Raw genomic sequence first — 144179 nt, 5'->3', positions numbered from 1 at the left:
TCGATTATGGATGCCCCCAGCATAAAAATGCAGACGAGGCATATGCCCCCTAAACTTTAAGGGGCAGTTCATTTTTTAACGAGCTTGAATGCGTTCAAACCTTGCTCAATTATATGGTTTATTTCTGATTTTTTACCATAACTAGCTTCTCTTTTCACTGATGGCACTGCATTTTCAAATTGCTGCAACAAACTAGTTAGAAATGAGTAATATTTACTTGAAAATGAGATTAACACATTAATATTTACCTCGAATTACGTGAGAAAGCAAATAAAAAGGGTTTTTACCTCTCATTTTACCATTTCATTTGCATTTTGCTTGTTGGAGCTTTGGAGGAGCCTCTTTCCCCTTGATTTTTCATCAGCTGATTCCGAGAGATTTTGCGGACGATTTTCGGTGCCGTTTGGACCAGGTAGGAGTTAAACCTTAGCTCTTCATTTTCATGGTTTCATTTTCCTATTTTATCCCTGTTTTGCTGTTCTATTGAGCCTCTGGGGTTTTGCCAGGGCGCCCTCTGATCAACGCAGGTTCCCCATTCGAAAACTGCGTTGGGATCCAAGCTGCTTGAAGGCAGCTTGTCACCCAACGCAGGTAGTACACTGGGCACCTGCTTTGGATCATAAAAGCAACAATGTTTTGCAGATTTTGATGAAATTTTCGCCAGTTTTTCATCAATTTCAGGAGTTGACTCATTCTCTTGATTGTTTTGCAGGGATTCTTGATCAAGATGGCCCTAACATGGCGAGAACGAGAACATGAAGAAGAAGATATGATTGCCCTTCATGATCCTGTTACGGTGGGCGCATTACGAGACTGTGGTTTACTGAAGTTTTTCCGTATCTCTAGCATGAGAGCACAGATTTCACTACTGCAGTACTTGCTTGATGCTTGGGATCCTGTTAACCAAGTATTCCAGATCAGGAACAAACCTATTCCATTGACTGTGACAGATATTTACTTCTTGACTGGCCTGTCAAGGCGGGGTGCCCCTATTTCTTTATCAGGTACAGTTCGGGGGAATGATTCCGTGTGAGATTATGTCCGCCAGTATTGTAGGGAGGGGTCCCAGCCGAGCAGAGACGGCAAGGTGGTTATCCGTGATGTTACTAGCAGGCCTCTCAGGTCCATTCTGTATACTCTTGGTAGGATGGCCGGTAGCGCATCTTTACATGTTGCCAACAGGTCTCATATGCAGCACGCCTTGGAATGTCTCCAACCGAAGATCTTCAACTGGAGTGATGCAGTGCTTAGTCAGATGAAAAATCAATTGAACAAGGTGAAGGACGGGAAGCTGAAGAACTTTGGTTTTGGTTCGATTCTAACTGCCTTCGCCTTGGAGAAGATCCCTCTGATGCAACCTCACTACATTGATCTCAGAGTGCCTTCTCCTACCGAGCCACGTATGCAGCGATGGGTCGATCACATGTCCAGACATGCAGTTCAATCCCAGATTTCTTTCAATGCTGCTTTCTTTAGGTGGTTCGATCGCCAGGAGATGGCTTTTTCCGAGTACCCATATGTTGGTATGGATTTCCGGGGTGATCCGGATATGGTACTGCCAGACGGTGCTCAGTGGGATGCTACTGGTAAGAACTTCAACCATATTACTGTTCATTGTTTTCATTCATAATGTTCTTGTGCTTTATTCTTTCAAGACTTTGATTGAACTCATGTGTGCTTGCAGATGTCGGTCCTGTTCGTCCGGCAGTTCGTCTGAGACCACCTGTTGCTGCTCCGGCAGAGGAGCCTGCTCGGAGAGTTATTATCCGTGATCTTAGCGACACAGAGACCCTTACAGCTGTGCAGGGGCAGGTTGAGAACCTTACCCGTGGTCTTCCGGATGTACAGATTGACGAGTTACCTTTACCGATGCAGCAGCATACTATCGGTGTACCTAGACGATGGACCCGTCTTCTGCGCATGATAGCACAGACTGTGGCTTACTATCAGGAGCATCACTAGGCTAGGGTGCCCCCTAGCATTTTGAGTTTTTAGGTCATATGACCAATTTTTGTCTCGGTTACAGAACATTATGTATGAACTTTATGAACAACTTATATATATATTTTGATTTTCGAGTCTTATTCTGGTTGATTTGGATGATTCATATGTACACTTTTTATGATGTGTCCTTTTTATAAATGTTGCAAATGTCTATCTAACACATAGTTTGCCAATGAGTCAGTTAATGTGTTTAGATTTCTTGAAATATGTTGATATTGAATTGAATCAAATCATCTTTCCAAGATCTTTACTCTTAGGAACATGCGATAAATAGCTGGATTACGAACAGAATATATACCATTGAGTTGTAGTACTACGAGCTATGAGTCTAGCCTGACAATTAGCCGGCGTATGCCTCGTGTGATGGCATCAGAGAGTAGTTCTATCAACGCGCTATATTCAGTGATGTTATTCGTTGATTGCCTAATACATACACCTCTGAAACTTACTAACTCGCCACTTGGATCAAAAATGGTCCATGCTGCGGAGGATAGGTTCCGCGAACTACGACTCGCTCCATCGGCATATCCAACACATGTCTCCATAAGGTTTGACATCTGCAACGAATGAAAAAGGGGAATCACTCAACCAGAACAAGAACTTTGGCGAAAACAAAATACAACAAAAGCATGCAGGTTACTATTAAGCATAGTAACGCTTGAGGTACAGCCCGTTCCGGGGCTGCGCCAGTGGAATTCCGTCATAATCTATTAACTCGTAGGCTCCTTTTGCTAACACTCTTTTAACAATATAGGGGCCCATCCATAAGGAATTGAATTTACCTGCTCCTAATTTATCGGATTCTTGGTCATAAAGCAAGACCAAATCACCTTCTGAGAAGACACGGGGTTTGACATTTTTGTCGAACTGAGCCTTGACTCGTTTCTTATGGGCTTCGTTAGCCAGAGCGGCATCACGACGGGTTTCATCCAATTGGATTAATTCCAAGAAACGAGCCTCTTCTTCTGAAGTTCCGGGGAGGAGATTAATTGCGAGTTTAAGCGACGAAATTTCACACTGGATCGGTAAGACTGCTTCTAGACCGTACACCAATTGGAAAGGTGTGAATCCGGTCGCATTTCTTACCGAGGTTCGGTAGGCCCACAAGGCTGCATACAGGATTAGGTGCCATCTTCTTTTATGAACTCCGATCATCCTTTGCAACATACGCTTCAGGACCTTGTTGATTGCTTCAACTTGTCCGTTGGCTTGTGGATAATACGGAGTAGAGCTGTCGTGAGATAGCCCTAGTTTGGCAGCTAATTCGACCATCATGTGATTGCGGAAATGCGATCCATGATCTGTAACTATAGCCTGGGGTACGCCGAACCTGGCGACTACATGATTAAAAAAGAAAAGGGCAGCTGTTTCACTAGCATTGTCTAATGTAGGCATCGCCTCGGCCCACTTGGTAAAATAGTCTACTGCGACTATAATATACCCATGCCCCCCGGTCGAGGTGGGGTTACATTGCATGAAATCGATGCCCCATTTGGCGAAAGGCCCAACTGCAACTATTGGTTGCAGGGGTGCGGGCGGTCTTCTGGTTTTGCTATCGAAGATTTGGCAGGAATGGCAACTTCGGACTGCGATTATGCAATCTTTGAACATTGTTGGCCAAAAATATCCTGCTCTTAATATCTTTTGGGCTATAGCGAAACCTGATTGATGCCCCCCACACGCGCCTGAATGACACTCATTCAGGGATTTTTCGGCTTCTTCATGGGTGAGACACCTCCTCAGAACGGTATCGATACCACGACGGTAAAGAGTATCACCGACGATCATGTAGTCTTTTGCTTGGTATCATATACGTTTCTGTTCGGAGTGCGAGGTGTCCGGCCGAAACTTTTGGGTTTGGAGATAGATAATTATATCTCCATACCATTCATCGCTTGCACATATCAGAAACAAATTCTCGTCCACGATTGATTCCTTGGAGGTTTCATCGTTGGACGACAAAGGGAGGTCGCATAATAATTCTGCGAATACCAGAGCTTTCTTTGACTTGGATTTCACAAATTCCAGATCAAACTCTTGAAGAATCGCTATCCATTTGGAATACTTGCCCCCCAGCAACTGTCGCGACAGTATATAAGTCATGGGGTTGCAATCTGACAGAATGGTAGTTTTTCTAAAGAGGATATAATGTCGAAATCTCTGTACCGCTTGAACAGCAGCAAGTGCTAGCTTTTCAACGTAAGAATATTTGCTTTCTGTATCATTTAAGTTTTTACTTAAATAATATACAGGATGTTCAACTCCCTCGACTTCTTGAACTAAAACCATCGCAATGGTTGTATCTGCCGCAGCTAGATACAGGTTAAAATCCCTAAGATAATCTGGGGCGTACATTAATGATGCTTTGACTAGAGATTCTTTCAAAGCGTCAAAGGAAGCTTGCGCACCCTGGTCCCAATCGAAGGGTACATCTTTTTTAAAAGACGTGTATAACCTTTAGCAAGTTCTGCGTAATTTGGAATGAACCTCCTCAGAAAGTTTTCTTTCCCTTGGAGTTTCTGAATCTGAAGCAAATTCGAAGGTGGAGGCAAATTGATGATTGCCTGAACCTTACAAGGGTCGAGACGAATCCCATTCTTGGAGACTACAAAGCCAAGTAAACGACCAGAACCGACGCAAAATACACATTTGTGCGGAATGAGTCTTATCTTGTAGTGTCGGCAACGTAGAAATATCGCTCTTAGATGCTGCGGATGATCAGTCCGCTTTCGCGAATGAGCCGGAAGATCGTCGAGATATGGTTGAACAATGCTCTTGATGTCATGGAAGGCATAATTCATAGCCCTCTGAAATGTCGCCCCTGCGTTTTTTAAACCAAAGGGTAATTTTCGATAAGCGAATGTGCCCCACGGACATATAAATGCAGAGTTCGACTGGTCCTGCGGGCGGATATTAATATGATTATACCCGGAGAATCCGTCCATAAAGGAAAAGATTTCACATCTGGCGCATTCATCAATTATCTGGTCGATGAAGGGTGTAGGGTAGTTGTCCTTCGGACAAGCTTGATTTACGTCCCTATAATCGACGCACACTCGTATTGTTCCTTGTTTTTTCATAACAGGTACAATATTCGATACCCAATCAGTTAGCGGAACCGGGTAGATGAATCCAGCATGGAGAAGTTTCTCAACTTCTGCCTTAATGGCAGCGGCTTTCTTAGGGTGAACCTGTCGAAGCCGTTGCCTTACTGGTTTGACATCAGGATACATTTTAATTTCATGTTCAACGATACTCGAGTCGATGCCTGGCATTTCATCATATGACCAAGCAAAGACATCTCTAAATTTGCGAAAAAGAGCGTTATATATTTCCAGTTCTGAAGGGGAACAACCTTTGCCAACATGAATATTCTCTACAACACCTGTTTTGGTCTAGATATTTATGGCTATAGTCTCTTCAATATTGGATAAGTTTCGCTCGGAATCCACCGTGTTTACAGTATTTGTTAGGAATTCAAAGACTGAAGGGTGGTAAAGATCCTTTTGAGTATCTTCTTCGTATTCTGGAAGAAGGGAACGATGGTGGTGGTCATTCCATGGTGCCCCCTCAATCATCATTGATTGTAAGATTCCTTCGTCAGTCCCATGTACTTTTGACCAAGGATCTAATGGGGTACCATTTTCTCTAGATCTATCTACCCAAACGCTCGATGAGCGCTGATTGGGGTTCACCTCCCAGGTCTGAAACATTGATTGCTACAATATTTCAATGGGTCTTAGTGGCAAAACCATTGAATGATCCATAGAGACTCTGCTTTCTGTGACTTTCAAGGTGGATACCATATTGCATGTTGCTACAAATGGTACATTTCCTATGCAAATAGGAGGTGGTAGCGCGAAAGTTCCCATCATAGTGGGATCTTTCAACAGACCTACTCCAATACCTTGAATCGACCGGTCGCTGCCATGGATCATGGGAACGCTTCCTGTAACTTGTGAACCATTAGGGAGGAAGTTTTGTTGATTGACGACCGTAATCCCTCCTTCAAAGGGGAATACGATCTTCCTAAAATAAGTCGACACAACAGCTTGCATGGCATAAATCCATGGTCTTCCCAGTAGGATGTTATAGTCAAGATTGCCATCAATGACTTCAACATCTATTTCTACTGTTTTTCCCCCTAGTTCAACTTTCAGGTTACTAAGGATACCGTAAGGGGTATATATCCTTCCGTCGAATGCTTTTAATGTTGTCGATGATCGCGACAAGGTTGGAGATCCTAAAGTCTTCCAGCAACTCATCGACATAATACATGTCGATGCCCCCTCATCAATAATCGTTCTATGAACTGTTTTGTTGAGGGCTTTCACTTGGACGAGGAAAGCTAGTTGAGCTGGTAACTGAGGATCATACCCTTTGTGATCAAAGGACACTAGATTGGAATCTTTAGGATCCACCCCACCAATTGCTGATAACAATGCCTGCCTTTGGGATGGGCAATGTTGTAGTACCTCAAGAGTCGACATAGCAGATGGCGATTGCGCCAAATCTTCCACTATGTTATAATGCTGTGCCGCTCTGGCACGAGGATTAAAGGTCGACTTGTGCACTACTCCCTTTGGCGGTTTTATTGTTAATTCATGCGTGATGGGGGGTACGACTTCTGCCGAAGTTGTTGTCGAATTGCTAGGTTGATCTTTACCTTTATTGTTCGACACCTGTGGATTCCCGTAATCTTTGTTCCTTGTCGAAATCAAAGCATCATTTTGCTGTTTTGAAACCGACAACATAAGCACTTGAGATGGGGAAGCATTTCCACTATCAACCAGATTTTGACCTGGGTTAGGAAATTGATCACTTGACACAGTTGAGGTATGAGGACTTTTAAAGAACCTCTTTAGCTCAGTTTTGAATGGGCAATCCTTAGTGTTGTGATCTTTGTCATCGCATATTTGACATGGATACTGTTTCCTATTCCCAGGAGGGTTTGAAGAATTTTTCTTAGGAGATGACTCACCTTGTTTATTCTTCTTCCCTTTGTTTTGTTTCTTCTTGCTTCCTGGTTGATTGGTTTCTTTGCCCTTATCTGTCGATACGGCATTTACTTCCGAAGCAAGAACTTCTTCATGCGCATTTTGATTCGAATCCTTACGGGCCTTTTTTTGATTGGTCCTTTTCGGATTCATGTTTGCCGTGCCAATCACGCCATCGCCGGCATGAGAGTCACTATTTGATTTAGGAGGAGGAGGGATTGAAAACTCTGGTCTAGGGGCGTCTGGTATTTTGTCATAGAGCGTGCCGGACTGAGTATATACTAAGTCCAAATATTGCGCACGAGCAATAACCTGCTCTTCTGTTACGACTCCTCCCTTCGCCACATCTTCCGTTATGGCCGGAAGTAACGACTTTATAAACCACTCAGCTAAAAGCTGATCAGGAACGTATGTTTTAACCATTCTTCGTCGACGTCGCCACTCATGTATATGATCTGATATATGAGTTGCGGTTGTCTGTTTGAAATTGGTCAATATCTCTGTTCCCGTTTCGTACCTTATTGGTAATTGAAAGTGGGTTAAGAATGTCGTGGCAAGGGAGCTAAAATTGTCGAACGAAGCTCTTGGCAATTCTATATACCATTTTGCCGCTGGACCTGTCAATGTCCTCTGAAAGAGGCGAAGCCGTATCGAATCATCATTTAAAGTGTTCGATGAACACCATAGATGAAATGTCATCACATGATTCGACGGGTCTTCACCTGGATTTCCATTGAATTTAGGAATGTCAGATGGAAGTTTGTGCGGAATCACTGGCCACCATGGGGTGTAAGCAATTGGATCATTAGTTAACCGATGTAAATCAGACAACTCTAAAGTCGCCACGAATGGTAACTGTTGATTCAAGTTAGGTGAAGCGTAACCAGGATACGATGGAATCGCCTGAACAGACGGTCTTTGCATACCAGCATAATGGAGTTGATGTTGGTATGATTGATACGGTTGATGGACTTGACCACTATAAAGTGGTTGATTTTGACCATTTTCGATATATGGTTGTCCAGTATTCGCAAAGATTTGCTGTTCAGAACCTTGGTACACTTTTTGGAATTGTGGCTGTTGGTATTGCACTATCCACGGTTGTGATACCATGGGTTGTTGCGCTACACTAACCATTGGACCAAGATGTGGGGTAGTTGTACCCAATTGTACTTGTGTCGCCCCACCAGTAGGCGATTGTGGTTGGGTCGCCGGGTCAAGGGGCTGTTGCATGAGAACCTGAGAAATCTGAGGTTGACATACAACAGGCATCGTTTTAACTTGCGACACGGTTACAATAGCCGGTGTAGTTGGGATGTTCGTCGCAGGTACACACTGTTGCATGGAATATACAACTCTTGGTGGCTGGGATAGCATAGGTACCCAGCTACTCGTTGCAATTCCACCATAACTTGAATAAGGTTGAGAACTCCCGTATGGGTACCCTCCCGGAGGGGGTAATGAAAAGGCATACTGCCCCCCATACGGTGGTAATCCAGAACTCAAGGCAATTGATTGTCCTGGAGGACTGGATGGCCTAATTAGATTCCCAAAAGGGTCAATTTGATGCGTCTCACGATAAGAGTTACCAGACATTACTCCGGAACAAACAGGAACAGACCATACTGTCGAGATAGTCTCTTGGTGGACTCCTTCTAGCGATTGAGAGCTAGTTGGGACGGATGGTATGCCAGCGAACATTGTTGGATTTGCAGCAGGTAATTCTGCTGTCGCCGTGTCATTTGACACAGTCCTAGATGTCGACGGTTGTTCAGACATTTTAAGTCTATCCAATTGATCGCCTAGTGATTCTACAGGAACTTCCACTGGTGATAGACAAACTTCTGTTGTAGCAGGAAATAGAGTGACCCCTACTCCAAAATGAATTGGAGTGGATACTTGCGGTTCCTCTATAATTTCCTCTATCGCAATCAGACCAGGTGGAAGAGGAAGACCGTCAGGTCCGTAAAAGATTTCCGGTGCCGAAAAAGGGGTTGTATCAACAGCGACATATATCTCAGATGTCGTTGGAACACTTGTTCTAACTTTCAAAGGGGATTTTGAACTGGTTCGACGAGCTCGCTTTGTCCGGACTATTTTCGATTCTGGAGACAAAGACAGTTGACTCGCAAGCCTCCGAGAATGACGGATATTCAATTGACTTTCTTCCACGATTGCGGATTACTCGATCAACTAAAATATAAAAGGGAAAATTTATGTTTCCGATTTGAATGAATTTTATTAGACGCTTTTTAAACATAACTTTGCTTTTTCATGTTTTAAGAGTCGAGAAAAAGCTAAAGATGACTCTATTCTCCTTCGATGTATTAACGAGCCCGAAGTGACAAATGCTCGGTTGGACCTTTTCAGTTATAGAGTTTGAAAAGAGCCAAAATAAACTGCTCTGGAGATCTAGGCAGAGGGTGTGCCAAACCTTTCGCGAAACCACAGAATACGTTTTACGGTACGGGTGGTCGATCTTCGTGAATGCTGTGTTCACTGCATCGCGATCAGTAGGGCGGCCGACACGGATTCCTAAGGATAAAGGATAATTGCCTATAGGGGTCTCCCAATATATACGTGACGGTACGTGGGAGCACAAGTCCGTATTAGTGCCACCGACTCTCAGGAGGAATCACCCACCTTCGTAGAGATCGACAGTCACTATGTTTAACGACGTCGGAACACGTATCTACCTAGACCTCTAGATGTTTGCGTTATGTTTCAAATGCGTTGTTAGGTTCATTCAGTATATTTTAAGTTGATCTTTTTAAAGTTTTCCTTTCAAGGTTCACCACGAGATGTATATGACAAATTCCTAAATGCAGCCTAAGATGAGAAGCAAGCTTTTTCAAATCTTTTTGACTGATGAAAATCTTAACTACTGAGGGAGAAGAAAGGCAAATCCTTTTCACACAGTTCATACAGCACAAACTAATGCACCTTCTCCTAAATCATCATGCAAACTTTTTCAAATGCAAAATGCACAATGCATGTATTTTCTTTTCCCTTTCTTAATGTTGATGCATTACAAAAAGAAAGTTGTTATATAACTTTTGATTTCGATTTAAAGCGAAAAAAAACAAGTTTGTCCAAAATCAAAAGACACCTTAAGATTCACTCGTTTAATCACTGGAAATACATGAAATCAAACCATAATGACGAAAGTAAAATGACTAATCAGCTATGGACAGCAAACAAGCTAACTCTTTAGACCAGCAAAATGCCTAACACAGGTTCAGATTTAAGAGGCCAAAGCAAGACTAGTTTACTCTTCGTTATGGGAAATTGTAAATGAAATAAGAAATACAAAATAACAAGTACAATTTCATTATATAACAGAGGCGGAATGATGGCAAGTAATGTTGGTTTCAGAACAGGTGCAAGACTGGTAACTGGCTGCCAAATCTATGGTGAAAACAGGCAAGAGAAAGGGAGGAAACCCCAAATGCACTAGGCAAAATTGGGCCAACGCAGGTGCTGCTCAGCCAGTCTGGCTCTCAGCGCAGGTAGCCCCTTCGGGACCTACGTTGCAAAGCAGGTAGCCTGTGTACTACCTGCTTTCGAAAACGAGAGTTGCGTTTTCACAGTTTCCGGGTCATAAATTTCTCAAAAATGCACAGTTTTTGCTCAAATCAGAAGCAATCAGTCAAGCACACTCAAAGGGATGATAAGGAAGGTGAAAAGCTATCACTAAGAGCTTACAAGGATCCTTGTAGATCAGCTCTCCAAATCATGAACTTGCTCAGGAATGAGCTAGAGTAGCTGCCCTCTACTTCGCTTTTGATATAGTCAAAAGCTTTTCGATTTGGTACTCTTTTGTTCAGGAAATGAATAGAAAAATACTACAAACACAATCAAACGGATACGATCCCCAGCGGAGTCGCCAGTTTGTTGTAGGGAAAAGTATCCGACTCGGATGACCCTATCCCACTCTAAGGGTGATAGTACCTTAGCAACAACTGTAAAGCAAACTACTTAAGGTTTACTTCTTTATGAAAGCAAAAGAGATTGGATAAATGCACTAACCGTTGCCTTGCGCTTAATGTCGAATCCAAACTCTTCTTTGTGGCTGCTTGCTCCCAGCTCTTTGCTCTATTGCTAGCCTAGCTACAGTGAGATCCTGCAAAATAGAAAAGAAGGAAACTACAAGCAACATGCAATCATAACTGATTCATAGATTAGTGTAAATCAAATATACAATCATCACAATATATCATTGAAACAAGAGCATATAGAAGAACCTCAATAGCTTTTATTAATGAAGAAGTAAAGGTTCTGAGAGTGTTACAACCATTGAAGGTCCTAATCCAGCAACACCTCCCAGCAGGAAGAATTTCTCCTCTTCACCTCTCTCAAGCAATCACCCAATAGCTCTATAGTGAAACCAACATCATATCATTACTTTGCACAAAATTCCAGCCTCCTGAGCTCATAGGAGAGAGCTCAATATATAGATGAATTGAGAAAGGATGAGTCAGCTTGCAACTGATGTGTAGCTGCCTTGTGTCCTCTCTCTCTTCAGTTGATCTTCAGTTCTTAAGTCCACTTGGAGAACCTTTCTTCCACTTGGAGAAACAGAGTCTCTGACTCATCACAAGGCGAAATCCCTGATCCAAGTGTCATTTTTGGAAGATTCCAGAGCAATGACTCAGTGTGCCACTTGTCCCATCTCGCTCAGCGCAGGTGGCCTTTGTTCCACTTGCTTTGCAACGCAGGTACACCATGGAGGATCTGAGTTTCAGCGCAGAAGCCTAGTGGAGCACCTGATTTGATTTCAGGATTGCTTGTTTTTCAGTGTTTTCAGGTGGAGAACTGATCTGAGAGCTGTTGGTTTGCTGACCTTGTTCCTCTAGGGGTAGGAACATCATGTTTAGGGAACTTTGGATCCCTTGGATTATTGACAATTCATGCCTATTGCTGTAAGGCACAAAATTGTCTATAACAAGACCACAATAGGCTATATCCTTTATCCATAGGAAGTCGTGTCTGCCGCCCTATCGATCGTAATGCACTGAACACAACATTCGAGAAGATTGACTGCCGTACCATAAAAAGTATTCTGCAATTTTGCGATTGGTTTGGTAATCCCTCTGTCTAGATTTCCAGAGCAGTCCCTTTCATTCCTTTTCAGACTCCTTAATGGAAAAGGTTCATCTGAGCACTTGTCACTTCAGGCTCATTAAAAATCGAAGGCGACTAGAGTCATATTTTGTTTTTTCTCGACTCGTAAAAATTGAAAAAACAAGTTGTGTCAAAGCGTCTAAAATTTATTTTAATCGGAATAAACATCACCTTTCCTACGTTGGTCTTAGGTTGAGAAAAATGGAGTCCACCAACCAAGGAGTTCCCCTTGGAGGAAATCCTAGTCCCTTCTCCTCTTAGGGAGATGTTGGTGCACCCCATATGGGCACATTGTCTCTTCCAGGATTGACAATCAGCTTGCCTGTATGGATCTTCTCAACTTCTGTCGTTCAGAACACCGTGATTCCTGAACAATCAAGTCAGCAAATAAACGATACCAGAGTTACCCCCAAACCTTCTACTTCGTCCAATTCTTCCTCTCCTCCTTCCTCTTTGCCTGATGAAGCTGGTAAAGACAAAAATCAAGTAACTGAGAAGAGGAAGGAGAAGAAGAAGAAGGAGCCAAAGGTGAAAAGGGGCAACCAAGCATCGTCTAGCAAAAATCCACACACTGCACCGACCAGGCCTAAATCGCCATGTGTCATTTGCAAAGGAGACCACTATCATCGAGATGGTCCTTGCATCCCTTAGATCTTAAGGGACTGGTCTCCTCGTTTGCACAATCCGGTGTCGTCAACCTCTGATGATCATGTTGAAAGTACACCGTCAACTAGTGAAAGTGAAGCCCCTAGACAAAAAGGAAAATGTAAATTTCCTTGTAAACTATGTGAAGGCGATCACGCCGTCCACTGTTGTCCCTTCTTAGACAAGGCTAAAAGAGTTTTGGGCGACCGTTCGGTTTCACCATTACGGCTTCCTCCTGGATATAAAAAACTCTTGCTGAGTCCGTCACTAGTTGAAAATCCGGCTAACACGCCCTTGTGGTCGGCCAAAGCATTTATCATTGAAGATAAACCATTTGAATCCACACCAGACGAAAATCAAAAGGTTGAGGCGGCAGTTGACCCGATCTTGCCTTCGGAGGATCAATCTTCAGATGATACAGTCACAAAAGAGAACAAGAACGACACCGTTCAAATTCTCTTCGTAAGCACAGACTCCGATGAACATGGGGGCAGTTTACCCGTTCCTTTACCGCAGGAAGGAAGTTTGTCAGAGTCATATCTGGTCGTCTATTCGGTCCCACCTCCAAGCAACCTAGTTGTTTCCTTTGACTGGAATCTACTAGGCAGACCCCGTTTACTGGCTAGTGTACCATTTCGAATCATTGCTCAAATATATAGAATGGTCATGGCCGGTACCATCATAGATGAAGGGGCTTCTGTGAGTATCCTTTCCTCAACTGCTTGGAAAGCACTTGGTTCGCCATCGCTTTTGCCTGAGATGAGAAATCTAATAGGCTTTGATAAAGGAACCAGTCGACCGTTAGGGATTCTTCCTAATGTGCCAATAACATTGAGAAAGAAAACCGTTCACATGAACGTAATGGTAGTCCAAGGACCCCTGGATTATAATCTACTCCTTGGACGCGACTATATTTATTGCATGGGAGACATCGTCTCCTCACTCTTTAGAGTAATGTGTTTTCCGCCCAAAGGAAGAGTGGTCAAGATCGTAGACCAGCTTTCATTTCCCGGTTCACACATAGCAAATAGTCATATACCAACCCTGAATGATCTTTTCACGCAAGGAATGTCTCATCAATCCCTAGTCCGTCCTCCTAATGAGCGCGAGTGATTCGGAGGACATGACTGAAACCCAGGGGGCATGCACTCTGGTCTGTTTCGGCAGGAAAACCTCGGGTATAGGGTAGGTTTCCGTGGAGGATATATGACTAGTCTGACACACCCATCCATTTAGGAAAATGGGATTAGGCTGGAATAAGATTCCCTCGTCAAAGTTATGTGAGTGGAGGAATCTGCGCCACTCACCTTTGTCTATTTCGATAGACATCGCCAAGGAATTGTTTTGTTTGTAACACGGATAGAGCAATCTTTGGTAACTTGGAAATTTTTCACTATACCTGGGGGCATGAAAACCTTTTGGCATGCAAGCGAAGAGCGACCATTTATTTTTAAAATTTATAGGTCCTCTAACCCTTTAAACTCGTAAAATTGGTCGTTTCCTAACTTGCATAAAGAAAGGATGCGGAGCAAAGCTTTGTAAGGTGCAAGATCCATAAAAATGGCATCTTAGATGAGACATCCTTATTATATGACTGGATCGAGCAGTTTTAACGTGGAATTCAAGCTCGTTAAAAAATAAACATAAGCAATGAGCAAATGTTCCTCCAGAGTTTAAGCTCATTAAAAAATTAACCATTTTCCGGTAAATAACCGTCGTGAATGTATTACTTCAGCCTTTGAAGCCTTGGTTGTGTTCTCATCATCACCTCCACTCTATATTGGCTGATCATTCACCCCCACTTGATTTTTTACCCCTTTTGAGGAAGAGCTACGAAGAGTGATCTTGTTAGCCATCCTTGTGACACTGCCGTGATTGGAAAATTCAAAACCTTACCTGGAATCAGCTGCTACCCAAATCTATCACTCGTTCCTCAAAAAACGAGTCTTCTTTAAGCTATTTTCAATTGACTCGTAAAATATGAAAAGATTTCCAAGCCATTGGCCTCTCCAGCTCGTTAAAGGGATCGGAAGTGCTATCCCTCCTTTAGATTTTATTCGTTTTGGACTTGAGGGATTATTACACAAAAAGATCGAGCGCTTGTTTTGTTCGACTCGTTAAAAATACCGAAAATTCATCCCTTTTGTATTGTTTTATACTTTTTCGGACTCAAGGGATTATGTGATGAAAAATGATTTTTGGACTTTCCTTTACATCCCTTTTCAGACTCTCTAAAATTAAAAATGATCGAGTTATCGTTGTCGTTAAACTCGTTAAAACCGAATAGTGGAATAGCGACAAACTTGTCCATAACAGACAAGAACGAGTTTCACTATCGCTAGGCTCGTTAAAACATAGCTATGGGTTTGCCCGAAGGGAAAATTATAGAACAAGCATATGTTATCCTCCTCAAGCTTGAAAAAAATAAAGAGGTATTGGTCAGCAATGACTGGGGAAAAATTGGGAAGAAAACTTGAAGAAACTTTGTTGGTAGCAAGTCACTCTTGAACATGACACTTTCACTCCGCATCTGAGTCAGGTTGGGTTGTCCCATTCACTGGTCACATCACCATGGTTCCATCACACCATCCATATTTGGGGTTAATGCTACCGATCCATCATGTCAGTGTCACCGATATGTTCAAGAGAAGTTGCTAAGAGAATTCACCTGTGTCTCACCCACTGCAATACATTTATGCTCCATTCTTTCATGACCGCCACCCTGAACCTTATATCACCAGATCGTTTTCACCTCCATTAAAATCATTTGCTCCATTCCATGTCATTGATGTGGGATTCACTAAGCCCCTCCTATGACGGATCGCTTCTTGTCGACATCAGCTCATTATCCAAGAAGTCGATCTAGGAACAACCCTTTCAGTACTTTGAAGCTTGCATGCCTCAATGGTAAGTTTCTCACTTCCGGCGACAGGTTTACATCAATGGCCTTTGACCGAAAGATTTTGCGTGGTGTTCGATGCCAAGTCCCTTATTCACACCACGTGAATTGTACTGTAGTACCTTGAGGGTCATCATCATTATCGGTGATTCCTCTCGCGCCTGTTAACATCTTACATCATTGGCTGGTAATCGAGCGATGTATTTCCATGTTCGACTCCAGAACATCTCTCACATGGATCGACTTGTACTTTGAGTGATGATTGAACGAGATTGAAGACCCCGGATCTAGTTTCATCCATCCGGGCTACGATATATATTCAGGAAAATAAAGACATCAAATGTACATCATTGCTGCACAAATAATCATCCAATCTAAGGGATGATGGCTCTACCAGAATCATCAGTCTACACTCAGACGATTGTATATCTCATGTACATGAAAATGAATTTATGAAGCTGAGCATGGGAAATGCTCGCCTCATCTAGATCATGAAAATATTATGAAGATAATGTATTTTATTGTATCTTATTACAGGTCTCCTTCCGGCTTGAAAGAACTTCAGATCCTCATGATAAATCTTTTCACCCGACATCAACAAATTAACGACCTCATGCTTTAGGGGACAACTATTATAGGCATTTTTGGGCACTGCAAGCCCAGTCATAAATGTCCATAAACCAAGGGCTCTTAAGTCCCTAAAAGTGTTGTTCCGACCCCTAAAAGAACAAGGTCGATTGATTACATCTTCTCCTAGAAGTTATCCATGGAAAACTACTCAGAACTGGTCAAAACTAGACCATTTCACTTGCTCCATGGTCAAAGTGCGTTGCATCCCACCTAAATACACACAGTAGGTGCAATGCATGTTGGAAAGCCCTTCTATGGGGTGCGATGGGCGAGAGTGGACAAATGATAGGGTCGATCTACAAGGTGGAGAAGCAAAGAATCTTCTAGAAACTTCTCCTGTGACACTTGCCTCTCTGCATTCGCCCAGGAATGAGTAAGAGATCATCAATCTCCAAGTGGATTCAAGAACTATCAGAGAGAGGACACTAATTAAATCTCAAAAGTTGACTCACCCTGTCATACGGAATCAGTTAAGAGTGCGGACACAACCGACCTTCCTAGAAGTCTAAGACATTCTAATGACAAACAAAACAAACTGGAGCTATCCTTCTCTAAACATGCATTATGATATGAGAAATCAAGTGTTTCGTTCTTACCTTTGTCCAAACGTTGTTGTAGAAGTCCAAGCTTTGTTGATCTGGATGAGCTCCTCCTTTTCTCCAAAACTTGCAATCACCAACAGTCAAACAATTAAATAGCACCTGATTATAACATAAAACAAAGCATATTCAACATATAGACCAAGGAGTACATGAAATAACCCATAAACAACAAGTTATTGAGAAGAATGGACCAATTTGCATTAAAGGTAATCAAAAGGAACCATTACAACCTGAGCCTTGGTGTTGTGCAAGCTCCTTCCAGGGTCCACAAGAGTCTTCCTCTACTTTGACAAAGCTCACCCACTTCCAAATAGAACAAGCAAAGATGACAATCTCTCCTCACAAGCTTCTAAATGGGAGTCCTAATTCCTGCAGCATTTACCCTTAGAAATGTATAGCTTTCAACCTCCCTCCTTTTGGCCCAAAGCCTGTATTTATAGTGCTCAAGAGGAAGTTAATCAGGTCCACCATCAATGGGATAGTCCCCTCTTTGGATGGGATCACTCCCTTATTGATGGGATAAGTTCCTCTTTGGTAGGAGTGCATGAACCATCTGGAGGCGCTCAATACACGTCAAACAACCTTCTAGAATGCTCTAGAAATGACCACAAGTAAGTTTTTGAAGATAAAACTTGCGCATTTTAACCTTTTCAGAGGGACGCACCTGCCCCTTTAGATACAGAGCGTCCTTGGACGCAGACCTTATGAACAATAGGTGCGTACCCGCAGGCAAGGTTTGAGAGAACCTGCGTACCCAGAGATAAACATATTTATAAAGACTTTCTCTCTTTCTTGGAGTTTGACATGAATAGCAGAGGCATTGCTTAAGAGGGTAGTATGACTGTTGATAGAGCCATACCAACTGTAAATAGCCATGGTGACATTTTTTAGTGTAACAGATTGCCCCTAAAGTGCGAAGCCTGGAATAGATTAGGGTTTTGTATTATCTAGGAAGGGTGAAGCGCTTTATCATTTCGAGGATTATCTCGTGGAGAACCTGGTCAGAACCTGCAATTTTCAACACAAAATACATGTATAAGATTATATCATCACTGAGGTAGGCATTCCCATACTCAGATTAAAATTTTAACTAACACACTAACTACTCTGATACAGAAATGATTTTGCAGTACATCATAATCATAGACTTTTGTAGACATAGTATGGACGCAGCCATCTGTTTATGGTTAGTCTACTTAGATAATGAATACAAAACTCCTCGCAGCCTGGATGGTAAAGATTCGATCCAGGGTCTTCATTCCTACTTCTCGAATTGGTACGATTCTAGCCATGCGAATAAATGAGTCGATGTCGAACATGGTAGAAACCACTTGATTACCAGTCGATGATGTAAACTGTTAACAAGCGTGAGAGAGACCACCAGTAATGTCAATGGTTCTCAAAGTACCCAGTACAATCCATGAGATGTGAATGAATGAGTTGATGTCGAACATTTCATGGAATCCTTCGATCGAAAGTCAATGATGTAAACTGACGTCAAAGGCGAGAAACCTGCCATTGATGCATGCAGACTTCAAGGCACTGACGATTTCTAAGTCATCTCTCTAGATAATGTGCTGATGTCGATAGAAAGTGACCCGTTGCGGGCAAGCCCACAACACGAAATCATTGTTCAAGTTGAAGAAATATTGCTGTAAGGACTGACTCAGGGATGGTCAAATGGATGACAAGTATTTTGCAGATGAAAGTTTTGTTTGCAGACCTCTTGGACACATAACGACACGACAGATGGTTTGGTGCTAAATAACTCAAAGTTAATCCCCGGAACCCGGTTGAAGACTTTCAAAAGTGGTTTGATCAACTGTGAGGTAAAGGATTTCCCAACCCAGGTGAATGAAAAGTGTCGTGTCCAAGAGTGGTAATAAAGTTTCTTCTGAGACAAAAGGTAACAAATAGGCTCATTCTTCTCTCTTTTCCCCCACCATTTCTGGCAAGTACCTCTTTATTTTTAACAAGCTTGAGGAGGATAACATATGCTTGATTATAAGCTCATCCTTCGGATGAGTCCAACCCAGTTTTGATTCGAACCCTAGGAAGGAGTGGTTCATTCCTGTTTGTAATTGAACAGGTCCTTTACTGTGAAATGTTTAACGAGCCCAGTATAGGAGAAACTCGGCGTTTTTCAATTTTAGAGAGTCTGAAAAACTTAAGAAGACTCCAAGTTGAACTTTTTCGTAAATTTGTGTCCCCTAAGCCCGAAAAAGTATAAAATAATACCTGGGGAAACCGCTTGATCTTGCGACCAAGGAGTACTTTCATAATTAGTGCCACTGACCTGAAAAGTAAAAAGCGATCAAGGACACGTCGTTTTATTTCCAGTATCGAGTTTGAAACGACAAAAACCCGGCAATCGTTTCCTGATTTTACGGTCAGAAAAGAGCTATAAGGGGACCGTCTTCTAATTCCGTTTTAACGAGTGTAAAAGAAACGCTCGGCAATCTTTTCATATTTTAGGAGTCAGAAAAGGGCTTAAAAGATGACTCTGAGGTTTCACTTTTTCGTAAGTTTTAACGAGTTCGAAAAAATGATAAAAATGTACTCATGGTTTTCACTTTTTCATAAGTTTTAATGAGTTCAAAAAAGGGATAAAAATGTACTCATATGGCCGACTTTCAATTTAATTTACGAGCAGGAAAAGACAGAAAGAACTCGGCATTTTCATTTGTTTTACGAGAATGAAAAATAGGAAAATAATCTCGGTATTTTCATGAGTTCAACGAGTCTTGAAAATAACTGAAATTGACTCGAGATAGGTTTCATTTTTACAAAAGCTTGAAATAGAGAAAAACTATGCTTCAAAGTAGTTTCATTTTTACACAAGCTTGAAACAGAGAGAAAACTGTGCTTGATGCCCCCTAAGCGTAACTGTTAGAGCGCATCCCCCCCAGCTTCATTTCATTCAACCAGTTGGATGAAATGAATGTTTGAGTTACGAGATCATTTGAAAGACTCAACCTAAAACTGTAAGAAAATTATGCAAAAAACTGAAATAACTAACCTAAAAACTTAACATCTATAAGATCTTGTCAATCTCTCGACTCAAGTAGAGGAGGATTTGTTTCATTTTTTAACGAGCTTGACACAGGAAAAGAACTATGCTCGGATTCGATTTCATGTTTACGCAAGCTTGAAACGAAAAACTATGCTTGTTATAAGTTCATATGCCCCCAGCATAATGACGCAAAACGAGGTACATGCCCCCCAAGCTTCATTGCATTCAATAAGGTGGATGGAATGAAGCTTTACTTTCAAGATCTTGGAAAGACTTGTGGGAGTTGTTTCACTTTTTAGTGAGGTTAACACAGGAAAAGAACTATCCTCAAAATCCTTGTTTCATTTTTTAAATGAGCTTGACACAAGACAAGGAACTATGCTCTAAAATCCTGGATTCATTTTTTAATGAGCTTGACACAATACAAGGAACTATGCTCATGACTACTCTCTACAATCTACCTACTTAACCTATCCTTGTTTCATTTTTAACGAGCTTGACACAAGACAAGGAACTATGCTCAAAAAGTTCGCATGCCCCCAGTATAAGGATGCAAAACGAGGTACATGCCCCCCAAGCTTCATTGCATTCAACCGGCTGGATGAAATTAAGTTTTACTTTCAATATTTAACTTGAAAAGGGAGTTGTTTCATTTTTAAGGAGGTTGACACAAGAAAAGAACTATCCTCATACCTGATTCATTTTTTAACGAGGTTGACTCAGTAACTATCCTCGAAACCCTACTTTCTACAATCTACCTATATATCCTAAAATCTAGCTGATTCATTTTTAAATGAGGTTGACTCAGTAAAAGAACTATCCTCACGCTAGCCTGTTTCATTTTTTAACGAGGTTGATACAGGAAAAAAACTATCCTCGTACACACTGATTCATTTTTTAACGAGGTTGACACAGTAAAAGGAACTTTCCTCCCACTCCTTGTTTCATTTTTTAACGAGGTTGATACAGGAAAAAACTATCCTCGCTACATTGATCATGGCTTCCAACTGGAAGAAAGACATGTCAATGGACACACCTTGATCATGGCTTCCAAGAGGTCTTCATCAGAAGGAAGAATAGTTCTCTGGAAGGAATCCATGTCAAGGGACTCGAAAGGGATAAGAACATCGTGTTCAAGTAATCCCATAGAGTTTTCCATGTCAATTACCGGATCTAAATCAACAGTGAGAGGATCACTTACATCGGTAACTGAAAACATGGGACTAGTTGCCACATAATTAACCCGTGGCAGGGTATATACCACTTGAGAATCAGGAACATTTAGGGCTGTCATATTATTGGTAGTTGAGACAAGACTAGGGAACGAAAGCTGGTCTACAGTCACAATGTTGCCATTGTGAGGGAAGGACATCACGCGAAAGAGTGTCGATACGACTTCTTTCATTGCATAAACATAGTCTCGCCCAAGGAGTAAATTGAAATCCAAGGGACCTCGAACTACCATAAGATCAATACAGACAGTTTTACCTTCCAAGATAATAGAAAACTTAGGAAGGATCCCTAAAGGTTCACTAATGGTTCTGTTAAAAGCTTTCAGATTCTGCGTAATAGGCGCAAGCTGAGGGGAACCCAAATCTTTCCAAACAGTTGAGGATAAAATACTAACAGAAGCACCTTCATCTACCTGAGTACGATGTATGTCCCTACCACCAGCCTTGACAATGATTTGGAAAGGGATGGAGGAAGGAAGACGAGGTTCTGTTAGTCTATTCCAATCAAAGGAAAAGACCTCAATACTTGGAGGGGGTTCTGTAGAAACAGGTGAAATGCCCCCCGGCATAGAAGAATCTGATGTAACTAGAAGAACCTGAGTGGTATGAAGTTCACTCTCTAAAGGGAAAGCGGGATCGACCGAATGTGAAATTGAATCGACCACTTGATCAACTAATGGATCATCAACCTGAGTGACATGAGTTTCACTCTCCAATGGAAGAGTGTGATTGACTGTACTTGAAATTAAATCAATCACTCCGTCAGTTGACGGTAGGTTGGGAGAAAGTTTACGGTAACCAGTTGGAAATTCTTGCTGTGGAACAGTAAGCTTTTCCAACAATGTTGAGGCTTCATCCATGTGAGGGCAAATGTGAGTATGATGACTCCCTTTCCATAACTTACAAGGAAACCTAACTTTACCCTTTTTCCCAGGAACCTGACTATCACTGGTTGATGGATCAACGGAAAGTTGATGAGTTTTTTCTGACCATACTTCCAAGACCTTTGGAATACCAGGACAATTGACAAGGAAGTGGTCACCCTTACAAAGCCTGCAAGGGTATTTTGGTTTACGATGCATGTCGGAATTTTCCTCAACACCACTAACACTTACAGTCATGGTTGGTTGGTTGACTTCTTTCTTATCTTGCTTCTTCTTCTTCTTCTTCTTCTTCCCTTTCTTCTTCTTGTTAGCCTCCTGGTTACTAGCATCAAGGCTTTTACCAGGCGAAGAGGAAGAAATGGAGGAAGAAAAATTAGGCGAAGAAGGTAAAGGGTCAACAGAAGGTTGGTGATGTTGAGATGGTGAAATCTGTTGAGGTGAAGCATCCGGTTGAGGTGGAACAATTGGAGTACTTTGGGCCAACGAAGTTGAAAATAACCATATCGGTAATCCTATTGTAAATCCAGGTAATGACAAAGTAGCCATATAAGGAGGACCAACATTTCCAAAGTAAGGAAAAGTACTAGGATTCTCATTAGGAGGGGTTCCTAGGTTGATACATTCCGGAACATTTTCCATTATATTCAACTTCAGTGAATTTTATTAACAATTAAAAATAAAATTAACAAGTCACAATTTACACCTAACAATTAAAATTCACAATTCACACCTATGGTCTCTAAAAGTAAAAACAAACAAATTAACACGCGTTATCAAATCTAGGAGTCAAACCACACACAAACAGTAAGCTCTCCGGACCGAAAACACTAGTTGGTGATGAAGCCCAACCTCGTAGAATTCAGTACAGAAATGGCGGGTGGAACAGTTACCCCGGCAACCTGCTTAATGAATAGACTGGACCAAGTTCCTCCACTTTAACCGTCTCGAGTGAAGTGAACCCCCCAGAAAATCCAAGTGAGTATAGCCGACGTCTGCTCCAGGTACAGTGGGATCTTCCCTCCACCGTCACCTTGGGTAGAATCCTAAAGATTATGGTCACTAAGGTTACCAACGACAACAAGTACAACTGGGGGAACAGTCTAAACTCCGACAGCACGCAAGGGCAGAGTAGCAAGCTCAATCCCCTTACCGACTCCTTGACAGTAATCCAAGGCTTACCGATAAGTGACCCCTGGCTCCTCGACAATGGTTAATCCGAGGTTTACCGTTTGTAATACGTACTGTCTGGCGTCGTTCCCAACGAGGGAGGATGGATCCCCTCACTGGTTCGGACACGAGCTCGTGCTTCTCCTTTAAGAGGAGCTTTCCCAGAGTGTAAATGTAACAATTGGAGTTGATTCTATCACAAGATCAGCTACTTGTTTGGTTTTACTGTCTTGGAGAGTTAATTACTCTCCTACTCCAAGACACTAGCCTAAGCTATGTTGGTGTTTCAGAGCCCTAGAAATGTAAAAATTACTAGATGAATTTTAATTAAGCGCTGTGTTATTAAGGCTGTTATTACTCAAATGGGTAAATGGAGATGAAACCAATGGTGTTATGACCCGACCCAACTGAATGCAATTGAATATGATAATGTAATCTTTTCAATTCGATGAATCCTAACTAAAGTAAGGAGAGAGTTTCCATTCACTTCCGAAAATGCAAAAAATTGATCACTAAGAGAAAATATAACAAATTCTCTAATGCACTGATTTTATCAAGAAAAACTAATGCAAATCAATTCCAAACCATTTTTTATTTTTTTTATTTATGCAAATTCAAATCAAAGAAAACTGATCTAAATCTACGATTGATTCTTCAGAACGTAAACTATGCAATTGTAATCTATGCACAATTCACTTGAAAAGTATGCAAATGTAACCTATGCACATTTTTCATTCATATTCTGAAAATGAGAATTCTAATTATGCAAATGTGATCTATGCAAGAGAATTCTCAAACACAAGATGATTCTAATGTGATCTAAGAACCAATCAAGTGCAAGTTGAGAAAATTGGGTGAGAGTTCCAAAGATCAAAAAATAAAAACACTCATACACAATTTAGCCCCCCCCCCCCGGCGAATGAGGGGGAATTTTTTTTTGCAAAAACGAAAGCAAAAAGATGCAAAATTGTGAAAGGACTGAGAGAAACCTCCAAGTAATGACCAAAGGAAATCAAATCAAGAATTTCTCAAAAAAGAGATTCAAAACACCCAATTGATGAAAGCTTAAAGCAGGAATGCCAAGGAAACAAGCCTAGGTGAAGATTTATGGCAGGTAACTAGTGGATCTGGGCAGTAAAAACTAAGAAAAAGCAAAATCTAAGAGCAAAAATGCAAAAAATGGAATTTTCTCAAATTTTAGCAGGGGACGCAGGCAACCCGTTAAGACAGGTGCGGGCCCGCACTGTGCACACAGCGACAGTGCGTCCAGGGACGCACTGTGCAATACTCAGAGGGTGCGTCCTACTGGAAAATTCAAGAAAAACTAAAATGAAACTAACCCTAAGCTAACCCACCCAAAAACAAAGTCACAGAGCCAAAAACCAGAAAAATAAACCAATTTTCTCAGAGCAAAGTTCACACAAAGGAAAAGACTCTTCTCATCAATGGAATCTATCCCCAGCGGAGTCGCCAATTTGTCACACGGAATCAGTCAAGAGTGTGGACACAACCGAACTTCCTAGAAGTCTAAGACATTCTAATGACAAACAAAACAAACTGGAGCTATCCTTCTCTAAACATGCATTATGATATGAGAAATCAAGTGTTTCGTTCTTACCTTTGTCCAAACGTTGTTGTAGAAGTCCAAGCTTTGTTGATCTGGATGAGCTCCTCCTTTTCTCCAAAACCTGCAATCACCAACAGTCAAACAATTAAATAGCACCTGATTATAACATAAAACAAAGCATATTCAACATATAGACCAAGGAGTACATGAAATAACCCATAAACAACAAGTTATTGAGAAGAATGGACCAATTTGCATTAAAGGTAATCAAAAGGAACCATTACAACCTGAGCCTTGGTGTTGTGCAAGCTCCTTCCAGGGTCCACAAGAGTCTTCCTCTACTTTGAGAAAGCTCACCCACTTCCAAATAGAACAAGCAAAGATGACAATCTCTCCTCACAAGCTTCTAAATGGGAGTCCTAATTCCTACAGCATTTACCCTTAGAAATGTATAGCTTTCAACCTCCCTCCTTCTGGCCCAAAGCCTGTATTTATAGTGCTCAAGAGGAAGTTAATCAGGTCCACCATCAATGGGATAGTCCCTTCTTTGGATGGGATCACTCCCTTATTGATGGGATAAGTTCCTCTTTGGTAGGAGTGCATGAACCATCTGGAGGCGCTCAATACACGTCAAACAACCTTCTAGAATGCTCTAGAAATGACCACAAGTAAGTTTTTGAAGATAAAACTTGCGCATTTTAACCTTTTCAGAGGGACACACCTGCCCCTTTAGATACAGAGCGTCCTTGGACGCAGACCTTATGAACAATAGGTGCGTACCCGCAGGCAAGGTTTGAGAGAACCTGCGTACCCAGAGATAAACATATTTATAAAGACTTTCTCTCTTTCTTGGAGTTTGACATGAATAGCAGAGGCATAAGACTTGCTTAAGAGGGTAGTATGACTGTTGATAGAGCCATACCAACTGTAAATAGCCATGGTGACATTTTTTAGTGTAACACACCCCCCTTGCAAACATCTATATATGGATCCCTCATCCCAGAGATCCAGAGGCTGGAATTTTGTATCTTGTAAGGAAGTGCTGCTAGTTTCTTGGTGCAATATCATAGTGTTGGGTGATCTAAGCTTTTCATGAGGTGAATAAGGGCTTACTTGTTGAGAGGATGATGCTGGGTTAGAACAATTGGTTGTAATCCTCTTTGCTCTTTCTTAATTATCAATAAAGCTATTCAAGTTTTCCTCCACATTCTTGTATGATTGATTTTTTATGCATTTGTGTGGTCAATATACATCTGGTCCTATATTTTTTATGATAATAGATCTATCTTCGTGGATAGTATTATGCTGCTTTGATGCTATAGGTGCTCTGTGAAGCTGGGTAGACTAGGAAGTGAGTAGCAAAGATCTATCAGAAGGGAGAGGAATCGAGAAAGGAACCAAGCGCAAGACAAAGGTTAGTCTCCTTATTCCCCTCTCATCTATTTATCATAAAGGAAAACGAAAGTAGTTTTTAGTTTATTTGTTTCTAAGGTAGCTACCAGCCTTAGTGGGACTAGCAGCTCTACATACACACTAGTTTTCCCGATAACACTCTTGTAACTGCAAAACTTCCTCTTTGAAGGCAGATGTATCGGAAATAATCGAAGTAACTGAAGTCTCTGACGATGTTGAAACAAAAGTTTAAAATAAACCAGATGAACTGGACTCAGTTAAACGAGGCCGCTTTTTCTGGATTGGCTTCGCTTCTGGAGGTAAAGACGGTTGACTCGCTAGTCTCCACGAACGACAGGGTTTTGATTGACTTTCTTCCACGATTTCGGATTGCTTGATCAACTCAAAATTAAAGGGAAAATGATGTTGTTACAAATTCAATTAATTCTAATGATGCTTGGACACAACTTTTGTTTTTTCAGTTTTTAAGAGTCGAGAAAAAGCTAAATATGACTCTAGTCTCCTTCGATTTTTAATGAGCCTGAAAGGACAAGTGCTCAAATGGACCTTTTCTTTTAAAGAGTTGAAAAGGAATGAAAGTGACTAATTTGGCGAATCTAGACAAAGGGATTACCAAACCAATAAAAAAACTGCAATATACACCTTGGTAATAAATTAAAAATAAATTACCAAGGACTTATGTATAGCAGTCAATCTTCCCGAATGCTGTGTTTAGTGCATTGCGATCAATAAGGCGGCAGACTCAGTTTCCTATGGATAAAGGATTTAAGCCTATTGTGGTCTCCCGATATATATGCAATGGTATGGGGAGCACAAGTCCATGCTAGCACTTTTTTTATCAAGTAGGATGAATCACCCAACCTTCAATGAAAACGATAGCCACTAGTTTTAACGATGCTGGCACACGTCACTAGCCTAGACCTCTAGATATGTTGTGTTAAGTTCCAAAGCATTGTTAGGTTCATTGAAATTCATTTTAAAGTTGATCTTGTTTAGATTTTTTCTTTCAATGGTTCACCACATGATGATGATCTGAAATTACTAAGATGAAATCTACAATGATAAACAATCTTTGTTTATTTGGGCAATGAAAATCCTAGCTACTAGGGAAAGAAGATAACAGTGCTTTTAAGCAAAGAGAAAAGAGCACAAACTAGTGCATTTCCCTAAATCATTTTTTCGCACAAAAATCAAAAAATGTTAAATGCAAATTCATGTATTTGTTTTCGCTCTCCTTAATGTGAAAGTTGCCAAAAGGAAAACTAAATGTAGCAAAGATCTGAAATATTTCACTCAGAATGACATTTTCGACAATTTCTTCTTCAAAAGAGAAAGGAAGACTCAAAACAACAATTTCAATTTTGAACAAAAATGATTTCGAAACTTTGAATGTAAACAAATCAAATCAAATACATCAAGAAAAGTTCAATCGACTATTAAGGGAAGGAAGAATTTACGACACTTCTATTTTCGACAAAAAACGACAATTACGACACTTTTTGTACCAAAGCAACATATCGACTAAAACAACTTTTCGCCAAATGATTGTAAATGAGGAAACAATACAAAAAAACATTCACTAATCCTAATGTAATTGAGGCTGATATAAGTGATGCAAGTAAGCTTCAATAAAGAGGCACTGTTCATATGCAGCAAAACAACCAAACAAAACTGAAAACAAGGTCAAAAACTCTCAATTTCTAGATGGAAAAAGAGTTTAGTCAATCATTGCACCTAGGCTTCACAGAAATTGAGATGAATCACACTTACTACACTCAGGAGGTGCTATGCATACTGAGTTGCAGTGGAAGATAGTGCGATGGTCGAGGGAGTGCAACTGAAATGGGTTTTGGCTCAAATGTGGAGTTGTTTTCAATTAATTAAGCTGGGTTTTGATGAACAATGATAAGCAAAGTACGATGGAATGTCTGAAGAGGTTACTGAGCTACCAAAAGGGCATCTAGATGTGCTTGTAATTCAAATGTTTAATTCATAAACTAAACCAGAGATTGATTGAAGCAACATTCATCTACTATGCAATTGCAAAGCAAGAGCAGTTCAAAGGCCACTTGGCTGACTTTAGACTCTGTCTATAGCTTATCAAACTGAACATAAAACAAATAATAACAACAAACAAACATCTTTTCATTCCACAACGGAGTTGCCAATTTGTTTTTGGGAAAACTAGTATTCCTAAAGAATGCTAGCCCTCTAGGTTTGGCAGCTACCCTAGAAACAATAGTTTAAAGCAATTCAGTGATTTCTTCTATGTGTAACAGATAAGAGAAAGATAATAGAACCAACCTAGAACTTTCGCTTAATCCCTTGCTTGATCTCTCTCTCCTTTGGCAGATCCTGCAACTCCTCCCTGTAATTAACATGCTTGGAGAGTACCTGCACAAGTACAGCAACAAAGAACCGTCAAAGCATCATGATCTATTACAACATAAACATTACAGAATCAGATATATAATGAACAAATGATAGCATTCACAAATGATAACATTCACAATTGCACAATCATATGGGAGAAAACTTGAAGAGCTTTATTAATAGAAAGGAGAATTACAACCCAGTTTTCTGATCCAGCATCATCCTCCCAGCTTCAATCCTTCTTTGCCTCATGAAATAGTAAGATCACACCAACAAGAATACAATGCTCTCTCCTCAATTACAAACTATCAACACTTACTTACAATTCACAACCTTTCAGCCTCCAGATCTCTTGGATGAGGGATCCATTTATAGATGTTTGCAAGGGTGTGAGTCATCCATGGGGTTTGATTAGTGTCATTCCACTTGTTATAATTGGTTCCACAAGAGAAGGGATTGGAGATTTTCTTAGATCCCTTATTCATCCTTGGGCGAATTCAGAGAGGTAAGTGGCACAAGAGAAGTTTCTAGAAGATTCCATGAGCAACCAACTAGCACACTGTCTCGGACATTTGTCCATCCTCGCCCATCGCACCCTATAGAAGGCCTGAACAGTATGCATCACACCCTGGCATTGTACCACTCAGTATGCATCACACTTTTCCAGTGGAGCAGTCAGTATGGTTCAATTTAGGCAATGTCTGGATGGTTTCTCAGATGGAACGTTTGGGGAATGATGTATTCAGATGACTATGTTCCTTTAGGGTATGAAACAACTCTTTTAGGGGTTGATGAGCCCTAATAAATCGGCATATAATTTTGGGGTTGATGTGCCCAAATATGTCTATAACACTCGGTGACATTATCTACTATCGCGTCGTCCCAATAGTCCCTAATCTTCGAAAATTTCGGCTTCACCTCTGCGGCAATGTTGGCCTATCTAGTTTTCAGAGACATGGTTATGTCTGGATTCTATATCTGTGGTCCTTCAACCTTGCAATGAACTTCATTCTCTAGGATATTGACCATTCTCAGGTCTTTGTCTTCTTCTTCAACGGTCGCGTTATAGCATTCCAGCACGTGGCTCAGCTGGGTAGTCCAATCAGGTTGAATCGGGTCCAAAGGATGCTGCAGTATCCTAAAGATCACAACTTTAACCTCTTGTAGCACTGTGTTGATACAATCAAACCCATCCTCAAAGCTAAACGTCATTATAAATCCCTGGCGTAAGATGTCCCATTCTTCAGTGCCATGGCAAAGCTTTGTTTCCAAGTATCAGTTCATTGGTATGACATCCAGGGTATGACAAAACATATGCACCCATTCAGGCTGGGGCTCCACTCCATAAGCCTTAGTCCATTTGGCCAAGTGATCACGCATATCATCCCTTCCATCATACTTGTCTGTCATTCGTACTTTCAGCTGTGCATAATGTATTCTCATCATCCTCATCTATTCATGCCAATCACCGAAATTATCCTTGTGTGTACCCCACTATCTTGCGGGCATAGTGCATAATGCCCAATCCAAGGCCTGGAAGCAGTGCTTCTCCGACACTTCTCTTTCAAATGCATCCAAAAATACATCCACATCAGTCAACCCATCATAAGAAAGAAAATTCCTTTCTTTTGATGACACGTAGCGCAATGACTTGGTCATCATATTACAATGCAGCGTAGATACTTCATGTGGTTGGTTTTGCCAGTGCTCTAATTCTTTGTCTGAATCTATTCTACGAGGAGCTCTTGCAGTCCCATGCAATACGTTTGTCTACTGTCGTATTTACCCAATCCTAGTCTTGCAACGTTATCTTGTAGATTTGGTCCAAATCGTCATCACTTTCATAATCGCAAACTGGTTTTGTATAGCACGGTCCTTTTGTAGGATCCAGTGGCACCACTATGCGGAGTGATTTCTTTTCAAATATCATCTTTCTCTTCTTTAGGTTGATTACCCCATTCATGTTAGTGGCCCAATCAATCCTAAGGAGAGCAGGTTAGGGATTTATATCATCCACAATCTCTATTACTTCAAAATCGTCTAATGCGCTTGCGCTGTCGATGTCAACTATTACCCCCTACAGCCTCCCCATTGGGTTGATTTTCTATTGTTTCACCATCCTTAACTGGATTGGAGACCACTAGAGCATATTTCTCCCCATTATTTCCCATGTTGGTTTTGGAAAAACATTCACGTTAGACCCTAGATCCAAGATAACTTGGTCCATTTCGTATTCCCCTATCTACGCGGTGAGTCTCATCTCACATCTCATCCTCACCTTATACTTACCAAGATTTCTGACTACGTGCGGTTCACCAGTAGTGTTGTCCTTGCCAATGCACCGACTAATCAGTTCCTATAGTCCCTTCACAGCCTTATGATCACAAAGTAGTTTCATGCAAGTCTCTAAGAACGTGGTAATCATGTATGGGTCCATTTCTTCAAATAATTGTTCCTGACTTCCTGAGGTATAGGCCTCAGTAAAGCTTTTATTTGATTTCATAAATGTTTCTTTTGTGCACTCCAGATCAAACCCATTCTCCTTTTCTAGTGCTTTGCGGACCCATTCCCCTTTTGTAGGCTGATTCCATTTATCCTCACCAGTTGTCATTCCACTTTGTAGCATAATGTTTATCTTAGGGTCTTCCTCGCTAGGCTCAACCCTCATCATCTGGAGGTTTTACGTTAGCTACGGAGGCTGTGCCCCCTTTTCGCAAATATTAGCCAACAATATAGGGATATCGTCAGTTGCATGGTCAAACTGAGTACAGTAGCGGCATGACAGTTGCGTCGGATTTAGATAGTCTCTCGCGTAATGTCTTGGTCCTCCACAATTGTAACAAATACGCTTCCCTTAGCCTGTACCAGGCCTCCCTCCACCTCGGCCTTGGCTGTGCCCCTGATACTCACCTCGCACTCCCTTAGCACCTCGGTCTGGAGGTTGTGTTTTTGCCTGCACCCTATATGCAGGTGTCATGTCCATCATTAATTTGTAAGTACGGAAATTGCACTCATCATGACCTACTGATTGACAAAAATTGCAGAAGAGTTGTTGTGGTGTCTGTACGAATTTCTGCAGCAAATGTTAATTGTTGGTCGCATGTTTCCCAGCTACCTGGCATATAGCATGTTGTACCTCTGAGATAATAGTGGTCAACTATCAATGCCAGAGCATCTAAGATAATTGTTTTTGGGGTTTTTTTGTTTAGTTTTGGAAGATCAATGAATAAAACAGATGTAACACTTTAATGTTTAACCTTTTGAATAATATTGATCCCAAAGTAGAGGGCTGCTATAAAACTTTACAGAGTGAGATAATTTGAATAGTGGTGAGTTGAAACAAAAATAAATATGATTATGACAATTTTCAGACAGATAATTGAATAATAATAAGTGTTAAAACCTCTGATCGATGTTCAGAAGGTTCAAGAGAATATGCATATGCTTACAACAAGATGTTGATGATTTATTGATTTAGAGGGAACTAATTAAATAGATAGTTCATTAGTCCATTGATCCGAATTGGATCCATGAAAATTATCAAAATTCCATGACTATATCAAATCATGACAGACTTCGAATTTATGAACAAAGAGCTATCAGGAAGACCTCTGGACAGTGGCAGTTTGCAGCCAGTAAGGAACGACAAGGACCTCGGTCAAACCACGCTGACCGAGGCCCATGGAGACCACACATGAGGAAAAACTAGCAGTTAGGAAGCTTGGATCAGGAAACAGAGGCCATTTCTATCAAAACCCCTCAAGAAGTAAAATCCCTGAAGCACTCGGTCACATGGGAAGCCGGGAAACAGTAGGGAAAGCGCTAAGGTGAAAGGCAAATCCCACACTCCAAAACTGGCCGTATATTGGAGGCACATTGGGGCGGTAAGCAGATTTGGCAGAAAACGAGCGATTCCATTCATTGCACGACGCGTGTCTGGCGGATGAGAGAGAAAATTGCCTCTTATCATGGGCTAACGATTGAGCAAGTCAACCGCGCGAAATGAGCGAACACTGTAGGATTTGGGGCTCTAGATTTGACGGCGGAGATTGCGCCCGATGGAAAACTGGGTTTGACAAGGGAATTAAGCCGCGGCCTATGAAAGTTTGAAGTCTGATTTGACCGTTGAGTTGGTGGATGAATAATTCCACAACATAACTGAAATACCAAACCATTAGGGAAGAGCTGGCGTAGTTCGTGAGAGGACAAGTGGCCACCTCCCTGTGAGACGTTGGCGATGATGCAGAGGCAGAGAACTCCAAGTGAACAACAACAGGTGATCCGAAGGGGCGGAAGAGGAATTGAACAATTAAGGATAGATTAGCTTTAAGCCATGAATAGACAGAGAACAGAACAGAGAGAAGAGAAGGAAGAACCAGGGAAGAAAAACAATGAAAAGAAAAGGCAAAAGAGATAGTGAAGCAAGAAGCAGAAAACAAAGAGTCGAGCTGACCTAAGGCAACATCGAGCAGATAGAAGGCTTGAGAGGTTCAAGCAATCCCTGTGAGGATCTGTCAGGAATTGAGTACCACATTGGGCTCCTCCCATTAAAGACCAGAGAGGTCAAGACTTGGTAAGGAAAGAGTCTGTGCACTCTGGTGGTTTGGGGAATCCAAGAACCACCCAACCAAGCATTATCTGTTTCAGGAGACACAAATTGAGCTCCTCACTGTAAAAAATCTACTTTAAAGACACAATAAAAGAAGGCCACCATTGAAATCTGGACCGGAGATGTAGCCCTGGAGAATAAGGTGAACTCCTTATTAATTTGTTGTGTTCTTGAATTTTCTTACTGTGTTTCCCTTACTGTTTTCCATTTTCCAGTGTCTGTGTATTTTGCAATCTGATCGATCCGTTTCCTAAAATAACATAGACACACACTAGCACATAAGTCTGTAATACCTTCATTCATTAATTATTTAGCTGAGGTCACTCACGAGTGATTTTCAGATCAAGTGGTATCAGAGCTTTAGGTTGTTAAGGTTAGACAAGCTTGTGTTGGTTTAGCTATTGAATGCTAACTAGATCAAAGCTCAAATTAGGAGAAGGAGAGTTGGTCGAAACTAATCCTGAAATTGGGAGAGTCTATCGTCGAAAGACAATGTCAGAGGAAGATTCTATGGGACCACACCCTCAATACATAGATAGTTTCCTAGCTATAAAGTCCATGGTAGAAGAAATCTATAGGGACTTTAGAAAACATAAGGATGAATATTTATCAGGCTCTAAACAAGACAAAGGAGAAGATGAGTCTCACTTCCATGACAACTCAAAAGGAAAAGGGAAAGAGGAAAGCTTTCTCACACCTCCTAACAGCTCTGAACACAAAAAGAAAGCATCTTTGATTAAACTAGATGTTAAATTTGATCTACCTATATCTGATGGAGAGTTGAATGCAAAAAACATGGACAATTGGATTAGGCAAATTGATGTTTATTGTAGAGTGCAGAATATCGATTCAGACAAGAGAAAGATTCAACTAGCAAGCCTATGCCTTGGAGGCACTGCCTTGGTTTTGTGGGAAGGCAGAACCCAAGCTGACATGAAAAGAAATGGTAAGACTATATCTTTCTGGAGTGAATTTGTTTCTGCAATCAAAAATTAGTTCTATCCATTGGCCTACATGCAGCAAGCCATGACGAGTTGGAAAACTCTTCAATAGTTGAAAGGTAAAAGTGTGCAAGGGTACACTCAAGAATTTAGAAGGAGATCATTGATTCTAGGAATCTCATTAGACTCACCTGAGACTCTGTTGAAGTACATTGGTGGTCTACACAACTACATGAGGCACACTATCCTCATGTTTAATCCCACTAGTTTAGATGAGGTATCTGTACAAGCTACTCATCTAAAATCTAGAGGAAAGAATGGAAGTCCAGAAGTTGGGGGATCATCCCAACCCACTGCAAGCAAGAATAAGGAGAAAAGAAAGTAGAAATGGAAAGCAAGGAAGGCTAACACTGCACAGAAAAGCAAGGTTTCATGCACTCACTGTAAAAAGGACGGGCATGATGATGAGCATTGTTGGATTGTGCATCCAGAGTTGAGACCTAAGAAGTTTGAGGGCAAGAAGAAGAAGACTGTTGCAGCTATTAAGAAGGATTTGGGGTCAGACTCAGGAGATGAAACAACCATTGTAGCCACAGGTATAAAAGGTAAGAATTCTGAAGCATCTACTAGTAATTCTGCACAATCTACTATTGATGAAGAAAATGATAAAAAAAGACATGAGCTTTTCCATATTCGAGTTATTTCCAAACATCAAAAGACTAATACTTTGTTTGATAGTGGCTCACAAGTAAATTTAATTTCTGAAGCAATTGTAAAGAAGTTGGAATTAGTAACTACACCTCACAAGAAACCATACCCATTAGGATGGCTAAATGATAAAGCACAACTACAAGTGACTAGACAGTGCAAACTCAAGTTTTCTTTTGGGTCAGCATTTGTAGATGAGGTTGAGTTAGACATAATTCCTTTGGATATATCTGGAATTTTTTTAGGAAGTCCTTACTTGTATGATAGAAAAGCTATTTTCTATAGAGCTGAGAACAAGTATCTACTTGTTAAAGATGGAATCAAATACTTTGTAAGAGCTCATAAGCTCAAGAATAATTATACTCTAATAAACTCAGGGCAGATGAAACGAATGATAAATTCTTGCAAACAATTCTTACTGATGTTGTAAAGGAAAAGAAACTTGATAAAACCAATGTATTTGAGGGCTGTAATGCTGAACAACAAGATGATTTAGAAAAGGTTGTTTCAGAGTATGATATCTTGTTTCAAGAACCTAAAGGTCTGCCACCCAAAAAGGAAATAGTGCATGATATTATTTTGCAGCAAGATGCTCCATTGCCTAACATTGGAATGTATAGGTTGTCTTCTTTAGAGAATGCTGAAATCAAGAAGTAGGTGCAGGAGTTGCTCGAGAAAGGGTTCATCAGACCTAGCACATCACCATGTGGGTCACCAATCGTTTTGGTGAGAAAGAAAGATGGCTCATGGAGAATGTGCATTGATTACTGAGCAATGAATAAGATAACAATAAAAAATCGTTATCCCCTTCCTCGCATAGATGATCTTTTAGATTAATTGAAGGAAGTTGTTTATTTCTACAAACTAGACTTGCATAGTGGATACATCAAGTCAGAGTTGCAGAACAAGATGAATGGAATACTTCTTTCAAAACAAAGCAAGGATTGTATGAGTGATTGGTTATGCCTTTTGGCTTAACTAATGCTCCTGCTACTTTCATGAGATTAATGAATGATGTACTCAGACCTTTTCTTGATAATTTTGTTATTGTATATTTGGATGACATTCTGATATTTAGCAAAATGTGGGAAGAACACCTAAAGCATGTTAAGCAGAAACTAGATGTTTTGAAAAGATAAAAACTTCATGTTAAACTCTCAAAATGTGAATTTGGCAAAACATCTCTGAATTATTTGGGTCATATAGTAGGGGGTAGTGAATTGAAGAGAGATCCCTCTAAGGTGGCAATCATTATAAACTGGCCTAAACCCAAATCTGCTACAGAAGTTAGAAGCTTCTTAGGAGCAACACAATATTGGAGGAAGTTCATTTCTAACTTTTCCTTAATTGCAGCTCCCTTACATGCTTTAACAGGATTGAACAAGGTGTTTCAGTGGGGAGGAAAACAACAGAAAGCCTTCGACACCTTGAAAGAAAAGATTAGTACATCACCTATACTAGCACTGCCTGATCTTCAAAGACCATTTGAGATCCAAACAGATGCCAGTGACTGTTCCATGGGAGCAGTGTTAACACAACATAGTAAACCCATATGTTATCATTCTGAGACCTTTAATTCTATAGTAGTTAACTATCCTACATATGATAATGAAGTATATGCATTAGTACAGAGTGTGAAAAGGTGGAAACATTACTTAATGGGCAAAGAGACAGTAATACATATTGATCATCAACCACTTCAATATCTACACTACCAAACTAAGTTGCAGCAATCAAGACACTATAGGTGGATGGGTTTTCTACAACAGTTTCATTTAGTCATCAGATATAAAAAGGGCATACATAAAAAAGTTGCAGACACGTTATCTAGACCCATTATAAATGCATCTAATATACTTAAGCATAATTTTGTGTTACATGAGAGCTACATTGAACAATATGCTCAAGATATAGACTTTAAAGATGTATATGCAACTTTAAGTCAAGGAAAATGAGTAGAAGAATTGGATTTTCATGTAAAGGACTGAGTCTTATACCATTGTGGGAAGTTATGCATTCAACAGACTGAAAGAGTAAAGATAATTTGAGAAGCACACACTTCTCTAATATCAAGTCACTTTGGGGTAAGTAAAACAGTTGCACAACTGCAAAGATTTTTTTATTGGCCAAAAATGAATGAGATAGTTTCTAGATATGTAAGAGGGTGTACTATGTGTGCTAAAATAAAGCCTAGCAATAGAAAACTAGGCTTGTACACTCCATTACCAATTCCTTCTCACCCTTGGGAAAGTGTTTCCATGGATTTTGTTGGAGGACTGCCTAAATCTAGGAAAGGTCATGATTATCTGTATGTTGTTGTGGACAGGTTCAGCAAAATGTGTATTTTGATACCTTGTAATAAGTAGATTATAGCTGAACAAACTGCAAAATTGTTCTTTGAACATGTATGGGTTCATTTTGGATTACCCACTTCCATTGTATCTGATCGAGACACCCGATTTGTGGGGAAGTTTTGGTCAAGTCTGTGGGAACTGATGGACACCAAACTGAAGAAAAGTCAACTTTTCATCCACAAACTAATGGCCAGACAGAAGTAGTTAACATGACATTGATCCAGTTACTCAAGGGATATTGCAGCAAACATCCTAAGATTTGGGATGAACATTTGTGTTATGTGAAACATGGTTACAATAGATCAAAACATTCTTCTACATAGAGATCTCCTTTTGATACCTGTTTTGGTTTCACACCAAGGTCTCCTTTGGATTTTGTCTTTGGTAAAGACACCACAGTTGAGGGACACAATGATGTGGACAGGGCAACTAGGTTCATTGAACAAATCCAAGAGATCCACCAGGTAGTATAGGAACAGCTGGAAAAGAGCCAAGCCAAATATATGGTAAGGCATGACAAGCATCAGATGGAGCATAGTTTCCAAGTTGGTGACCAAGTCTGGCTGTATATCAGCAAGGACAGGATGCAAGGTGAAGTTAAAACGCTAAAGCCTATCAGGTATGGACCCTTCAAGATACTTGAGAAGATTGATGAGAATGCTTTTCGCCTTGATCTACCAGCTTATAGGTAAATCTACTCGGTCGTAAATGAAGATTGCTTGAGGTTGTTTGAACCTTCACTAATTGAGGATCCCAAAGAGCAGAGTCAATTGCCTTCTGTTGATGACCTACTACCTAAATATCTTAATGAATTATAGGAAGACATATTTTTGGACAAGAAGGTGAGAAAAATGCATAGGGGAGATGTTGAGTACCTCAGAATTGGGCTCAAGGGTTCAAAGCTGAGCGGTGCAAAGTGGGTAGAGATTGGACAAGTGAGACAATTGTACCCTCACTTAGTCGATGCTTGAAAACCAACTTTTGGTGGTCCAAAATATTTTTTAATGGGAAGGCCATGATCCGAATTGGATACATGAAAATTATCAAAATGCCATGACTGTATCAAATTAGGACAGACTTCAAATTTATGAACAAAGAGCTATCCAAAAGACCTATGGATAGTGGCAGTTTGCAGCCAGCAAGGAACGACAAGGACCTCGGTCAAAGCCCACTAATCGAGGCCCATGGAGACCGCGCAGGAGGAAAAATCAGCAGTTAGGAAGCCTGGATCGGGAAACGGAGGCCATTTCTGATGTGCGATTAGTGCATCGCTGGGAAAAACCCCTTGAGAAGGAAAAGCCCCGAAGTGCTCGGTCGCATGGGAAGCCAAGAAACCATAGGGAAAGCGCTAAGGTGAAAGGTGGGTCCCACGCTACAAAACCGACGGTATATCGAAGGCACATTGGGGTGGTAAGCAGATTTGGTAGAAAATGAGTGATTCCATTCATCACATGACGCGTGTCCGACGGATGAGAGAGAAAATTTCCTCTCATCACGGGCTAATGGTCGAGCAAGTAAACCGCGTGAAATGAGCGAACACCGTAGGATCTGGGGGCTCCAGATCCGACGACGGAGATTGCGCCCAATGGAAAACTGGATTTGATGGGGGAATTAAGCCGTGGCCTATGAAAGTTTGAAGTCTGATTTGACCGCTGAGTTGGCGGATGAGTCGTTCCACAGTGTAACTAAAATACTAAACCGTTGAGGAAGAGCTGGCGCAGTTCGTGAGAGGACAAGTGGCCACCTCCCTGTGAGAGATTGGCCATGACGCAGAGGCAGGGAACTCCAAGCGAACAGCAGTAGGAAATCCGAAGCGGCAGAAGAGGAACCGAACAGTCAAGGACAAATTGGCTTTAAGCCATGAACATACAGAGAACAAAACAGAGAGAAGAAAAGGAAGAACCAGGGAAGAAAAATAGTGAAAGGAAAAGCCGAAAGAGATAGTGAAGCAAGAAGCAGAAAACAGAGAGCTGAGTTAACCTAAGGTACCATCGAGCAGACAGAAGGCTTGAGAGGTTTAAGCAATCCCTGTGAGGATCTGTCAGGAATTGAGTACCACATTGGGCTTCTCCCATTAAAGACTGGAGAGGTCAAGACTTGGTAAGGAAAGAGTCTGTGCACTCTAGTGGCTTGGGGAATCCAAGAACCACACTACTAACAATTATCTGTTTTAGGAGACTCAAATTGAGCTCCTCACTATAAAAACTCTGTTTTAAAGACACAATAAAAGAAGGCCACCACTGGAAGCTAGACCAGAGATGTAGCCCTCGAGAATAGAGTGAACTCCTTATTAATTTGTTGTGTTCTTGTATTTGCTTACTGTGTTTCCCTTATTGTTTTCCATTTTCCAGTGTCTATGTATTTTGCAATCTGATCGATCTGTTGCCTAAAATAACATAGACACGCACTAGCACATGATTCTGTAATACCTTCATTGATTAATTATTTAACGGAGGTCACTCATGAGTGATTTTCAGATCATCCATTATCTTTAATTATTATCACTTCAGGAGCTTATAGGAGTAAATTGAGACACAATTATTCCTACCTAGGTATCTCTTGTAGGACATAAGAATATGATGAAAGACATAATGTGTAAACTGGAAAAACTTACAGGAAACACAAACTGTGTAACACTGAATTCATAATCCTATGCTTTGTATTAAGGATCTAGAAAAGTCAAGTACATCAAGTGTTTACAAATGCTTCATGAAGGTGCAGTCTTCTTCAAGAGTGCAACACTTCTTCAGTGATAAACCTTGTTCAATGGTGAATAGTGAACCCTTAGTAACTTGAGAAGAGAGTTATTTATACAATAGTAGAACTTAGGAAAATATCCCTAACTATTTTTTACAAAAATAGGAAAAGGAAATATCTTCCTGCAAGAAGATAGAGATAGCTATTGAACTGCTGTGTGCTGTCCATGTTATTTTGGCTCTACTAGCTTTGGTCTTTGAGCTTTTGCCCTTTAAGCTACTTGGTAGTTTGATCTTCACGCTGATACGCTTTCATCTGATACTCTTTGACCTTAATGACCTATCAATATCCTTTACTCTGCATTTTTACCTTTACTATACATTTCACATTTTTACTGTGTATTTCAAGCGTAAATAATTTAGTTTTTTACATGTCTCAGCATCAGGTAATTTGGATATTGATCATCTTGTTTGTCTTTTATCTGTTTCATCTATTTTAACTTTCACTGTGTATAATGACTTCTTTCTTCTCTACCTCTCGTTTAAGCTTGATTTTTTGTTTGTACACAAACTTCAAATAAATGAACCCTTTTGAATATTTTCCTGAGAATCTTGGAGTAAACAGGTTTTTAATCAGTGTCAAAACTTTTTATCCAGTCTCCTAGTCTTCTGCTAATCACCAGCAAAATATAACAATTGTTAAGAAAACATAGGTTGGCAGGGAAGAGATAAATGGATTTAGGCATGGCACATGTGTTTGGACGAAGTCCTAACGATGTTTAGATGGTAATCGGCATTCGAATTGAGTTGCAGAGGCTTAAGGTGGCGCGGGTAGGGTTTATACGGGTTTCAGTGAAAAATGAGTGAAAGGAGCGAAAGTGAGGGTTTTGTCATTTAAACAGTTAACTTTTGAAATTTGGTGCAAAGTGAATAGTGGATGGTTTTGTCATACGCAGGGAGCAGTTTCAGAGACTCCTCGCACCACTTTTGGCGTGGGGTGGTTTTTCTTCGAGGCATGCAAGTTAACATGGGAATGACATGTAACCACAAGGGGCCCAAGAAAAACAACTAATTTCATGTGCTCTTGGGTGGGTAAAGGTTGGAGATCGGGAACGCACGATATAGATGTGGATCATTAGATCTAAGGGTAGGTGATCAGACGACTATCACGTGGTCGAGATGCACGAAGGGAGCATGCGTGGATATAGGCAGGGCCTAGGGGTCAATTACAAGTAATTTGTAATTTATTTATGAATAAAGTCCGGGTTTTAAAGGTTTTAAAGGTTTTGTCGTGAAAATGGTAAAAGCGGAGTTAAAGTTAAATGAAGTAGAGGGGGGAAAAAACCTTAGGATAAGGGTTTTTTACAAGGGGAAAGTGACTTTTTCAGAGGGGAATAGGTTTCACACTAGGGAAAAAGGGTTTTTAGGTAAAGGAATGAGCTTGGAGGGTGAATTGCTATGGAAATGTGTGAAACCAAGGGTCAAAGGTTAGAATGAAGGGAAAAGTGGATATTAGTATGTAGTGAGGAATGAAATGAATGAGGGGAAGTTAACCAAATCCACTTGTGAACATCTTTTCATCTTCATAACTGCTCCTGCACATTGAAACACATGATCAAGAATAATAAATATGCTTTATGTTTCTATCAACTTTGTTCTTCTGCAACCTTTCTTCTACCTACCCTTTTCTTACCCTAACGTTTTTTCTTCACTTAATTGGGTGCATTTAAGCCAGAAGACCCTTCCTTCCCTTTTTCTTTTGAAAGGTAATCTATCTAATTTTAACCTTATAACATCCAAGGGCTCAGATTAAACTAATGAGCTCCTTATTATTTTCTACCTAACCACTGATCGGCCAAGATTAAATAGTTTGGATAGATCTTTATTCTCTAACTGTAAGCATGAAATTTAAAGCATGAACTAGTCAAGGTTAAACTTATTCGACTTATCATGGATTGTGGCATTTATGAGAAGCTGCACACAACCATTATTTTGGATAATAAAGTAAAAAGTACTAGCACTTGGACTTGCACACTTTCAGAGTTTATTGCTTTTATTTTTCTTTCTAACCTTACATTTTACTTTGGCCTTCATTCTTTAGGGCATCTATCTATGACATCAAATCCCAACATTTAGATCAATGATTTAGGACTTATCAAACCCTCAAATTAGTTGTTTCATACCCTAAACGAGTCAACCCTTTGAATGCCTCCTTCCTAGACTGTTTCATGACTTGAAGACATCCAGAAATTGCCTCTAGTGGGACCAACGTAGGTAAGCCCTTATGAAGGTGCACTGCAGAGCAGCTAAGTCCACTGCTAGGGTGCTCTGCAGAGCACTTAGGCTTCCTTTCACCTGCACTAGGCAAGAATGAGCAAAATTCACATAGGGTTTGGGAATATTATTATCTTGTGGAGTCATCTAGAAGTTTCCTTGTCTTATCAACTCCTATGAGCTCGAAAATGGATGAGGAATGAGTTAAGGATAATCCTATCCTCTCATCCCTTTCTCCATGGAACTAATTCTAAGTATGGAAGGTCATTCAATGTCACCATTAATGAAAAAACCTCCTTCATCTTCCTATAAATTGACCACTCATCTAAGTGATCAAGGGTTGGCTAGACTATGTTGAATTGTAAGGAGATAATGCTGCTATGAGACTTGACTTTGGAGCAAATGATGTGATTCCACAAGCTTGTCTTGCTTTTGATGTGATGTGGATGGGATCCAAGCTGGAGGAATGACTTTGAATCAGACACTAATGGTTGTAATTCCTTCTTCTATCTAATAAAGTGTTTGAACCTTTTTCCATATTTGTGTTCTTTCATAATGCTTATATGTATGAATTGCTTCTGATTCCTTTCATTTATATTCACTGGATCGTATGCTTTGATCGGTTTTCTTCCTCTGTTGTGTTGACAGGGTACTTTTCAAGTAGTTTAAGTACGAGAAGGAGCAACGGAATCAATACAAGGGAGTCGAGAGGAAATCGGAACTACGGTAGTCCTTCTGTCCTCTCTTCTTATATATTGCTTATAAGGAAAGTCTAAAACACTTTAAACTATTGTTATAGGAAAAAATACTTGTCCAGTGAATTATTGTTTATCCGTAGATGCTAAATTCTCCAAAACACTATCCTAACATTTTCTTTGATATGGACATATTTATGAAAATATTTCCTAACATTTTATTTAGTATTCTTTTATCCATATCCTAGCTTATGATTTTTGAAAAACATTTTCATTTTTTGTCTAATTGATTCTAACTTATAAAAACCAAAAATTCTACAACATAGTGCTCCATAGCATGGGCCCTGCACTTGGCCTTGCCGCAACCTCCGGCCTTAGAGGCATTGGTCCCCCTGTTGCAACATAGTTCACAAAGACTAGACAATGATCCTTGTCATTCCCTTGACCTTTTCATTTTAGGCACTAAACTTCTTCGCGCGCCTTTGATTGAGCTGTTCTATCTTTCTTCAAACTTTGCATTTCGAGGAAAAGGTTCTAGAACTGCACGTGAATCTGCTGAACCCCCATATAAGCATTCTACATTGGTGTCTCATGCAGTCTCATCGCAATTTCTAGAGCTTTTGCCTGGGTCCCAATCTCATATTGTGATAGCACAACCCTTAGGTGGAGCAGGAGCGAGGCCACGAGCCATTCGTGGTGCTTCCCATCAATTAGGTTAACATTGGCTTCACGGATCATACACTTCAATATTTGATCCAAATCCTAGGGCATCTTCCCAGGCTTCATTATGATCTCCTTGAATCCCACAATTGATTTCACTTGAGACTTTAGTCTACTGAATTCCCTATCTAGCAGTCTAGATATCTGGCAATGTAGACGTTGGGTTATCAGTATTGTACCTGATGTACCATGTTAGTTCGCGGTCCTGCAAAGAACTTACCAGTATTTATTTCTTCATTTGATCATTTGTGATACCCTGAGCTTCCCATACATCCTTAAGCGATGAACCAAAACTAGTCCAGGTCTTCATTTCCTATGCCCTTGAATATAGGTAGCTTTACGGAGTTCGCCATATTGAACAGTGGTGGGGCTGGCGGTTGTGTGGGTGATGGGGTGAGTGGTGGAGGTGAGGATGGAGGTAGTGTGGATGGATTTGATGAGGATGGAGGTGATGTATATATTCGTGTGAACCCTTGTCTTATCAATTGAATAGCACTCAATGGAGAAGCACGCACTGCACCTTCGTCATCACTCAAAGGAGGCTCAATCAGCGGGCTATACTCAAGACCTTTCCTTCCTCGGTCCCTGAAAGACATTCCACTTTGTGTAGCTCCAAACATCAAGGTAACTCCAGGACCTACTTTTCACATAAGAGCATATTAATCCTATTATTTAGTGATTTAAAATACTTACCTCGCAGTCCTTTGAAGAAGCAGTGCTCTGCTTCATTGTGTAAGAATTTATAGGGTAAGTTCCTCAAACATAACACCAAAGGACACTGCTCACAAAAAGATCAAAGATAAATACACCAGTATTCTTGATGTGGTTAAAACCCTCAAACAGGGAAATAGTCTGCGGCCTGAGCCAATGCGACCACTTCTGGCAATTTATTAATAAAAGAATGAAAATTTACATAAGCATCTCTCATGAACGGTTACCCTACAAATGACCCTCCATGCTTTTTAAATAGAGATCATGGACCAATCAGGTGTTAAGCCACGGATCAAGTGTCTGTAATACCCAGGAGAGAATGAATCGGCATATCACTAGATATCACAACCGTAAGATTGTAAGTTACAAAAGTACATAGTAAAGAAACACACTTTACCTAACTCTACACTAGACCAAGTTATACTTAACTATTTCCTATGTGTCGGAATATCCTAACATTCCCCCCTAAGAAAAACTTGGGATAGGATTGAAGGATGTACAAATATGACATAATAGGAGAAGGAAGGAGGGATTAGAGCTTATCCCCCCTTAGTGAAAACTTCCTAAACTCCAACCATAAATCGAAGTTTAGTAAACTTTGCCTCTGTGACAGCCTTTGTAAAGATGTCTGCAACTTGATCATCTGTTGAAAAATATTGCACTTCAAGAACATTTTCATGAATGAGATTTCTGATGAAGTGCATGTGTAGTTCAATGTGTTTGTTGTGGTGATGTTGGACTGGATCTTTGCATAGTTGAATGGCACTTTGATTATTACACCAAAGTGTAGTCGGATGTTGCTGCTGAAAGCCAAACTCTGACAGGATCTGACGAATCCACGAGGCTTCCTTACTAGCTTCTATGGCACCACGATACTCTAATTTTGCTAAAGAAAGAGAAATGGCACTTTATTTCTTGCAAGCCCATGTAATAGTTCCTGAACTAAGAGTGAACACATAACCTGCAGTAGACTTCTGATCATCAGGGTCACCAGCCCAATCGGAATCAATGAAACCAACCAATAGAGGAGATGCTTCTCCACTGTAATGAATCCCAAACGGAACTGTACCTCAAACATAACAAAGTATTCTTTTAGCTTCTTTTCAATGACTTTCATGTGGGTCTTACATAAACCAAGCAATAAGGCCAACAACAAAGGAAAGGTCAGGATGAATATGGGTCAAATACAAAAGTTTTCCTACAAGTTGATGATATAAGGTAGCATCAACTTTAGGGGAAGTACAAGTGACTGAAAGTTTGGCTCTAGAATGAAATGGAGAAGGGGATGGCTTACAATCTTCCATGTGAAAATGGCATAGAATATCATAGGAATACTTGGACTAGGAAAGGGAAATAACTTCCTTGGATTGCAAGACTTTAATACCAAGAAAATAATGCAAGTGTCCTAAGTCTATCATTTCAAACTTCTTTTTAAGGCTGGAATTCACATGGTTTATAAGGTTGGGATCACTACCAGTAAGAATAAGATCGTCAACATAAAGAACAAGAATGATAAGAGACTTTTCCACTTTCTTGGTGTAGCCAGTAATGTCATAATGACACCTAGAAAAGCCAGTTTCTAAAAGAAAGATATCCATTTTGGCGTACCAAGCCTGAGGGGCTTGCTTAAGACCATAAAGGGATTTCTTAAGCTGACATACAAGGCTGGAGTTTGTTTGTATAAATCCATTAGTCTTTTCCATATAGATTTCTTCATGTAAGTCCCCATGCAAGAAGGAATATTTAACATCCATCTGTTGGACTTCCCATTTGAAAGAGGTAGCATGGGGAAGAACAAGGTGGATAGAGTTCATTTTGGAAATAGCGGAGAAGGTTTCAGTATAGTCAATGCCTTTAACTTGTGAAAAACCCTTATCAACAAGACAAGCTTTATGTTTATCAACTTTTCCATCTGGTCCATACCTGGTTCTGTAAACCCATTTGCATCTAACAAGTTTTCATCCCTTTGGTAGAGGAACAAGATCCCATCTATCATTTTCCAATAATGAACGATATTCATCATTCATATCTATGTCCCAATCTAGATGGCCTGAAGCTTCTGCAAAGGTGGCAGGATCATAATTCGTTGAAGCTTGAGCTAGTAAAAAAGAGGCTCTATCTAACTGAGAACATGTACGTTGCTGATCTGTGGGATCATCGGTAAGAGCACCTGCTGCATCCCAAGTAGCACAGACCCATTTTGGAAGTTGAGGAACTGAAGGAGGATCCTAAGAAGGTGGTGGAGGATTTTCATCTTCGCTGTCATTATCTGAAGAAGAAATATTTTCAGAAGTAGAAGGGATAGAGAGAGGTGGCACATCTGTCGAACTAGGCTCAGAGGCCGATATATTTTCAACAAACTTTACATCTCTTTTAATGATAATATTTTTGGACTTAAGTGGAATAAGTCTATATCCTTTGACATCTTCAGAATATCCAACAAAAATACATTTGTCACTCTTAGGTTCTAAACCTTTATGTTTCTCATCTAGAATATGGGCCCATGCTTCACTTCCAAAAACACGAAATTGACTTACATCTAGTTTAATTGAGCTCCATGCTTCTTCTGGAGTGATATTCTTTAAAACCTTAGTAGGAGTGGGATTTACTATGTAATTTGCATAGTTAATTACTTTTGCCCAAAAATTAAGACTAAGTCCTTTAGATTGAAGCATACAGTTAGCCATTTCCTTTAAGGTCTGATTCTTCCTTTCAGCTACACCATTTTGTTGTGGAGTATATGGAACAACATGTTGCATTTGAATTCCATTCTCAGTGCAAAAGTTGATGAATTTGTTGTTAACATATTCTCTGCCATTATCAAATCTTAGCTTAAGAATTTGATGTCCAAAATGTTTTTCAACAAAGGCCTTAAAGGACAAGAACATGTTAAATACTTCACTCTTGAGTTTTAAGAAGTATACCCAAGTGCATCTGGAGAAATCATCAATGAAAGTTAAGAAATACTTGTAGCCAGAGATTGAAACAACTGGAAGTGGACCACATAAATCACTATGCACACGCTGTAAAGGGGTTGAAGCGTGCCAAGAGGCATGTTTTTCAAAACTATCCCAATGATGTTTTCAAGTACACATCCAAAACAAACACCATCTCTTTAAGATACCATTGGAAGACCTGTCACCATATTTTCTAAAGGGAGCAATAGTTTAAGTGACCAAATCGCTCATGCCAAAGTTTGCTCACTTCATCATTAGGAGCAACAAATACCGAGGGAAGATTTGATGACCCAAAATTGTTAAACTTATACAACCCTGTAAAATCATCAGTAATTCCAGTAGCTAAAATCTATCTAGGATCTCTTAGGTCCTTAATTATAACATCGTGAGGTGAAAATTCAATGATTTTACATTCACCTAAATGAGTTATCTAATATACGGATAGAAGGTTGCAGGATAAGGATGGAACACATAATACATCATTAAATTGACCATTGTCTATATGAACAGTTCCAGTCCCTACAACACTAAGAGATCTATCATCACCAACATATATATTTTTGGTGTTACAATCATTTAAATAAGAAAACATGGATTTGTTTTTGGCCATGTGATAAGAAGCTCCAGAATCAATGAGCCACTCATGAGAATGAGAAGAAGAAGATACATTTAGTGCATAACCAGACTGAGATGCTTGACAACCACATGTAGAAATTGTTATTCCTAAGGATGAAGTTGAAGTTGAAGAGTGCTCCAAATGGATGTTATGCTTATTCATTGCTGCTTCCAAGGCTTCCATCTTCTTAAAGCATTTGGATTCTAAGTGGCCATCTCGATTACAAAAGTGGCAATGTTTATCAGTCTTCTTCCCTTTATTTTAATTCTCCTTATCATTTTTTTGAAATGATTTTTCATTTTGAGACTGAAGTTGCTTAGGACCCTTGTTTGGTTTAGGACCATTCTTTATAGGATACCGCTTAGGATTCTTTGAATTTGGTTGCGCTAGGTGGCTAAGGCTTTCTTAGAAGAGTTTCCAACATTAAGAAGACCAAGATATAAGAGCTTTTCTTGTTCTCTTATTAAAGAATCACAAAAGGCATCAAAAGATGGGGACTTGTAGTCTTGTCCTTGAGAAATAAAGGCTTCTCTAGTAGAATGGAAGGTGGAAACAAACAGAGAGTAGGCTGGTCCCAACTTAGTAAGAATGGAATAGATAAGGCTATCATGTTCCTTCATAACCTTAACACCTTCCAAGAGGAGTGTAAGGGTCTTGAACTTGGACAAAAAATCTTCAATGGAAGAAAAAATATTGGGGTCCAATGTAAGCAACTCCTTTTCGAGTTGATGGGCTCTAATTTCATTTTTAATTCCAAAAACTTTAGTGAGTTGTTTCATTGCTTCATTAGGAGTGGCAAGTTTTGCGGTATGGAATCTAAGGTCTGGAGAAATAGACATCCCTATCAACCCACGTGCTTGATCTTTCCTATTTTCCCATTTGGCTGCCTTATATTCATCTTTAGGTTTGGTTTCTTGGCCTGAGGCTATTTTGTAAAGACCTTTATGTCTAAGTAAATCTACAATGTAGGACCACCATTGGAAGTAGTTGGTGCTATCAAGAATAACTTGGCATGGAATTTCCATTTTAATAGAAACTGAAGCTGTAGATGCTAAAAGTAAGTGTTCCAATGGAAAGATATCAAAAAATTAGGTTGATTAAAAAAAACGGCTCTGAAAATGGCTTCCGGATGAAGAAGTTATGTCTTTTGAAGAAAAGTTGTTGAAGATGCTGGCGAAGTGCGTGAATGTGCAGAAATGAATGATAATGTTATATTTAAAAAAAAATCCCCCCTTTTCCAAACATAATAATTAGCTCACTTTTGAAAAAACATTATGTGACTCACTTTTATAAATAAGTGAAAGTCACTTTTTACAATGGTACTTTATGAGTTACCCACTAAATTGTAACTTGAATAGAAGATAAAGAGACTTTAGAATTATAAGTGACTCATTTTTTATAATGGGTGAGAACACTTTTACATAAAGTAACTTTAAAACATAAGCTACATGTGCTTTTTGAAAAAGTAACTCAACAAAAAGAAAGACTTGAACCCAAGACCTCTATTCTTATAAAGTAACTTTGGACTAAGTGAGCTAGTTTAAAAGGTTAGTAATTTTTGGAAAAGAGGAAGGGTTTTTTTTTTAGTGACTGATGCTTTGGGGTGTGTGCTTACTTGAGAAAGATCTTTTTGCCTACAAAACAAAAAACACAAAACCCAACACGGGCATACAAAAACAAAAAAAACAAACAAACCTTATGACCTGAAGTTAGGTTTAGTTGGAAACTAAATATTTTCCTCAATGTTTCTGATTTTCTGAGATCACACTAAGGCACGGCGGAAAAGAGCATACACATGAAAAAAATCCTTCCTTTCTATTTTTGATTTCCCAGATCACACAGAGTCACGTGGCAAAGACCGTATGGAGAAATGAAAGGTATAGATCCAATAATAAAAACCAAAGAGCTAAATAAACTGAAATAAACAGAGAGAAAATAACTAAAAACTGCAAATAAACACTATATACCTCCAAATATTAAAAATGGCATAGCTAGGGCTACTAGAAACCTTCTCATGTCAAATGAAAGGGGTTCCTCACTGGAACATATTCTCCTAACATAATAGAGCAATTCCCTTGGCCCAAAAGCAGTTAGAAACAATAGATCTAGGAAACGACAGTCGGATGCAGTTCTACTGGCTTAAAATTTGGATCACCAATGGATGCGGCCCTCAAATAACTATGATACAATGTAGGAATTTACAAGGTATGTTCCTCAGATAGAACAACAAAGGACACCGCTCACAAATAGATCATAGTCAATACACTAGTATTCTTGACGTAGTTAAAACCCTCAAAGAGGGAAACGGTCCACAGCCTGAGCCAATGCGGCCACTTCAAGAAATTTATTAATAAATGAATGAAAATTTACATAAGCTTCTCTCATGAACGGTTACCCTATAAATGACCCTCCATGCTCTTTAAATAGATATCATGGAACAATCGAGTGTTAAGCCACGGATCAAGCATCGGTAATACCAAGGAGAGCATGAACTATTGGATCACTACATATCATGACCTTCAGATTGTAAGTTACAAAAGTACATGGTAAAGAAACACGCTTTACCTAACTCTACACTAGACCAAGTTATACTTAACTATGACAGAAGTACCAACTGCAAACTCTGTTACAAACCATCCTATGATACGGTGAAGCCAGTGATTGACAACATGCACGATCTTATCTTCAAAGGCTTCCAATCTTTTCACTAGTTCTGGGGTCCATACAATCGGACCATCAAAACTCCACCTCCCTTGGCCATCTGCCAACTTCACGATCCACTTGTACAATTCAACCGGGAAGGAACAAATGAAGATTTCATGTATTTCTGCGTACAAATATTTGTCCAACCACTGTTCTTTCATCAATTGCAGATTCCTGTTTTCTTGCGCCGTGAATTTGTGGATCTTCCTATCCAACCAGTCTTCAATATCCTTCTTAGTTGGGTTGCAATGATGCTACATCACACATCTCGTTATGTAGATCTCAGTCCCAGCAACAGAACGATTTTTTGGCTTGATGGGCCCTGACCCAGGTTCAGTGTTAGTCAACTAAGCAAATCCCTACACTACTGTCCCTTTCGGCATTAGTTCGCAGAGCGCGGACTGAAGTCTCACCCAAAGTAGTCAGGGTGGGTGTAGGAACCAAGTTCTCGCACCCTGAGATGGTCGTGATGTTGAATTTATACCTTAAACCCTTCCTTCACGCAGATTGCTAAGCCCTTGGGACTTATCGATCTACTTTCTTTTCTATCTTTTAGAACCCTCGCGAAGGTAGACGGTCATCCTTCATGCAACCCTAAACAATGTTTCAGGCCTTTACGTGCCTTTGTAACTATGCTACTATATAAGTTCCCAAATTATCTCAAGTGTTCAACAACTTTATCATCCAGTTAAGATTGTCTTCACATAAACATATATTCTTACTTGCATTCAAATAATATATAGAAATATATATATATATATATATATATATATATATATATATTCGCGCATCAAATTAGCATTATAGCATAAACCCAGAACTTAGCATAACATAATCACATGCGATCGAAAAAGGAAAAATACATAGTAATTTCAGAATACTTATCTTTATTGACGATTCATATTTTCAATACAGATTCTATCTACCCTGCACATACAACTGCAGGGGTCCGCGCATTTAGCTGCGGACTCCTACCCTAGGTCTCTATGCACTTAGCTATAGAGCCTCTTTCTATGCTAAGACTCTCGCTCTTAGCTCTTTACAGACTCATCAAGTACTTCTACTTCACTGAATTCCTCTAAGACCTCATTTTTATACAATCCCATGGTTCGCAAATCAAGGGCGGATCTCTAAAACTGACACAACCTATCTAGACTAAGGGCGAAAAACCTTTTTTGACTCTTGATAACTTCGCGCTCTGCAACCAAAAAATGAAGAGACTTTACATTTATGTATACAAACTTTGGGCCTTCTTCCCCAAAACTTGGGGTTTTAACCCCAAAATTGACCCCCAGGGGACTCGTTCCTAACACAGGCGCTGATACCAACAAAGATTTTCTAAATGCACTCCAAATTGTATTCACATGAAAATAATAATACAATATAAATACATCAAGCTATGTCTCGAGATAGTTAGTCTATCTTGGACATACAATCTCTTGGTTGAGTGAATATCTCAACCACACACCAATCTAGGAAGCTAACTAGTTGGAGAGAATCTCTTAACCAACTAGACCTCAAAAAACTCCCAAATAATAGGAACAGACTCTTGAACATAGAATGAATCACAACAAGGAAAATTAGGAATTATATTTTTGCAAGTGAAACAATGTAGTTGGTCTCTTTGGGTCCATGTGGTCATATTGGTTCATTGAGAGCATTCTCTAGTGCACAATGTGAAGTTATTTGAATAATATATAGTTTTTTATACAATGTTGTGGTTGTACATGTATTTCATATAAATTTATTGGTATATATTAACCAGATTTTTTAATGTGGTTCTATAATTTTAATTAGATACTAACACACCACATTAAAAAACTTAATGGTAATGAATTTGAACTTCATTAATATATATGAGATACTTGAATAATAGTATGGTTCGTGGCGTTGCATTCATGCATTTTTCAAGTGTGATTTCTCTAAGGAATTTGAGAATTGGTATTATTACATTATGTTATTTTTTTATGAGTTGTGATGATTCCTATTGTATGGTTATTTGATGGTATAATTATCTCAACTAAAATGTGGTCATTTGATTAGTCACAAATTTGAAAAAATTCAAATTTTGATGTAGTAGAAATGTATCTTTTATAATTCTGAGACTTCTCTTCGTTATGATTTATTTATAATTCTTTCAGCACTATATTCACTATCTAAATAATCAAACCAAAATAAACAGTATTAAAGCCTATAAGGAGAAATCTAAAGTGAGAGCATCAACTATGGAGTAATATTGAGTGATAATTTTTTGCATTTCCATTAGGTGATTCTCACTTTGATCATTAGGAAAAACATTAATCATTAGGGAAAGTTATCATGTGATTTGATTTGAAATTGTGTTTGATGGATTTTTCAAACTTTTTTCATTTTATCAAATAATATTTAGAAACAACTTTGACACAAACCATTGGGAAATTTTTTCTTTAACATTGAGCCAAAATCAAAGATTTCATTCCCACAATCTTAAATATGCCATATTTTGAATGTTCAAATCCCCCTAATGAACAACTAGATTTAAAAGGCTTTCATAAGAATCCATAAATTAATAGTTGGACATATTTGAAAAGATGTTCAAATGACCCTTAACATGCCAAATGGGACATATAAAGTGAAGTCAATTTTGAAGATGCCTAATGAAATTTTGGGGACTACAAAAGGAGTAACTTTTGTAATGTCTTAATGAGTTGTTGGATACCTTTTAATTATCATGGCAGATAGGAAGATGATGCCAGATGAAGGAAGAAGCATTTGTAAAGATACAAGTATCTATCCAAGAGCATCAGGGAGTAAGGGTATCATCCATTCTCTTTTTTAAGCAAAAATCCATGTCCGAGACAATTATGGTAAGATCACATTCCTTAGAAATTTCTTAAGGAGAGCTTGGTTGAATTTGAAATTCATACTAGATGCATTGGGTTGCTGTTGTTAAGGAATATGTGCTATGATCGAAAAGTTCTAGGCAACAAAAGGTAAAGTGTTATGAGCCCCATTGTAGGTATGATAAGGGTCAAGCATGAAAATTTGGATCTTGAATGTAGAGGGGAAAATCCTATGACCATGAAGAAAAACACTTGTGAATATAATTGGAAAAAATTACAGGAAAAATGAAACTGTATGAACCAGAATTTAGAATCCTTAGCTTTGTATTAATGTTTCAGAAAATTCAAGTACATTTAATGTCTAGAAATGCTTCTTCAAGGGTGAAACCCTTAATAACTCATGAAAGAGAGTTATTTATAAAATAATAGAACTAAGAAAATACCTCAAACTTTTTTTACAGAAATAGGTGATTACAAAATCAAAAAAATAAAGTGCTAGTTGATGTGGCACTATTTTGTTGCTAAGTTGCTGATGACTGTTGCTAGAAATATTAAAAATTGTTCGAGCTATGCTGATTGTTCCTTTAAAAGCTAAATGTTGTTAGATCACCCTTTAGTCAAGTAATTATGTCAATTCTTCCCAGCATTTATTTTCTGGAATAGATATCTTAGTTACTCTTTTGTAAATTTCATTCATCTCTGTATATTTAGTAAAAGTGGGTTTTACTAAATATATGTGTCTAATTTCATTCAAAATAAAGAAGGTATCCTTGAGTGCATTTATTATAAGTACTAGTGTTTTTGAACCTCTTATGTCTGAAACTGAAGTTCCATGGGTGCCCACCTCTGTCAGCTTCTGAACATAATCCTCAATTGGCATCAATTTTTCATTAATCACAAGCATGGAGGGCAAACCCTTGCTGGTCAAGGGTTCTATCTTGCTGAAAAACCATTGAACTATGGTATTGACATTGCTGCACTTTTCCTGCAGCTCAAGGATGAGGTTTTTCTTGGTGATGATCTTGCTTACCTCCAATATAGTTGATGTTCTGTCACTTATGCCTAATTCCTTAAGCTCATAGTTGTCTTTAGAATTCAGGAACTTGATGATATCAAAATCAATTTCTGGCATGTTGTCAACTTGCTTAATAATAGTTTCAATTGCTTCCTGAGCTTTCTCCAAGAGATCCTTCTGATCAAACACTATCTTGATATAGGGCCAAATATCCTTGACTGATTCTATAATTTCTTCCCACAGACTTTCCTTTGCCAAACCCAATTTGTTTCCAATGAAAAATTCATTGAGTTCCTTTGTAGTAATTCAATCTGACTTTTGACTCTGTGCAACTCAGCTGCATGTGAACTATCTGCTACTGACTTCATAATATGTAATTGCTTGAGTTCATCCTTCAGTTTCTTAATTTATCTTGTCTGGATAGACAAGTTCTAAACAGCTTCAACAAGTTGTTCAACTCCTTCTGTTATACCTGTAGTTGATGTTGTAGCTGAAGTAGAAACCTTAGTGGTAGGAATTACTACAAGGGGGACTATATCCATTGGATTTTGAGCCTTTGTAAAAACTTCCTCTTTATCCTTGACCAAATTCTCCATCTACTCCCTCATTTGGTTTATCTGAAGATTTTATTCTATGATGAGCTTCATCATGTCAGACTTCTGATTTTCTGTTTCTTCAATTTCTTTAGCCATCAGGTCCACAGAGGCTGGCAATTTGAGCTGCTTCTTTAATGCTGAAACTTCAAAATTCTTATTCTTAATAAGCTCTTCTACAATGTTTATTTGGGAGGGATCATATACCATCTTCAACACTAGATTTTCTAAGGATTGAATCTTGGTGTCCTTTGCTAATGAGGAGACTTTCTCCAACTTAGGTTGTGACTGAGTGTTGGCAAAGGTAACCTGCATTTTTTACAAACTCATGGCAGCGTTATTAAAGGTGTAAGAAATCATCTGCCCAATTTGTTTGTGCATCTCAATTTGATCAATTGGATGCACATCCTTCACATTGAACTCAAAATAATTCTAGTTTTGATAGTGAGCAACAGTCCTAGGCTATGGAATTTGGGCTTGTAAGAAAGCCATCTGCATATTTCCCTTCTCAGAGTCAAAGACTGAGAGAAGCCTGGATTGAGAACTAGAAGAATGCTTCCAGAATTGGGTATAAGTGCTCAACTTCAATTCTTCATTCCTCCTTTTAATCTCACTGAAGATATGAAAAATGTCTTCCGCCTTATCCTTCAGAATGCCTCTACTAGTCTAAATTACCTGCTATTCATGAGAAGTAGTAGAATGAGTTGGGAACTGTGTAGATTGTCCACCAGACTATGTATAAAGCATAGTCTTTGCAAGTCCATCTAATGCTATCTTCTGAGGTTCATTTGTTGCACCAAAAATCACAGAGATCCTTGGTCTCCTCTTTCTTTGCACAATTTTGAAGCCTTGGCTTGATGCTTCAGTTGTAGGAGAATACCATTCTTCCCTCCCTCTTTTTGCTGACTTTTCTTGTGCAAGTGGAGTTTGCACATTTGATGTAGAAATCGTTCGCTTTTCAGCCTCTTGGAGGGTGTTCGCTGTCCATTCCAACTAATTCTTATATTGTTCTATTTCAGGCCTGGTTGTATGGTGATATGTAGTGAGCTCGTTTTCTAGCCTGAGTTTAGAAACCACTCCCATTGGGTCATAAGACCATGTGAAACTGAGACCAAAGTTCATCTCCTTTAATAATTTGTTTGCTTCCTCTCCTACTGCCCTAGTGTTACAAATGAATGGACCAACTTGAGCTTTCAACTTGAATTCTGATTTCTCCTTTGTAGCCAAAAAGTGCACTTCATCTTCATTTAACCTCTGTCTTATGTATTATTCCGATAGGCATGTATTTAGGTAGTTTGTAGGGTGGAAGCTCACAACAATAAACCCTGATCTCTATATAGTTTTGGTAGAAATACCAATCCCATATTGTAGCTTGATCAGCCAACTGTAATACTTTGACAATATCCTCACTGATCCTTGGTACTTGAGTGCTACTCATAAGACTGATATCTAGGTGAATAAACAGTTCTATGAACTATTTATATGTAAACTCTTCCTTCTCCTTCATTCCCATTTAAGTCCAGAATATCACTGATTGTTGATTTCCTTACTCATCTAGTTTCTCTAAAGTAAATGGGAATTTGTCTCCCTGCAAATATATAAAAAGGTATACAGGAACTGAAGCATATTTGAATACTTCTTCAATATTAAACTTGAAAAATTGCTCATGTATTGCTTCAGCTAGGAAATGAATGAAATCATAAATAACAGTGGGTTTAGAATCAACAGAAAAGATGGAAAAGAAACCAAGGATGGCTTCATTAACATATTAATCAGAGTCATAACCAAGCACATAGGACAAAATAGAGGTGATTTGCTTGGTTCTATCAGGGAAGATGGATGAATCATAAGGAGGATTTATTTTAGGCAGAGGACTATAAAAAACTAGAAAAAGTTCAAGGGTCTGGGATATTTTAGTAAAGTCTACATTTTGATAGGCTTCTATCAAGTTCTCATGGGAAAAAGGATGAGTTGGTGTAGTATAAGGGGCCTGCAACATTTTCTCAATGGAGTTAGAATTGATTAAACAAAGGATTTCTCCTGTGGGTGAAATAATTTCTCTCTGACTGGGATCATAATATTCATGGCATTTCCTCACAAATTCAGGTGCTCTGTGTATTTGAGGGAAAATATAGTGAGGGAGTTGGGAGTCCCAGAGCTCTATCTCATATCTCTGATTGGTTAGTTGATCTTCCATCGATCAATAAATTTCATATAAATCAAATTGAGAATAAGTCTCAACAATTCTACAATCTCTATCGACCAGTGGGGTATGATGGAAGTCGACCTATGGATGAATCAGGGAATTTGGGACTTCTACAATTTCTTTTCCCTTAGGAGGCATTTTGTCAAATGAATTGCAGACTGATAATGATGGAAATAGGCCCGAAACATAGTGATAAGAATCAAAATAGTATAATTGTAAAAGAAGCAAGTGGACCTGGATGTCAGTTTCCTGAACAGGAAAAATAATTGCTTAATGTTGGAAAGTGGTCGAGTTGTAGGGAAGAAACCTTCAATGATCAGTTTGGTTACAGAAATGGACCGTGTAACTATTTTCGTGAATTAACAGGGTTTATAATGGAAAAATTGGAGCGGGGGTGGCAATGAACGGTTCAATTTTGCATTAATTATCAAACGAGATCAATTAATGGGTCTTTGAATCATAAATTTGCGGGAGAAAAATTGAATGGATAATGGATAAGCGGCGGTTGACTGGACGGTAGACATGAGATGGAGTGTGATGTGGAGCGGGACGTGGAGAGGTGGTAAACGATCACTTATATACCGCATTCGGGACTAAGGTGAGGTGGTAAGTAGTTTTAGGATTTTATATCTCGAAACAGTAAAACGTGGAAAAAGTTGTTTATGACAGCAGTTTAGGAAAGTACCCATTTCAGACCCCCCCTTCCGATAAATTTCAGATGGTGAATGAGGGCCGAGGAGGGACGTGGGCCATCAGATCTTGTGCGAGTGTGCAGGATTAAAGGTAAGGTGGGGGGTGTTTAACATGTGAGGCGGAAGTGATGGTGGGGTCATGACTTTGAGGGTGGACGTGATAGCTGCGGGTTATGGCAAATAAATGGATAAATGGAGGCATTTATGAAATAAAATGGATGCTTTTAAATCTTACTATTGATTAAAAACCATTATTGAATGCATAGCTTTCCAATGTTACAACTTAGGATAAAATCAATTTGATGCTCCAATTACATTTCACATGTCTGCCTACCCTTTTACTCCTAACATTTTCATTTATTTATCTGAGAGAATTTAAGCTAGCAACTCAATATTTCATTTTTATGACTAATCTACCTCTATCCCTTATTTCCTCCATTAGCTCAAAGTAAATTATTGAGACAATTTTATTTTCTACCTATTTACAATCAAATTTAAATAAAATCCAATCATGATTAAACTGTAAAATTGGATCAAATAAACTAGTGTGGCATCTAAACAAACTGCACACAACTATTATTTGCAAAACTAAACTAGACTAAGTGTAGTGGCATTTAGATTTGCAACACTTTCAAATTTTATTGTTTTTTGCTTTTCTTTCTAACCTAACATTTTGGTTTTTCCTTCATTTTTTAGGGCATCTATTCTAACATTTTATTTGATATGGACTTGTTTATTAAAAATCCCTAACATTTTTTAAATCGATATTCTTTTTTTCCATATCCTAGCTTAACATTTTTTGAAATATATTTTCATTTTTTTAATAATTGATTCTTACTTACCAAAACCAAACAAATGCTACAACACCTTCCAAATGCGTTGTTCATCCAATTCCATTACCGATGACTCCATTTGTCTTTGTTTGTTCCAACACACGCTCATTGGATGCTACAAAATGGTATGTAGACTAGCCCGCTACATCTCATTCCATTTTCATGAAAATTGCTAAAGCGTTCCTGTCATATTTTCAGTTACCTCTCTAATACGACATTGGTGCAGGGATATTGACCTCATTCTGTCAGTCCTCTACCACTTTTCTTTTTGATCATGTCTAGCAATGCATAGAATTAGGATCACATGTTGTGCCCCGCTATTCGAAGACCGTGTCTACGTAGATTGGTTTCTTAGGAGCCTTTTATTACCCATTGGAAAAGATGTTGCATCCCATTTTCCTTAGATAGAGGAAGAAGCTATCCAAACCGCTCTAAGATATGAACTTATTTATGTGCAATCCAGTTATGTCTATACCGTCATTCCAGACCTCCCCTGTACTGGAGGTGCCAATGCACTAAGGGCATCTAACACTGCCGATGGTATTTTTGGAACCCTTTCACACCCTTTTCCATATACTCAGCAAATTTATTGCTATCCATAGGGGTCCACCAGTTCCTCCAATACTTATGCACCTCCTACTAGAAACATGTTTTCAGGGCCAGCCAATGCTCAACTTGTCTACCAAACCGTTGCTCCTCCTTATGAACAGTCGAGCACTCCAGCCTCTCAAGCTAGCGTTGTAGCCTCCCATGCATCCTCAACCACAACAGCCACAACCTCCTTAGGGTCAAGTGTTTGTGCAATAGAGTGCGACCAATTCCCAAAATTAGAAGAAAAAGAATAAGGGGAAATGTAACAAGGGTAAACAGGGTAAACAAGGTAATCAACCCAAGCATAACAAGGCTATTCATATGAACAAGCCTTGTGCATGTTATGGTGCACATGGCCATTATGCACCTGAATTTCCTCTCTTACCCTAGATGTGTCAAATGTGGGAAGCTCAAGCAACTTTTAGAGGTCAAAAATTACCTCAGAACCATGCATCATCTCAACCGACAGTGCTTACAAATCCTTTCCCTCAGCAAAGATTTGTTGCTACTCAACCTCAACCAGGTCAAGCAACCCATCCCCCCAAACCTTTTGTTCCTAATGACTACCAGATCCTCATGATTAATTCTGATGAGGTTAATCCCTTCGATATCAACCTGCAAACTCAGTTGCATCAATATGACAAGCCATCAACTTTGTCTGCCACTAAGTCTAAAACCAATGCATCTAGTGAGCCTCTTATGACACCAAATGGTTCGTTACAGATCCCTCAACCTAAAGTTAAGGAAATTCCTAAGATCCCCAAGGGACCATTACAACATAACACGACTTCTAACCGAGATGCCCATACATACATTATAGTAGAAGACTTCACACAATCACTTGCCGCCATGTTGACACTGGAGGTACTCCAGTCGTGCCCATCTCAAAAGAAAGCTCTAGTAACTGCTTTGGGCATAGTAGATCCTTATAACAATTGCTTGATTTTCTTCCCATTAGATACATCAAAACATCCCCCATTACCTTCATTCGTTTCTTTCCAGATACTAGTCTAATTCCATAGTGTCATCATCTCCCAATGCATTATTGACAAAGGTGCATCCACCTGTGTGATGTTCACTGTCATTTAGAAACAAATTAAGTCACCTGATCTATCCCCATCCATCATCACTTTGCGTGCTTGGGACGGTCATTCCTCCCAGCCTCTTGGAATGTACCGCAATTGTCCAGTGACTCTTGCGGGCAAGACTGTCCATGTAGACATTGAGGTTATTTATGCCCCTTTAGATTAAAAAATTCTCTTGGGTCGTAGTTACACTTATGCCATGTCAGTTGTTGCATTTACGGCTTTAAGTAAGATGTGATTCCCCCATGAAGGGATGATTGTCACCATCGATCAATTAACATACTAGGAGCCAACATCGATTACCTCCCCTGAGCCCATTATCTCGTTAATGTTAGATAAGCAGTCTTCAACTCCTCTCACCGATGTTTCACCAAGAGTCTACAAAGATTCCTCATTATTGGGTGCCTTCCCTAGTCCTCCCCGTCTCATCTCAAAGCCTATATCTTTGAGTGTTTTCATGTTACAAGCATCACGAGCTACTCTTAAGCATTCTGGTACATCCACTCAACAACCAACTCCTCAGCATCGTACTATTTCCCTCTCAGTCGAGCCATCTGGATCCACCACCCTAGGACCTCCTCTGTTTGTGGGTGCCTCGCCTATGTTTCCACTAGGAACTATTCCTCGAGGTCTCTACCATCTAGGAGGTCTTCCACCGGGACATTACCCTGTAGGCTAGATACCTTTCTTGTTTCCTCCTCTAGAAATCTTTTTTATCCTTGTCATGGTTTCACTAACCATCCCTAATATGACTTTAGGGATCCCATTATGGTACATTGATCCCCTTTCAAGCACTCCACCTGCTCAGCTAAGACATTATCATGCTTTGACTCTGATTCAATTGGTCCCTAGGGCCCCTGCCACTACTCCAATTCCATCACAACCTCAACATGAACCCGCTCATATTGCGAAAGCATCCGAATAGGGGGCAAAGCAAAGAGGAAAGAACCTAAGTGTTTCCTTTTCATACATATTCGAGGAGAAGACACTATAATAGAAATGATAGCCATCTTACATGCAGTAGACACCAGGTGACCATACTTATTGGGGTGATGTTTCCAAATCCACACAGACCATCAAACCCTAAAATATTTTTTGGAATAATGTCTATCCTTGTCATGGTTTCACTAACCATCCCTAATATGACTTTAGGGATCCCATTATGGTACATTGATCCCCTTTCAAGCACTCCACCTGCTCAGCTAAGACATTATCATGCTTTGACTCTGATTCAATTGGTCCCTAGGGCCCCTGCCACTACTCCAGTTCCATCACAACCTCAACATGAACCCGCTCATATTGCGAAAGCATCCGAATAGGGGGCAAAGCAAAGAGGAAAGAACCTAAGTGTTTCCTTTTCATACATATTCGAGGAGAAGACACTATAATAGAAATGATGGCCATATTACATGGAGTAGACACCAGGTGACCATACTTATTGGGGTGATGTTTCCAAATCCACACAGACCATCAAACCCTAAAATACTTTTTGGAATAATGTCTATCATCACCACAGTAAAATAAATGGTTGGGAAAAATGATGGGATATGATTATGAGATAATTTACAAGAAAGGGTGTGAAAATGTAGTAGTTGATGCTTTATCATGCCAATTTGAGGATGAAAGCACCCTACTATCAATCTCCCTTCCCATACCAGATTGGATTGAAGAAGCCCGCAAGGAATGGTTCTCACACCCCTCTCTACCAACTTATTAATAACTTGAGATAAGATCCTAATTCCTTACCTGAATACTCTTGGAAGGATGATATTCTTCGCTACAAGGATTGACTAGTTATATCACCGAAATCCACCCTTAAAACCAGCATTTTGGAAGAGTTGCACTCATCTCCAACTACAGGGCATTCAGGCTTTCAGAAGACTTATGCTCTTGGTCATCGTTCTTTCTTTTGGATTGGCATGAAAAATGACATTCTTAATTTTGTATCTGAATGTGATGTGTTTCAATGCAACAAAGGAGAAACATTCAAGTGATCAAGAACCTTACAACCATTACCACTCCATGCCTCTCTCTGCACAGATGTTTCCATGGATTTAATCACTTGTCTCCCAGATTCAAGCAACAAATCCATCATCATGGTGGTTGTGGACAAACTTTCTAAATATGCTCATTTTTGCACTCTACCCCACTCATTTACCCCGACTTTGGTGGATCAATCTTTCATGGACCAGATTGTTATGTAACTAGCTCACAAAATAGAAGAAAAGATAGATCAATGACTTCAAAATAAGCCTCTTTGAGGGGGAAACGTCCTTTACATCACACAAATGAACAATTATTGGATGATACAAATGACAAGACCTCCTTTCTATATATAGGATTCTAAGGGGTCCCAATACAATCAGCGTCTATATAACAATAATATTGTAGGAGCACAACAATAACAATAGTGGGCTTATATGGGGAAAAATAATAACAACATGGGGATTATATGGGCACAATAATACAATAAGGGGGTTGCACTAATAACAATAAGGGGTTACACTAGTAGTATAGGGACCTAACATGCCCCTCTCCTTCAAAAAATGTTGTCCTCAATGCTTGAGTAGTTCTGGAATCTTCTATATAAAATTCTCATCCTCCCATGTGGAATATTTAGTGGTTAAGTTCTTAGACTTTATGAGATACTTTGGAATTGATTGATTTCGTAGCTCTCGATTTCTTTTTTTCTGTGACTACCTTAGGTTCGAATATGATTTTTCCTTCCTCATCAAGTTCTGGAAATATTGTTTGAATTGAGGTCTTCTCACCTTTTGAATGAGTTCCCTCACTTCTTCATCATTCTTCCATTCATCCCTTGCTTCATTTATCGAATCTGGTTGGATAATAGAAATGGCACAAAACAATGCTTCCACATCCTCATCCTTTCTTGAGAGTGAATCTACAACAACATTTTGTTTCCCGTTTTGTAGATGATTTCAAAGTCATAACCCAACATTTTTGTGATCCATTTTTTCTATTCTTTTGAAGATAATATTTTTTCTAAAAATTATTTAAGACTATCATGATCCATTCTTACCTTGTAGTGTCTTCCCATTAGGTAAGGTCTCCATTCCTTAAGTGAATGTGGTATTTCCAACATTTCCTTGTCATAAATAGTTTTGTTTAAATATTTTCCTTTGATTGCATGACTTTTTAAAGGAATGGGTCTTTCTTCTTGCATTAAAACAACACCAATTCCATTTCCCTAGGCATCAGATTCCACAATAATTTTTTTTTGAAGTATGGCGTAGCTAAGATCGGTGCTTGGCACATTTCCTCTTTAAGATGTTCAAAGGCCGTAGTTTCTTCTGGAGTCCAAGAAAATGCATATTTCTTTAGTAATGTTGTTATAGGTGCTGCTATTCTCCAATAATTCTTAACAAACTTGTGATAATACCTCGTCAACATAAGAAATATGTTGGGTACCTTTAATACTAGTGATTCCCCCATTACTATTGTAGTTGTATCCCTTATTAATATTGTTGTGGCCCTATTGTTCCCATATTGTTATTACTGTGCCCCATAGAATCCCTCTATTGTTATTTTTGTGCCTTTATATTATTATTGTTAGGTCGGCTTGGTTATATTGTGACCCCTTAGACTCCTATATATAGAAAGGAGGTTTTTTCATTTGAATCATCCAAGAATTGGTCATTTATGTAATGTAAAGGAGGTTTCCCTCTCGAAGAGGATGAATTATAAGGCGTTGATCTATCTTTTCTATCTTTTTGTGAGCTGGTTTCATAACATTTGGTATCAGAGCTTTGGATTCTAGGTTCTCCAAATAGGTCATCGTGGCATTTCCACTATAATGTTTTTTCTTCAACATTTTAGAAGCGAAAAAAACCAATTTGAGAAGAAATAGCGCTGAACCTCGGGTCCGAATTTCAGAGATTTCGCACAATATTTGTGGAGATATGATATGAGGAAGTTGGTCTTTTTGCAAACTCCGAAATTACATTCCAAATAGGTGACCTTGGGAAAATCATCATAACTTTTTTTTTGAGCACTAGATTGCAATTTTGTAAGAATTTACAAAAAGAGGATGAACTGTAGTTTACTGTGTTTATTTTTTAGACCCGAAGGTCAAAACAGTGACATGTGGCACTTCATACACATTCGCTCTTCTAGAAAGGGATATAATTAGGTCATCTTGGAGATTCTGCATAACTATTTCTTGGAGAATCTATATTCGATCATACTAGTGGAATTGGAAAGAGAACACAAAGGACTACTACAAGTCACAATTTCAGAACTAGATGATCCGAAATTATAGAAATACATCAGATTCAATATCAAGCTCCTACAAAGTGAAAAAAGGTGTGTAATTTTTTTTAATTTTGCATAAGATTGGTTTGAAAAAATAGTTTGAAGGAATTCAAAGAGAATAGTGAAGAATTATTAGCATTAATTAATTCCCTGAAGAAAGAAAATGGAAAAACCTAGTAAGCAACCTGAAAGCTCTAGCATGACTCGTGAAGAAGAGGAAGAAATGCAACATGATATATCAAAATTACAAGACCAAGTACAACAAATTTCACTCTCACTAAAGGTAAATGAAGCCAAGATGAATGACGTGGAAGCTAAGATGAATGGCATGGAAGTTAAGATGAATGGCATGGACTCTAAGATGTATGCTAAGATGAATGGCATGGATGCTAAGATGGAAGCTAAGATGAATAGCATGGACGATAAGATGGAAGAATTGAAGATAAATTTGAATAAGTTGCTACAGGAAATGGTCAGTAATGGTGAAAGGGTAGTAAAGGAAACTCATGATGAGAATAAAAGAAATTTTAATCATGATTTCATAGACTCTAATGTTGGATTGAAGACCTACCATATTCGAAAAATCGATATGAGGAAGTTTGATGGCAAGGATCCGGCAACATGGATACTACAGATGGAGCAATTTTTCGATCTCCATAATGTGCAAAACACACAAAAGGTACGTATTGCAACTTTATATTTGGAACCAAATCAGTTTTTATGGTATCGATGGCTTTGCTCTCGTAAACAAATTGTCACTTGGGCAATTTTTACGGAAGAATTGACAGCACATAATGAGGATACAAAAAGTAACACATTTTTTATCCGGGTGATAAGTCTCAAACAAAAGGGTTCAATGATGGAGCACATCAAGGACTTCCAAAAATTGAACATATGGGTAAAAGATATTCCAGAGGAGCATAGGATTGATATGTTCATAGGGACTTTAAAGGATAATATCCAACATGATGTTTTCCTTTGGGAACCTAATTCATTGGCGAAGGCATTCAGGTTAGCAAGAAAAATGGAAAGCAAAATTATGGCAACCAGGAAGCCTACCACTCACAAATATAAAGATGGAAGTGTTGTTGCCCCTAGCCTTCCGCAACCTATAAGGATGACACCACAACAATTGGAAGAAAAAAGAGGAAAAGGGCTTTGTTACAGTTGTGATAGAAAATACACTAAAGGTCATAAGTGTGTTGAGAAGAAATTATTTTACATAGATTTTGAAGAGGAGAAAGAAAAGGAACAAGAAATGTCAAAATAAGAGGATATACTCGAAAAAAAAACCCTAGATAAAGAAGAAATGAATCTGACCATATCTTGTAATGCATTGGCTGGAATTACCACTCCTCAAACTATCAAGATAGAAGGATGTATCAAGAAGAAAAAGGTAATAGTGTTGATTGATTTAGGAAGTACCCACAATTTTATTCATTGCAAGATAGCAAAAGAATTGAATTGCTTCCTATATCTAGCACCAGAGTGTGAAGTAATGGTTGCAAGTGGAGGAACCATAAATTGCTCTGGAAAGTGCCATAATATCAAGCTATCCATGGGAGAATATGTATTGAATAGCCCAATGCTTTCCATTCCAATGGGAAGTGCTAATGTTGTACTAGGAGTCCTATGGCTACAATCCTTGGATACAATAGCTTTTAATTTTCAAGAACTTTTCATGAACTTTTTTGTCGATGGAAAGGAAGTTGGATTAAGGGGTATTGCAGGGAAATCGGGAAAGATAATCACCTCTAACGGTATGACAAAGCTTCTAAAAAAGGAACAACGAGGTGTAATTGCACAATTATGTTCGCTAGATGTTTCCACATCAAAATCACCTATTTCTCCAGATCTCCAAAAAGTCTTGGAAAATCATTCCAAGGCATTTGAGACTCCCAAAGGTCTCCCACCTATTCATGATCAAGATCATGCTATTCATTTGATTCCGGGAAGTGTTCCTCCAAAGGTCATGCCATACAGATATCCTTATGCCAAAAAGAGTGAAATTGAATGTATGGTTGCAGAAATGTTAGAGGTTGGTATAATTCAACCTAGTCAAAGTTCTTTCTTTGCTCCAGTAGTATTAATGCACAAGAAGGATGGATCATGGCTCATGTGTCTGGATTATAGGGAGCTCAACAAGCTCAATATTTAAGATAAATTTCCCATTCCTGTCATTGATGAATTATTGGATGAATTTCATGGATCAATTTACTTCACCAAGTTTGATATTTATTCAGGATATCATCAAATCAAAATGAAGATTGAAGACATTCCAAAAACAACATTTAGAACTCACGAGGGTCATTATGAATTTTTGGTCATGCCTTTTGGCCTTACCAATGCACCTTCTACATTTAAAGGTTTGATGAATTCCATTTTCAAACCTTCCTTAGAATATTTGTGTTAGTATTTTTTGATGATATACTAATCTACAGCAAGTCTTGGACGGATCATGTTGAACATGTTGACAGGGTGCTATAACTACTGGAGGAGAAACAATTATATGAAAAAAGCTCCAAATGTTTCTTTGGAGTACAAGAGGTGGAATATCTGGGTCATATTATATCTCATGAAGGTGTTAAGGTAGACCCTAGCAAAATCAAAGCCATTAAGGAATGGAAAATCCCCACATCCATAAATCATCTATGAGGATTTCTCGGTTTGACAGGGTATTATCGCAAGTTTGTTAAGAATTATGGGAGAATAGTGGCACCTCTAACAACATTATTGAAGAAAGATGCATTTTCATGGACACCAGAAGCAACTAAGGCCTTTGAACATCTTAAAAAGGTAATGTACCAAGCACCGGTCTTAGCTACACTGGACTTCACAAAAACCTTTATTGTGGAATGTGATGCTTCGGGAAATGGAATTGGTGTTGTTTTAATGCAAGATGAAAGACCCATTGCTTTCGAAAGTCGTCCAATCAAGGGAAAGTATTTACACAAAGCTATTTATGAGAAGGAAATGTTGGCAATACTATAGGCACTTAAGAAATGGAGACCCTACCTAATGGGAAGACACTTCAAGGTAAAAACAGATCATGATAGCCTTAAATAATTTTTATAACAAATATTATCCTCTGAAGAGCAACAAAAATGGGTCACAAAGATGTTGGGTTATGACTTTGAAATCATCTACAAAAAGGGAAGCAAAATGTTTTGGCAGATGCACTCTCAAGAAAGGATGAGGATGTGGAAGCATTGTTGTGCACCATTTCTATTATCCAACCAGATTGGATAAATGAAGCAAGGGAGGAATGGAAGAATGACGGAGAAGTGGGGGCACTTATTCAAAAGTTACAACAAGATTCTAGTACATCTGATACATTTAGCTGGAGATATGATTTGTTATGGTACAAATATTGCTTATTCCTCTATAAGAATTCCCAACTTAAACAAATGATTCTTATGGAATTGCACACTTCTCCCTTAGGAGGGCACTCAGGATTTTTAAAAACTTACCACAGGGTTAAGAAGGAATTTTTTGGGTTGGCCTTAAATCGGATATTCAAAAGTTTGTGGCGGAATGTTTGGTTTGCCAACAAAATAAAGTTGAAACAATTAAGACCCCAGGTCTATTACAACCTGTATTCATTCCAAGCCAACGTTGGGAGGAGGTTTCAATGGATTTTATCACAGGTTTACCCAAGTCTAAAGGAAAGAGTGTCATCATGGTGGTAGTTGATAGACTTACCAAGTATGTACATTTTTGTGCATTATCATATCCATTAAAGTGAGTACAATTGCTGCTGCATTTATGGAAACAATTCAAAAGCTACATGGAAACCCAAAGATTATTGTAAGTGACGAAGATCCCATTTTCACTGGAAATTTTGGACATAATTATTTTCTTGTCTTGGTACTCAATTAGCTCATAGCTCATCTTATCATCCTCAATCTGATGGGAAAACTATGATAGTAAACAAATGTTTGGAAGGATATCTTCATTGCTTTGTATCTAATAAACAGACACAATGGGTCAAATGGTTGCCTCTAGCTGAATGGTGGTATAACACTTCCTTCCATACTGCAGCGAAAATGACCCAATTTATGGCACTTTATGGATATCAACCACCATCCATCACATCATATTTAAGAGAAAATTCTCAGGTTCAAGCAGTGGAACATCACATCGAGCATCAACAACAAGTTCTCCAACTCTTAAAGGATAACCTCATGTTGGTGCAGAATAGAATGAAACAACAGGCAAATCAACATCGCAATGAAAGAAGTTTTGATGTAGGTGATTGGGTATCACTATGGCTACAACCATATAAACAAATTTCCCTCAGGCAAGCTAAGAAGGATAATAAATTATCACCAAAGTATTATGGTCCATACAAGGTGTTGCAAAAGATTGGTACTATGGCATACAAATTGGATCTTCCTTCAGCTTCTCGAGTACACCCAGTTTTCCATGTTTTATGTTTAAAGAAGGTTATAAGTGACAAGCTCCCAGTTCAAACAATATTGCCAGAACATGACGAGGAAGGAAAAATTATATTGGAACCAGAAGCACTTATAGAAACAAGAACTCAACAGCTACGAAATTGATCAATTTCGGAGAATCTCATCAAGTGGAAGAACTTGTCCGCTGAAGATTCCACATGGGAGGATGATAATTTTATACAGAAGCATCCAAAACTTCTCAAGCATTGAGGACAACACTTTTCTGAAGGAGAGGGGCATGTTGGGTCCCTATAATACTAGTGATTACCCCATTACTATTGTAGTTGTATCCCTTATTAATATTTTTGTGCCCTTATTGTCCCCATATTGTTATTACTCTGCCCCATAGAATCCCTCTATTGTTATTTTTGTGCCTTTATGTTATTATTGTTAGGTCGGCTTGGCTATATTGTGACCCCTTAGACTCCTATATATAGAAAGGACGTTTTTTCATTTGAATCATCCAAGAAATGTTCATTTATGTAATGTAAAGGAGGTTTCCCCCTCGAAGAGCCTAGATTCTAAGGCGTTGATCTATCTTCTCTATCTTTTTGTGAGCTGGTTTCATAACAAAATCCTCTCAGATTCCTTATGGATGTGGGAGTTTTCCATTCCTTAATGGGTTTAATTTTGCTAGGGTCTACCTTAACACTTTCATGAGATACAATATGACCCAAATATTCCACCTCTTGTACTCCAAAGAAACATTCAGAGATTTTTGCATATAATTGTTTCTCCTCCAATAGTTTGAGCACCCTATAAACATGTTGAACATGATCCTTCCAAGACATGTTGTAGATTAGTATATCATCAAAAAATACGAACTCAAATTTTCTAAGGATGGGTTTGAAAATGGAATTCATCAAACGTTGAAATGTAGAAAGGTGCATTGGTAAGGTCAAAAGGAATGACAAAAAAGTCATAATGAACCTCATGAGTTCTAAATGTTTTTTTTGGAATGTCTTCAGTTTTCTTTATTATTTGATGATATCCTGAATGAATATCCAACTTGGTGAAGTAATTTGATCCATGTAATTCATCCAGTAATTCATCAATGACAAGAACGAGAAATTTATCTTTAATAGTAATCTTGTTGAGCTCCCTATAATCTCGACACATGTGCCATGATCCATCCTTCTTGTGTACCAATACCACTAGAGTAGAGAAAGAACTTTGACTAGGTTAATTATACCAACCTCGAGCAATTCTACAACCATACGTTCAATTTCACTCTTTTGGCATATGGATATCTGCAAGGCCTGATGTTTGGGGGAACACTTCCTGGAATCAAATGAATAGCATGATCATGATCATGAATAGGTGGGAAGCCTTTGGGAGTCTCAAATACCTTGGAATGATTGTCCAAAATTGTTTGTAGATCTAGAGAAATAGATGATTTCGATGTGGGATCCTCTAGTGAACATAATTGTGAAATTACGCCTCATTTTTCTTTCTTTAGAAGCTTTTTCATTCTGTTAGAGCTTATTATATTTCCCAGTTTCCCTGCAATACCACTTAATTCAACTTCCTTTCCTTCCAACAATTTTTTCATGAAAGTTTCTTGAAAATTAAAAGCTATTGTACCCAAGGATTGTATCCATTGGACTCCCAGTACAAAATCAACACCACCCATTGGAATGGAAAGCATTGGGCTATTCAATACATACTATCCCATTCATAGCTTGAATTATGGCCCTTTCTAGAGAAATTTATGGTTCCTCCACTTGCAACCATCACTTGACACTTTTTTGCTGGATATAAGAAGAAATTCAATTCCTTGGCTATCCTACAATGAATAAAATTATAGGTACTACCCAAATAAATCAACACTATTACGTTTTTCTTCTTGATATTGTTGGAAAATATTGAGGGGGGGGGGGGGGGGGTGGTGAATCATTATTCTTTATGAATTAGCACTTTTAAATCTTATCAGAGCATTATTTAATATTCAATTATTATTAATGTTTATGCAGTAATAACAGTAAATAAAAGAACATAGGAGGCATAAATATTTTAGGTGGAAAACTCCCTCCGGGTCAAAAACCACCGAATGCTTTTCTAATAAATTCTTTAATATTTAGTCATAACTAAAATGAAAGAAACAACTTCCTATATTTCTAGAAAAGCATTCTTCTCTAGCTCCCAGTCCGTGCACTATCCACCACTTTTTAAAGAATTTCAATCCTATTTTCAGAGAGAGAGTTATGATGATGTTCCCAAGGTGTTGTGGGGAAAAATGCCTATGCAGGACGATCCTATCCACCTAAGGTGTGACAGTGCCTTAGCAACAAACAGAGACAGCTATTCTAGTATTCTTCCTTTATGAATTAAGAATGAAGAGAGATGGATGGACTAACCGGTGTCTTCCGTTTGTCCCTCGATCCGGTTTCTCTTCTCTTTGAGAGTTCCCAGCTACTTGCCTTCTCGCTCGCCCAGCTTCAAGAGGTTTCTGCAAGATCACAAGAAGAGAACACTACACAAGACATGGATTCATATTCATAACTAGTTCAGGATTAGAAATAAACTAAACATACTAATGCAATCATACATCAAAAATACATCAGTATATATGAGAAACCAAGATAGCTTTATTGATGAATAACAAGGTTCAGGAAGAGATACAACCCAGAGGGCTCCAATCCAGCATCTCCTTCCCAGCAAATGGAATTCCTATCTTCACCCCCTTCAAAGCATTAAGCACCCAATGATTCCAATCTCAAACCAACAGCAATTCTTTGCAATAACAAAATTCCAGCCCCCTAGATCTCATGGAGGAGAGATCCATATATAGATGTTTGGAGAGAGGATGAGTCAGCTTGAGATCTGACTAGTGTCCTCTCCCTCTGTCAGTTCTTGATTCCACTTGGAGGTTCTTGCTTCCACTTGGAGATTAGGAACCTCTTACTCATCACCAGTCGAATTCACTGAGGCAAGTGTCGTTGAGGAAGATTCTGGAAGCTTCCTGGGTCTTGACACCTCTTAGAATGAACTTGCCACATGTCAACTCTTGCTCAGCGCAAGTAGCCAGTGTTGTCTTTGACATTCAGCGCAGACATCTAGTGGAGCCACTGAATTGATCCTGAATTGACTTGTTTTTGAGCCGTTTTCTGGTGGAGAACTTATGTGAATTGCTGTGGTTTGTTAGCCTTGTTCCTCTAGGGGTAAGAACAACATGTTTAGGGACTTTGGATCCCTTAGATTATGGACATTTCATGCTCAATGCTGTAAGGCACAAAAATGTCTATAACAGTTGCCCCCTAAAGTATGAGGCCGTTTATCAGGTGAAATGCTTTATCAGGAGGATCCGAAGTTCATGCAATGCTTGGAGGAGACCTGTAATAAGATACAATACAATACATTATTTTTCATACTGCTTTCATGATCTAGCTGAGGCGGGAATTCCCATGCTCAACTTTATAAATTCATTTTTATGTACATAGAACAGACAATCGTCTGTTGGTAGACTGATAATTTTGATGAAATTATCATCCTTTGGGTAGGATGATTATCTGCTGCAATGATGTACATGTCAATGTCTTTATCTTTTCTGAATATATATCGCAGCCCGGATGGATGAAACTAGATCTGGGGTCTTCAACCTCGTTCGATCTTCACTCTAAGTACAAGTCGATCCATGTGAGAAATGTTCTGAAGTCGAACATGGAAAGACATCGCTTGATTACCGGTCAATGAGGTAAACCGTTAACAAGCGTGAGAGGAATCACCGATAATGATAATGACCCTCAAGGTACTGCAGTACTATTCACGTGGTGTGAATAAAGGACTTGGCATCGAACACCACGCAAAATCTTTCGGTCGAAGGTCATTGATGTATACCTGTCGCCGGAAGTGAGAAACTTGCCATTGAGGCATGCAAGCTTCAAAGTACTGAAGGGGTTGTTCCTAGATCAACTTCTTAGATAATGAGCTGATGTCGACAAGAAGCGATCCGTCAAAGGAGGGCCTTAATGAATCCCACATCAGTGACACGGAACGGAGCTAATGATTTTGATGGAGGTGAAAACGATCTGAGACATATGATTCAGGGTGGCGGTCATGAAAGGATGAAGGATAATGTACGGCAGTGGATGGGACACGGTTGAATTTTCCGAATGACTTCTCTTGAACATATGGTGACACTGATATGATGGATCGGTAGCATTACCCCAAAATATGGATGGTATGGTGAGACCATGGTGATGTGACCGGTGAATGAAACAACCCAACCCGATTGTGGTACGGAGGAAAAGTGTCATGTTCAAGAGCGACTTGCTTCCATCAAAGTTTTCTTGAGTTTCTCCCAATTTTTCCCCAGTCATTGCTGACCAGTACCTCTTTATTTTTGTCAATCTTGAGGAGGATAACATATGCTTGTTCTATAACCTGCCCTTCGGGCAAGCCCATCGCTACGTTTTAACGAGCCTAGCGATAGTGAAACTCGTTCTCGTCTAAAGACAAGTTTGTCGCTATTTAATGATTTTAATGAGTCTAACGACAAAGATAACTCGGTTCTTTTAATTTTTAGAGAGTCTGAAAAGATACATAAAGTTAACTCCAAAATTCCTTTTTCTTCATCTAATCCCTTAAGTCCGAAAAAGTATAAAACAATACAGAAGGGATGAGTTTTCGATAGTTTTAACGAGCTGAACAAAACAAGGGCTCAATCTTTTTGTACAATAATCCCTCAGGTCCAAAAAGATTAAAATCTAGAGGAGGGATAGCTCTTCCGGTCGCTTTAACGAGCTGGAAGGCCAAAACTTGGCAATCTTTTCATATTTTACGAGTCAGATGAAAAGAGCTTAAATAAGACTCGTCTTTTGAGGAATGAGTGATGAAACGGGTTAGCAGCTGATTCCAGGTGTTAATACCCAGGTTGTTCCCTATGACTCCCAAGGGAATACGGCCGGGGTAACCACTAACCAGTCTTTGGATTGCAGCTTCTAGCCAAGCTGTAATCAGAGAGGGCTCTCTCTTTAAAGTTTAGCTCTGTTTTGATAGTATTTTAGGCTAGCTATGATATTCAGGCTTTTGTTTTCGGAATGTGTTTGGTGATGAATTTAGTTAAGATGTATATGTTCTCACTAGTATGTCCTAGTCCATTGGGCATGGATTTAGTGGTCCTTTAGTTTGTCTGAGATACTGTGTGATACCTTAGTGATGCTGCAGAGCCAGATTTGTGTCTGAGGAAAAAAGTTCATAATAGTTATTAAGTGGGGTGTATCCAGTTTATGTAAGGCAATTAAGAATCTCACAGAAAACTGCTAAAAAAAGGACGGTAAGAATATCAATCTAGAAGCAATGAAGAATTTCTAGTTAACATTGACACATATAGAATTAATAGACACATGAGTAGTTAAGAATTCATGTACATCGTTAATCCTGAAGACAAACATTCACAGCACTAAAAATTGAGCACAAGGTGTAATAAAACAAATCCTGTACTATTCCTTTTCTTCATTGCTAGCTTAGTACAACATGAGTATGGTTTGATAAACATAAGAAGACAAGAGACAGAGATTGAGGAAAACTTGTTATTTCATCAGACAACACAGGAATTCTGCATCAGCACATCTAGCATCATTCATACATCAAATACTTCAGGAAATCACCGAGCTGGTCCAGCCCTTTGTATTAGATAAACTGAAAGTATACAATAGATCCTCCTTAGAGTCAAAAATCACCAACCCCTTATGCGTTACTAAGGGGAGTATTTATACAAAATTTACATGTAAAAAGATCAAGAAAAGGAGTTAATGGCTCATAAATGTTATGCCAACTCCTGGAGCTTGGTAGCTGAGAAAGTAAAAGATGCAGTAACTTTTTATTGCTTTTAGCTGTCAAAAATAGTCAGAAATTGATGTCTTGGTGGGTGTCGAAGTCGGCTGAGGTTAAGCTGTCCAAATATGCGCATTTGCTTATCCTTTAGACTAGCTGTCATTGTCCTTGTGCTCAGTCACCCTTTCAGCTGCATTTATTTCTGACTTTGTCATGCTGTTTGTTTTGTAGTGACCTGGAGCTGGCAGTGGCCGAACAACTGAGGCTACCGTGGCAAAATCTGAAGCATCGCTTGCCACCAATCCTCCATAGGCATTTGATGTCTCCGAATTTTAATCAAGGTCTCATTGGCCTTTGTATACCTATAAAAGTTAGGAGGAGTTTCAAACAGATGATTTACCTCATTTTCAATGAAGAACAGGCCTTCAAGTTTATCATACAAGCTCTGTCCTGTGGGGGCCCCTGTTTGCTAAGATGTACTGCCAGATGCAATAATTTGATTTTCAATGGAGGTTGCCATTCTGTTGGCAAATTGGTCTCGAGAGATCAGTCTTCCTGCACCACTTAGGAGGCTGGGCAGTCCCTTTGCTTGTAGCACTGCCATCTTAACTTTATATTCCTCCACCTCAGCTTGTATCTCATAGCATTTCCTCTCCACAGTTTGTACATAGTTCCTGAGAGTTAGTACCTTCTTAGCAGTGAGGACAGCCTCGGTTCTGTTGGCAATGCCTATGGCTGCCAGTTCCTCCTTTTCTTGCCTGCTCAAGAAGTCTATCATCCTGTTGGCCTGTTCTAGCTCATCTCCCAGTGTTGTCTTGGCCTTATGTATTTCTGCTTGTGCTTGGCCCATTAAATCCATCTGTTCGTGTATTGTTTTGATTGACCTCCATTGTTGACTGATGGAATGGCCAATTTTGGCCCATAGAATCCTCTTTATGTCGGCCATGGCAGTCTCTAGATTTGGTTCCTTCTCTAAGGCCTTTATCTTGTCTTTTAGGGCCTTTATTTTTCTGCCCTGCTCCGCTACAGTTACTTTTGACTTGTCATATTTGGCATCCATTTCTGCCAATTTTTCCTTGGCCTTCTTTAATTCATTGGCCTAGAGCTCCATTTCCTTGATGGCCTTAGTCAATTCTTCTATACTTGCGCTGGCATCTGGAGCTGCTGTTGTTCCTGCTGCTTCTATTGTGGGGGCCACTGCTGCCCCTGAAGTTGTTGCTGTTGTTGAAGTAGTTGGAGGAGCTCGGGAAGTGGATTCTCCCTGTTTATCTTGTAATGCTCCTTCCAGCTCTTTCTCCAAATCCATGATCCTCTGGTCTAGCTGCATTATGAGGTCCAATTGGTCATCAACCTGTTTTTGCTTTTGAAGCTCTGTGGTTTGAGGGTGCTCTGTGGGCAGCATCTTCAACCTCTTCTTTAATGCATTCAGGTCATCCTCTTTCTTCTTCATAAGGGCCTTCACACCCTTTGGATCACTAGGATCATGTCCTAGATCAATGATGATGTCCTCAAGAGACTTTATTCTATTGTCTTTGGCCAAGGAGGACATTCTCTCAAAATCCAACTGTGTATTGGTGTTTTTCAGGGACTCTTTTAGCTCATGGGCCATGGTTGCCCTCTCCACCAAGGTTGCATAAACCATTTCTCCAGCTTGCTTGTGGAGTTCTATTTGGTCCATGGGATGGATGTCTTTGGCCATGACCTCCACCCTTGTCTTCACAAAATCCGCAGCTGACTTAGGCTGCGGTATTGTGGGCTTAAAGTGACTAAGGATTATTTTTTCCTCTTTAATGTCATACACAGACATTAGCCTTTCTTGCTGGGCTGGTGTTGCATCTATAAATTTCTTGTAGACCTTAGCACTCAGCAGATCATTCTAAGCTTTTATTTGTTTGAAATAAGCCTTAGTGCTCTTGGGCTTCATGCTCTGCTGGGAGGAGGAAGACACCTCCAAACCAAGTTGCAATCCTTGCTCCTGCAGAAAGGAGCTTGTCCCTGTGTGCTGTTTGCCCTCCCTGTTTTTCCTTGAGCTGTCAAGGAATTCTTCAGTGATGTCTTCTACCTTTGGGGAGTCTAGCCTTTGCCTTTTGGCTCCTGGTTGTTGGGAGGATCCACTAATTGGAGTGGACTCTTCTCTATCTCTTTTCATACCCCTTTCTTCATGTGCTGGGGTCTGCAAACTTGGAGCAGTCAATGGCTCAGTCTGTGGAGGTGGAGTTTGCATTACTGGAGCTGCTGGTAGCTCCGTTTGTTGAGGGGCAGTCTGCTCTTGCTGCTGTTCTGTTTGCTGCCCTTGTTGGGGCTCTTGATGCTGCTCATTTGCAGGGGCAGGCTTTTCTTTCACTGTTTCCTCCTCTGCACCCATTATCCCTTTGCCTTTGTCTGCAGATGGTGCTGCTGTGGAAGGTGCTTGTGTGAGTAGTGCAGTCCTTGAGGCCAAGGTCCCTTCTCCTATTGAATAAGGCCGCTTGAAAGGTACCTGTTGCACAGAGTCTAGGTCAATGGCTTTTTCAAGCTCCTTCATATTCTTTAGCATTATCTCTTCTTCAGTTAGCTTTTCAACTAGAGTACCCTGCTACCATTCTTGCTGGTTGGCATATCTTTCAATGTGTGGGTATTGCCAATGCCTATAACCTAGAAGCCTGTATTTGTTTCTTCTGGCAGTAATGAAGCCCTCAGGGTCATAAGGGACCCACCGAAAACTATATGATAGTTTATATTTGTCCTTGAGGATGAGGTCAGCATCTTCCCACCCTTCTTTCTGATTCATGATGAAGGGGCCCAACTGGTGTTTGAACTTGAGGTGGGCCTTCTTTTTGGCGCTGTGGAAGTGGGTGAGGTCGGATTGAATCAGCTGCCTGTAATACTCCAAGGCAAACAACCTCATAGGCACATATTTTGGGAGCCTGTATGGACAGAGCTCACAGCCATAGACTCTGATGACTGTATGATCCTCATATAGGTACCAATCACCTATTTTACATTTTTCGGAAAGCTGCAGAGCCTTCTGTATCTCAGTTGACATTCTGGGAGGAGGGGACCTCATCAATAGGCAAGAGACTGGATACAGAAATTGGTCAACAAACTCACAATAGGAATAGGGTGAGTTTGTGACTTTGTGATAGATAGAGGTCCAGAAGATCACAGATCTTCTTTCCCCTCTATAATCCAGCTTTTTGATATAGCATGGAAAAGCCTCAGACTGATAGTACATAAAGAGGTGATAGATATAGGCCGAGTACTTGAAGACCACCTGTCTATCCACTGCACCCAACGGATCATGGATTTTGTTAGCTATAAACTTGGCAAAGTTATATTTGTGGGCAGGGGGTTGGCCTAGGCTGTAAACAGCTAGTAATACTAGCATTGTCTCATCCACATGTTCGCTGTTTCTGTATCCCAGCACATAAGCAATCATGTCCAGGAGTAATCTGCCTACTTTAGTGAAGTAGACATCTAAATAAGGAGGTGGCCCTGAAGGCTGGCACTCAGGTCTCATGAATGTCTTGGTGACCTTTTGAATCTCCTCACTGGTCATCTTGGCACCAGTGTCCAGCAGATAGTTCATGGAGAATGGGATTAGCAGCTCTGTCTGATCAAAATGTAGCATTTTGTTGATGGATTCAGGATTAATGTAGAAGAGGATCCTCCCAGATGGAGTGCTAATAGCTCTGTGCTGCACATCATAGTTTTCAGCACATAGGCGAATGATTTCAGGGAAGACATTTACAGATGGGAGGCAATAGTATGGCAGGTTTGACTCCCATATCCCATATGTATCATGACCATTCAGGTAGTCCTCTCTTAACTGCCTGAAGGTCTGCAGAAAGTCCCTGTTTCCCACACAGTCTTCAATAAGGTAGTCCTTGTCAGCAAGAGGCAAGGACTGCAGGTCTTTATTGGGTGGATTTAATGGAGCAACACTGAGAGCTGTGGGTGCAGGGGCAGCCATTGTATGATCTGACTTTGAATAAGGTGAGTGCAATGGTTTGCAAAGTTCTTCAGAGCTTAAATGATAGGCCAACTGCAGACAGTGTCTGAAATGTTTTTGTACAGTGGAAAAGCAGGCTTGTTTCTGCAGTTTTTGGTAAATTCACAGTTGTTGTGAATTGGTAGGGGTAACTTTCAGAGGGTATGTAAGGTTTATTCTGGTAAGAAACTGCAGCTGGTCTGCACCCGATAAAAGGGAACAATGCTGGGCACCTTGGGGACGAATTTGAAGTTTTGGTGCGCGAATTAGACTGTTTCAATGTCGAATTATAGGGCTGTGGCAATGCAGGTTGTTTTAGCTCTTATTTAACTAGCAGACAATGATTAATTGTGGAACTTGACAGGTGTTTTAATGGTGAATTTGCAGAGAAATGGCATGCATGGGCGAAAATAGGGGAATTATGGTGAATACCTGTAAAAATCGCTTAGAAAGCCTGCGGGCCGACCTGTGAAGGCTGAATGTAGCTTGGTTGATGAGTTGGCACGGCCGCAAGTTTGAATTTGGAGGTCCGGAGGCGATTTGGCAGTGAACCAGCGGTAACGGCTATGTCTTTTTCGCTCGAAAATGACATAAAACGGCCCAAACCGCAACTTTTAATGACAAATTCGGAAAAATAGAGTAATTGGCGCCTTTCCGCCGATGACGTCAGCATGATGTCATGGCGGGCCCGGGTACGGAGGTGACGTGGGCGCTGAGCTAGCGGCCAGAGTGGACTGACACGGTGGCAGGCGGATAGGGTGGCAGGGCTACGTGGAGGGCCACACGGCGCAGGGGCGAGCGAGGGTGCTACGTCATGATGACGTATGCATGACGTAAGGGGAAGGTGGTAACGGGGATGGTGGTAAGCGGTTTCCTCGCACCACCTTTGGGCGAAGGCGGTATCGGGGAGGGGGGCTCCCAACAACCCCGCCGCCTGCCACGCGTCCCGGGTATGGCGCCTAATACCGCCTTTCCCTGGACGTTAAAGGGAGGCAGGTCGGGGAGCGAAATCGACTGCCCACCGTTAGATCTGGGCGGCGGAGATCGGACGGCTGGCGGGTAATGCTGACGGTCGCGCAGCTTTCTGGGTTGGGTCCCGCCCATTATTAAAATATTCCATTTAATTTAAATGCGCGGAACCTTAGGATAGAAGGGTTTTGGTGGGTTTTTCAGGATTTTTGGGTTTTTCAAGGGTTTTTTATTAGGAAAAAGAGGTTAAGAGTGAGTTTAGCAGGGGGAAGGGGGTTTTCTATGGCATTTTTAAGCAGAGGGAAGGTGAGGGCTTAGGAGGAGGTTATCACTCCAACCAGAGGTTGAAGCAATCCCATTACAGGGTTAACCATAGTCCCTGTTGGACTAAAGTCCCCCAAGACTAACTTACTTAGCTATAGTGCTAAAGAGGGAGGATATTTATACAATGCTGGGATTTATACACCATAGTGTTATAATAGTAGGGAAATGGGGGACATAGGGGATTTAGATAATAAAAGTTAACGGTTAATATGGATGAAAGAGGTGAATGAGGAGTGAAATCACTAAGTTTATTTGAAAACCACTTAATTTAGGGAGTAGATCAAAATGAAAAGAATTTTAGACAAGAAATGTGGCTTTTAAAGGAATAAGCACCAGCATAAAACCTCAAATTCTCTCATGAAAACAACTGATGAAGGGATGTTAGTTATGAATGGGAAAAGGGGAAATGGAATGTTAGACATGCTCCTTTGCTTTGCTGCCACCTGATGGAGAAGAAGAACTTCTCAATCCATTGATGTTCCTTTGTGAATAGGTTAGCACATCTTCAATTGTAAGGAATGACATTTCTGCAACCCCATCTGCCTACCCATGTACTTGCCTAGCATTTTTTGTTTCTTCTTGGAGGGTGCACTTAGACTTGCAGACCCTTATTTGCCTTTTCTTTTCTCTTGGCTTTTTCTTTTGATTTTCTATCTAGAACTACCCTTATTGCTTCCAAGGTCCCAGATTAAGCAGTTGGTAACCTTAATTCTCTACCTAAGCTACTGGTCTGCCAAGATTAAACAGTTTGGACAGACTTCTTTCTCTATTCTACAACAAAAAATTGAAACATGGCATGGTCCAGATTAGGTTGTTGGACCATCCATCAAAATTTAGTCAACCTCAAGCTATGTACCCACATTGTTTTCTCTTGGAAATATGGGATCTTTGCATCATCAAAGCAGAGCATATTTGGACCTTTCTTTGCCAATCATGAAATATGAAACCTATTGGTATAGGTAGCTAACAGTGGCTCCACTTGGGGACGGTTTTTCTTCTTGAAAGACCAAGAACAATAGGTCAGAATGCCTTGGCCCTTGATCTATTCTTGCCAAAATTTGAAAATTCTCTCTTTTGTATTTCAAAACTAAAAAGCTATCACCTCTGTGGACTTTCTGGCATATAAAGCCCCCTTTCTGTTTATTTATAGTGACTTCTCAAACTGAACTATTTATCTGCTGAAAGAAAATATATACAGCTGATTATGTACAAAGGAAAATTAGGCTGTACTTCATGGATGGTAGTCAAAATAGTGCTTCAACATCCTGCCATTCACAGGACCTTCACCTAAGTCAGTGCCATCCAAATTTTCCAAAAAGTAAGTTTTATTTCCTTGTGTTGCTTGTATGACAAAAGGCCCTCTCCAAAGGGAGTCAAATTTTCCATGTTTTCCCTTATCCTCTCTTCTTGAATCCCACTTGAGGACTTTGTCTCCAATATTGAAATCTTCTGCCTTGGTCCTTCTGTCAAAAGCTTTCTTTAATTTTTCTTGTAAAACTTGAACCCTGCTGTAAACTTGATCTCTAGTTTGCTGCAAACATATTATTTGATTGATCCTTCTTTGCATGTCATTTGGTTCAGCTTGACTTTCTTGAAGACGTTTCATGACAGGAATCCCTAGTGATGAAGGGAATTTAGCTTCTAATCCATAGACTAACTCATATGGGCTGACCCCAATTGATCTCTTGATTGTTAGTCTATCTGCCCATAAGGCATTCACAAGTTTCTTATGCCAATTCTTTTTATTTTCTTCTAATACTTTCTTTATGATGTTTACCAGACTTTTATTTGATGATTCAGCAAGGCCATTTCCTTGGGGATAGTATGAAGTAGAATGGCCCAAGGTAATGTGAAATTTGTGGCAGAAATTCACCATCTTCTTAGATCTGAAAGCAACAGCATTGTCTATTATTATTTTGTCAGGACAACCAAATCTAGCTAATATGTTATTCTCCAAAAACTGAATGATTGTTGAATCATTTGCTTGTCTGCATGGAACAGCTTCAATCCACTTAGTGAAGTAGTCTGTAGCCGTTAGAATCCATCTGTGTTGGCTTGAATATGAAGGATGAATTTCCCCAATGAAATCCAAGCCCCATTGTTGAAAAGGTCTCTCCGTTGCAATAGGCCTTAAAGGGAGTGGCAGTAACTTTATCTTTTCCTCAAACACTTGACATTTATGACATGAGGTGGTGAATTTCTTGACATCAGAGAAAAAAGTAGGCCAATAGTAACCAGCTCTCAATATTTTATCCACAGTGGACTTCCAATACAAATGTCCACCACAATTTCCTGCATGAAATTCTTCCATGATTTTGTTAGTCTCATTGTCAATTAAGCAGTTTAGCAATATACCCTCATGGTTTTTCCAAAGCAAATTTCCATACATAACACAAAACTTTGAAGCTTTCATTTTTAGGAACCTACATTTAGTTCTGGACAGCCCTGGGGGAGCACACAGGTTTTGTAACACATAACAGATATCAGAATACCAGGGGGATTGTTCAAAGGCTACATTGATCTTTGGAGTCGCCAGCTCCGGTTCACTGTCCAGTTGGTTGATGTCCAAGGCTTAGAAATTTGTTTCAGACATTAATTTAGCCAGACCTTGTCCTTTTATCAGTTTTGTAGGTTTTATTTCAATGTCAAATTCTAGAATATTTGCAATCCAGTTTCTCCTTCTGCCCTCTAAGTTCTCTTGAGTAAGTATGTCTTTGACAATTGGGCTTGGTACATAGGCTATAACATGGGAGTATAGGATGTAGATCCTAAAGTCTTTGATAGCTTTGACCAAGGCATATGCTTGCTTTTCCATAATCTGGTATTTCAGGGGTGCATCTCTAAGAGCTTTACTAAAGAAAACAATGGGTTTCTCATTTCCTTGGTCATCTTTCTGTAATAAGACAACAGCAATTGTGTGTTGGGAAGCAAAGGAAAATATGATAAATTCCCTATCAAATTGTGGATTTGTTAGGACTGGAGTTTGGGTGAGGGCCAATTTTATTCCTTCAAAGGCTTGACTTGCCTCTATTGTCCATTTTACCTTTGAATACTTTTTTAACATGTTATTCAGTAACCTGCTCAATTCAGCCAGATTTGGGATAAATATCCTCAGGAAGTTGATTTTACCCAAAAATGCTTGTAATTCCTTTATATTTCTTGGGTGAGGCATTTGTAAGATGGCCTGGATTCTGTCTGGATCAATCCTAATGCCATCTTTAGAAATGATGTGGCCCAACAGTTTACCTTCCTCTAAACCAAACAGGGATTTCTTAGGATTTAAGGAAATTCCATATTTCCTACATGTTAGGAAGATCTGTCTCAAATGTTTCAAATGTTCTTGGTCTGATTTTGAGAAAGGTGTGAGGTCATCCAAATAAATGACAAGGAAGTCATGAATCTCTTTGGAAAAAGCAATATCCATTGCTCTTTGAAATGTTGCCCCTGCATTCTTCAATCCAAAAGGCATTTTTCCATATTTGAAGGTTCCCCATGGGGTTGTAAATGTTGTTTTGTCCTGATCATCAGGATGAACTAAGATCTGGTTGAAACCTGAGAATCCATCAAGTAGAGAAATTCTTGAGGCCCCCACTACTCTCTGCAAGATGTGATCCATCTTGGGTAAGGGGTAATTATCTTTCAAGGATACTTGATTCAAGTTCCTTAGGTCAACACATAGCCTTATTTCACCAGTTTTCTTTCTTGTAGGGACTAAGTTTGAAATCCAATCAGAGAATCTGATTGGTGCTATGATGCCTACCTTGAACATTTTCTGTACCTCTTGTTCCATTGCTGGGAGAAGCATAGGATTGATTCTCCTCAATTTTTGTTTAAAGGGTTTTTGATCTGGCTTGAGAGGGATAGTGTGTTGAATTACAGAGGTGTCATAAGATTTTAAATCCTCATAACTCCATGCAAAGACATCCTAGAACTCTTTAAAGAGGTCAATGTATTTAGGCTTTTGGTCAGGAGGTAAGGAAGCAGACAATTTTATTATTTTGGGTTGTTCAGCAGTCCCAATGTTACATTCTTCTATGGCAGTGTTGAGGGGCTGCATTTTTGGTTTGTTGGGAACATCATTGGAGTCGAAAATGTCTTCTAAAGGAGCTAAGCCTGTTGGAAGAAAATTGTCCTTCAATTGTATCACTTCAGCCTCATCTTCGGCTGTCTCCTCATAACTAATTTGTTGAATTTCTTATATGTTGTCTTTGTTGAAAATTGTAGGATTTAGTATTTGGTTAGCTGTTTTGGGTGATATTGCTTTGTTATTCTGTCTACTCTGTATTTGTGATTGACTTGCTCTTTCAGGTATTTGTGATTGACTTGCTCTTTCAGTGTCAATGTTTAGTCCTGAAAATTCTTGTTGTAAAGTCAAGAAATTGTTTATTTGTGTATCATCATCAAACACTTGCCAATCCTTGACATTGTTTGGGACAGATGGTCTGTGTTTTATCTCGCCTGAAAAGCAGTGGTGGGGCTCAAAAGGTAGCTTCCAGGTACTTGCAAATGTGGCCAAGCTATGGGCATGCAGGTTATGGGTTCTAGGAATTTTAGTAATCTGGAATTCAGTGAAGGACTGTACTAGTTCAGCAGCAGCAGACCTATAAGATCTCAGTCTTTTATCATTAGTAACAAAATTCCCCTTTACTTGTTGGATGACTAGGTCTGAGTCTCCTAGAATTGATACTTTTATGGCTTGTAGGGATTTTACTAGTTTGAGGCCTAGTAAAAGGGCTTCATATTCTGCCATATTTTTGGTGCATCTGAAGTTTAACCTATAGGCTCGGCCCTCTGCATGATTGTGTTGTTTATTATATATCCAAACTCCAGCTCCTGCCCCTAATTTGTTGACTGACCCATCAAATTCAAGAAACCATAAGTTCTCTTTTTCTAGGGGAGATTTAATAAGTTCCCTGTGATCTGGGATCATAAGTTTAAGTTCTGGTTTTTCACCTGGTTTGTCTTCTAGGACAGTCTGACCACTTGATTGAATTTTCTTGATCTCTAGAACAACAGTTTTGTTTAGTGATGGTTTAACTATTATTTCTTGTGTAGTAGTTTGTTCATCAATATCCTGGTCTTGCTCAAGTGTTTTGGTTTCAACATCATTATTTGTAAGACCTGTATTATCATTGAAAAGAATATATGAGTCTATATTAGAATGAACAGCATATATGGGAAAATTTTGAGGTTTTTCTTCACCACTGACCATGTATTTCATAAGTGTTTCCCTGTATAGTCTTTTTGGTTGCCCAAAGATAGAGATAGTGGCATATGACATGTCTAACTGCAAAGAACCTTGGAGTTTAGCCCCCCATGACGTTGATAACAACATCCCATACTTGGGTGGGATGTCAGCCACTACAACATCCATCAGGATTGTTTTATTGGGATATTGGACGAGTGAGACACAGAGATCTTTTATGAGACCTAGACACTTAACTTGGCTGGAGTCAAATGAGAATAGGTCCTTATATGGTCTTGTAATGTCTAGATTCAATATTTCCATGACTGATTTGGGCATCAAGTTGTGAGAGGCACCTGAATCAAACATTGCATTGTGTAATATCTTATCATGAACATGTAAACTAACATAAAAGGGTAAGATACCTGCAACAGCTGCTTTTCCATCAACTTCTGGACCGAAAATCAATTCTGGGGTGTCATCTAACACATTCACATTATCTTTATTACGAGTTAGCTGAAGGGACTTTTTGATTTGTTGCCTATAAATGTCATGTTTGGCCAGTTCTGAGAGGGGAACAACTACCTTCAATTTTCCAATTTCAACTTCTAAGTCAAAGGGTCTATCAGATTGGATCTTGGTGTTGTGAGTGGCAGCCTTTTCCTTGTTAACCAGGTCTTCCTCTTATTTCTTATCTTCATCTAGAAGTTTGTCCCTCTTACTCACTTCTTGAGAGGTGTTACTTAGGTTGGGCTTCAAGGGTGAGGGATCTACTGGCTGCTGTTTTGAGGAAAAGGTTTCAGCTATTTCCTCAACGGTTACCTCATCTTTATTTGGACCAGTTTTGTTACTTGGTTATGTGACAATGGTTTTCTTCGGCTGCTCGCTATCCTTTGTTTTTTCAGGCTGTGTTACATTTATAGTTCTACTCCTTAGCTTATATTGTTTATGAACTTCATAAACAACTGTATCATAGCCTTGTTTAAAGTCAAATGACTCACCTGACCTAGTTTGGAATTGTTGAATATTATCATCCTCATGATCTTCTTGACTTAGAAAGACTTGTTGCTCTTCATTCAGGCCCATCAGGTTTATGTGAGTGTCATCTATTTGTTCATCTGAAGTGGATGCCTCAGTATAGTTTTCCTGAAAAGGAGGTCTTATGTCTGGGTCAGAACCGGTCTTGCCAACATTTGGGTTTTGATTTCTCCTAAAATTTGGATTTCTGTTAGGGTTGTTTTGTGGTGCTTTCCATGATGACTTTCTCTCAACTGATTCTACTCTATCTCCCAACCTCTTCATACCAGTGAGTATTGCATCCAATTTTTGATCAAAGGCTGAGGGTTCATCTTTGAAGGTGGTTCTCTTTTCCAATCTTGCCCCGTTTCTCTTGGCAATTAGGTTAGCCTCCACTGTGATAGCAACCTTCTGGGCTTCTTCAAGAGTTTCAGGGGCTCTTTCCTTTAACTGATATGCCATATCAGGGTCAAAACCATTAGGGAATTTGTACAAGGCCAAATCAGGAGGAGGTCTTAAATTTTGTGGTATTGCATTATATACATTGTTGAATCTTGCACAATACTCCAAGAAAGTCTCTTGGGGACCTCTTTTGATTGTATCATATTCACCAAGTATGTGCAAGGGATTTTTCTTCTTCTCCCATCTGTTAGTAAAGGCTTGATAAAGCTCATCAGGATTTGTGATGGAATTTGCAGCCAGGGATCTAAACCAAGTCCTTACATCCCCTATCAAGCTCTGAACAAAGATTCTCATTCTTATACTATCATCGTCTATTTCATAGTTCTCAAAATGGTCTTGCATCCTCTTGGCATGCTGAATTGCTGAGAAAGGGCCAGTGGAGTCAAAATATGTGATCTTGGATTGGTACTCATGAGGCAGAGCTGCTGCATTAGCAGGCAGCTGCAGGGGTGCATATCTATTAGCCATGTTTATAGGATTTATAGGATTTATTGGGACAACTGGGATAGTATGAATGACCGGTACTATAGGGGTGATGGGGACAGTGGAAACCACAGTGTTGGTCAAGGGGATATGTGCAGTGGATGGAGGTGTGAAAGAAGGACTTTGAGAGGTTGATGGTGAACTGGGGGAATCAAGAGTAGAACGAAATAGAACCTTGATTGGAGTTAGAACCGGTTCAGGGTTAGCTGTCTCAGGGCTCAAATCAATAGGATCTCCCTACCTTTGTTTCCTCCTGATAATTTTGGGGATTGTGTTGGGGTTTTCAAAAATAGCTGGTGGATTAGGGTCAGGATTTGACCTAGTGTGCCTGATTTCCTTTTTAGGAGCCAGCTTCTGAACCTCTTTTTGGTATTTTCAAGATATTTTTTAGGACTGTTTTAAGGGACTGCTCAAGCTTTTTAAAACCACTGTCTTAGCAGACAACAGTGAAAAACAGTATGCTCAGTTCCCCAGTGGAGTCGCCATTTATGTTAACACCCAGGTTGTTCCCTATGACTCCCAAGGGAATACGGCCAGGGTAACCACTAACCAGTCTTTGGATTGCAGCTTCTAGCCAAGTTGTAATTAGAGAGGGCTCTCTCTTTAAAGTTTAGCTCTGTTTTGATAGTATTTTAGGCTAGCTATGATATTCAGGCTTTTGTTCTCGGAATGTGTTTGGTGATGACTTTAGTTAAGATGTATATGTTCTCACAAGTATGTCCTAGTCCATTGGGCATGGAGTCAGTGGTCCTTTAGTTTGTCTAAGATACTGTATGATACCTTAGTGATGTTGCAGAGCTAGATTTGTGTCTGAGGAAAAACGTTCATAATAGTTATTAAGTGGGGTGTATCCAGTTTATGTAAGGCAATTAAGAATCTCACAAAAAACTGCTAAAAAAAGGACGGTAAGAATATCAATCTAGAAGCAACGAAGAATTTCTAGTTAACATTGACACATATAGAATTAATAGACACATGAGCAGTTAAGAATTCATGTACATCGTTAATCCTGAAGACAAACATTCACAGCACTAAAAATTGAGCACAAGGTGTAATAAAACAAATCCTGTACTATTCCTTTTCTTCACTGCTAGCTTAGTACAACATGAGTATGGTTTGATAAACATAAGAAGACAAGAGACAGAGATTGAGGAAAACTTGTTATTTCATCAGACAACACAGGAATTTTGCATCAGCACATCTAGCATCATTCATACATCAAATACTTCAGGAAATCACTGAGCTGGTCCAACCCTTTGTATTAGATAAACTGAAAGTATACAATAGATCCTCCTTAGAGTCAAAAATCACCAACCCCTTATGCGTTACTAAGGGGAGTATTTATACAAAATTTACATGTAAAAAGATCAAGAAAAGGAGTTAATGGCTCATAAATGTTATGCTAACTCCTGGAGCTTGGTAGCTGAGAAAGTAAAAGCTGCAGTAACTTTTTATTGCTTTTAGTTGTAAAAAATAGTCAGAAATTGATGTCTTGGTTGGTGTCGAAGTCGGCTGAGGCTAAGTTGTCCAAATATGTGCATTTTATTATCCTTTGGGCTAGCTGTCATTGTCCTTGTGCTGAGTCACCCTTTCAGCTGCCTTTATTTCTGACTTTGTCATGTTGTTTGTTTTGTAGTGACCTAGAGCTGGCAGTGGTCGAACAACTGAGGCTACCGTGGCAAAATCTGAAGCATCGCTAGCCACCAATCATCCTTAGGCATTTGATGTCTCTGAATTTTAATCAAGGTCTCATCGGCCTCTGTATACCTATAAAAGTTAGGAGGAGTTTCAAACAGATGATTTACCTCATTTTCAATGAAGAACAGGCCTTCAAGTTTATCATACAAGCTCTGTCCTGTGGGGGGGCCTGTTTGCTCAGATGTACTGCCAGATGCAATAATTTGATTTTCAATGGAGGTTGCCATTATGTTGGCAAATTGATCTCGAGAGATCAGTCTTCCTGCACCACTTAGGAGGCTGGGCAGTCCCTTTGCTTGTAGCACTGCCATCTTAACTTTATATTCCTCCACCTCAGCTTGTATCTCATAGCACTTCCTCTCCACAATTTGTACATAGTTCCTGAGAGTTAGTACCTTCTTAGCAGTGAGGACAACCTCGGTTCTGTTGGCAATGCCTATGGCTGCCAGCTCCTCCTTTTCTTGCCTGTTCAGGAAGTCTATCATCCTGTTGGCTTGTTCTGGCTTATCTCCCAGTGTTGTCTTGGCCTTATGGATTTCTGCTTGTGCTTGGCCCATTAAGTCCATCTGTTCGTGTATTATTTTGATTGACCTCCATTGTTGACTGATGGAATGGCCAATTTTGGCCCATAGAATCCTCTTTATGTCAGCCATGGCAGTCTCTAGATTCAGTTCCTTCTCTAAGGCCTTTATCTTGTCTTTTAGGGCCTTTATTTCTCTGCCCTGCTCCGCTACAGTTACTTTTGACTTGTCATATTTGGCATCCAGTTCTGCCAATTTTTCCTTGGCCTTCTTTATTTCATTGGCCTGGAGCTCCATTTCCTTGATGGCCTTAGTCAATTCTTCTATACTTGCGCTGGCATCTGGAGCTGCTGTTGTTCCTGCTGCTTCTGTTGTGGGGGCCACTGCTGCCCCTGAAGTTGTTGTTGTTGTTGAAGTAGTTGGAGGAGCTTGGGAAGTGGATTCTCCCTGCTTATCTTGTAATGCTCCTTCCAGCTCTTTCTCCAAATCCATGATCCTCTGGTCTAGTTACATTATGAGGTCCAATTGGTCATCAACCTGTTTTTTCTTTTGAAGCTCTGCGGTTTGAGGGTGCTCTGTGGGCAGCAGCTTCAACCTCTTCTTTAATGCATTCAGGTCATCCTCTTTCTTCTTCATAAGGGCCTTCACACCATTTGGATCACTAGGATCATGTCCTAGATCAATGATGATGTCCTCAAGAGACTTTATTCTATTGTCTTTGGCCAAGGAGGACATTCTCTCAAAATCCAACTGTGTATTGGTGTTTTTCAGGGACTCTTTTAGCTCATGGGCCATGGTTGCCCTCTCCACCAAGGTTGCATAAACCATTTCTCCAGCTTGCTTGTGGAGTTCTATTTGGTCCATGGGATGGATGTCTTTGGCCATGACCTCCACCCTTGTCTTCACAAAAGCCGCAGCTGACTTAGGCTGTGGTATTGTAGGCTTAAAGTGACTAAGGATTATTTTTTCCTCTTTAATGTCATACACAAACATTAGCCTTTCTTGCTGGGCTGGTGTTGCATCTATAAATTGCATGTAGACCTCAGCCCTTAGCAGATCATTTTGAGCTTTTATTTGTTTGAAAGAAGCCTTAGTGCTCTTGGGCTTCTTGCTCTGCTGGGAGGAGGAAGACACCTCCACACCAAGTTGCAATCCTTGCTCCTGCTGAAAGGAGCTTGTCCCTGTGTGCTGGCTGCCCTCCCTGTTTTTCCTTGAGCTGTCAAGGAATTCTTCAGTGATGTCTTCTACCTCTGGGGAGTCTAGCCTTTGCCTTTTGGCTCCTAGTTGTAGGGAGGATCCACTAATTGGAGTGGACTCTTCTCTATCTCTTTTCATACCCCTTTCTTCATGTGCTGGGGTCTGCAAACTTGGAGCAGTCAATGGCTCAGTCTGTGGAGGTGGAGTTTGCATTACTGGAGCTGCTGGTAGCTCCGTTTGTTGAGGGGCAGTCTGCTCTTGCTGCTGTTCTATTTGCTGCCCTTGTTGGGGCTCTTGATGATGCTCATTTGCAGGGGCAGGCTTTTCTTTCACTGTTTCCTCCTCTGCACCCATTATCCCTTTGCCTTTGTCTGTAGATGGTGCTACTGTGGAAGGTGCTTGTGTGACTGGTGCAGTCCTTGAGGCCGAGGTCCGTTCTCCTGTTGAATAAGGCCGCTTGAAAGGTACCTGCTGCACAGAGTCTAGGTCAATGATTTTTTCAAGCTCCTTCATATTCTTTAGCATTATCTCTTCTTCAGTTAGCTTTTCAACTAGAGTACCCTGCTGCCATTCTTGCTGGTTGGCATATCTTTGAATGTGTGGGTATTGACAATGCCTATAACCTAGAAGCCTGCATTTGTTTCTTCTGGCAGTAATGAAGCCCTCAGGGTCATAAGGGACCCACTGAAAACTATATGATAGTTTATATTTGTCCTTGAGGATGAGGTCAGCATCTTCCCACCCTTCTTTCTGATTCATGATGAAGGGGCCCAACTGGTGTTTGAACTTGAGGTGGGCCTTCTTTTTGGCGCTGTGGAAGTGGGTGAGGTCGGATTGAATCAGCTGCCTGTAATACTCCAAGGCAAACAACCTCATAGGCACATATTTTGGGAGCCTGTATGGACAGAGCTCACAGCCATAAACTCTGATGACTGTATGATCCTCATATAGGTACCAATCACCTATTTTACATTTTTCGGAAAGCTGCAGAGCCTTCTGTATCTTAGTTGACATTCTGGGAGGAGGGGACCTCATCAATAGGCAAGAGACTGGATACACAAATTGGTCAACAAACTCACAATAGGAATAGGATGACTTTGTGATAGACAGAGGTCCAGAAGATCACAGATCTTCTTTCCCCTCTATAATCCAGCTTTTTGATATAGCATGGAAAAGCCTCAGACTGATAGTACATAAAGAGGTGATAGACATAGGCCGAGTACTTGAAGACCCCCTGTCTATCCACTGCACCCAACTGATCATGGATTTTGTTAGCTATAAACTTGGCAAAGTTATATTTGCGGGCAGGGGGTTGGCCTGGGCTGTAAACAGCTAGTAATACTAGCATTGTCTCATCCACATGTTCGTTGGTTCTGTATCCCAGCACATAAGCAATCATGTCCAGGAGTAATCTGGCTACTTTAGTGAAGTAGACATCTAAATAAGGAGGTGGCCCTGCAGGCTGGCACTCAGGTCTCATGAATGTCCTGGGGACCTTTTGAATCTCCTCACTGGTCATCTTGGCACCAGTGTCCAACAGATAGTTCATGGAGAATGGGATTAGCAGCTCTGTCTGATCAAAATGTAGCATTTTGTTGATGGATTCAGGATTAATGTAGAAGAGGATCCTCCCAGATGGAGTGCTAATAGCTCTGTGCTGCACATCATAGTTTTCATCACATAGGCGAATGATTTCAGGGAAGACATTTACAGATGGGAGGCAATAGTATGGCAGGTTTGACTCCCATATCCGATATGTATCATGACCATTCAGGTAGTCCTTTCTTAACTTCCTGAAGGTCTGCAGAAAGTCCCTGTTTCCCACACAGTCTTCAATAAGGTAGTCCTTGTCAGCAAGAGGCAAGGACTGCAGGTCTTTATTGGGTGGATTTAATGGAGCAACACTAAAAGCTGTGGGTGCAGGGGTAGCCATTGTATGATCTGACTTTAAATAAGGTGAGTGCAATGGTTTGCATAGTTCTTCAGAGCTTAAATGATAGGCCAACTGCAGACAGTGTCTGAAATGTTTTTGTACAGTGGAAAAGCAGGCTTGTTTCTGCAGTTTTTGGTAAATTCACAGGGGTTGTGAATTGCTAGGGGTAACTTTCAGAGGGTATGTAAGGTTTATTCTGGTAAGAAACTGCAGCTGGTCTCCACCCGGCAAAAGGGAACAATGTTGGGCACCTTGGGGACGAATTTGCAGTTTTGGTGTGCGAATTAGACTGTTTCAATGTCGAATTATAGGGCTGTGGCAATGCAGGTTGCTTTAGCTCTTATTTAACTAGCAGACAATGATTAATTGTGGAACTTGACAGGTGTTTTAATGGTGAATTTGCAGAGAAATGGTATGCATGGGCGAAAATTGGGGAATTATGGTGAATACCTGTAAAAATCGCTTAGAAAGCCTGCGGGCCGACTTGTGAAGGCTGAATGTAGCTTGGTTGATGAGTTGGCACGGCCGCAAGTTTGAATTTGGAGGTCCGGAGGCGATTTGGCAGTGAACCAGCGGCAACGGCTATGTCTTTTTCGCTCGAAAATGACATAAAACGGCCCAAACCGCGGCTTTTAACGACAAATTCGGAAAAATAGAGTAATTGGCGCCTTTCCGCCGATGACGTCAGCATGACGTCATGGCGGGCCCGGGTACGGAGGTGACGTGGGCGCTGAGCTGGCGGCCAGAGTGGACTGACACGGTGGCGGGCGGATAGGGTGGCAGGGCTACGTGGAGGGCCACACGGCGCGGGGGCGGGGGAGGGTGCTACGTCATGATGACGTATGCATGACGTAAGGGGGAGGTGGTAACGGGGATGGTGGTAAGCGGTTTCCCCGCACCACCTTTGGGCGAAGGCGGTATCGGGGAGGGGGGCTCCGAACAACCCCGCCGCCTGCCACGCGTCCCGGGTACGGTGCCCAATACCGCCTTTCCCCAGACGTTAAAGGGAGGCAGGTTGGGGAGCGAAATCGACCGCCCACCGTTAGATCTGGGCGGCGGAGATCGGACGGTTGGCGGGTAATGCCGACGGTCGCGCAGCTTTCTGGGTTGGGTCCCGCCCATTATTAAAATATTCCATTTAATTTAAATGCGCGTAACCTTAGGATAGAAGGGTTTTGGTGGGTTTTTCAGGATTTTTGGGTTTTTCAAGGGTTTTTTATTAGGAAAAAGAGGTTAAGAGTGAGTTTAGCAGGGGGAAGGGGGTTTTCTATGGCATTTTTGAGCAGAGGGAAGGTGAGGGCTTAGGAGGAGGTTATCACTCCAACCAGAGGTTGAAGCAATCCCATTACAGGGTTGACCATAGTCCCTGTTGGACTAAAGTCCCCCAAGACTAACTTACTTAGCTATAGTGCTAAAGAGGGAGGATATTTATACAATGCTGGGATTTATACACCATAGTGTTATAATAGTAGGGAAAGGGGGACATAGGGGATTTAGATAATAAAAGTTAAGGGTTAATATGGATGAAAGAGGTGAATGAGGAGTGAAATCACTAAGTTTATTTGAAAACCACTTAGTTTAGGGAGTAGATCAAAATGAAAATAATTTTAGACAAGAAATGTGGCTTTTAAAGGAATAAGCACCAGCATAAAACCTCAAATTCTCTCATGAACACAACTGATGAAGGGATGTTAGTTATGAATGGGAAAAGGGAAAATGGAATGTTAGACATGCTCCTTTGCTTTGCTGCCACCTGATGGAGAAGAAGAGCTTCTCAATCCATTGATGTTCCTTTGTGAATAGGTTAGCACATTTTCAATTGTAAGGAATGACATTTCTGCAACCCCATCTGCCTACCCATGTACTTGCCTAGCATTTTTTGTTTCTTCTTGGAGGGTGCACTTAGACTTGCAGACCCTTATTTGCCTTTTCTTTTCTCTTGGCTTTTTCTTTTGATTTTCTATCTAGAACTACCCTTATTGCTTCCAAGGTCCCAGATTAAGCAGTTGGTAACCTTAATTCTCTACCTAAGCTACTGGTCTGCCAATATTAAACAGTTTGGACAGACTTCTTTCTCTATTCTACAACAAAAAATTGAAACATGGCATGGTCCAGATTAGGCTGTTGGACCATCCATCAAAATTTAGTCAACCTCAAGCTATGTACCCACATTGTTTTCTCTTGTAAATATGGGATCTTTGCATCATTAAAGCAGAGCATATTTGGACCTTTCTTTGCCAATCATGAAATATGAAACCTATTGGTATAGGTAGCTAACACCAGGTACAAGTTGGAATTTTCCAATCACGGCAGTGTCACAAGGATGGATAGTGAAATCACTCTTCGCAGCTGTTCCTCAAAATGGGTAAACAAACATATGGAGGTGAACGATCGGCCAATGGAAAAGTGGAGGTGACGGTGCAAACACGACCAAGGCTTTAATGGCTGATGATATTACATTCACTGTGGTTATTTACCAGGATAGTTCATTTTTTAACGAGCTTAAATGCGGGTTGAAACACTTGCTCGATCTTATGTTTATTTTTTAACGAGCATGAACTATGCGCTAAAACTGCTCGGATCTTGCGTTTATTTTTTAACGAGCATGAACTGTGTGCTAAAACTTCTCGATTTGTATGGTCAGATTTTTGATAACTAGCTTTGCCCTTTTCAAACATAGTACTGTATCCTCAATTGCTGCATCAAACTAATTAGAAATGAATAACATTTTCTTTAAAACGAGATTAAAACCCTAATATTTCGCTTTGAACTACGTAAAAAGAAATTAAAAAGTGTTTTTACCTCTCATTTTACCATTTCATTTTGGTTTTCGGGGTTTATTCTGGTTGAGCTATATGATCCATATGTACAACATTGATGATGTGTCTCTTTTTATAAATGTCTCAAATGTCTATCTAACACATAGTTTGCTAATGAGTCGGTTAATGTGTTTAAGTTTCTGGAAATATGCTGGTATTGAATTAAATCAAACTGTCTTTCCAAAATCTTAACCCTTAGGAACATGCGATAAATAGCTGGGTTGCGGACGGAATATATACCATTGAGTTGTAGTATTACGAGTTGTGAGTCTAGCCTGACGATTAGTCAGCGTATACAATGGGTGATGGCATCAGAGAGTAGTTCTATCAACGCACTATACTCAGTGATGTTATTCGTTGATTGACCAATACATACACCTCTGAAACTTACTAACTCGCCGCTTGGATCAAAAATGGCCCAGGCTGCGGAGGAAAGGTTCAGCGAACTACGACTCACTCCGTCGGCATATCCAACACATGTCTCCAGAAGGTTTGACATCTGCAATAAATGTAAAAAGGTGGATTACTCGACCAAAACAAACACTTTAGCGAAAACAAAATACAACAAAAGCATACAGGTTACTATTTAAGCATAGTAACGCTTGAGGTACAACCCATTACGGGGTTGCACCAGTGGAATTCCGTCATAATCCATTAACTCGTAGGCTCCTTTTGCTAACACTCGTTTAACAATATAGGGGCCCATCCATAAAGAATTAAATTTACCTGCTCCCAATTTATCGGATTCTTGGTCATAAAGCAAGACCAAGTCACCTTCTGAGAAGACACGGGGTTTGACATTTTTGTCGAACTGCGCCTTGACTCGTTTCTTATGGGCTTCGTTAGCCAAAGCGGCATCACGACGGGTTTCATCCAATTGGATTAATTCCAAGAAACGGGCCTCTTCTTCCGAAGTTCCGGGGAGGAGATCAATTGCGAGTTTAAGAGACGAGATTTCACACTGGATTGGCAAGACTACTTCCAGGCCATACACCAGTTGGAAAGGTGTGAACCCGGTCGCATTCCTTACCGATGTTCGGTAAGCCCACAAGGCTGAGTACAGGATTAGGTGCCACCTTCTTTTGTGAACTCCGATCATCCTTTGCAACATACGCTTCAGGACCTTGTTGATTGCTTCAACTTGCCCGTTGGCTTGTGGATAATATGGGGTAGAGCTGTCGTGAGATAGCCCTAGCTTGGCAGCTAATTCAACCATCATGTGATTGCAAAAATGCGATCCATGATCTATAACTATAGCCCGTGGTACGCCGAACCTGGCGACTACATGATTGAAAAAGAAAAGGGCAGCTGTTTCACCAATGTTATCTAATGTATGCATCGCCTCGGCCCATTTGGTAAAATAGTCAATGGCGACTATAATATACCCATTCCCCCCGGTCGAGGTGGGGTTACATGTCATGAAATCGATGCCCCATTTGGCGAAAGGCCCAACAGCGACTATTGGCTGTAAAGGTGCAGGTGGTCTTCTAGTTTTGCTATCAAAAATTTGACAAGCATGGCAACTTCTGACTGTGGTTATGCACTCTTTGAACATGGTTGGCCAGAAGTATCCTGCTCGTAAGATTTTCTGTGCTGTAGCATATCCAGATTGATGCCCCCCACACGCGCCTGAATGACACTCATTCACGGCTTTTTCGGCCTCGTCATGGGTGAGGCACCTTCTCAGAACTGTATCAATACCACGACGGTAAAGTGTATCACCGATGATCATGTAGTCTTTCGCTTAGTATCGTATATGTTTCTATTCTGAGTGAGAGGTGTTAGGCCTGAATTTTTGGGTTTGGAGATAAATTATTATATCTCCATACCACTCATTGCTTGCAAATATCAGAAACAAACTTTCGTCCACGATTGATTCTTCGGATGTTTCATCGTTGGACGACGATGGGAGATCGCACAATAATTCTGCGAAAACTAAAGCTTTCTTTGATTTGGATTTTACAAATTCCAAATCAAACTCTTGAAGGATCACTATCCATTTTGAATATTTGCCCCCCAGCAACTGTCGCGACAATATGTAAGTCATGGGGTTGCAATCTGATAGAATGGTAGTTTTCCGAAAGAGGACATAATGTCGAAATCTTTGTATCGCTTGAACATCAGCGAGTGCTAGCTTTTCAACGTAAGAATATTTTCTTTCCGTATCATTCAAGTTTTTACTTAAATAATATATAGGATGTTCAATTCCATCGACTTCTTGAACTAAAACCATCGCAATGGTCGTATCCGCTGCAGCCAGATACAGGTTAAAATCTCTTTGATAGTCCGAGGCATACATTAATGATGCTCTTACTAGAGACTCTTTCAGAGCGTCAAAAGAAGCTTGCGCTACATGATCCCAGACAAAAGGTACATCCTTTTTCAAAAAGACGAGTATAACCTTTAGCAAGTTGTGCATAATTTCAATGAACCTCCTCAGAAATTTTGCTTTCCCTTGGAGTTTCTGAATCTGAAGCAAATTTGAAGGTGGAGGCAAATTAATGATTGCCTGAACCTTGCAAGGGTCGAGATGAATCCCATCCTTAGAGACTACAAAGCCAAGTAAACGACCAGAACCGACGCAAAATACACATTTTTGCGGATTGAGTCTTATCTTGTAGTGTCGACAACGTAGAAATATCGCTCTTAAATGATGCAGATGATCAGTCCGCTTTCGCGAATGAGCCGGAAGGTCGTCGAGGTATGGTTGAACGATGTTCTTGATGTCATGGAAAGCATAATTCATTGCCCTCTGAAACGTCGCCCCTACGTTCTTTAAACCAAAGGGTAATTTTCGATAAGCGAATGTGCCCCACGGACAAATGAATGCAGTCTTTGACTGGTCCTGTGGGTGGATATTTATTTGATTATACCCGGAAAAACCATCCATAAATGAAAAGATTTCACATCCGGTGCATTCATCAATTATCTGGTCGATGAAGGGTGTAGGGTAGTTGTCTTTCGGACAAGCTTGGTTTACATCCCTATAATTGACACACACTCTAATTGTCCCTTGTTTCTTCATAACAGGGACAATATTCGATACCCAATCGGTTAGAGGAACCAGGTAGATGAAACCAGAATGGAGAAGATTTTCAACTTCTGCTTTAATGGCAGCGGCTTTCTTGGGGTGCACCTGCCCGAGCCGTTGTCTTACCGGTTTGACATCTGGATACATCTTAATTTCGTGTTCAACGATACTCAAGTCAATGCCTAGCATTTCATCATATGACCAAGCAAAGACATCTCTGAATTCGCGAAAAAGAGCGTTATATATTTCCAGTTCTGAAGGAGAACAACCTTTGCCGACATAAATATTCTCTACAACATTTGTTTTAGTTGAGATATTTATGGCTATAGTCTCTTCAATATTGGATAAGTTTCGCTCAGAATCCACCGTATTTACAGTATTTGATAGGAACTCAAAAACTGAATGGTGATAAAGGTCTTTTTGAGTATCTTCTTCATAATCTGGAAGAAGGGAACGATGGTGGCAATCATTCCATGGTGCACCCTCAACCAACATCGATTGTAGGATTCCTTCGTCGGTTCCATGCACTTTCGACCAAGGATCTAATGGGGTACCATATTCTCTAGACCTATCTACCCAAACGCTTGATGAGCGTTGATTTGGGTTCGCCTCCCTTGCCCGAAACATTGATTGCTACAATATTTCTATTGGGCTTGGGGGCAAAACCATTTCATGATCCATGTTGATATCGTCTTTTGAGATCTTTGTAGAAGATATCATGTTGCAGGCTCCTACCAATGCTACTTCTCCTATATAGATTGGAGGTGGAAGTGCGAAAGTTCCCATTAATGTGGGGTCTTTCAGTAGGCCTACTCCGATATTCTGAAGCGAGTGGTTGCTTCCATGGATCATGGGAATGCTTCCTGTAACTTGTGAACCATTAGGGAGGAAGTCTTGTTGGTCGACGATCGTAATCCCTCCTTGAAAAGGGAATGCGATCTTTCTAAAATAAGTCGACACGACAGCTGCCATGGCATGTATCCATGGTCTTCCTAGTAGGATGTTGTAGTCAAGATTCCCATCGATGACTTCAACGTCTATTTCTACTGCTTTTCCCCCTAGTTCAACCTTCAAGTTATTTAGGATACCGTACGGGGTATATGTCCTTCCGTCGAATGCTTTTAATGTCGTCGAAGATCGCGACAAGGTTGGAGATCCTAAAGTTTTCCAGCAACTCATCGACATAATACATGTAGATGCCCCCTCATCAATAATTTTCCGGTGAACAGTTTTGTTGAGGGCTTTCACTTGGATAAGGAAAGCTAGTTGAGCTGGTAACTGAGGATTGTATCCTTTGTGGTCAAAGGATACCAAATTGGAATCCTTAGGATCAACCCCACCAATGGCTGATAACAAAGCCTGCCTTTGGGATGGGTAATTTTGTAGTACTTCAAGAGTCAACATAGCGGATGGCGATTGGGCCAAATCCTCCACTATATTATAATGTTGCACCGCTCTGGCGCGAGGATTAAATGTCGACTTGTGTACTATTCCCTTTGGCGGTTTTATTGTTAATTCAGGGATGATAGGTGGTACAACTTTTGTCGAAGTTGTTGTCGAACTACTTGGTTGATCTTTACCTTTGTCGTTCGACAGCTGCGGATTCCCGTAATCTTTGTTCCTTGTCGAAATCAAAGCATCATTTTGTTGCTTGGAGATCGACAACATTAGCACTTGCGACTGGGAAGCATTTCTACTATCAACCAGATTTTGACCTGGATTTGCGAATGGATCAATTAACACAGCTGAGGTTTGCGAACTTTTGAAGAACCTTTTAAGCTCAGCTTTGTATGGACAATTGCCTGTCCAATGATCCTCATCACATATAAAACATGGATTTTTTGGTTTCCCTTTCCCAGGAGGGTTTGAAGAAGTTTTTTCAGGGGATGACTCACCCTGTTTCTTCTTCTTCCCTTTGTTTTGCTTCTTCTTGCTTCCTGGTTGATTGGTTTCTTTGCCTTTATCTGCTGATACGGCATTTACTTCCGAAGCAAGAATTTCTTCTTTTGCATTTTGATCTGAAGTCTTACGGGCTTTCTTAGACGAAGCCCTTGTTGATTTCGCGTTTGTCGTGCCAATCACACCATCGCCGGCATGAGAGTCACTATTTGATTTAGGAGGACGAGGAATTGAGAATTCCGGTCTAGGGGCGTTAGGTATTTTGTCGTATAGCGTGCCAGACTGAGTGTAGACTAAGTCTAGATATTGTGTACGAGCAATAACTTGCTCGTCCGTTAGGACTCCCCCCTTTGCCACATCTTCCGTTATAGCAGGAAGTAACGACTTGATAAACCATTCAGCTAATAACTGATCGGGAACGTACGTTTTTACCATCCTACGACGACGTCGCCACTCATGTATATGATCAGATATGTGAGTGGTCGTTGTCTGTTTGAAGTTGGTTAAGATTTCCGTTCCCGTTTCATACCTTATCGGTAATTGAAAATGGGTTAAGAATGTCGTGGCTAAGGTACTGAAATTGTCGAACGAAGCTCTAAGTAATTCAATATACCATTTTGCCGCTGGACCCATTAACGTCCTCTGAAAAAGGCGAAGCCTTATCGAATCATCCTTTAGGGTGTTTGATGAACACCACAGATGAAATGTCATCACGTGATTCGATGGGTCTTCACCTGGATTTCCATTAAATTTAGGAATGTTCGATGGAAGTTTGTGAGGAATCGCTGGCCACCAAGGGGCGTAAGCAATTGGATCGTTTGTTAACCGGTGTAAATCGGGTAACTCTAAAGCTGCCACGAATGGTAACTGTTGATTCAGGTTAGGTGAAGCATACCCAGGATACGATGGAATCGCCTGAGCAGTTGGCCTTTGCATACCAGCATAATGCAATTGATGTTGATATGGTTGGTGGACTTGACCACTGTAAAGTGGTTGATTTTGACTGTTTTGAATGTACGGTTGTCCACTGTTCGCAAAGATCTGCTGCTTAGAACCTTGGTACACTTGTTGGAATTGTGGTTGTTGGCATTGCACCAGCCATGGTTGTGAATCCATGTTCTGTTGTGCTATACTAACTGGCGGACCAAGATGTGGGGTAATTGTACCTGTTTGGACCTGTGTCGCCCCATCAGTTGGCGATTTTGGTTGAGTCACAGGGTCAAGGGGCTGTTGCATTACAACCTGAGAAATCTGAGGCTGACATACAACAGGCATCGCTTGAACTTGTGACACTGTTACAATGGCTGGTGTTGTTGGGATGTTCGACATAGGTACACATTGTTGCATAGAATACACAACTCTTGGTTGTTGGGGTAGCATAGGTACCCAACCACTTGTCGTAACTCCAGTATAACCTGAATACTGTTGAGAATTCCCTTATGGATATCCTCCCAGAGGGGGTAATGAAAGGGCATACTGCCCCCCATACGGTGGTAACTCGGAACTCAAGGGGATTGATTGCCCTTGGGGACTGGATGGCCCAAATTGACCTCCAAATGGATCAATCTGGCGAGTCTCAACATAAGAGTTGCCAGATATTATTCCGGAGGAACAAACTGGAACGGACCACACTATCGAAATAGTCCCTGGGTGGACTCCTTCTAGCGGTTGTGAGCTAGTCGGGACAGATGGTATGCCGGCAAACATTGTCGGGGTGACGGCAGGGAGTTCTGCTGTCGCTGTGTCATTCGACACAGTCCTAGATGTTGACGGTTGTTCAGACATTTTGAGTCTATCCAATAGATTGCCTAGCGATTCTACAGGAACTTCCACTGGTGGTAGACTAACTTCTGATGTCGAAGGAAATAGAGTGACCCCGACTCCAAAATGGGTTGGAGTACTTGCTTGTGTATCCTCTACAATTTCCTCTATCGCAATCAAACCAGGTGGAAGAGGAAGACCGTTAGGTCCGTAAAATATTTCTAGTGCCGAAGAAGGGGTTGAATCAACATCGACAGTTGTTTGAGGAGCAAGACTCTCTGAACCGGTTACAGATGGAATTGGTTCAGTAACGCAAGTACTTGCCCCCAGACTAGGATCAGTGTTACTGTCCCTCTGTGGCTGTTGAACTTCTTCTATAGAGGCAGGGTGTCAAGAAATGTTTGGAGTAATCGGTATCTCAGATGTCGTTGGAACACTTGTTCTAACTTTAATAGGAGATTTCGAACCGATTAAACGAGTTCGCTTTGTCCGTACTGTTTTGATTCCGAAGACAAAGACGGTTGACTCGTAAGCCTCCGCGAACGACGGGGTTTCAATTGACTTTCTTCCACGATTGCGGATTACTTGATCAACCAAAATACAAAAGGGGAAAGTGTGTTTCCGAATTAAATGAATTTTGTAGACGCTTTTAGACACAACTTGCTTTTTCACTTTTAAAGAGTCGAGAAAAAGCTAAATATGACTCTAGTCTCCTTCGATGTTTTAACGAGCCCGAAGTGACAAATGCTCGGATGGACTTTTTCTGTTATAGAGTCTGAAAAAGGCCAAAAGAAACTGCTCTGGAGTTCTAGGCAGAGGGTGTGCCAAACTTTTCGCAAAACCGCAGAATACTTTTTAGGGTACGGGCGGTCGATCTTCCTGAATACTGTGTTCAGTGCATTGCGATCAGTAGGGCGGCCGACACGGCTTCCTAAGGATAAAGGTTTTATGCCTATAGGGGTCTCCCAATATATACGCGACAGTACGTGGGAGCACAATCCGTACTGGTGCTATCGTCCCTCAGGAGGAATCACCCACCATCAACGAGATTGACAGTCACCAGGCTTTACGACGCTGGAACACGTCTCTAGCCTAGACCTCTATGTTGTGCGTTATGTTGCAAAGCGTTGTTAAGTTCATTCAATTTATTTTAGGTTGATCTTTTTAGAAGTTTGCCTTTTGAGGTTCACCACGATATGTATGATACAATTCCTAAATGCAGTCTAAAGATGATAAGCAAGCTTTATATTTTTTCAACTTATGAAAATCCTAGCTACTAAGGGAAAAGAAAGACACCACCTTTTCTCAAAGAGCAATCAGCACACTCTAATGCACTTTTCCTAAATCAAACATGCAAACTATCAAAATGCAAATGCACAATGCAGGTGTTTGTTTTCCGCTTTCTTAGTATTGATGCCTACAAAGAAAGCTTTTTGTACAACTTTGAATTTGCTTTTAAATGACAAATAGAAACAAGTTTACCTTTCCGAAATCAGAGAGGGTAGAAGAGATTACAACACTTAACGATTTTCGAAATGAATACTTGTTTCGACACTTAAAAGAGACAAACTCAAACCAAATGCAAAAGTAAATGTATAATCAACTGCAAACAGCTAATGAACTCTCTCCTAAGATCACAATCAACAGATCTGAATTAAGGGCTACAGGATGATTATTTCACTCATGCAAAGGAAAACTGTAAATGACGCCACAAACACATAAAAACACTCATAGTTGTCATACAGAAAGAGTCATTAGTGCGGACACAACCGACCTCCCTAGAAGCCTAAAACTTTCTAGTGACAAACAAGACAAACAAGAGCAATCCTTCACTAAATATGCCTTTACAATATGAGAAATCAAGTGTTTAGATCCTACCTGTAACCCAGCGCTATTGTAGTAGTCCAGCTTCGTTGATCCGGATGAGCTCCTCCTTCCCTTCGAAACCTGCATTCACTAACAATCAAACGATTAAATAGCACCTGAATATCACATAAAATAAAACATATTTAACATATAGACCAAGGAGTATATGAAACAACTCATAAATAACAAATTGTTGAGAAGAATGGACTAATTTGTATTAAAAGGTAACAAAAGGAACCATTACAACCTGAGCCTTGGTGTTGTGTAGGTCCTTCCCATGGTCCACAAGAGTTCTCCTTTACTCTGATCAGATCACCCACTTCCAAATGAAACAAGCAAAGATGGTAATCTCTCCTCACAAGCTTCTACAAGGAAGTCCTAATTCCAGCAGCATCTACCCTTAGGAATGTTCAGCTTTCAACCTCTCCTCCCTCTGGCCCAATGCCTGTATTTATAGTGCTCTAGAGGAAGTTATTCAGGTCCACCATCAATGGGATAAGTCCCTCTTTGGATGGGATAGCTCCCCTCTTGATGGGATAAGTTCCTCTTTGATAGGGATACATGAACCATCTGGAGGCACTCCATACACGTCAAACAAGCTTCTAGAATGTTCTAGAAATGACCACAAGTAACTTTTTTGGAGTGAAACTTGCGCCTTTTGACCTTTACAGGAGTACGCACCCTCCCCTTTACATACAGAGCGTACAAGTACGCAGGTATTGTGAACTTGGGGTGCGTACACGCAGGTAAGGCTAAGAGAAACTGCGCACCTAGAGATATATAGATTTTTAAAGACTTTCTCTCTTTCTTGGAGTTTGACATGGAGAGCAGAGGTATGAGACTTGCCAAGGAGGATAGTATGACAGTTGATGGAGCCATACTAACTGCAAATAGTCATGGTGACAAATTTTAGTGTAACAGATTGCCCCCTAAAGTGCGAAGCCTGTAGTAGATAAGGGTTTCATATCATCTAGGAAGGGTGAAGTACTTTATCATTTCAAGGATTATCTTGTGGAGGGCCCAATCGGAACCTGCAAATATTCAACACAAAATACATGTATGAGATCATATCATCGCTGAGGTAGGCATTCCCATACTCAGATCAAAAACTTTAACTAACAAACTAACTACTGCTCTGATACAGGAATGATTTCGCAGTACATCATAATCATAGACTTGTGTAGACATAGTATGGATGCAGCCATCTGTTTATAGTTTGTCTACTATACAATGAATACAAAACTCCTCGCAGCCTGGATGGTGGAAACTAGATCCAGGGTCTTCATTTCTACTTCCCGAAATAGTACGATTCTATCCATGCGAATAAATGAGTTGATGTCGAACATGGTAGAAACCACTTGATTACCAGTCGATGATGTAAACTGTTAACAAGTGTGAGAGAAACCACCAGTGATGTCAATGGTTCTCAAAGTACCCAGTACAATCCATGAGATGTGAATGAATGAGTTGATGTCGAACATTTCACGGAGTCCTTAGATCGAAATTCAATGATGTAAACCATCGTCAAAGGCGAGAAACCTGCCATTGATGCATGCAGATTTCAAGGTATTGACGATTCCTAGGTCATCTTTCTAGATAATGTGCTGATGTCGATAGAAAGCGACCCGTTGCAGGGCAAGCCCACAACACGAAATCATAGATCAAGTTGAAGAAATGTAGCTGTAAGGACTGACTCAGGGATGGTCAAAATGGATGACGAGTATTTTGCAGATGAATGTTTATTGCAGAGACCTCTTGAACACATAACGACACGACAGATGGCTTGGTGACATTTGACCTGTTATCACTGAAAATTCTAATGCCAAAATTTCAAAACTGCTCACAAAGCTCTTTAGGTTATTTCGTAGCTCATGTAATAATTTTTAAGTGTTTTTGCAGCGCATGAATCCTTTTAGCAGTTTCGCAGCGTTACCTGTTTAGGTGATTTCGTAGCGTGCTACGAAACTGGGGTTTTGTTCGAATCCATAGCAATTGTCATGCAAAATAGCTCTGGGGTGGATGCATTTTACAGGTGGCATGTTCTCAAGCTCCTGCATGTGTGCTTGGTGACTTTTATGCTTTGCATCCACCACTGTTGCCAAATCCCTCTGGGGAAAGATTGAAATTTTATCAGATATCAAAATCAAAGTGTAGCATTGAGCAACCTATTGCAAATGAACAGCAAATCGCCCTCCAGAACTACATGATACAGGAGCAGATCAAACAATAAATCAGTGTTTAGAGCCACACCAGAGCCTTTTTGGTCCATCACAAACAGTTGTTCAGTTGCAGCTTATTAAAATTAATCTTCAAGAGGAATCATGTTTAAGAATTACTTCTTTTGTGGCTGATGGCATTGTGGTAATTCTTGGTGAGGTTTTACTTGATACTTCGGTGAACGCCCTTTACTTCACTCTCAAGGAGATTGACTTTACAATTCCGGTAGATGCAGCAAAGCTAGATCAAGACATTTGCATAATTGTTGATAACTGCTTCACAGGGGCAAGTCTTCATGTTGAAAGATCGTTTTTATACAGTCACTATATTTGTCATTTGAACTTCTCAATCTTGAAAAGGATCCAGCTTGCTTTTCTTTATGGAAAAGCCTATTCGGATAATAAGCTGCTTGGTGAGTTTGAGCTTGTTGTCACACATTCCAAGGTAAAGAAACTCAAGACAGTCGGATTTTGGCAATAAGCTGTGATTTTTGAAATTACACAGCAGTTTCGCAGCGCGCTGCGAAACCCCTGTAGCAGCCTGTTTCAGCAGAAAAAACTCTGTTTTCTGCGTTTACTAGCAAATTTCCAGAAGGGATTCTGAGCAGCTGAAAACTTAATTTTGAAAACTGAAAGAGGCTTTTATTCCTAACATACCAAACTACAAAAACCTCTTTCAGTTTCTTCAAATTCGTTCTGAGGTGGGAGGAATTTATGTTTAAACTTGCGCTACGAAACTGCGAAACTGCTGTAGGTGCTGATTTATAAGGAAAATGAGCAGTTTAATGGTGAGGTCAGCAGATTTCTGAAGGAAACGCCAAAGTAATGAAAGAGATATCACTCAAGGCTATCATAGCCATTTAGAGAATGACAGGTGGACCTTTTGGTAAAGGTAAAATTTTTATCTCAAGTCAAACTTTTGTAAAGCTACTTTATGACAAATTAGGGTTTAGCAGAATGGCATACGAGGGATATCTTTTTGGTTCATACACCTGGCTATCCATGAGGCTTCCAACGCATTTGAAGTATGGTGAGGCTCGTAAGTTTTGGGATATTAAAGGAGCTGGGACATGTTGCTTGATTTTCTGAAGATGGTAGGAGACAGGCACCATAAAAATAGGAATTTTGATCCTAATGATAAATGATCCATCAGCGCCTTCAGGTATCCAAAGTCAGCGTTCCTTGCACCTGTAGCTCAGTCATCTTGAGCCTAACCAACAAAAGACAGCTGTCAAAGATCAAGAAAGGAATCAGGCATACGAGGAGATGAAGTTAGAGTTTTAGTGTGATTAGGACTCTTTGTATTTACAGCACAATACCTTATGTATTTAATAAGTTTGTTTAAAAATAGATAAGGTTAGTTAATGGTAGATCATCGAGCTCTCCCCTCATGCTTGAGGAGGAGACTCAAAGTAGTTTTAGTTTTGTTTTCCTATATATAGGAAAAACTCTGATGTAAGTAGGGTTGGAGATTTATAAAAAAACGGAGTTTTTATCAGCTTGTGTAAGAAGACTTTTGACAGTAATATAAGAATTACTTTTTCTTCCCAAGATTCATTATGTGTTCAAGGCTCAGAATGTGTGTGGTTTTGGCATTATCTTTTATGTATTTTACAGCTCACTAAATATGCAATCACTCTGAATTCACCTAGTGCTCAGACTTCCTGTGTATATTTATGAGTTGAGGTTCTTTTTGAGAGATGTTTTGAGTGTTAAACATTATATGCCTTGGCTTCTATGATTGAGTGATTAATATTTTACTGCAGAAGTGTATGAATCCATGAGCCCAATGGAAGAAGTGTTATTTTGTTGTTCCAACCAGCTTGTTTTCATAAACTGTTTGAAGAGTTAGCCATCTTTTCTTGTTAATATTTCCTATCAAAAATCAGTGAGAGAGCCCTCTCTGACTAAGGAGGCTAAGCCTTAGTCTAAAGCCTGGTTGAAATAGTTACATGAGATCTTGCTAGGTAGCAGCCCTTAGTCTTGATTTTGTGATAACATGACCCAAAGTTAATACCCGGCTAAAGACTTTCAATGTGGTTTAATCAACTGTGAGGCAAAGGATTTCCCAACCCAGGTGAATGAAAAGTGTCGTGTTCAAGAGTGCTAATAAGGCTTCTTCTGAGACAAAGGATAACAAATAGGCTCATTTTTCTCTCTTTTCCCCCACCATTTATGGAAAGTACCTCTTTATTTTTTACAAGCTTGAGGAGGATAACATATGCTTGATTATAAGCTCATCCTTCGGATGAGTCCAACTTAGTTTTAGATTCGAACCCTAAGAAGGAGTGGTCCGTTCCTGTTTGTAATCGAACAGGTCCTTTACTGTGAAATTTTAACGAGTCCAGTATAGGAGAAACTCAGCGTTTTTCAATTTTAGAGAGTCTGAAAAACTTAAGAAGACTCCAGGTTGAACTTTTTCGTAAATTTGTGTCTCCCAAGCCCGAAAAAGTATAAAATAATACTTGAGAGAACCGCTTGATCTTTACGACCAAGGAGTACTTTCATGATTAGTGTCTTTGACATGAAAAGTAGAAAGCGATCAAGGACACGTCGTTTTATTTCCAATATCGAATTTGAAACGACAAAAATCCGGCAATCTTTTCCTGTTTTTACGGTCAGAAAAGGGCTATAAGGGGACCATCTTTTAATTCCGTTTTAACGAGTGTAAAAGAAATGCTCATCAATCTTTTCATGTTTTAGGAGTTAGAAAAGGGCTTAAAAGAGAACTCCAAGGTTTCACTTTTTCGTAAGTTTTAATGAGTTTGAAAAAATGATAAAAATGTACTCATTTGGCCGACTTTCAATTTAATTTACGAGCAGGAAAAGACGGAAAGAACTCGTCATTTTCATTTGTTTTACGAGAATGAAAGATAGAAAAATAATCTCGAGATTTTCATGAGTTTAACGAGTCTTGAAAATAACTGAAATTGACTCGAGATAGGTTTCATTTTTACAAAAGCTTGAAACAGAGAAAAACTATGCTTCAGAGTAGTTTCATTTTTACACAAGCTTGAAACAGAGAGAAAATTGTGCTTGATGCCCCCTAAGCATAACTGCTAGAGCGCATGCCCCCCAGCTTCATTTCATTCAACTAAGTACAAGTTGGATGGAATGAAGGTTCATGTACGAGATCATTTGAAAGATTCAACCTAAAACTGTAAGAAAATTATGCAAAACACTGAAATAACTAACCTAAATATACAACTTAACGTTTATGAGATCTAGTGAAACTCTCGACTCAAGTAGAGGAGGATTTGTTTCATTTTTTAACGAGCTTGACACAGGAAAAGAACTATGCTCGGATTCGGTTTCATGTTTACGCAAGCTTGAAACGAAAAACTATGCTTGTTATAAGTTCGCATGCCCCCAGCACAATGACGCCAATCAAGGTACATGCCCCCCAAGCTTCATTTCATTCAATCAGGCGGATGAAATTAAGGTTCACTTTCGAAATCTTGGAAAGACTCGAGGGAATTGTTTCATTTTTTAGTGAGGTTGACACAGGAAACGAACTATCCTCAAACCCTTGTTTCATTTTTTAAACGAGCTTAACACAAGATAAGGAACTATGCTCATGACTACTCTACAATCTACCTACTTAACCTACCCTTGTTTCATTTTTTAAAGAGCTTGACACAAGACAAGGAACTATGCTCAAGACTACTCTACAATCTACCTACTTAACCTACCCTTGTTTCATTTTTAAAGAGCTTGACACAAGACAAGGAACTATGCTCAAGACTCCTTGTTTCATTTTTTAACGAGCTTGACACAAGGCAATGAACTATGCTCAAAAAGTTCGCATGCCCCCAGTATAATGATGTAAAGAGAGGTACATGCCCCCCAGGCTTCATTGCATTCAACCAGATGGATGGAATGAAGGTTTACTTTCAATATTTAACTTGAAAAGGGAGTTGTTTCATTTTTAAGGAGGTTGACACAAGAAAAGAACTATCCTAAAACCTGATTCATTTTTTAACGAGGTTGACTCAGTAACAGGAACTACCCTCATACCTGATTCATTTTTTAACGAGGTTGACTCAGTAACAGGAACTATCCTCAAAATCCTACTTTCTACAATCTACCTACTTAACCTAAAATCTACCTGATTCATTTTTTAATGAGGTTGACTCAGTAAAAGAACTATCCTCATGCTAGCCTGTTTCATTTTTTAATGAGGTTGATACAGGAAAAAACTATCCTCGTAAAATCCAATTTCATTTTTTAACGAGGTTTGAGAGAGGAACAAACTATCCCCGTCCCTGATTCATTTTTTTAACGAGGTTGACTCAGCAAAAAGAACTATCCTCGCTACACCCTATTTCATTTTTTAACGAGGTTGACACAGGAACAAAACTGTCCTCGCAACTCATTGTTTCATTTTTTAATGAGCTTGACACAAGACAAGGAACTATGCTCATGACTTCCTGTTTCATTTTTTAACGAGGTTGAGACTAGAAGAAACTATCCTCACACTCACTGATCATGGCTTCCAGCTGGAAGAAAGACATGTCAATGGACACACCTTGATCATGGCTTCCAAAAAGTCTTCATCAGAAGGAAGAATAGTTCGCTGGAAGGAACACATGTCAAGGGACTCAAAAGGGATAAGAACATCGTGTTCAAGTAATCCCAAAGAGTTTTCCATGTCAATTACCGGATCTAAATCAAAGGAAGATGAGCAAACAGTGAGAGGCTCACTTACATCGGTAACTGAAAACATGGGACTAGTTGCCACATAATTAACCCGTGGCGGGGTAAATACCACTTTAGAATCAGGAACATTTAGGGGTGTCATATTATTGGTAGTTGAGACAGGACTAGGGAACGAAAGCTGATCCACAGTCACAATACTGCCATTGTGAGGGAAAGACATCACGCGAAAGAGTGTCGATACGACAGCTTTCATTGCATAAACATAGTCTCGCCCAAGGATTAAATTGAAATCCAAGGGACCTCGAACTACCATAAGATCAATACAAACAGTTTTACCTTCCAAGGGAATAGAAAACTTAGGAAGGATCCCTAAAGGTTCACTAATGGTTCTTTTAAAAGCTTTCAGATTCTGCGTAATAGGCGCAAGCTGAGGGGAACCCAAAGCTTTCCAAACAGTTGAGGATAAAATACTAACAGAAGCACCTTCATCTACCTGAGTACGATGTATGTCCCTACCACCAGCCTTGACAATGATTTGGAAAGGGATGGAGGAAGGAAGACGAGGTTCTGTCAGTCTATTCCAATCAAAGGAAAAGACCTCAGTACTTGGAGGGGGTTCTGTAGAAACAGGTGAAATGCCCCCCAGCATAGAAGAATCTGATGTAACAAGAAGAACCTAAGCGGTATGAAGTTCACTCTCTAAATGGAAAGTGGGATCGACCGAATGTGAAATTGAATCGACCACTTGATCAACTAACGGATCATCAACCTGAGTGACATGAGTTTCACTCTCCAATGGAAGAGTGTGATCAACTGTACTTGAAATTAGATCAATCACTCCGTCAGTTGACGGTAGGTTGGGAGAAATTTTACGGTAACCAGTTGGAAATTCTTGTTGTGGAACAGTAAGGTTTTCCAACAATGTTAGGTTTCCTTGTAAGTTATGCAAAGGGAGTCATCAAACTCACATTTGCCCTCACGTCGCCATTTTGTCATACGGAAAGAGTCGTTAGTGCGGACACAACCGACCTCCCTAGAAGCCTAAGACTTTCTAGTGACAAACAAGACAAATAAGAGCAATCCTTCACTAAATATGCCTTTACAATATGAGAAATCAAGTGTTTAGATCCTACCTATAACCCAGCGTTGTTGTAGTAGTCCAGCTTCGTTGATCCGGATGAGCTCCTCCTTCCCTTCGAAACCTGCATTCACTAACAATCAAACGATTAAATAACACCTGAATATCACATAAAATAAAACATATTTAACATATAGACCAAGGAGTATATGAAACAACTCATAAATAACAAATTGTTGAGAAGAATGGACTAATTTGTATTAAAAGGTAACAAAAGGAACCATTACAACCTGAGCCTTGGTGTTGTGCAGGTCCTTCCCAAGGTCCACAAGAGTTCTCCTTTACTCTGATCAGCTCACCCACTTCCAAATGAAACAAGCAAAGATGGTAATCTCTCCTCACAAGCTTCTACAAGGAAGTCCTAAGTCCAGCAGCATCTACCCTTAGGAATATTCAGCTTTCAACCTCTCCTCCCTCTGGCCCAATGCCTGTATTTATAGTGCTCTAGAGGAAGTTATTCAGGTCCACCATCAATGGGATAAGTCCCTCTTTGGATGGGATAGCTCCCCTCTTGATGGGATAAGTTCCTCTTTGATAGGGATACATGAACCATCTGGAGGCGCTCCATACACGTCAAACAAGCTTCTAGAATGTTCTAGAAATGACCACAAGTAACTTTTTTGGAGTGAAACTTGCGCCTTTTGACCTTTACAGGAGTACGCACCCTCCCCTTTACATACAGAGCGTACAATTACGCAGGTATTGTGAAATTGGGGTGCGTACACGCAGGTAAGGCTAAGAGAAACTGCGTACCTAGAGATATATAGATTTTTAAAGATTTTCTCTCTTCCATGGAGTTTGACATGGAGAGCAGAGGTATGAGACTTGCCAAGGAGGATAGTATGACAGTTGATGGAGCCATACTAACTGCAAATAGTCATGGTGACAAATTTTAGTGTAACAACAGTCTTCTTGTACAAAAGGAGGCGGAATTTAAGCTGAGAAAAGGAGTTATCAGACTGGTACCTATGCTGGTTACAGGCTGCAAAAATCAGAGATCAAAACAAGGCAAAACAGAGCAGAGAACCCGAGCTGCACAAGGCCTAACTGGATCAGCGCAACCTCAACACAGAGGTTTTTACATTCAGCGCAGGTAGCCTTCACGGGACCTGCGTTGAAATGCAGAACCTCTTCACAGGGGTCACGCTGAAGGAGAAACGGGAGTTTCTCACTGGGTTCTGGGTCACAGATTGCTATTTAATCTACAGTTTCAGGCCAAATCAAAGCAACAAGCAAGGTGTAATCAAAGGGATGCTTTGAGGGAGTACTAAGATCTATCACAAAGGATCATCAAATCATTTGTGAGTCCATTGTTGAGATCATAGACAAGTCCAGTGATTGGAGTCGCCAATTTGTTGTGGGGAAAAATGCCTATGAAGGATGATCCTATCCACCTAAGGTGTGACAATGCCTTAGCAACAAACAGAGACAGCTATTCTAGTATTCTTCCTTTATGAATTAAGAATGAAGAGAGATGGATGGACTAACCGGTGTCTTCCGTTTGTCCCTCGATCCAGTTTCTCTTCTCTTTGAGAGTTCCCAGTTACTTGCCTTCTCGCTCGCCCAGCTTCAAGAGGTTTCTGCAAGATCACAAGAAGAGAACACTACACAAGACATGGATTCATATTCATAACTAGTTCAGGATTAGAAATAAACTAAACATACTAATGCAATCATACATCAAAGATACATCAATATATAGGAGAAACCAAGATAGCTTTATTGATGAATAACAAGGTTCAGGAAGAGATACAACCCAGAGGGCTCCAATCCAGCATCTCCTTCCCAGCAAATGGAATTCCTATCTTCACCCCCTTCAAAGCATTAAGCACCCAATGATTCCAATCTCAAACCAACAACAATTCTTTGCAATAACAAAATTCCAGCCTCCTAGATCTCATGGAGAAGAGATCCATATATAGATGTTTGGAGAGAGGATGAGTCAGCTTGAGATCTGACTAGTGTCCTCTCCCTCTGTCAGTTCTTGATTCCACTTGGAGGTTCTTGCTTCCACTTGGAGATTAGGAACCTCTTACTCATCACCAGTCGAATTCACTGAGGCAAGTGTCATTGAGGAAGATTCTGGAAGCTTCCTGGGTCTTGACACCTCTTAGAATGAACTTGCCACATGTCATCTCTCGCTCAGCACAAGTAGCCAGTGTTGGCTTTGACACTCAGCGTAGGTAGCCAGTGTTGGCTTTGACATTCAGCGCAGACATCTAGTGGAGCCACTGAATTGATCCTGAATTGACTTGTTTTTGAGCAGTTTTCTGGTGGAGAACTTTTGTGAATTGCTGTGGTTTGTTAGCCTTGTTCCTCTAGGGGTAAGAACAACATGTTTAGGGACTTTGGATCCATTATATTATGGACATTTCATGCTCAATGCTGTAAGGCACAAAAATGTCTATAACACAAGGTCACTTATTTGAGATGAAATTGTGGAGCCTACAAAAACCCTAACTTCCACAGATCATATCTCCGAAAATATAGTGAAACAAGATCGAAAATTTGGTCACGACATTGATAAGGACTGTGAATCACATGGGTTTTCATTTCATAATCTAATACTTCACAAAAACGAAGTTGTTATCACCTAGATTGACCTCAAGTTGAAGGGAGGCAATTCTAGGGTAACCACAAACGATGCTTAACCTAGTAGTTAGCCCTACTAGGTCAGGAGAGGGCTCTCTCCTTATGGATCTTAGTCAATATGACTGGATCAGGAACAATATTTTATGCTAGGTATAGTATCTCAAAGGTTTTGATAGGTTTTGTTGGTGTTTTTCCAGATCAGGAGGAGCTGGGCAATTTAGGTCTGGGAAACTAAGTCAAAATTGCAGGGGAATCTATGGGGCAAGGTAGGTATGAGCTTCAGCACCTTAGGCTTGATGGCGTGGAATTATAGACTGGTGAGGATCTAATAAGGGCATGAGCAAGTCATGAATCCTTCCTAAACAGTAGAAATAACATGAAATACTGGTGTTTTCCCAAGGCATAGCATTAAAACCTAATGTATTCCACTTATATGACTTGAAAACAACCAATCAGAAGCAATTATATGAAAGAGGCATACATAAATAAAATGAGAACATAATAATAGAGGAATGAACACATGCTAAAGGCCATACCACATGAGTCCCATAAAAATAGCTACAACTTTATTAGTTTCCTGCCAAAACTGCTACAAAGTGATATGTGTTCAGTACATGAGCATCCAGCTGAATCCAACCTTTGCTAATCACAAAGAAAATACATGACACAGATATTCAAATCACTCATCCTAACCATCAGGGGTCGAAACCACGATAATAGGAGCTATTTCAACCATTTCTAAACAAATAACAAGAATCTAGGCAGTCAAACAACTTGCCTCTAAAAGAGGGGAAACCGATTCATTACCCTCAAAACCACCTTTTAACTAATGAATCTACCATCTACTAGTGTTTGAATATTAAATTTACCAACCATGGAGTTAATTACATAAGTAAATTCACCTCCATGAGAGAGAAAACAAGAAAATAGTCAAAATTTAGCAAAACAGTCATCCTGAGTAAAAATGCCCTAGATGCAGCGTCACTGGTCCTACACATAGTGCCACTTTAAGTCCACTTTTGGAAGATTTCCCATAATCCAAATTGATCCCAGGATAGCTCATTGGTAAGGTATTCAAGTATACTTTCCATAACAAGTGGAATTGCTTCATTTGGAGCTCATTTGTGCCCTCAAAAACTAATTCTCCCAAGGTTGCTTCTGTGTATCCAGAAATTGGCAAAAAGGTCAAATTTTGAGTGTTTTTGGATCTTCTAGTGAACGAGTTCTGCTCCAAAAATTCTGAAAATTGTTAGGGTGCATGTACTTGATGCCCTAAATCCAAAAAGGCAATCCGTTTTTCCAATGGGTGCCCCTTGAAAAAGCGACTTCTGGGCAGTTTTTCTATGTATTGAATTTCCAAAATAAAAAATAAAAATGACAAAATTTTCTCAAAAAGTGCCCAAAATTGGTATGAAGCACCACCATCAAGTGCTTTGATTAGCCAAGGAGGCTTTAGCCAACATTTTTAATCTATCCTCCTCCTTTTTTCCTTTTAAAGCCCTCCTTAACCTAGCCTTCAACCTTTTGATTCTCATGTTACAAATCTTATTACGGGCCATGTAATGATACACCATGTGTCTAAGCATTTTGTTGTCCCCGTTGGCCTTGTTAATCAGCTCCTCAAGATGTATATTGACTCTTTCAAGCCAAGTCTCCTTATCCTTTTCGATTTCTTGCTCGATAGGAGTCAAAGTGACATGAGCCTCTTTGTCACTTTTCCTCTTTACTTTTAGTACTTCTATCTCCATGAGGACTTGTTTGTCACTCAATTGTTTGTTCTCCTATTCCAAGTATGTGATGACAAACTTGGATCTCTCTAGGTTATCCATCAATGCTTACACTTGAGCTTCCTTCTCCTGAATGATGATATCTTTGATGGTTTCCCTCTCCTGAGCCTCTAAATCAATAACCTGAGTGTCAAGCTGCTCAGGCTCATCATGTTCTTCAAACTCAAACTCTCTTTCTTGCTCATCATCCAAGTCCTCTCCCTCCACCTTTTCCTTACCATTTTTTAGCTGCTCAACCTATACCTATTTTGTCGATGTAGAAGGCAAAGCCCCTTCCATACCGTGTGGAGATAACATTTGCATATGGATTGATGAAGAAGGCTAGGTCCCTTCCACATTCTGTCGGGAAAAAACACTTGCCTAGCAGCTGCAAACAATTTCCTTGTACTTCTTTGATGTGTAAAGTATACTGGCACCTCAGTAATTTTTGTCTCCTTGGTTTCTTCTCCTGTTTCCACATGACTAGAAGGCCCACCTGTTTCTTGCACAATGGATGGAGCAATTTGGGGTCCCCTGAACATGTCATGAGCAATAAAAGTCTCCCAAGGGATATTGAGAAGAGTGAGATGGTGAAGGACAATAATCTTGATCAAGGAGTAGTGATATATGTTGTTCATCTACTGAGGGTATGGTTTCTTCTGCACAATGTAAGCCATCTTATTAATGTTTCTAAAAAAAAAAGTAGGGGAGGTTCAACATCTTCACCCTTGTAAAGTGCATGACGAGCCTGATATGGTAAGTGTACGACCTGGAAAATCTTCCCTCACAAGTGAAATATTTGATGATGATCCTCATCAAGGGGACATACCTGTTCTCCAAAAATTTGAAGGGGAAAATCCTCTTCACCTGACTTTTGTATAGAGGCTTGATGTAAGGCTCATAACAATGCTCATCAAGGTCCTGAGCCTTATACCATTTCTCACCAACATCAGGAAGTCTAGTGGCCTCTGAAATAACAGATGGTGACACTGTGAAAGTCACCCCAACAAGAGTCACTTCATTGTTGTGCAGGTGGGCTACAAAGATTCTAACCAATTCATGATGAAACTGAACTCTTTCCACTAGTTCACAGAACTCATAACATCCAAGCTATCTAAAACATGAAACTGGTAATGGAGAGGCCTGTAGTTCTCTTAGGTTAGTTGGCTCTTCTTTGGTGATTGTACCTCTCTTATGAGGCTTTCTATGTTGCTTGCTCCTCTCAACTAAACTATCACTTACTATATTCTCCTCATCATAGTCATAGTCACCTCTATCCATGTTTAACCAGCTTCTTAATTGCACAAATTTTAGACAATGTAAATGGGGATGAGTGGTATGCTCTAGGGTTTGTAGGGATGAGTTTGAGTGAATTTATGTAGTTATGGGTAGATCATAAACCATGAGAGTGAGGGGATCATTTTTGGGAATGAGGGATAGATGATGGAATGTAGATGAGGGTGAAGGGAATGATGGGTAAAGGGTTTTAGTTATGACACTAGGCAATGGAAAAACAAACTGATTAGGGTTTATAGAGGAAAATTAGGGTTTGATAATAGGAGTGGAGGAGATGCCCAAAATATTAAATGTGCAAGCTAAAGATTGAGTGAAGCAAGGACACTTACTTGTAAAAGGAGAATTTTCCAGCAATTAAGAAAAAATTTGAAGTTTGGAGTGTTTTGTTGGCTTTCTACCCTACACATAGCGCACTCACCCAAAAGCATAGCACCGTCTCCTATGCGCAGCGCCCATTCAAATTTGCACTAGCAGAAAACTCCCTACGCGCAACACATTGCTCTACATGCAACGCCTTCTTCCCTACCCATAGATCCACTTCAATCTCAATTTTGACTACCTTCCTCATGTCCAAATTATGCTTGGGATAGCTCGTTGGAAAGCTTGTCGAGTCAGATTTTCTGAACATCTTGAATTTTTCAATTTGGAGCTCATTTTCCCTATCAAAAGTCCAATCGCCCAAGACTGGTCAAAATGTGCAAAATGAGGCTACTAAAATGCAGAGTGTTGTTTCAGTCACTGTTTGGAGGTCTTCCTCAACTCCAAATTTAGCTCATGATAGCTCATTGGAAATCTCTTTGTGTATAGGTATCATTTGACTCATCAAGAAAGTCATTTGGTCATCCCAACTAGGAGAAATCTTTATTTTCCCAAGGTCACTCCAGAAGTGCATCAACTCTCCTGAGGTAAATGATTGTTTGGACATTTTTCACAAACCACGAGACCTGTGTAAAAAATGAAGGACATTTTTCTTATTGGGTCAATTCTAGATAAAAAACTCTCTCACTTTTTTCATATTCATCTTCTATTTTTCAGAAACATCATTTGAATAAAACCTATCTTGATATGTGGACCAGGGGATTTGTAGAAATGAAGGGAAATGAAGGTGATAATGGGCTTCTAAATTATTGAGAAAATTTTTGGAAGTAGGGAGGTATGTTAGCAAGAAGGGGAAAGTGGAATTTCAAATATTTAGTGAGGGGATGGGGTCCAAAAGGGAAAAACACAGGCCTAACCTAGAAAAGAGTCAAATTGTAGAAATAAGCTAGGGTTTGTGGGAAAATGATGAATTTGAGGGATATCAGTGATGGGAAGTACTTAAGAAGGTATATTAAGGATAGGGGAAGGTGCATGAGAATCAGGATACAAGTTTTTTTAATGATTTGACCATCCATGAAAATTTATCTTCAAATCCCTAATAGACGGAAATGAGCCTTACCTAAGCACCACTGAAGCACAAACAAGGTGTAAAATGACCCATTGGAACCTGAAATGATGATGGCAACTCTTTGAATGATGGTACAATCAGCTGAATGGTGACATGGACTAACACTTAGAAAACTTTGGAAGGAGTGAAAACAATGCTAGACCTAATACCTAGTGACCAAATTTTACTTAAAGGCTCACTAAAATGACAAAATTTGACTTTGACACCCTAAGACCACTTTGTAAGAGCATGTTTGATTGCTGGTGGAAGGCTTCAAAGACTGGCACTAACATTGGCTCCATTTGGGATGGAAGCTACTTGGAGGTGCCATGAACACCACAGACCAAGTAGCCTTATCCATTGGGAATGGAGTAGAAAAAAACTCAATCTGAAATACATGACTAAATACTGATGACTCAAAGACACAAATTGACCTTTACTCAACTAAAAATTTACTCAATACTAAAACACAACTGACTAACTAGAAAAGATGCTCAAAATGGAGCTTATTCAATAAAACCTACTCTAACTGTTCCATTCATCCCCTAATCAAGTTAAATGAAACAACCAATGTAACCAAGTAAGAATTTTGGTTGTTGTTTGAATTCTGCTCAAGTGCTTGTTTACGAGCAAGAAGAGAGAACTACTAAAATGCAACTCCCATGGAAACTTGTAAACAGATCCGTTGAATAATATGGATTCTCTATCCGACTCCAAAAATACTGCATAAGTATCTTGAAATTCATGTGCACTGGGACTTGGCTCATCCAATGAATTACTTTGCTTCTCCTCATACCATGAATGAAAACTTTCATCTGAGTTTTGTGCTGAGACTCCTGCTGAAAATGACAAAGAAACCGGCTATTGTATCAAGTTTGTATCAATACCTTTTTCAAGCTCAAATTTAGCTGATGGAGCAGGACTTTGACTGCAAACATCATCCAACGCATCATCTATTAGATCATGAAAAACTTGAAAGGACTATTGCAACCCATTTTCTATTAGATTGCATGATTTTCTATAGGCTGCTCATTTGAAGATATAATATGCAAAATTCCCTTCAAAAACTGAAATGATTCAAAACATAATGGTACAGAATCCTCTTGCATCATTTGATCATATGTCCAACTTCCAAGGCTTCATCTGCAACCTTACGTTCAATGGCATTCGGAGGTTGCAAATATAGATATGGGAAGTATTGAACAAGGATTTCATTGCCTCTATATGGTCAAGATCAAAACTTATCGATGGTTAATTTCTAATTGCACAAAACTTGTCTTTTATGAACTGAAACGAAGAAAGAAAAAGAGGAAAAGATCCTTCACTTACTTCAAAATTTTCTACAATTTCCTCCTCACTTCCATAGCTGATATGCAACGGTTGATCATTGTATTTGAGCTGCTAAAAGTGAACTTCCTCCTTCCACAAACCAACTGCTGATTTGTCTGCAAGATTAGCTTCTGTTTGGAGAACATAATCATCATCATACTGATCAAACTTAGGAAAATCATTGGTATTAAACACATCATCAAGTGTACATGTCAGATCAAAAAATCTCTCTTCTCCAAGATGATCTATAAAAAAATCATTATCAACTCTATGACAACTGGGATAAGAAAGAAAATGTTTTGGATCAACCACTTGTTCTTCTTCAATCAGCGAGCCATGGTCTTGAACATCATACTCATTCCTTGCGGTGATCTTTTGTATCATCTCTTCCACTGCACTTACCAAAATGTCGAGCTTTACCTCTAAAGATGTCGATTCCTTTGGATCTATGTTCTTCACCTCTTCTTCCTTCAACTTTTCCCTTCTGATCAGCAGATTAGCCTCTACATCTACTGCACTGTTCTGCATCTCTTCAAGTGTTGCAAGGTTCCTTTCTCTCAACTGAAACTCCATTTTTGGATCAAAGGCATTCGGGTAGTGCAAGAGAGCGAATCCAGGAGGAGGTCTGATATTAACAAACATCAAACAATAAAATTGGTTAAATCTGGTAGAAAAATGTTGTACTGTCTCCCCTGGCTGTCTTTTCAGCTGGTCATACTCTTCTAGAATCAAGAAAGGGTTCTGGCGGACCACCCACTAGTCGAGGAAAACTTTGACAAACTGCTGGAAATCTGAAATGCTCGCATTAGGCATGGTTTTGAACCAACTCTTGACTTTTACTTACAAAGAAAGAGAAAAAAACCTAATACTGACATCCTCTTCATCAACTTCAAAAAGGTCAAGAAAAGACTCAAAATTCAGTACATATCTCTCAGCAGTGATGTTGTGACATTCACCATCAAATCTTGGTAGATATAGGTAATGATTTTTAGGGAAGGCATGGAATATGGGAGGTAAAATCAGAGGCTTGTATCTATCTGGAATTTTACAAGGTATTGGAATATGTACAGAAGCTATAGAATTATTCTTGATCTCTTGAGGCTCATCAGTTTGAAGACGATCATCATAAGATTCGAAAGAAGGGTCTTGATCAAGATCAAAGGCATGTGAATATTTCACAATCTTCAAAGGGAAAGAATCAAATGCAGGTCTAGGATCTTTTCTCAAATACAATATACCTTGTAAAACCTTCTTGACATTCTTAGGAAAAGAGACGAAATAATTTATAACAAAGAACATAATGTCTTGGATGAAATTCCAACTTGAATACTTGATCTTTCCATATTTTCCTTTCATCTTTTTGTTCATCAAGTTCATCCTCCAGTGGAGTCCTTGGATATGATATCCAAACTGATTTAGAATCACCAGGTGAATGATCTCAACCTTCTAGTGTATGATCATTGTCCACCATCAACAATCAGATCTAAACTTGATACATTTTGCTGAGGAACATAAAACTACATTCCCCAGTATGGTCGCCACTATGTTATCACCTAGATTGACCTCAGGCTGAAGGGAGGCAATTCTAGGGTAACCACAAACCACACTTAACCTAGTAGCTAGCCCTACTAGGTCGGGAGAGGGCTCTCTCCTTATGGATCTTAGTCAAGATGACTGGATCAGGAACAAGATTTTATGCTAGGTATATTAGCTCAAAGGTTTTGATAGGTTTTGTTGGTGTTTTTCTAGATTAGGAGGAGCTAGGCAATTTAGGTCTAGGAAACTAAGTCAAAATTGCAAGGGATTCTATGGGGCAAGGTAGGTATGAGCTTCAACACCTTAGGCTTGATGGGGTGAAATGCTAGACTGGTGAGGAGCTAAGAAGGGCGTGAGAAAGTCATGAATTCTTCCTAAACTCTAGAAAAAACATGAAATACTGGTGTTTTCCCAAGGAAGAGCATTAAAACCTAATGTAGTCCACCTATCTGACTTGAAAACAACCAATCAGAAGAAATTATGTGAAAGAGGCATACATAAATAACATGAGAACATAATAACAGAGGTAGGAACACATGCTAAAGGCCATACCACATGGGTCCCATAAAAATAGCTGCAACTTTATTAGTTTCCTGCCAAAACTGCTACAAAGTGATATGTGTTCAGTACATAAGCATCCAATTGAATCCAATCTTTGCCAATGACAAAGAAAATACATGATATAGACATTCAAATCACTCATCCTAACCATCAGGGGTCAAAACCATGAGAAGAGGAGTTGTTTCAACCATTTCTAAATAAGGAACAAGAATCTTGGCAGTCAAACAACTTGCCTCTAAAAAAGGGGAAACTAATTCATTACCCTCAAAACCACCTTCTAACTAATGAATCTACCATATACTAGTGTTTGAATATTACATTTACAAAGCATGGCATTAATTACATCAGTAAATTCACCTCCATGAGAGAAAAAACAAGAAAATAGTCGAAATTTAGCAAAAGTCAGCTTGAGTAAAAATGCCCTACACGCAGTGCCACTAGTCCTATGCGCAGTGCCACTTTGAGTCCACTTTTGGAAGCCTTCCCATAATCCAAATTGTGCCCAAGATAGCTCATTGGAAATATGTTCAAACACTTGGAATTTCTTCATTTGGAACCTCACAAACTGATTCTTCCAAGGCTGCTTCTGTGTGTCCAAAAACTGGCAGAAAGGTCAAATTTTGAGTGTTTTTGGACCTTCTGGTGAACTAATTCTGCTCCAAAAATTCTGAAAATTTACAGGGTTCATTTCCTTGATGCCTTGAATAAATAAATACAAGACATTTGTCCATTGGGTGCCCCTAGAAAAAGCGCAGCACCGGTGGCACTGCGCTTCTGGGCAATTTTTCTATGTATTGAATTTCCAAAATTCAAAAGTGACAAAATTTTCTCAAAAAGTGCCCAAAATTGGTATGAAGCACCACTATCAAGTGATTTGATTAGCCAACATTTTTAATCTATCCTCCTCCTTTTTTCCTTCTAAATCCCTCCTTAACCTAGCCTTCAACTTTTTGATTCTCATGTTAAAAATCTTATTGCGGGCCATGTAATGATACACTATGTGTCTAAGCATTTTGTTGTCCCTGATGGCCTTCTTAATCAACTCCTCATGATGTAGATTGACTCTTTCAAGCCACATCTCCCTATCCTTTTCAATTTATTTCTCGATAGGAGTCAAAGTCACATGAGCCTCTTTGTCACTTTGCCTCTTTACTTTTAGTACTTCTAGCTCCATGAGGAATTGTTTGCCACTCAATTGTTTGTTCTCCTATTCCAGGTATGTGATGACCAAATTGTCTCTCTCTAGTTTATCCATCAAGGCTTCCACCTAAGCTTCCTTCTCATGAACGATAATATCTTTGATTTTTTCCCTCTCCTGAGCCTCTAAATCAATAACCTTAGTGTCAAGTTGCTCAGGCTCATCATGTTCTTCTAACTCAAACTCTCTTTCTTGCTCATCATCCAAGTCTTCTTCCTACACCTTTTCCTTCCCTTTGTTTAGTTGCTCAACCTGTACCTATTTTGTCGATGTAGAAGGCAAAGCCCCTTCCACACCCTGTGGAGATAACATTTGCCTATGGACTGATGAAGAAGGCAAGGTCCCTTCCACATCTGGTGGAGCAAACACTTGCCTAGTAGCTGCAAACAATTTCCTTGTACGTCTTTGATATGTCAAGTATATTGGCACCTTAGTAATTTTTGTCTCCTTGGTTTCTTCTCTTGTTTCCACATGACTAGAAGGCCCACCTATTTCTTGCACCATGGATGGAGGAATTTGGGGTCCCCTAAACATGTCATGAGCAATGAAAGTCTCCCAAGGGATATTGAGAAGACTGAGATGGTGAAGGACAATAATCTTGATTAAGGAGTAGTGATATATGTTGTTCATCTACTAAGGGTATGGCTTCTTCCGGACAATGTAAGCCATCTTATCAATGTTTCTAAATAAAAATTAGGGGAGGTTCAACATCTTCACCCTTGTAGAGTACATGACGAGCCTGATATGGTAAGTGTACAACCTGGAAAATCTGCCCTCACAAGTGAAATATTTGATGATGATCCTCATCAAGGGGTCATACCTGTTCTCCAAATATTTTAAGGGGAAAAACCTCTTCACCTGACTTCTGTACTGAGGCTTAATGTAAGGCTCATAATAATGATCAACAAGTTCCCGAGCTTTATATCATTTCTCATCAACATCAAGAATCCTAGTGGCCTCTGAAATAACAGATGATGACACTGTGAAAGTCACCCCAATAAGAGTCACTTCATTTTTGTGCAGGTGTGTTACAAAGAGTCTAGCCAATTCATGATAAAACTGAACTCTCTCCACTAGTTCACAGAACTCATAACATCCAAGCTGTCTAAAACATGAAACTGCTAATGGAGAGGCATGTAGTTCTCTTAGGTTAGTTGGCTATTCTTTGGTGAATTTACCTCCTTGTTGATGCCTCGAAAATCGCTGCATCGACATCGGGGAAAACCACCTGGTCCGGACCTTAAAGGCAGCTCCTTTTCCATTTGGTGTGGTGGCTCCAACTGGATATAATGGGGCCAATTTCCCAATGATTTTTAAATAGGATGGATAAGTGATCGATTTTTTATTATCTAATGGTAATGATGGATGTTTTATCCTAATATGCAAAAATATAAACAACTAATCTATCCCGGGAAATCTCTGGTTTAGTGCAATTGTTGGTGATTCTTATTGGACAGTAGGCATGTAGATGACTCTACTTTTAAACAAAAATATTCATTCATATGATAATTACTTTGTTCAAGTAGCTGAAAAAATTAATGATTAAAGCATTATTGCACTATTCTTCATATACCATTGACATAAATATGAATGAATAAGTAACAATCCTTAAACATTCAATAGTGATAAGCTATAGGACTGTTATGAAAGCACATACATATATCAAATGATAGCAAAAATGAATAAACACTGATTCATATAAGAGTATGAAACAAAGACATATATAGTAATACCATATGTAATTTGAATTCCCTCCGATATCAATCGCATTCGGATGTCGTCTTTCAACTTAGAAATACTTTCACAAAAAGCAATAGTGCATATCCCATAAAAGTACTCTTTATTAAAATTTAGAATTCAGGTTCAATCTTCATAAAAAAATATATATATTGAAAGCAGAGTAGTGCAATTCCCGATCCAAGTCTTAATACAAAAATTGAGGACCCTTTCTAAAAACATGAAAGGGTCTATAAATACTATCTAAACTAACTAACTATGAAATAAAAATGCTGTGAGATGGTATAACCAAATCATAAATATAGGAAAATCTTCTCGAAATAGACATGCTTGCAGTCGGTAAGAATGATTCATTGTTTCGGCTGATTATTCTTTGGCTTGAACTGGCATATGGTGAGCATCGGCTATAGTTCTGGAGGGTGACTCATACATGAATGTAGTTGTGCAGTGTATGTGTCATCAGTAATTTCAGGAATCTTGCAATTGATTGCATCGGTTAGGCATTTCATTGTTGTCCTTTGGCTATATGGTTTCACAAGGAAGAACAAAAAGGTTTCCCATGTTAAAGTATGGATGCCCACGATTAATCTTTCCCTCTTTACTAGCTCTTGTTTCCATGTTTGCTCCAATTCTTTGACTGATGGTAATTTTCCTGGAGTGCATTCTGAGATTCAGTTTGACAAATATAGAGTGTCATTCATCAATTCCACTAGATTACCAGTCGTCGATCTACATCTTGATGTTTCCCTTTCTGCCTTCATCAGTTGAGTTTGCCACTCAAGGAACAAGATTTCCTTGTGTGATTCCAGAATTTGAGGCAGATTTGCGGCTTGTCCTTCCTTGGTTTCTTGCCAGGAAAGAAACTTTGTTAGTGTTTCATCTACCTGCTCCAACTTTTGTCTGTCTTCAACTGACTTATCAATCATAGATGAGGAAATTTCACAGAAGGGAGGAACAAGAGAAATATTATTACATAACAAGTTCAACTGAGTAGATAATGCTTTAGTTATTTGGAGAGCCTCTGATTTGAATTCCTCGACTTGAGGAAATTTTTTGAACCTTTCTATTTGTAATGACAGTTGAGCAATCTGTTCATCTTTTGTTTTTCTCAACTGTTCATTCATTATCTTAAGCTTGTTCAATGCTAGAGATAGCTCCTTTTGTTTCTGAACTGCATCTTGATCTATTCTCTGTTTCTCTTTGAGCAGTTGCTCATTTAATTGGTTGTTTGATTGCTGCTGTGCTGCCAACTACTGCTCTAACTGCTCTATCCTCTGTTGTTTTTCCTGTACCTGTGTCTCTAGTGAGATGATCGCTTGATCCTTTTCTTTAAGCAAATTGCTGACTTCCGATGCCTTGTCCATAGTAGCTGTTGTATATGCACCGGTATACTAAGAGAGTTTAGTAAGGTCTTCGGAAGGGTTGAATTCCTCTCTCCATACCACATTAGTTATTTCCATCTGTGCAGGAAAAAGAAAATATTAATCAAGTTTTCTCTTTTTTCTTTACCTCTTTATCACAACCCTATGCTTAGGGCTATAAAAGACGTCCAAAGGTGATATTTCTTCTATATTCAGGACAATTTCATCGAATGGGTCTTTTGGAATCATCTCTACATCCTTTTGAGTCATGGGTGGGCCACTGGTTCCTTTAGTGGAAACCGTATTAGTTTCTATCTTCTGACCAGTTGTTACTTCAGGCGTGTTAAATCCCCGTATACTTTCAATATTACTTATGATTGAGTCAAACTGTTTCCATTATTTGAGTAACTTAGGATCAATATGAATGTATGTATTAATGAGTTCACCACCCTTTTCTTGTTCTTCCTCCTGCTCTAGTGTTTTTTCTTTCTCAGGAACTTTTTCCACTGCAGGAGCTTTGTCAACAGTTTGCTGTTCAATTTCGCTTTGTTGGAAATAATACTGAGAGGGGGGGTGAATCAGTATTACCAAGTCAATTATTTCCTTTTTCACACCCAGATCATATACGCTACTTCAGTTAGAGAAAACCGCATATATACACAACTACAGATAAGGAAACTAGTGTATACCATGCAAACTTATAATTTAACTTATTCTACAGATGTTGATCATTAATTTGTGTATCAGAATCAAATAAATAGTAACCAGGAACAGTAAAATAGAGTAGAAGACAATCACACACAACAACACAAGATATAAGGTGGAAACCAAATGTGGGTGAAAACCACCTGATGCAATTCGTCTCTATCTTCTTTTAATTAGAAACTTTTGTTTACAATGTTTCTGTACTGGTGCAGACTTATGCCAGTACGCAAGCTTCTACCTACAGAAGGCTACAACCTTCTCTCGTTATCTAGCCTCTCCTGGAAGGGACCTACAACCCCCTTAGCTCTTGTACTAGTTTAGGTGCTAGTACGTAGGTGCTGACCTACAAAAGGCTACAACCTTCTCTTTCTTTCAGGGACCACGTTTCATAAATTTTCAAACTGGATCCATGAATAACATCAATCAAACATCAAGAATTTCTGCATCAAACAATCTCCTTTTCACCAATCAAAATTGAATCAAATAAACACCTCTCTGACAGCTGTACCGAGAACACAGTAACAGTAATCATACACCAATTCTAAACCCAGAACACTGCAGCAATAAACAGAAGCAACTAGAGCATAATTCAAGTGACGTACGCTACTTCAATAACCAGAAACCTACATGCATACGCTTCTGTGTCAAGATCAACCTGTGTATACGCTTCTTTGACTCACAGAAATAGCATGTATACGCGCCTTCACTTCACTAAACCTACGTACAGATCTATAAAGGATAATTCATTCTTTCAAACATTTAGTCATTAATTAACCCAGATTATCAGATTTATAGATCAAGCGTGCACCACATATAACAGATCAAAATCATACAGAGATACTATTATTTAAGCCTTAAGATTTTGACCCATCAATAGAACTTATCCTTGCACTCAAGTTCCTCCTTCATTCAGATCCAAATCTGCACCATAACCCAATCACCAGTATTCCAGATCTAGTACTTTTATATATTCAATAATTTAGATTATGTTCTTGCCTAATGATCTCCTTCCTCTTTTATAGTCTTAGGCCTTTATCAATACCACAGTCCAAAACCATAATAAATCAATACCATGGACCCAATACTTGGGATCAACACTTCTGATGAGATACCATGGTCCAAAACCATAGCTTCAAATACCAAGGACTAAATACCACGGACCAAAAATAAGTTCTCCCACATGTACGCGCTTTCCCTTGCGTGAAAGTGCGTGTATACGCGTACACGAATTTGGAACATCTAACCCACGTGTATACGCGGCTTCGTTAAGGTGAACCTGCGTATATATGTTTCCCTTCATTCTGGGAGCCTGAACTGTGATCTGTCACCAGAGTGAGTTGCCATCAAGGACAACACCTGTGCCATAGCGCCAAACCTGTGTCATAATGCCAACAATCTCGCCCTTTGGACTTGATGGCAACCCCAAGATCTTCAAAGTCATTCACCCCCTTTGTCATCAAGGGAAAGGGGTTATGCTCCCCCTGAGTACATGTTGAAATCTCTGCTCTGCTATGCTGACCGTGCTCCCCCTGACTATAGGCAAGATCTACAAAAAGATGTTCTTCAAGAAGAACTATGACCTATACATCATAACTGACCTTCCTATCACCAAAAAGACTCTATACATACATCCATCACCCAACCAAGTGGGGATCATCCACCCAACCAAGTGGGGATACATCAGAAATTTACATATGACAACCAAGTACATTACATCATTCATCCCAGGCATAGTGGGGAAACCAAAATAGGCCGTTACATGACCTTGATAAAAAGAAGATATACATGACATAGAGACGAAATATCTAGAGCAAGACTATGAAAGTCACCAATAACTACTATCAGCAGCATCTGTCAATCACTATTCAGATCAGCAACCATGTTCTCCTTCTATTCTCCTTTCTGCAGCTGATCCACCTGAACCCAAAAACAGCTTGTGTACTTGAACCAAGAGCTTCTAAGGTAATGCCAACAATGCATTATTAGAAGTTTATCTGCTCCCCCTGAACCTGTGCCAGATGGTCTCTGTCAGACCCATATCAGACTCTCTTCAACTAGAGTCTGTCCCCACTAATTTCCTTCAAACCACCATATACGCGACTGTATCTGCATAAATCGGTGTATGTACGCGGATCCTCCTCATGAAACTCGCGTACAACCATTTTTCTCTGAAACAGACAGGTTTCAACAGTAGGATGATGCATCAACTACTCCCAGCTTCTATCTGAGGTATTCAAATGTTTCCCTGAGCAATGGTTTGGTGAGTATATCAGCAACTTGTTCCTTAGAGGGAACATATTCCAACTTGTCCTTTTGTTCAAGCACTTGTTCCCAAAGAAAATGATATTTAATAGGTATGTGCTTGGTCTTTGAATGCATGACAAGATTCTTTGAAATGCTGATTGCACTTGTATTATCACATAAGATGGAGATAGGTGGAGTACAAGTGATTTGAAAATCCTGCAAGCTTTACATCATCCAAAGGAGTTGTGGGCAACAAGATGCAGCAGCCACATATTCTTCTTTAGTTGTAGATAAAGCAATTGAACTTTGCTTCTTGCAGAACCAAGATACTAATCTGAAACCCATAAAGAATGCACCACCACTAGTGCTTTCTCTGTCATCCACGCTTCCAGCTGTTATCGGGAAAACTAGTGTCTATGCAGAGCTGCTAGTCCCACTAAGGCTGGTAGATACCTTAGAAACAAACAAACTAAAACGACTTTCATTTTCCTTTATGAGAAATAGATGAGAGAAGAACAAAGGAGACCAACCTCAGTCTTGCGCTTGGTTCCTTGTTTGATTCCTCTCCCTTCTGATAGTCCTTTGCTACTTGCTTTCTAATACACCCAACTTTAAAGAGCACCTGTAGAATCAAAGCAGCATAACACTATACGAGAACATAGATCTATTATCATAAGAAATATAGGATTAGATATATATTAACCACACAAATGCATATAACATCAATCACACAAGAATGTGGAGGAAAACTTGAATAGCTTTATTGATAATAAAGAAAGAGAAAAGAGGATTACAATTGATTTTTCTGACCTAGCATCATCCTCTCAGCAAGTAAGCCCTTCTTCACCTCATGAAAAGTTTAGATCACCCAACACTATGATATTGCACCAAGAAACCAGCAACACTTCCTTACAAGATACAAAATTCCAGCCTCTGGATCTCTGGGATGAGGGATCCATATATAGATGTTTGCAAGGGGGGTGAGTTAGCTTTTGAGATTTGATTAGTGTCTTCTCTCTGATAGTTCTTGATTCCACTTGGAGATTGATGATCTCTTACTCATCCCTGGTTGAATTCAAAGAGGAAAGTGTCACAGGAGAGGTTTCTGGAAGATTCCATGCTCCTCCACCTTGCGGATTGACTTTGCCATTTGTCCCTTCTCGCCCATCGCACCCCATAGAAGGGTTTTTTGACATGAATTGCACCTACTGTGCGTATTCAGGTAGGATGCAACGCACTTTGCCTATGGAGCAGGTGAAATGGTCCAGTTTTGACCAGTTCTGAGTAGTTTTTCATGGAGAACTTCTGGGAGAAGATGTAATCAGTTGACCTTGTTCTTTTAGGGGTCGGAACAACACTTTTAGGGACTTAAGAGCCCTTGGTTTATTGACATTTATGATTGGGGTTGTAGTGCCCAAAAATTTCTATAACAGTTGCCCCCTAAAGCATGAGGTCGTTAATTTGTCGATGTCGGGTGAAATGCTTTATCATGAGGATATGAAGTTCTTTCAAGCTAGAAGGAGACCTGTAATAAGATACAATATAATACATTATCTTCATAATATTTTCATGATCTAGCTGGGGTAGGCATTCCCATGCTTAGCTTTATAAATTCATTTTTCATGTACATGAGACAGACAATCGTCTGAGTGTAGACTGATGATTCTGGTAGAGCCATCATCCCTTAGATTGGATGATTATCTGTGCAGCAATGATGTACATGTGATGTCTTTATTTTCCTGAATATATATTGCAGCCCGGATGGATGAAACTAGATCTGGGGTCTTCATCTCGTTTGATCTTCACTCAAAGTACAAGTCGATCCATGTGAGAGATGTTCAGGAGTCGAACATGGAAAGACGTCGCCTGATTACCAGCCAATGATGTAAGCTGTTAACAGGCGTGAGAGGAATCATCGATAATGATGATGACCCTCAAGGTATGACAGTACAATTCACGTGGTGTGAATAAAGGACTTGGCATCAAACACCACGCAAAATCTTTCGGTCGAAGGCCATTGATGTAAACTTGTCACCGGAAGTGAGAAACTTGCCATTGAGGCATGCAAGCTTCAAAGTACTGAAAGGGTTGTTCCTAGATCGACTTCTTGGATAATGAGCTAACGTCGAAAAGAAGCGATCCATCATAGGAGGGCCTTAGTGAATCCCACATCAATGACACAGAACGGAGCAAATGATTTTAATGGAGGTGAAAACGATCTGGTGATATAAGGTTCAGGGTGGCGTTCATGAAAGAATGGAGCGTAAATGTATTGCAGTGGGTGAGACACAGGTGAATTCTTTGAGCGACTTCTCTTGAACATATCAGTGACACTGACATGATGGATTAGTAGCATTACCCCAAATGTGGATGGTGTGACAGAACCATTGTGATGTGACCAGTGAATGGAACAACCCAACCCGACTCGGATGCGGAGTGAAAGTGTCATGTTCAAGAGCGACTTGCTACCAACAAAGTTTCTTCAAGTTTTCTTCCCAATTTGTCCCCAGTCAATGCTGACCAGTACCTCTTTATTTTTGTCAAGCTTGAGGAGGATAACATATGCTTGTTCTATAATTCACCCTTCGGGAAAACCCATTGCTATGTTTTAACGAGCCTAGCGATAGTGAAACTCGTTCTTGTCTGTTATGGACAAGTTTGTTGCTATTAGGTTTTAACGAGTTTAACGACAAAGATAACTCGGTCCTTTTCAATTTTAGAGAGTCTGAAAAGGGACGTAAAGGAAACTCCAAAAATCCTTTTTCCTCATCTTATCCCTTAAGTCCGAAAAAGTATAAAACAATACAAAAGGGATGAATTTTCGGTATTTTTATCGAGCTGAACAAAACAAGCGCTCGATCGTTTTGTGTAATAATCCCTTAGGTTCAAAAATATTAAAATCTAAAGGAGGGATAGAACTCCGGTCACTTTAACGAGCTGGAGAGGCCAATGGCTCGGCAATCTTTTCATATTTTACGAGTCAGTTGAAAAGAGCTTAAAGGAGACTCGTTTTTTAGGAACGAGTGATAGATTCAGGTAGCAGCTGATTCCAGGTAAGGTTTGGAATTTTCCAATCACGACAGTGTTACAAGGATGGCTAACAAGATCACTCTTTGTAGCTGTTCCTCAAAAGGGGTAAACAATCAAGTGGAGGTGAATGATCGGCCAATACAGAGTGGACGTGATGATGAGAACACGACCAAGGCTTCAAAGGCTAAAGTAATACATTCAGGATGGTTATTTACCGGAAATTGGTTCATTTTTTACTTTAAAATGCGCTTAAACTCTGGAGGAACATTTGCTCATTTCTTATGTTTATTTTGTAACGAGCTTGAATTTCGTGTTAAAACTGCTCGATCCAGTCGTATAATAAGAATGTCTCATCTAAAAAACGGCATTTTTCAAAGCTTTGCCCCACATCCTTTCTTTATGCAAGTTAGGAAACGACCAATCCTACGAGTTTAAAGGGTTAGAGGACCTACAAATTTAAAAATGAATGGTCGCTCTTCGCTTGCATGCCAAAAGGTTTGCATGCCCCCAAGTATAGTGAAATAGAGTTTTGAGGTTACCCCTCAATTTGTAGACAAAACATTTGTTTTATCGGGAAAGGCCTACCTTTTTGAGGTTACCAAATATTGTTTTAACTGTACCACAAACAAAACACTTCTTCGGCGATGTCTACTGAAATAGACAAAGGTGAGTAGCGCAGACGCCTCCACTCACATAACTTTGATGAGGGAATCTTATTCTAGCCTAATCCCATTTTCCTAAATGGACGGGTGTGTCAGACTAGTCATATATCCTTCGCGGAAACCTACCCTATACCTAAAGTTTCCCTGCCAAAGCAGACCAGGGTGCATGCCCCCTCAGTTTCAGTCATATCCTCTGAATCACTCGTGCTCATCAGGATGATGGACTGGGGATTGATGAGACATTCCTTGCGTGAAAAGACCATTCAAGGTTGGTATATGACTATTTGCTATGTGTGAACCGGGAAATTAAAGTTGGTCTACGAGCTTGACCACTCTTCCTTCGTGCGGAAAACACATTACTCTAAAGAGTGAGGAGACAATGGCTCCCATGCAATAAATATAGTCTTGTCCAAGGAGTAGATTATAATCTAGGGGTCCTTGGACTACCATTACATTCATGTGAACGGTTTTCCCTCTCAATGTTATGGGCACATTGGGAAGGATCCCTAATGGTCGACTGGTTCCTTTGTCAAAGCCTGTTAGATTTCTCATCTCAGGTAAAAGCGATGGTGAACCAAGCGCTTTCCAAGCAGTTGAGGAAAGGATACTCACAGAAGCCCCTTCATCTATGATGGTACTGGCCATGACCATTCTATATATTTGAGCAATGATTCGAAATGGTACACTAGCCGGTAAACGGGGTTTGCCTAGTAGATTCCAGTCAAAGGAAACAACCAGGTTGCTTGGAGGTGGGACCGAATAGACGGCCGGATACGACTCTGACGAACTTCCTTCCTGCGGTAAAGGAATGGGTAGATTGCCCCCATGTTCATCGGAGTCTGTGTTTAGGAAAGGAATTTGGATGATGTCATCCTTGTTCTCTTCGGTGGCTGTATCATCTGAAGATGGAACCTCTGAAGGCAAGACCGGGTCAACTGCCGCCTCGACCTTTTCACTTTCGTCTGGTGTGGATTCAGATGGTTTATCTTCAATGATAGACGCTTCGACCGACCACAAGGGTGTGTCAGCCAGATTTTCAACTAGTGACAGACTCGGCAAGAGTTTCTTATATCCAGGAGGAAGCCGTAACGGTGAAACCGGACTTTCGTCCAAAACTCTTTTAGCCTCATCTAAGAAGGGACAATGGTGGACGGCATGATCGCCTTCACATAGTTTACAATGAAATTTACATTTTCCTTTTTGTCCAGGGGATTCACTTTCACTAGTTGACGATGTACTTTCAACATGATCATCAGAGGTTGATGACACCGAGTTGTGCAAACGAGGAGACCAGTCCCTTAAGATCGGAGGGATGCAAGGACAATCTCGATGATAGTGGTCTCCTTTGCAAATGACACATGGTGATTTAGGCCTGGTTGGTACAGTGGGTGGATTTTCGCTAGACGATGTTTGGTTGCCCCTTTTCGCCTTTGGCTACTTCTTCTTCTTCTCTTTCTTCTTCTTTTCCTTCTTCTTCTCAGTTACTTGATTTTGGGATTTACCAGCTTCATCAAGCGAAGAGGAAGGAGGAGAGGAAGAATTGGATGAAGTAGAGGGTTGGGGGGTAACTCTGGTATCGTTTAGTTGCTGACTTGATTGTTCAGGATTCGCGGTGTTCTGAACGACAGAGGTTGAGAAGAGCCATACGGGCAAGATGATTGTCAATCCTGGAAGCAACAATGTGGCCATATGGGGTGCACCAACATCTCCCCAAGAGGAGAAGGGACTAGGATTTCCTCCAAGGGGAACTCCTTGGTTGTTGGACTCCATTTTCCTCAACCTAATACCAACGTAGGAAAGGTGATAATTATTCTGTTTAAAATAAATTTTAGACGCTTTGACACAACTTGGTTTTTCAATTTTTAAGAGTCGAGAAAAAACAAAATATGACTCTAGTCGCCTTCTATTTTTAATGAGCCTGAAGTGACAAGTGTTCAGATGGACATTTTCTGTTAAGGAGTCTGAAAAGGAACGAAAGGGACTACTTTGGAAATCTAGACAGAGGGATTACCAAACCAATCACAAAACTGCAAAATAGTTTTTACGGTATGGTAGTCAATCTTCCCGAATGCTGTGTTCAGTGCATTGCGATCAATAGGGCGGCAGACACGGCTTCCTATGGATAAAGGATTAAGCCTATTGTGGTCTCCCAATATATACTTGATGGTACGTGGGAGCACAAGTCCGTACTGGCACTTGTCATCTCAAAGTGGAGGAATCACCCAACCAACAGTGAAAACAACAGTTACCAGGCTTTACGACGCCGGAATACGTCTCTAGCCTAGACTTCTAGATGTTGTGCGTTAGGTTCCAAAGCATTTTTAGATTCATTAAATTTATTTTATAGTTGATCTTGCTTAAGAAATTTGCCTTTCAGGTTCACTGCGTGATGCAGATGTACAATTCCTAAAATGCAATCTAAGATGATAAACAGGCGTTTAATCTTCTTTTTGAAAATGAAAATCCTAGCTACTAAGGAAAGAGAGATGGCGTTCTTTCAACAAAGAGCAAAGAACACACACTATGTGCACTGTCCTAAATCAAACCAACAAACAGTCTAAATGCAAATGCACATGCATGTATTTGTTTTCAGCCTTCTTAATGTGTAAATGATAAAAAGAAAGCTAAGCACAAATTTGAATTATTTTTCAAAGCGACAATTACTTACAAAATTCTTTTCAAGACAAAATGAGGACAATGACAACACTTTGTGATTTGGAATTGAAAACTTGCTTTCGACACTAGAAAAAACTACTAATTTAGATGAAATACAAGAGTAACAATGTAATCGACTATCAAGAACAATTAGATTCTCTTCTATGACTGAAAACGACACTTGCGACACTTTCAAATCAAGAAACGACAGTACAATTACGCTACTTCTTTGTAAAGGAGAACTGAAAATGACTCAAAAATACATAAAACCATTTACAGTTCTTTGCACAATTGAGGCGGAATAATGGCAAGGAAGGGGTTTCAAACAGAGGTGTACTGACTACAGGTAGCAAAACTCCTGAATAGAGCTGAAAAGAATGAACACAGAAACCAAAATTTAGGAACAAGGCCTTGTCTGATCAATGCACTTGTAACACAGTGAAACTGAAATTCAACGCACCTACTACACTCGGGAAGCGCGATGCATTTGAAGTTCACAGAACAGACAGTGCGCTGGACCAGGGACGAGACTTTGATTGGGTTCCGGGTCACAGTTTCCAGTTCAATTCAGGAATTTAGGCCAAGCAAGTGGTAATCAGTAAATCAATCACAGGAGTAGATCTAAAGAGGTTACTAGAGCCACCACAAGGGCAATTAGAGAGCTTGTAAACCAATTGTTTAATTTATAAACAAAACCCGGAGATAGACTAAAGCAGCGTTGATCTACTTTGCACTTGCATAGCAAATGCAGTTCGAAGGCCAGCTGGATTGACTTCAGGCTCCGTCTGTAAGTTTATAAAGTAAACAAATGTAGATGAACAAACAATCTATTCGCTCCCCAGCAAAGTCGCCATTTTGTTATCGGGAAAACTAGTGTCTATGCAGAGCTGCTAGTCCCACTAAGGCTGGTAGATAGCTTAGAAACAAACAAACTAGAACCACCTTCATTTTCCTTTATGACAAATAGATGAGAGAAGAATAAAGGAGACAAACCTCAGTCTTGCGCTTGGTTCCTGGTTTGATTCCTCTCCCTTCTGATAGTCCTTTGCTACTTGCTTTCTAGTATACCCAGCTTCAAAGAGAACCTGTAGAATCAAAGCAGCATAACACTATATGAGAACATAGATCTATTATCATAAGCAATATAGGATCAGATATATATTAACCACACAAATGCATATAACATCAATCACACAAGAATGTGGAGGAAAACTTGAATAGCTTTATTGATAATTAAGAAAGAGCAAAGAGGATTACAACCGATTGTTCTGACCCAACATCATCCTCTCAGCAAGTAAGCCCTTCTTCACCTCATGAAAAGTTTAGATCACCCAAAACTATGATATTGCACCAAGAAACCAGCAGCACTTCCTTATAAGATACAAAATTCCAGCCTCTGGATCTCTCGGATGAGGGATCCATATATAGATGTTTGCAAGGGGGGTGAGTTAGCTTTTGAGATTTGATTAGTGTCTTCTCTCTGATAGTTCTTGATTCCACTTGGAGATTGATGATCTCTTACTCATCCCTGGTCGAATTCAGAGAGGCAAGTGTCACAGGAGAGGTTTCTGGAAGATTCCATGCTCCTCCACCTTGCAGATTGACTCTGCCATTTGTCCCTTCTCGCCCATCGCACCCCATAGAAGGGTTTTTTGACATGCATCGCACCTACTGTGTGTATTCAGGTGGGATGCAACGCACTTTGCCTATGGAGCAGGTGAAATGGTCCAGTTTTGACCAGTTCTAAGTAGTTTTTCATGGAGAACTTCTGGGTGAAGATGTAATCAGTTGACCTTGTTCTTTTAGGGGTCAGAACAACACTTTTAGGGACTTAAGAGCCCTTGGTTTATTGACATTTATGATTGGGGTTGTAGTGCCCAAAAAATGTCTATAACACCAGCCCAATCGACATCTGTATAGACATGAAGTGTGAGATCTGTATCTCTAGGATACCATAAGCCATAGTTTTGAGTTCCTTGAAGATACTTGAAAATTATCTTCACTGCCTGAAGATGAGTTTCCTTTGGATTTTCCTGAAATATTCCAACCATTCCCACTGCATGCATGATGTTTGGTCGGGTACCTGTTAAGTAGAGTAGACTTCCAATCATGGATCTATAGGTTGGTTGATGCACTGCTATTGATTCATCATTTTCACTGAGGCTGCATCCTATAACCATAGGAGTACATACTGGTTTCGAATCTTCCATGCCATATTTCTTCAAGATCTGCTTGAGGTACTTGGTTTGAGATAAAAGGATACTGTCTTTATTTTGTTGGATTTGCAAACAAAGAAAATATGTCAACTCACCAAGCAAAGACATTTCAAATTCTTTCTGCATCACCAAAGCAAAGTTTCAACTCATGGCTTCTTCATTGCTGCCAAAGATGATATCATCAACATACACAACAAGTATTAGCAATTTATCATTTTCAATTTTTATATAAAGTTTTCTCTCTGCTGATCCTTTTGAAAATCCTTGTTGATTAAGGTATTTGTCCAGATGATAATACCAAGCCCTTGGAGCCTGTTTAAGACCATAGAGAGCCTTCTTAAGTCTGCATACAAGTTTTGGATCATTTCCAAGGATGAATCCATCTGGTTGCTCAATATACACTTCTTCTTCTAAGTCTCCATTCAGAAAGGCAGATTTCACGTCCATTTGAAATACTTTGAACTTCTGAAAGCTAGAGAGAGCAAGGAACATTCTGATGGCCTCAAGTCTAGCAATGGGAGCAAAAGTTTCTTCAAAGTCTATTCCTTCTTGTTGAGCATACCCTTTACAAACAAGTCTGGCCTTGTTTCTAATAACTTCCCCATTTTCATTTAGCTTATTTTTGAATATCCATTTTTTCCCTATGACATTCTTATCTTTTGGTCTAGGAACCAACTCCCAAGTGTTATTCTTTTCGATCTACTCAAGCTCTTCATCCATTGCCTTGACCCAACATTCATCTTTGCATGCCTCTCTTACATTTTGTGGTTTAGTGGAGGAGAGCAATGCCAAATAGCTTGAAGCTTCTGCAATTGTTCTTCTTGTTTGTATACCTGCCTCTTTCTGCCCCAGAATTTGAGTTTCTGGATGATTCTTTTGAACGTATCTGGATGGAGTCTTCTCTTCTATCCTTATCTGTTCTTTTGGTGCCTCTTGAGATTCTTTTTCACCATAAGTCTGATTTGAAGTTGAAGGATGGTCCTCATCATCTTCAAAATTTTCGGAATTTACTTGCCTAGGAATGTTTCCTTCTTCATCAACCACTACATCAATGCTGTCAACAATTCTTCCAAGTCTTTTATTGTAACACTTGTATGCTTTGCTGTGGAGAGAGTATCCAAGGAGAATGCCTTCATCTGCTCTAGGTTCAAACTTGCTAAGATTTTCATCAATCTTTTTAATATAGCATTTGCTTCCAAAATTTTTGAAATGTTTTACCAAAGGAGTCTTACCATACCAGAGCTCATGAGGAGTTTGCGTGCTGTTCACCCGGACATTTGTATTGTTGAGAATAACAATGACAGCAATTGCAGCTTCACCCAAGAAAGTTGCGGGAGTTCCAGACTCATCCATCATATCACGAGCCATTTGTTGAGCCGTTCTGTTCATCCTTTCCACTACTCCATTTTGCTGAGGAGTCCTTGCAGTAGAGAATTCCCTTCTTATTCCATGTTCTTCACAGAAATCAAAAAATTCATTTGAGGTAAACTCCCCACCTCTATCATACCTGAGGCATTTGATTTTGTGACCTAATTCATTTTCAACCAAGGCTTTGAAAGATTTAAATTTTTCAAAGGCTTCGTCTTTGTACTTCATAAGTCCTATCCAACACATCCTGGAGAAGTTGTCAATGAATAATATAAAGTATTCTTCTCCTCGAGTTGACCTTTTCCTATATGGACCACATACATCAGTATGGACAAGTTCAAGTGGCCTGCTAGCTGATCCTTCCTTCTCAAGGAAGTTAGTTTTGGTTTGCTTACCAAACTGACATGATTTGCATATTGTATTGTCTGGAATTCTGATGTCTGGAATACCATGAACTGCCTGATATTTGCATGCTTTCCTTATCTTTGAGAAGCTTAGATGCCCCAATCTCCGGTGCCATAGCCGGTGTTCATCATTCTTGCTCAGATAGCATTATTGTTGTTCTCCCTTGAGAATGTATAGATTATTTGGAGTCCTTATGCCTTTGATCACTGTTTCTCCTGTATCAAGCTCACGAACAATACATCCATTTGATCGAAATATCACCTCATTTCCTTGGTCACACATTTGACTGACACTCAATAGATTATGCTTTAAGCCATCAACATACATAACATTTCCTTCTTTGACCTTTTCTTTTAAAAGAACAGAACCTTTACCTTTTATGAGTGTAGGGGTGTCATTTCCAAATGAGACCTTCTTCTCCTTCTCTAAGGCACTATATGACTGAAGTTTTTATTTATCACCTGTAATATGTTTCGAACATCCACTGTCGATGTACCATTGATTTTCCTGCCCTTCCGCATATAAGGCTATACCACATCTTTCTGGTTGTGGTTCTTTCATTCTCCATTTTTTGGCACTTGAGGCTTGCTCCTTTTGAGTTGTCTGCCGAAACCTGCTCCTGCATTCAGAATCTTCATGACCGAAATTGTTACAAATAGAACATTCCATTTCATTTTCAAGAGTAGAAAAGTTATTGTAGGTCCTTTTCATGATCCCAGTCATACTCCTTTATTTTTGAGCTTCTCTAGTCATGATAGTTTTATAGGCAACACACTGAGCTGCTTTGTGTCCAAAGTTATGACAAGAGAAACATTGGCCATTGAAGAAATTCTTGCGATTATCAACCTTGCGAACCGAATGATTGTAGTTTTCATTGACATCCATTCTTGAGGCAAACTGAGAATGATTTACTTGTGGTCTGTTGTAGCTTCTGTTTATCCTTGAAGTAGATTACCCCCAATTTACTTGGTGATCTCTGTTCATTCTTGAAGTAAACGGTCCCTGATTTACCTGATGAGCAGCTTTGTGATTTTGTTGTCGATTGTCAACTTGCTCACTTCTCCTTGTTGCATCAAGATAACTTTTGGAGGTGGATGGCTTCTGCACTTGAGATGCTTCTTCATTATATCCCAGACTTGTCTTAATTAGTGGAGAACGCTCCACTTTGATAATCTCATCTAAAGTTTCAGATCCTTTAACAAATATAAGATTAAGAGCTTTTGTTTTCTCAATCTCTTTTCTAAGCCCCACAATTTCACATTCTAACTTTTCATGATGTTTTTCCCTTTCAGCAAGTTGGAATTGTAGATTATCTATAATCACATTCTTCTCTTCTAAACAAATTTTGGGTCTAGAAATCTCTTCATAAAGACCTTCTTCATCTATAGCATCCAAGAAATCATCATATTCAAAAGCCATTAAAAGTCTATAATTATTACCTTGTTCATCTTCATCACTATTTGAAAGTCCATCACTGTCTTCATGAGTGTAATAGCTTTTCTTATTTACATTGTGTTTTATGTTCCATCTAACTGGTTCCTTACCTTTGTCAAGCTTATCTTTATGAGGACACTTGGTAGCATAATGACCGACTCTTCCACAAGAAAAACATTTGAAAGGTAACTTACCTCTTAATCTTCCAGCACCCCGTTGAAGGTTTTTGACAAAATTTGATTCTTCCTCCTCTTCTGACATATGTCCTAAGTCATAGGAATCTCCTTTTCCTGAGGCCTTGAATGCAACTTCTCTTCTGTCTGATGGTCCCCCTTTCCTCATTTCATAAGCGGTTACAATTCCTTGTAGCTGCGACATGGTAATGCTCTGTAGATTCTGTTTTTCTTCTATTCCAGAAACTTTTGATTCAAACTTAGAAAACAAAGATCTTAGAACCTTTTCAACCAAAAAAACCTCTTTTATTTCTTCACCCAATTTTTTAAAACAATTAACAATCTCATCTATACATAGGAAATAGTTAGCCACACTTTCATCATTATACATTCTGAGATTTTCATACTGAATTCTGAGGGTTTGAAGTTTTGCTCGTTTTACCTGTTCATCTCCTTCATAGCTCAAAACGATCTTGTCCCATATTTCTTTTGTAGTTTTGAGCTACATAACCTTGATGAATTCTATTTGAGATAGACTCCCTAATAGAGTATTGACAACCTTTGCATTTGTTTCATACTGCTTCTTACCAGCCGGATCTGTAGGAGTTGCTGATGGAAATGTGTACCCTGTATCTATGATATCCCAGACTTCTGTACCAAGAGATTGAAGATAGGCAGTGATTCTTACCTTCCAATAGACGAAGTTGGTTCCATCAAAAATTGGTGGCCTGATCGATGCTTCTCTCTCGTAGTTGCTCATGATGATAGATCTTCCTTCAAGCGATCAAGCTTCTTCTGAAGGACCTGTCTCTGATACCAATTGTTGGAAATAATACTAAGAGGGGGGGTGAATTAGTATTATCAAGTCAATTATTTTCTTTTTCACACCCAGATCATATACGCTACTTCAATTAGAGAAAACCGCGTATATACGCAACTATAGATAAGGAAACCAGCGTATACCATGCAGAATTATAATTTAACTTATTCTACGGATTTTGATCATTAATCTGTGTATCAGAATCAAATAAACAGTAACCAAGAATAGTAAAACAGAGCATAAGACAATCACACACAACAACACAAGATATAAGGTGGAAACCCAATGTGGGTGAAAACCACCTACTGCAATTTCTCTCTATCTTCTTTTAATTAGAAACTTTTGTTTACAATGTTTTTGTACTAGTGCAAACTTATACCAATATGCAGGCTTCTACCTGTAGAAGGCTACAACCTTCTCTCATTCTCCAGCCTCTCCTGGAAGGGAGTTACAACCCCCTTAGCTCTCGTACTAGTTCAGGTGCTAGTACGTAGGCGCTGACCTACAAAAGCCTACAACCTTCTCTTTCTTCCAAGGACTACGTTTCATAAATTTTCAAACTGGATCCATGAATAACATCAATCAAACATCAAGAATTTCTGCATCAAACAATCTCCTTTTCACCAATCAAAACTGAATCAAATAAACACCTCTCTGACAGCTATACCCAGAACATAGTAACAGTAACCATACACCAATTCTGAACCCAGAACACTGCAGCAATAAACAGAAGCAGCTAGAGCATAATTCAAGAGACGTACGCTACTTCAATAACCAGAAACCTGCGTGCATACGCTTCTATGTCAAGATCAACCTGCGTATACGCTTCTTTGACTCACAGAAACAACATGTATATGTGCCTTCGCTTCACTGAACCTGCGTATAGATCTATAAAGGATAATTCATTCTTTCAAACATTCAGTCATTAGTTAACCCAGATTATCAGATTTATAGATCAAGCGTGCACCACATATAACAGATCAAAATCATACAGAGATACTATTATTCAAGCCTTAAGATTTTGACCCATCAATAGAACTTATCCTTGCGCTCAGGTTCCTCCTTCATTCAGATCCAGATCTGCACCATAACCCAATCACCAGTATTCCAGATCTAGCACTTTTAGATATTCAATAATTCAGATTATGTTCTTGCCTAATGATCTCCTTCCTCTTTTATAGTCTTAGGCCTTTCTCAATACCACAGTCCAAAACCATAACAAATCAATACCATGGACCCAATACTTGGGATCAACACTTCTGACGAGATACCATGGTCCAAAACCATAGGTTCAAATACCAAGGACTAAATACCACAGACCAAAAATAAGTTCTCCCACATGTACGCGCTTTCCCTTGCGTGAAAGTGCGTGTATACGCATACGCGACTTTGGAACGTCTAACCCGCGTGTATACGCGGCTTCGTCAAGGTGAACCTGCGTATATATGTTTTCCTTCATTCTGAGAGCCTGAACTGTGATCTGTCACCAGAGTGAGTTGCCATCAAGGACAACACCTGTGCCATAGCGCCAAACCTGTGTCATAATTCCAACCCACTTGACTGGACTGTCGGGGTGGTGGCTAATAGGTCTAGAGGCAAAGTTTGCAAGCTTTGGTCTCTAAGCATATTAAATGTGTCTTGC

This window comes from Pinus tabuliformis, chromosome 4_1 (assembly GCF_031772625.1).
Source record: "Pinus tabuliformis cultivar Carrire ecotype Pingquan chromosome 4_1, CPIR1, whole genome shotgun sequence".
In the NCBI taxonomy this organism is placed as follows: domain Eukaryota; kingdom Viridiplantae; phylum Streptophyta; class Pinopsida; order Pinales; family Pinaceae; genus Pinus; species Pinus tabuliformis.
The sequence above is the reverse complement of the archived record's forward strand: the minus strand, read 5'-3'. Positions refer to the sequence as shown.